This window comes from Pleurodeles waltl, chromosome 8 (genome assembly GCF_031143425.1).
Source record: "Pleurodeles waltl isolate 20211129_DDA chromosome 8, aPleWal1.hap1.20221129, whole genome shotgun sequence".
Taxonomy (NCBI): Eukaryota; Metazoa; Chordata; class Amphibia; order Caudata; family Salamandridae; genus Pleurodeles; species Pleurodeles waltl.
The window spans coordinates 125,072,403-125,216,581 of NC_090447.1; the positions used below are offsets into that span (position 1 = coordinate 125,072,403).

At 44.7% G+C, this 144,179-nt stretch overlaps 1 protein-coding gene across 2 annotated transcripts; it reads left to right on the plus strand.

The window, feature by feature from the left end:
* The first annotated feature begins 14,783 nt into the window (after positions 1-14,783).
* On the plus strand, positions 14,784-107,752 carry ALG8 (ALG8 alpha-1,3-glucosyltransferase). Of its 2 annotated transcripts, XM_069203927.1 has the most exons (13): positions 14,784-14,993; positions 22,064-22,142; positions 43,824-44,017; positions 60,716-60,825; positions 61,640-61,707; positions 67,494-67,620; positions 68,872-68,975; positions 72,535-72,655; positions 75,144-75,283; positions 77,382-77,521; positions 85,948-86,045; positions 88,583-88,655; positions 106,194-107,752. In XM_069203927.1, exons 1-13 carry the CDS (start codon positions 14,860-14,862, stop codon positions 106,435-106,437), a joined length of 1,632 nt encoding a protein of 543 aa, XP_069060028.1. In that variant the 5' UTR covers positions 14,784-14,859; the 3' UTR covers positions 106,438-107,752. The 2 variants fall into 2 exon arrangements, with proteins under 2 accessions (XP_069060028.1, XP_069060029.1); XM_069203928.1 differs by lacking the exons at positions 88,583-88,655; positions 106,194-107,752 and adding an exon at positions 86,582-86,743.
* Positions 107,753-144,179: the final 36,427 nt, after the last annotated feature.

Below are 144,179 nucleotides of genomic sequence, written 5' to 3' on the forward strand. Positions count from 1 at the left end.
TTGCTGTGGCAGGATGTCGGAGGCGCTGCGGCAGCGTCAGGACTGCATCATTGGTCATGGTCATTGCACTCAGTGGGGACCATGGCTCTGGTGCAGGCAGCAGCGTGAAGTTAGAGAGTGGCGCCAGTTCTGAAGTTGTTATGGAGGTCGATGCACTTGTTTCTTCCTTGGTACACCAGCACTCACTCCCAAGAGCCCAAGAACTAGATTTGGCACCACTTGGCAAGTCAGGACTCAGCAAGAGAGCCCAGGCACTGGCTGGTGAAGTCTTTGATGTCCCTGAGACTTTTTAAAATGAAACAAGCTCAGTCCAAACCCTTGGAGAACCTTTGGAAGGAGGATGTAGAAGGCCAAGTCCAGTCCTTTCACTCCTGGTACAGAAGCAGTAGGCCAGCACAGCAAAGCAACAGCCAAAGTGGCAGTCCCTCCTATAGCACCCAGCTCTTCTTCCTGACAGAATGTCCTCAGTCCAGAAGGTGTGGTGTTAGAGGTCCAGTACTTCTACCCATTTCTGTCTTTGAAGTAGGCAATCTTCAAAGAGAATTCTTTGTAGTGCACAAGACACTGCCTTTCCCTGCCCTAGCCCCAGACACACTCCAGGGAGTTGGAGACTGCTTTGTGTAAGGATAGGCACAGCCCTATTCAAGTGCAAGTGTCAGCCACTCCCACCACTCTAACTCAGGAAGACCCATCAGCCTTGTGATGGGCTTCAGGATAAGCAGGGCACACCTCAGCTCCCTTTGTGTGACTGTCTAGAGTGAATACACAAATAGCCCAACTGTTATTCTGACCCAGACGTGTATTCAGCAGACAGGCAGAAGCACAGAATGGTAGGGAAGGAAAATGCCCACTTTCCAAAAGCGTCATTTTCAAACTTACAATATAAAAACTAACATCACCAAAAGATGTATTATTAAATTGTGAGTTCGGAGACCCCAAACTCCAAATCTCTATCAGCTCCCAATGGGAAATTACACTTAAAAGATATTTCAAGGCAATTCCCATGTTACCCTGTGGGAGAGATAGGCCTTGCAATAGTGAAAAACAAATTTAGCAGTATTTAATTATCATGACACGTAAAACACACCAGTACATGTCCTACCTTTTAAATATACTTCACTCTGTCCAGGGGGCTCTCTGGGCCTACTTTAGGGGTGACTTACATGTAGTAAAAGGGAATATTTGGGCCTGGCAAAAGGGTGCACTTGCCAGGTCGACATGCCAGTGTAAAACTGCACACACATGCACTGCAATGGCAGGCCTGAGACATGTTTGCAGAGCTACTCATGTGGTTGGCACAATCTGTGTGGCAGGCCCACTAGTAGCATTTGATTTACAGGCCCTGGGCACACCTGTTGCACTATACTATGGACTTACTAGTAAATCAGATATGCCGATCATGTATAGACAGCATATAAACTTTGCAACTGGTTGGCAGTGGTAAAGTGCCCAGAGTCCTACAACCAAACAAAACAAGTTAGACAAAATAGGAGGAAGAAGGCAAAAGGTTCAAGGATAACCCTGCAGAAAGGGCCAGGTCCAACAGAAGGCCAAACGTGAGCATAAGCATGCCCAATGGAACCTTCAAAAAGTCTGAACGGAAGAAGCTAACAAATACAAAAGGCATTGCACGGGGTTCTGCTATGAGTAGCTCGGGAGCTACTAGTACCTATCAAGCTCAGGGGTGTGGAATTTATTAAAATATCTACTTGTCCACAGGACAGGTTGCTTCTCAAATCTACTTGTCCTGTAAAAAGATCTACTTGTCCCTTTGGTGCCATGTAGTGTGGCGCCAAATTATGGCAGCAATCTCATTATGTAAGAGCTCTGATAAAAGCCTCTCTGATTATGCCAGGGCTACTACCATAGTAGGGCTTGAATACTTGCAGTTTCAATCCCTACTGTAGCAATTTCCTTATTTTTCCACCTTTCTGCAGATCTGCATACTGGGGCTGGAGGAAGCAGTAAGCAATAGTTCCAGGGCTGGAATGCCTTTGAGTCTGCAACCCTACTAACCTGCATGTTTTAAAGATTTTCACCAGCTTCTCTCTAATATTTTCCCATAATAAGAAAGGTTGGACATTTACTCCTGACAATGGCAGAATTAGAACTTCTTCCAGGGCTGGGAAGAAAGTGGCTGGAGGGAAAATGAACTTGCAAATGCTCAATAGATTTTCACATGAGCAAATCTACACATGCGTATTTACCCATGCTAAAATACAGTTCACAAATATTTTATAGGGGTACGACATATACCATGGGTGCACTTTTGTGACTTTCTTTAAGAATTTGGGGCCACGTGTAGGTAGGTTCAGATTTGTGACCCGCAAATTGCGAGTCGCAAATCCGAATGTAGGATGGTGTCCCCTGACACCATCTGTGATTCGCAAGGGCTTCGCAAATGCACACCTCATGAATAATCATGAGGTGGGTCGCAATTTGCGACCCCCTTGCGAATGGTGGCCTCACAGGATGGTGGCCTGATGGAGACAGCAGACCACCATGTCTGTGACTGCTTTTCAATAAAGCAGTTTTTTGTTTTTTTTTGTAATGCAGCCCGTTTTGCTTAAAGGAAAACGAGATGCATTACAAAAATGAAAAATGAAACGTTTTTGTTTCATTTTTTCAGAGCAGGCAGTAGTCCGCAGGACCACTGCCTGCTCTGAAATTTTTTTTACAGTGACATTCACAATGGGGAAGGGGTCCCAGGGGGACCCCTTCCCTTTTGTGAAAGTGTTAGCACCCATTTGAAATGGGTGCAAACTGCGATTGGTTTTCGCCCGAGTTCGCAAAACAATCCTACATTGCACTGCGAGTCGCAATTAGGAAGGGAACACCCCTTCCTAATTGCGAGTCGCAAACCCGTTTTGCGATTCGGTAACCAGGTTACCAAATCGCAAAACTGGGGTTGTGAATCGCAATGTGCTTTTTGCACGTCGCACACAGCGAAAGTCGCTGTTTGCGACATGCAAAAAGCTACCTACATGTGGGTCTTGGTCCCTAATTAGGTCTGGTGTTAACAAAGACATTTTGTTTTTATTAAACTTCTATTTCTCTCTCTTTCGGCTGGCTTTACTGTGAGTGATCGCATTCTTCTCTTCCACAAGGAGCATATTGGCACACAAAGTAGTTTTGTTCAGTGTCAGGAACTACAGTGGCAATCAGTGACGTAACGAAACTGGAGGGTGCCCCTTTGCAAAGAACATGGAGGAGCCCCCTCTCCAGACTCACTCAGGGCAGGTGCTGTGCTGAAGGGGCCCCCTGGAGGGCGGCTGCGGGCCTTTGTTATGCCACTGGTGGCAACGTGTGCTTTTAGAGTTCAAAAACGTTTTGGGGGGTTTTTGCCAGTGTTTGTTACAATGTTGAGGGCCTGGTAGCTCCCACAACAATAAAGTGTTACAAAAGCCATGTCAAAACAAGACACGCATTGATGAAACTAAAAGACTTATAAAAATATGTCAGATCAGTTGGCTTTGTCAGTGTTTGTTTATTTTCATGCTTCCCATAATCGTGTTGAAAATGGTTTCACTGATTTTCCATTAGAAATATTTTTGGGAAATACTAGCATGCTTCAAAACATTTTACTAAATGACACTTCATTTGCATCTAATCAGAGAGCATTCTGGGAGCATTATACTTAGCCTCATAGCTTAAACTTTTCAAACATGTGTATACACATTTTTTTTTTTTGTACTGGAACCATCGTCAGTAGTGAAGTGTGACCTTAAAACATTTATTTACAGCACTCACCCTAATAATGAAGGTTTTCATATAATGAACCATAAATACAAGTTTGAACAGCATTATGTTTTGGAAACACATTACCTCAGCTGCAGAGAGTTCCACTCTCTGTAAACAGGCAGCCAAAGGGTTTGTGCTGCAGAGGGTTGGGCCTACTTGTCCCAAGGACAAAGTAAACATAAAAACTTGTTGCCCTTGACCCCAAACAAGATGTCCCGGGCGTCGGGCGATAGGAATTCCACATCCCTGCAAGCTGCATAGAAGTAGGTCTCCTGTGTGCCACTCAGTCTATTAAATTAGAAGGTTTTGTTTGGTTGACTTAATATATGTATATCAACATTGAAAAGCATGTATCTGAGATTAAAAGGTCTGTGTTTTCAGACCTCAAAAGCTGATGTTTGGAGAAAAATGGATTTCCTAAGTATATTTAAAGCTGATATTTGAGGGACAAATCTAGCAATATTAATAATATTATTGTCTTGGTGCCAGGGGTATTTCACCTATTGCTGTCATGTATTACCCATGTAGAAGCATTACAAATTGAAAAAGCCTTTTACGTTGCTGCTGGTAACACTGCTTGGCGCATTGAGGTAATCACTGCTGGTAACCTTGCATGGAGTGGCCAATGATGTAACCTTGCCTGACGTGGTCATTATTAGACCACTTGGGAGGCTTTTTATTAAACATCAGTAGTTCCTGTTGCAGAAATGGTTGGAGACACCTGGTCTAACAGTTCAACCCCACCTCCACACTTTGTAGAAACTGCCTGAGGTCAGAACTAAGTTCACCAAACTTCTCCTTACACAAGGCCACAACAGTAGCACTTATGGTGATTCAGCAATCAACATAGACACAAAGGGCACAATCCAATAAGGTGTCAGTTCGGCATACCCAAAAACCACTTCCATGCTACTCTGATGCACCAGGAATTAGTGGAAATGGAGCATAAGAATAATGCGTAAAGCAGCAGGCCATGCCAGTGGGACACTAGAGCTTTCGCCCCTCTGCCCTGGAGATTTCTTCACTGGGAAGCAGGACAGAAAGAGGGTTCATTAGTCAGAAACTTCAAATGCAAACAAGTTAACCTCAGTCCTGAAAACTTGACATATGACTGAAACACTGCCCGAGAGGGACAGAAGTCCTGAGAGGGAGGAATACTTGGTTAAACAGAGCCACTGCCGTATTGTCCATTTCACAAATGTATGCTATGGATTAGAACTGTATGTGACTGTGATCCTCGCTAATGAATTTTCCAACCTTTCCCCTCAAAACGAATATTCTCTGAAGTGTCTTAGAAGGTCCAAGTCTTCGAGCCAGAAAGGGCTCTGTTCTACTATACTTTTTGAAAAACTTTTAAAGGAAACAAAGTAGCTCTTTTTCAGACCTCTCAGGAGCGAGCAGGCCCATATATCCTCCCACTTCAGTTTAAACTTGGATGGACTGTATTGATCATGAGAGAGCGTAGTTTAAACATTACCATTTTAGATGTGAAATGCCTATATCTAACAATTCTGCATTAATAATATTATTCATTGAAACATATTTTAACGTGGAGAGTTTTTCATATGCATAAATTAATATAAGAAATAATTGCTTGTATTATGATTAATTGAATATGTTAAACACGTACGAAGATTGCATTTATTTGAATCCATAAGCCTTAAGTTAGCGTGAGTCGAAAACTAGCTATGTAGCTCTCATATTAAAGCGTATTTTTCTGTTTCTTCAGTGTGCTGACTTGCAAAAGGCCATGACCCAGCAATTGTTCTTTTCTCCGTTATATGTAACATTACTAGATTTTCTCATCCGCATACTAGCAGCTTTAGTATAACATTTGTAGGCTTTGCAACAAACATGGACACTTTCAAGGACATTAAATCGCGGAAAAGAGAACTCTTGACCCGAAGAGTGTGCCAGAAAATGAAGTAACCCCGGATGTGCCACCTACGGAAAACGTCAATTATGAAGACCAATCAAAGTGTAGAAAATTATCGAAGAATGACAAATGCATTACTTAATGTATAATTTGATAGGTTACAGATAGTGGGGTGTAGTGATTGTCCAATAGAATTTTGGGGGAATGTATTACGAAAAAGGGATAAAAACTCATGACACAGGAGACTCGGGACACTAGGTAGGGAATGATATCGATTGCATCCAGAAACTCTGTCACTCTATTTGGTGACTGGATATTTAGACAAAACCATCCTCACCCATAGACTGCCCCATTGCATTTTCCTCCTTATGAGGGAAGTGTCCCTGCCCTTAGACTAGATAGACTGACGGCGATCTAACTGATGTCCTGAAGACGAAGACTGATCCTGTATGCTGACCTATCCCGAGGAGGGTAATTATATTGTTGCCTATTGAAATTCACTTATTTGCCTTTTCTTTCTAGGTACCAACTGCTGTGTATTTTTGATTAGAGACCTTAGTTAGATGTTTTCCAAATTGATGTTCTAAATTGTTTTGCATGAAGTCCAACATGCCGATGCTAATTAGTGGGTAGATGAGGCATTCATCTTGACTGACATAATTGATGAGACTGACGTGGTGCTATGCTGAACTAAATACCTATGAGATTCTACGCGTTAGGTTTATTAATCTTCATGTTACTATCTTATGTTTGAGATCTTTGCATTATTACCGCATTGTGATTATGCCCTTTCGCTTCTTGGTTTTGAGATTAATATGTGCTATTAGATTGTAACCAATAGGGAATAAAATTCACAAAAACTTCAATAAGGTGTGGTTATTCATGACTGGAAGGTTATGGTTGCGCCGAAGGTTTAACTAATGTCTAAAGTGAAATATATTGTGGTGATATATGTTGACAATATTATTGATGTATTACTTGATGTATTGATCAGTTATCTCGTCTTACGGTGTCTCACCACTGGGTCCAAAGATTCATCGGCCTAAAACGAGTCCTAATGTGTATAAATCAACATAAAGGGACGCATTATCAATCACATTCTCTGGAGTTCTTCCTCTTCAATTTTTAGCTCAGATTCCAAGGACTCTCAGAGTAATTTGCCTTGCTAGTGTGGTTTTGCTTTCTTTGCTCTACACTGACCCCAGATTTTGCCCTAAACGCATCCTAGAGTGTACTCTGGGGGTACCCCGTCTAATTCATTCTCCTTGAAGTAGTTCACAATGGCGTCCCACAATGACAGTACATACATTCTGCCCAAAGGAGACTTCTGTGGAACCTCCAAAGTACCCCTTGCGAGCACTACAGCCCACTTACCATCTCATTCCAGCATTGCATGGTCCAATATCGTATTCGACCCATGAGACACTTCCAGAGTGCAGTCTAATGATTTGTTTGAGCCTTAGACTAGGTCAATGCACGAATATGATCTGTGTACTTGCGAGCAGTATCCTTCTTCATAGAAGGGCTCCTGTCCCTCCAGATACCTATTAGGTCTCCATCTCTTAAACTCATTGGTGCTCCTGGAGTCGTCTGCCTCACTCAGATTGCTCCAAATCGAGGCTGACCTCATTCTAATGCTTACAGCCCCGAAAAGGCCTGAAGATGATTGATGCAACTTTTGAGGCCTCTCTAGGCATCGGAGATCCGCGCTGCTTTATCCAGTGGCTTTTTTGTCAGTCTGCTCGTCTCTGCAGATGCATCACAACTTGTGCTGCCTTTTCATACACTCCAACTGGTCAGAAAGTCGTTGATCATACCTGTTGGGGCCCGACTAGAGAGACCAATGAGGAGCTCACCAAAAATATACACCTCTGCGCAAAGCCACGCCCACACATGCCTCTTAATGCTGTTTGACATTCACCCCGTGGCTGCAATGCTTTCATTTAGAGACCTGGATCTTCAAAAAGTTCCTGTGAAGCATACACATGGTATCACGCCACACTAGATTATTTTGCCACTGGTGAAGGGGAAGAGAATCAGCGGTTGCTCCCAGAATGCTCCCTCTAGTACCGCAAAGACATTTAACCACCAAAAGCCTCTTTTGGCCTGTCGTTAAGGACACTAGACAACCAAGAGGCTCTGTTTGCCTATCCCCAAAAAAGTGCACACCCAAGGACCTAGAAGAAAGAGAAGAGAATGACTTGCTTGTCCACCCTGGGAAACGTGAACATCGTTCCTGAGCTGAAGCGGTATAAACCTTCCAACCCTCTCTGATAAGGCTTGATCACACCTGAAGACCAACACTGCAACCGACTCTTACCACTGACTGTGAATACATATATCAACCTATGGCAAGTGGGCCACTGACGTATAGTGATTGCGATTTGGTGAAGGACTATGGGGAGAACCATTATTAAGAGGCACTCATGTGTAGGGAGAGTTTCTAGTTTCATCCAGACACAGTCACTGGCTGCCTAGCGAACAATAGTGTCCACTTCAAGAATTAAAGACACCTTGCACAAGCAGAAAACATTCAGTACTAGCAACTCATAGATGTAAATGGATACAAGGTCCACCCTGTTACTATCACCAAACCTCGACCTACCAAGGAAAAAGCTCTGTGAACCCCTGGGCAAATAGTGGACAATTGCATCAGCACTAGAATCTGTAGAGCATTTTACGATCTGACCGGAGTCAGATTATCATTATCACACTAAAGGCCAACAAAAACCCATGACACTCTGAAGCAGCAGCCCATCCATGACAATCTGCTCATCCCATTGCAATGCTGGTCCAGGCTTCAGCATGCCTTCATAATGACCCATCTACCCTTAAGTGTTCCACAGGCAACTAGGCAGTGGCTCAGCAGCAGTACTGCAGCAGGCCAAATGCAGTACACAAGCAGTCCCAACACAGCCCACATGCAGTTCTGTTGGCAAACCATCCACAGAGCCGACACATGAGAGAGGTGGACTCAGTGGTGCTCTACTGGAGGATACAGGAGGAAGAATACGCTCAGATAAAGACTTTAGAAGCTGATCGACAAATTTCCAAGTTCCTCCAAGATTGTGTTTGGAGAGTCAGACAACACAACCAAAGCAAGCTTTGTGAAGGACTCTACCGATTCCAGCAACACTCAAACTGCATGATTGGAATTCTGGGCACTAAAAAGAAACTGTTCCAAGCTTCAGCAAGGTGGATCAAATCTGTACTCTGAGCATGATGCCGCTGTGACCCTGACAAGAGATCCTGGATTTGTCCACACCAGGTTAAATTATGGATTTAAGTGACAAGGTCCTGCTGCAGCCGACATCATTTTTCCAGTTGTCCACTGCTGTCTGCTGATTGACTCTAAGACTAACAGACAGCAGTGGTGTCATTTTTGTTTGTTTTTGGAGGAAAGCAGTGTCCTGAAGACACATCAGTGCAACACCGTTGGCAGAGGGTTGTCCCTACACTCAAATACCCATCCCACACCCTCATCACCAGGTCAGCTAGCCAGGTTTAACAAGCACTGGCAAAGCCAATAGGTCTGGGCAATCAATAGCGATAGGCGTTGGGAATGTAAATGTACCTGTGTACGGCTCTGGGCTGTTTTTATTAATATACACAAATGCATTAACATTGTCATCGCCTATAGCTCTCAGATTGCCGAAACCAATTGGCTTCGCAATTTTTTTTTTCTTTTTCCTGATGTTTGCAATGCAAAAATGGTGGTGAGAGCTTTGCGCATTAGGAGTGAGGTGAACGTAAGGCGCGGGTGCAGAAAGAAAGCCTGGTCCCAAGTGGCAATAGAAGACATAATTCAAAGGGAATTAGCTAAACAGGGTGTGAGGAAGGCTCACAAAAGTGTGTACATTGTGGGCACCCATTTTAGAATGGGCTGTGTTGATGTAAGTTTAAAACAGAAAACAAACATCAAACAAATGAAGATGCAAATGACAATAAAGATGCAAAGAACAAAGAAAAAAACTTTGCAAAGGGACAAGAATGTAAAAAGTGTACTGGAAAATACCAGTGCATTCCTGCTGACATTCTGTGGCGGTAGTATCTATTGACTGGTCATCTGTCTTCATCTCAGATGCTTGAAGCCTGCCAGGGAGGGTCTTCCAGAGCAGCAAGGAATCAGAGGTAGGAGGCTGCTAAGCAGTTCCTATTGCATTTCCCTGCTTCATACTTCTACTCAGAGCTACTGCAGCCAGGGGAGACAGCGGTGAAGCAACATTCATAGCAGCCTGATGTCCGGGCTCATTGAATGAGACATACAGCTGCAGAGATGAGATCAGATCGAGGAAAAATAGGCCGTAGACAAGGTCAGAAAACCTCTCCCATCTTCTCAGCTTCATGACGTTGGTCGCCTGTGCAGGCATACAGTTTCACTTTGCCCAATTTGTGACTCTCGAGTACCTATGACACTTTCTGAAGAATGGTCTAATAGGGTCATCATTCAGATTAACCTTCTTAATAGGCTGTTGAAAAATAAATCACTTCCAAAGTTTTAATCAATGTAAAAAAATATTCATGTGTTGGACAAATGTGTATGCATGTGCCTCTGTGCCTCTTAACCCCGTAGATACACTCATGCCACTTGCGATGCCGGTCGTGCACCCAGTGACATCATAGTTCAGCAGAATAAAGGCCAGTACGCTATCGGAGATGAGTATAGCTTTGAATGTGTTTCCCTGCAATAAGGGAGAGGTGGCGCGAAAAAGACAAAGGTCAAAGTAGGGCGCACAGTTTCAATGCTATCCCAACTAGACAATGAACCTACCGGTCTAACCTTTACGAACACTGATGTATCAGTGGCATTATCCCAGAATGCCTTGTGAATTTGGCAATTACAGATTATAGCATCTAGGTCTACAATATCACCTTGCAAATATTCAATCTCAATTGCAGGTCTTACTATTTTTTTCCTATTTTGAATATGTATGTACAATTTTAATGAATACATCTCAACATACAGAGGATGAAATTCACACTGTATTTTTTTAAATTGCTAAACTCCGTTCGCATTCACCTGCGAGAAAAATGATAGGTCTTAGAAAAGCCATAGAAAAACTCACTACAGTCTCAGTTACATAGTTTTTGCAGGAGCTGTCAAGGGGCAGAGATGCTGGCCGCATTGCAGGAGAAAGCATTCAGGAATTATCATGCTCGGAAACAACAAACACATCTTGTGGAAGGTTACCAGCCTGGCAGGAACTGACGTTTTAGAGCTGAGACAAATGTGGCTTAGCTCTGTGGATTAGCAGCGCGTGCAAACATACAAAAACAGCGAAGGGAGCAGGAGTGAAAACATATGCGCTCGTGAAAAGCGCTGTTAAGGAAAGATAAAAGTAGTCCCCAAAACATTTCCTAAAATGTCCGCTGCCTATGAATAGAAGTACTTGGTCCCTGCTCTTGGGAAGGGCTAAAGGCGGGAATTGGCATGACGCATGCAATTCACAAATGGGGAGAAGGTATAATGGAGCGAAATGGGATCCAGCAAATGGCAAGCCGATTGGTGGGCTGAAGCCCACGAAGTGGATACAGCATGTCTTGGTTCGAGACAGTGCATGCATGCCGTCTAAAGCCAAGACCTAATAAAAAGGAGCTGACAGCAGGTGCCATCAGTCCAATTAATATCAGTACACTGTGTCTGTGTTGCTCTTCCACCAGCACACAGGATTAGGGCAGCCCTGCCAAGTGCTACACAACACAGGTTAAACTTTCACATTTTAGTTCAACTTCTTCATTAGCACACTTTAATCTTATGTCACACATTTTCAAAACTCCTCTGAGCTCACACCACGCCACTCGCAATGTGCCAGCCTATGGCTGTTTGCCATTGTGGAGTCTGCAAACTGTCTTTCTTTTGTTGATAATAGTGACTGCATTCAGCTGCTTGATCTGAAAGGGCACATGGAGAAGTGTTTTCAAAGGGTAGGAGAAGCTTGCTCTGCGTTATATTCCTGTGTCTGTCTCCTGCTTGTCTGCACTTTACTGCTGCAAGAGGGGTCTGTGTTATGATGCGACTTGACGTTATGCTGCTGGATGCACCCATGGATGGTCCTCTCATGGAGGTGGTTTCATAGGCACTGGCAAATGAACCCCATGCTGGATGGGAAAGGCAGGGCTGATGGGAACCAGCAGCACAAGACCACAGAAAATGAAATATGTCCAAGCTGCTCTACCTAGCCTGGCAGAGGGATTTGAGTGGTGGGAATGAGACAAAGGATAATCCAGTTTCTGGTGCAGACATAATCATACGCATGATAATTATATTTGTCATGAGAGGCAGACATACACTTGTGCAACAAGTCTGACAACATAATACCTACATCATTATTGTTATTATGTATTATCCCTATTAAAATGTATATTGCTTAGTGTTTTAGAGATTAATCCATACATGTCAATAGACCTGATTCAGGTGGTAGACCTCTGATTTTTAAAGCGAAAAACACATTGTTTTGACTGTCTCCCGCCTGAAATTGCCTTTGCTTCAAAATAAGTCAATGGGGGGAAACAAATCAAATCAAATCAAATCATTAGCATTTGTAAAGCGCGCTACTCACCCGTGCGGGTCTCAAGGCGCTAGGGGGGAAAGGGGGGGTTATCGCTGCTCGAACAGCCAAGTCTTTAGGAGTCTCCGGAAAGCGGAGTGGTCCTGGGTGGTCCTGAGGCTGGTGGGGAGGGAGTTCCAGGTCTTGGCCGCCAGGAAGGAGAAAGATCTCCCACCCGCCGTGGAGCGGCGGGTGCGAGGGACGGCAGCAAGTGCGAGGCCAGCGGAGCGGAGGGGGCGGGTGGGGACGTAGAAGCTGAGGCGTCTGTTGAGGTATTCCGGTCCCTTGTTGTGGAGGGCTTTGTGTGCGTGGGTGAGAAGACGGAAGGTGATCCTTTTGCTGACTGGGAGCCAATGCAGGTGTCTCAGGTGTGCGGAGATGTGGCTGTTGCGGGGTACGTCGAGGATGAGGCGGGCCGAGGCGTTTTGGATGCGTTGCAGGCGGTTTTGGAGTTTGGCGGTGGTCCCGGCGTAGAGGGTGTTGCCGTAGTCCAGGCGACTCGTGACAAGGGCGTGGGTCACGGTTTTTCTGGTGTCGGCGGGGATCCAGCGGAAGATCTTGCGGAGCATGCGGAGAGTGAGGAAGCAGGCGGAGGACACGGCGTTGACTTGCTTGGTCATGGTGAGAAGAGGGTCCAAGATGAAGCCGAGGTTGCGGGCGTGGTCTGCGGGGGTCGGTGCGGTGCCGAGGGCCGTGGGCCACCAGGAGTCGTCCCAGGCGGACGGGGTGTTGCCGAGGATGAGGACTTCCGTTTTTTCAGAGTTCAGCTTTAGGCGGCTGAGCCTCATCCAATCTGCGACGTCCTTCATACCCTCTTGTAGGTTGGTCTTGGCGCTGGCGGGGTCCTTGGTGAGGGAGAGTACAAGTTGGGTGTCGTCGGCGTAGGAGGTGATGATGATGTCGTGCTTGCGTACGATGTCGGCGAGGGGGCTCATGTAGACATTGAAGAGTGTCGGGCTGAGCGATGAGCCTTGAGGTACGCCGCAGATGATCTTGGTGGGTTCTGAGCGAAACGGAGGGAGGTAAACTCTTTGGGAGCGGTTAGCGAGGAAGGAGGCGATCCAGTCCAGGGCCTGGCCTTGGATCCCGGTGGAGCGTAGGCGGGTGATTAGGGTGCGGTGACAGACGGTGTCAAAGGCAGCCGAGAGGTCGAGGAGAATGAGGGCGACTGTTTCACCGTTGTCCATCAGGGTTCTGATGTCGTCTGTGACTGAGATGAGGGCGGTTTCCGTGCTGTGGTTGGTTCGGAATCCGGTTTGTGAAGGGTCGAGCAGGTTGTTGTCTTCCAGGAAGGTGGTCAGCTGTTTGTTGACGGTCTTTTCTATTACCTTGGCTGGGAAAGGTAGAAGAGAGATGGGGCGGAAGTTTTTCAGGTCGCTTGGGTCAGCCGTAGGTTTCTTTAGTAGGGCGTTGACTTCAGCGTGCTTCCAGCATTCGGGGAAGGTAGCAGAAGAAAAAGAAGAGTTGATGACGGTCTGGAGGTGCGGGGCGATGATGTCGTCGGCTTTGTTAAAGATGAAGTGCGGGCAGGGGTCCGAAGGGGCGCCGGAGTGGATAGAGTTCATGATGGATTTGGTTTCTTCCGTGTTGATGTGGGTCCAGTTGTTGAGGGTGATGTCCGGGGAAGCGGGTTCAGTGGTGTATGGTTGGGTCTGGTGTCCGAAGCTGTCGTGGAGGTCGCTGATCTTGCGATGGAAGAAAGTGGCGAGGGATTCGCACAAATCCTGTGAGGGCGTGACGGCGTTGGCGCTGGCGCTGGGGTTGGAGAACTCTTTGACGATGCTGAAGAGTTCTCTGCTGTTGTGGCTGTTTTTGTCTAGTCTGTCGGTGAAAAAGTTCCTTTTGGCAGTGCGGATCAGGTGGTGGTGTTCGCGTGTAGCGTTCTTGAGGGCGGTCATGTTGTCAGCGGTGTGGTCCTTGCGCCAGGCCTTCTCAAGGGCACGACAAGTTTTCTTTGATTCTTTGAGGGTGTCAGAGAACCAGAGAGGTTTTTTGGTGTTGGTCTGTCGATGCGTGCGTTTGAGGGGAGCAAGGTTGTCAGCGCAGTTGGAGATCCAGTTTGTGAGGTTGAGAGCTGCGTCGTTGGGGTCGGTGGTGAGGGTGGGTTGGTTGGCGGCGAGAGCGGAGAAGAGTTGCTCTTCAGGGATCTTGTTCCACTGTCGACGAGGGATGGGTTGAGTGCGGAGGTGGGAGGTCTCGCGTCGGAATGTGAAGTGGACGCAGCTGTGGTCGGTCCAGTGCAGGGCAATTATCCAATTATTTTATTTAAATCTCCCACTTTCCTCTTCTAAACTGTTGGCGTGTATGTAAACAGTACTTTTATACTGTTCCTAAAATCCATTGGGAATAATTTATAACGTTCTCCAAAATATTCCGTAACCTACAATACTTAGTCAATGTAACCAAAAATCCGGGACTTGAAACAAAACCCTTGCTACCTATTAGAAAAAAACATTTTGCGGAAACATTTTCCATGGAAACATATTGGCTAACTCTCCAGTTCTGTTTTTAATTAATAGAAAAATACGCAGAATTGAGTACAAGCGGGGTCACCCTGGTTCGCCGCGGTGACAGCGAATACGGGCTCACCACTCCAAGATGGCCGGCTCCCTACTCCAAGATGGCCGGCTCCCTACTCCAAGATGGCCGCCCCGTTGGCGGGAGCGGCCTCGGGCGGCGTCTGCGCTGCTGTGGATGAACGCGGACGTGTGCGTCGCTTGTTTGAAACTGGAGGCGGTGATGGCGGTGTGCTCGTCCGCCGCCGGCGGCTGGTTCCTGACGCTCGCTCTCGGGGTGTCGCTGTTGAAGTGCCTGCTCATCCCTACCTAGTAAGGTCCTGCAGAGGGGTTGATGGTCTGTCCCTGCTGTGGCGACGGTGACCGCGTGCGTCACGTGGTGTGATGTAGGTCCTCTGTGCAGGGTCTGCCCCCTGCAACGCGATCAGGAAGCGCCTTGCTTTGAGTGCAACCCTTGGAAGTCAGCTTGTGCGGTTCCTGTAACAGCCACAAGCGGTGCTTTAAGTGGGCGGGTACTGTCCGGTACTCAGTACCTACAGTGCTTGCATTTAACATAAAGAGTACATGCAGTTCTCAGCACTGCGGCAATACATTTAAAAAGAGAGTACTTGCACTTCTCAGGAGCAAACAGGAAAGTCAGTGCCTACGTTTCTGTATTTCCATTTACAGCAATGGCCACAAGAGAATGCTGCAGCAGGAGGGCATTAGCAGTAATATACATTAGGAGATGACTCCATAACCCTAGACACAGGTGTCGTCAGTCGTTACCTTTCATCTAACAACCCTTGTGGGAGCTGTAGTGCTTGTTCAATTAAATTAATTGGACAAAAAGAACTTCTGATTTATAATAAAAAAAAAAATCTACATCCTGTGATTCTGGGCAAATCAATTAATCTCCCTGTGCCAACCAAAAAAATGAATTTGTCCTTGTGTAACTTAACACTATCTCATGTACAGCGCTCCAATACCTTCGGGTTGCATTCGCACTCTATGAACCTGAAGAAAAAAAAGTGTGAGTCTTATTTTGCAGCAGTCGTGCACAACATGTTTCTGGTCTCCTTAATTCATTTTGTCATTCTCTTTACATCGTTTTCCCACCGTAATTGTGTTCCCTGATACAAATTCAATGTTAGGGTGGCTAATTTGTAGCTATTACTTCCCAGGACGCTTCGTGTGCACAAAGATGCTTTACATATGTGGATACATCAGAAAACCTTGTTGGGAGCAGTGAGACTATGAGTTACACAGACAATTGTTGGCATTTCATTCTAAATCCTCCTCTAAACCAAATCATCTTAAAAAAATATAAATCTCTCTCACACATTCTGCCCGGTAATCACCTACAGCCACAGGCCCCGGTCCAGTGGGAACGTTTTAGTCATGGAACTAGAATACTAGGGGCCACATGTGCGTATGTTAGGAATTGCGATTTCCTAATTGTGATTCAATGCGAATCTCAATTAGGAAATTACAATTCCAAATGTACGTAACTCCATTGAGTTTCTTTTGCGATTCCCAGCAGGTCGCAAATAGACCTAGCTCATTAGTATTAAAGAGGTAGGTCGCAATTTGCGACCAACTGTGAATGGAAAAAATCACAGACCACCATGTCTGTGATTGCTTTTAAATAAAACTTTTTTTTTAAAAATGCAACCTGTTTTCCATAAAGGCAAACAGGATATGTTTAAAAAAAAAATAAAAAAAAATGAAACTTTTAATTTTTTAAGAGTAGGCAGTGGCCCATGGGACCACTGCCTGCTCTTAAAAAATGTTTTCACATGCATTCACAAACTGGAAGGTGTCGCTTGGGGACCCTTTCCAGTTTGCAAATGCAATAGCACCATGTTGAAATTGGTGTTAAAAAGCAAATGTTTTGCAAATGTAAGATATTCGTACATAGGACTGCGAGTCGCTATTAGGAAGGGGCACACTTACACATCCCTTCCTAATACTGAATCGCTAAACAATTTTGCGATTGGTAATAAATTACCAAATCGCAAGATAGGGTTTTGTACATAGGAAAATGCTTTTTTTTTAGTCATAAGCGGCCTGATTCTACGAATTGGGCCATTTGCTACCAAAAAAGAGCTATGTACATGTGGCCCTTGATGTCTGATCTTTGTTTTACCACTTTAACAATGTGTACTGAAAATAAACACTTTATTCTAAAGGTGAGCATAGCCCACAACACAATGAACATTTCCCTGAGAACAGCAGTCCCTTCGCTTTGCTGTCAGTACCTTGTCAGTCCAGTTCTGGTGTATTGGGCCAGCTGGAAATGTTGAACTGGAGAAATGTTTTTTAACCCCTCCTTCCATTTGGCCAAATTTGGGTGCTCTTGGACAATCACTTTTTGAACCCATTCCACTGCTCTCTTTTTGGCAAGATTCGGAATGTTTAGAATCAGTGTAAAAGATGCAAGTAGGTGTTTGGGTAAAAAAATGGACTGGATTGTTCCTGGCAGTCGATGTGGCCAGTCATATGGTATTTTCACCATACATGCAATTTGGTGTTAAATGTATAGCCTGTGCAGCAAGTAGCAGTGTTCTGCAGTCTTGAGTCTACTACTTTGGCAAACTTTTTGATCCTGGATAAGTCATACTCGCCCTGTGCTTCTGTCCTCTGATGTGGCAGTACGTCTGCACCATTATACAAGATTAATGGGAGAAATAATCACCAAGGGCATACTTCTAAGTCAGGTCCCCAACCTGGTGTATACATTTACACATACACAGCTGTTAATCTGCAGGTGGCTAGATTTGCCTCTCAATAACTGGAGGTGGAGCTCAAGAAGCTGGACTGTGCACCACTCCGGTGGTCCTCCTTCCTCCTAACCACAAAAAGGTAGCTCTTTTACAGCTGCTTAAGGCTTAAAGAATGCAAGTTACTTGTCCTTTTGAGAGGGTTAAAGGTGGACTGGAACCACATCCTCGATGTCCTGTAATGCCTCTATGCAGGTAGCAAGGCACGAGGGATGATTGCGTGACAAATCTGCAAAACGTGAGATGACTTGTGCCATGACAAGCGTTCATAAAAACTGAAATCATGACTCTGTTATACAATTTAAAAACTCCATAGTTTGGTTAAAACTCAACAAAACAATAGGTACTGTTATTCTGGTTTTCAGTAGCTAAACCTGGATGCCTTTTTGACAGTTGATATCTTAACAACATGGTATACCCTAGGGTAGTCGCTTCAGAGTTCTAAATTACCCAAGGCCAAATGTGAGAAGTTTGAGTCCCAGTTTTCTTGTTGCATGCTGAGATTTGTAGTCTTGTTTAACCCATTATAATACCAAGATTACAAGTCCCAGAATTCACAAGAAATTTATGGAATGGCTGAGCTTCTCACGAATGGAACTGGGAAACTTGAGAGCTCTGCCATTTTGCCCCCATATCATCACCATCTCCGTGGTGGTCAATACGGAAGCTGTAGTTCTGAAGTGCTTCAATTTAATTAGAGTAACACTCTTAGTAGTAATGATTTGTAAGTGAAAACATCCATTGTTTGAGATGTAGTGTCCTTGATTACGTTGAGTGAAGTGGGCTCCTTATTTGCACACTCTGACTATAAATAAATGTTAATTCTACAACCTTTCCGCCTTTGAGTTATCAGAGCCCTGTGCTGATCACTGGGCACGGACTGCTGTAAGAGCTTTCTCGGTCGTGGAGGGGCCTTTCTGGCCTCTCGCTGCTCACATTCACCTTGGTTGTAAGAATGCCTACTTTGTTGCAGTTGAGCATTCCAGATAGCTTGCTGATCTCTTTGACCATTATGCCTCACACGGGATTTTCACCCCTTTGTGACTCCATCTTTTAGAAACAATTTCCTCTCTAATGTTGCACTCATTTCTAGTACTTGCATTTGGAAAGCCTGAATAGGTCCATGACTATATCTGCCAACTAGGCCTTTTGGGTACCTTATTCCTAAAAAATCTCTCTCCTGCCTATGACTGCCATGTGACTGGCGACCTTGCTTTCTGCTGATGTTAAACAGAATATTGCAGAAATTGCAGGCCCGGTATTAACGTTGCGGGCAACCATTTCCACGCTGCTTTAAAAGTCTTTGAAATGCTGGGGGAATAACTGTCAGTTGTTACTCATGTCATTACTAAACAAGTCCACCGAAAAGAAAAGGCTACCAAAGACATTTACAGAAATCAGTGGGATGTGTTCATTGTTACCGGAAAACACCCAATAATTTCGAAACATGTTGTAATTCTTCAGAAAGGGAGCTATTACTATAAGTCTGAACACCGATTTACACTTCCCAGAGCAAAATTGATATTTTAGTGCTAACTAGGTTAGAAAGGCCTGTCTGCACTACCATATTACCTGTGCTCTATATTGCATCACTCTGCTAGCTGATGTCTGAAACCTGCTAATGATTCCCTGATTTATTCCCATGTGAGCCTAATGCCGGAATGTTGGTAAAGAAGTCCAATTAAAAGCAAATATGCAATTATCAGGTTAGGACCCTTGTGGTTAACCAAGTGTTTTTTTGGTTTTTTTTTTATTGGCATCCCCATCCTCAAGCATTCTGTATTGATAACTTTCGCATCATATTGGAATGCCGGGTTGTTGCTTTGTTTGACATTTAACAATCTTTTCCTATATGGATCGGTACCAGTTAGCATACACTATCTATACAAGATGCTCCTCAAAGGCACCCTGTAAACCTAGCCAGTCCAGGATTTCTTCCAGCCCAAGTAGGTAGCCTCATTGTGACCATGCTCAACATTAGGGCCTTACACATTGTTAGGAGTTGATACACATGGGTTGGTCCTGTATCAGCTAATTTGTGTGTACCATTAGCGCGTTGTTGGGTGTTGAAACCCTTTTCATTGCCATACCTCAAATTCAGAGTGTAAAGCAGTTTGTCGAATGAAAGGCGCTGCAGTATTTATCATAAGCAGTGTTTTATTTGGGGTCCAAGTATTGGTCCCCTATTCCTTCTTGTAGGTAAGAAGCTAATAACACTGGGGAATAAGCTTAAAGTGTCTTTGTAAAAGACTCATCTTCAGGTTTCTAGTGAGGGCTGCTATACTTGGTTCATTCCTCAAGTCCAAACTCATGGTGTTCCACAATTCTTCCTCTGAAATGTGATGTTCCTACCTCTCTTGTGCTTTCAATCTGAATTTGGTTTGAGTGATCATGTTCACATTATCTGATCTTTATTTGCAACTGGGGATGGAGCGTGAAGTCAGTGCCCATAGACATCATAGGCCATATTCTTTGTGTGCTTTAAAAAATGAGGTAAGCATTCTTATTTCTTATCACTGCACTCTGGACCCAAGTGTAGCGCCTCTAAGATTGGAGTGTTAGAAGCTGATTTCTGTGATTCAAGTAGAGACCGGTTGCTTCAGTTTTTATTTTATTGCTTTTCTTGAATATCTTTCTTGTGTGCCCATCGCAAATTATATTTCAATAATCTACCCAGGAGAGCACAAAAGGTATAGTATGTTTAATACATTGACTTACCTGCAGAAGAGGAAGGAACTATTTCACAATCACAACTTCATGTTTAACAACTGCGGTGAATCTGTGTGCAAAAAAGAGCTCGTGATCGAACCTTTTAAAAATAATTTTAGTGATTAAACTGGGAGCAGTAACTACTATTGCCTCTAACAGTTGGATAGGCAGCCCTTCAGCTGTGCTGCAGCCATTTACCAGGATTCTGGTCTTCGCTACCATTCAGATGACTGCAATTGTCCTTCATCCACTGTGTAATGTTTGAAACAATTTCTGATGCTTTTAAAAAAAAAAAGACCTTTTGTCAGTTTACCAAGAATTGACAAGGGCTTAAAGCCCACACATCACCTACCGTTGGTTGAATTTATTGCCACTCTCATTTGCTTGCGTCTTATTCAATATTGAATAGCCTTGTCCATCAGGTGTGTTTCTCTCCACTGGAGCGTAACCTCTTTATTTGTGTTCATTCCACTGCACACATCTAGGGACCTACATTTTCATTTTTGTTTAGGCACTTCATTGGAGAGTGCATGTGTTTTCCAGTTGTCACTCTCGTCTGCTTTTCCCCTGTGCTCCAAGTTATTCTTTTGCATTCATGTGCTTCTCTAACTCATTGAACCCCACACTCCATGCCCCACATGGTGGGCAGCATGAACAAAAGCCAATGGTACAGCCAATGGACCTCAAAGGCAAGACCTATTGATTTGCCAATGCTTGTCTATTACTGTGGTCATTATTGCTACCTTGGCAGATGTGGAGTTGTATGGCATCCTCGTGCATTTTGGAATAATTATTGGTAGTAAGTAATGTGATGGTACTTTGTGGCAAATGTTGAAAACAGTGATGACGAGGTGTAAAATAAGTTTTGGTGACAAGTTAGTGAAACAAATGCCAACCTAATCAATAAGCTCAAAAAGAACACAGTCCTGCCTAGAGCCAGGAAGTAGGGGTGTTTTTGTGAAAGGTGGGTATGGAATAAAAAGTTGGCATAATAGTATACAGTCAATCTTCCACCTTTTCTCAGACTGCCTCTCCCCTAACTTAAAACAAGTATTGACAAAGCCAGTAGGCGAGCTTTGGCTGCAGCTTTTTGGTTTTGTCAGTGCTTGTTTTGTTTTGGCATGGCTTTTGTAAAACTTTTTGTGTTGGGGTAGCTGCCAGTCCCTCGCCACTATAAACCGAAAACTTTGCTATTATAAAAAATAAATTGTCTTAAGAAGCATGCATTGCCACTGTGGGTCCTTGCACGAAAGGGAACTTGTTTTGGGCCTTTTTACAAAAGTATTTTGGAGTACATGGAGAGGAAACTGCTGTAGTACTCTTACATACTATTGCATGTTTTTTAAAATTAGCCCCAAAACATCTAAAATGGAAATAAAATGGGCACATTCATCTATAGTTAATACAAATAGAACTGTGCCGTCTTCCAACTTTTACTAATAGGGAGTTGAATGCTTTGCTCCTATTCAAAAAAGCATCTAAAAGTATTAAAATAGTACCTCAGGAGTTTGTTTTATGTATTCTAAATTGCCTTTGTCAGTAGGCCCGTTTGTGTGCAGATGTGGTTCTTGTGAAAGAGCAGAATGCCATCACTTCTAGTGAAGGTAGACAATAGCTGTACTAGGCTTTCCCACAGCCCCATGCTGTTTTCTGAAGTGGTTGCAAGAAAAATGTAAACGACACAACAATGAATGAAGAGGGCTGGCTGAAAGCACTTGCACAGAAGTATATCATATATATCAATTTAGTAAAATCAAAAGAATTTGGCTAACACCAGTCTTAGAAAACACAACAACACCTGTAAATTGTGAGAACCATAAAAAGTGTCAAATGGTCCTAATTTCAGGACGTGTTTCATTCGCTAATGGATGCTACCTTCCTTGATTAGTAATAATGTTAATTCTATTACAGCCACTCTACAGATTTTGAAGTACATAGGAACTGGCTTGCCATTACACACAGCCTACCAGTATCTCAGTGGTACTACGAGGTAAGTCATTTACTGTTGATACATTCATTTGTTTGTATTGGCTTTGCAAGATCAATGTTTTTAGTTCCATGGGCTAAAGAATACAATATGCATCTCTTGCCTGTGATTTGGTCTGTTTTCAAAGGAACTGGTTCATTGGGAATTGATGTCCAGTACCAGAAATACAGTCATGTTCTTGTGGAACTCTGCCTCCTCCCTTTAGTTCTAATTGAATGTTGTAGTACTATTATGCTTACTTACATATCATAATCTGTTCTAGGGTAGGGGCACATATTATGTACATTAACTGTTGTCCCTGAGGTACAAAATAGAGTAGCTTTGTCTTGTTATAAATTCCTTGGGGGTTGCATTAAGGTACTGCTTTAATAAACACTAATTGTAGGCACAAAATAAGGTCTGCAGTTGGTGTCCAAGCTGCAGCTGTCAAATATTCCTTAGTTGCAATTTATTCATAACATAAAGGCATATCGGGATGGACTCCACTACCTCAATGCACCGCCAGGTGCCTTTTTTGATGGGCCTGCTGTATAACTTAACCTGTGCAAGGTTGAGAACACACGGTAGCTTACTGGATGGTCAGGTGTTTCCTTTCAGTATAGTGAAAAAACAATGACTGAGAAGTGAGAATACAAACAGTTTCCATAACTATCCAGTGTGACCCTGGAGTGTGAGGCAATGCTGTTGGATGGGGCACGCAAAGGAAGTCACTGAGTAAATACAGATAGTGTTTGCCACTCATCATATTGTAAATAAACTAGAATTCAATTGAAGACTCTAGTTTGTGGAGTGAATGTGGCAGGTATATTGAATGGGGAACATCTCCTAAAATGTAGGCTAGATGAAAGAACCACAGACAAGTGGACATGATCTTCTTTGAAATTGTCCTTGTGATTCAGATATTTAATTTCATATTGAAATCATTTACAAGTGAGGTTAACCGAAGCAGGTTCCTCAGTTCAGTCTCCAAAAGGCAGACAGCCACAGGTGAGTAGAGAGGTTGATGCATTATGCCATCTTGAAAGTAAAATAATTATCAAATAGTAATAGTGGGAATAAATGAGTTTAAGTAGTAGTGACAGCTCAGAAGCGATGGAAGGTTTACAACTATACCTGTATTGCACATTGATGCTATGACGTGGTATTACCAGATAAAAGTCAGAGCTGAATAGCTGACATGGTGGCAGTCTCTTGAGAAACTAATGAATTTGCAGATGCTAAAAGACATGTCACAATGAGTGACCCCTGACCTGATTTAAGGCCAGGTTTCACTGTACACATGCTGCGTAGCTCCTCCTGTCTGCCTCCGTGCCCCCGACCCCGCCCTGCTGCTGCTGTGAGTTCGAAGCCCTCCACCACCCGCAGGCACCTGCCTGCGCCTCATCCTTGGGGTCTAGTGGTTGCCGGAAGTATTGTGTGTCTGTCCTGTAATTTGTCTGTGTGTTATCTGTGCCGTTATTTGTGCCGTTTATCCTCTTTTGTGCCTTTTTCCGTTCACTGACTGTTTTTGTGCCTTTTCCTGTTCACTGACTTTGTTTTGTGACTTTCCTCATCTTTTTATATTTCTGCGTCCTTGTGCCCATTTTCGCCGAGTTTTTAGGCTCTTCCATCTCTCCCCGTTCCCGCCTCTCCGCCTCGCCCCTCTCGCGCCCCCATTTATCCACCACTCCCCGCCTCCCAGCTGCTCCTCCCTCCCACCTCCCCTTCTTAATGGCGGCCGCTGCGCTGTGCACAGAGGGACCCCTGACCTGATTTAAGGCCAGGTTTCACTCTACACATGCTGCGCAGCTCCTCCGGTCTGCCTACGTGCCCCGACCCCGCCCTCGCTGCGAGTTCAAGGTCCTCCACCACACGCAGGCACCCGCCTGCGCCTCATCCCTGGTGTCTAGTGGTTGCCGTAAGTATTGTGTGTCTGTCCTGTTTTGTCTGTGTGTTATCTGTGCCATTATTTGTGCCATTTATCCTCTTTTGTGCCTTTTCCTGTTCACTGACTTTGCTTTGTGACTTTCCTTGTCTTTTTACATTTCCGCGTCCTTGTGCCCATTTTCGCCTAGTTTTTCAGCTCTTCCAGCTCTCCTCGTTCCCGCCGCCCGCCCGCCTTCCAGCTGCTCCTCCCTCCCGCATCTCGATCTTGATGGCGGCCGCTGTGCGCCAGCGGCAAGCCCATCTGCGCCTGTCCGCGCCTGGACCGCGCCTAGTGTCAGTCCCCCTGTCCCACGTGCCCCCACGCCGCCAGATGCCACTACACCGCCAAAGAACTCCACATGCTCAACCCTGGCCGCCCCACCGCCTGCGTCCAGACCTCCCCTAGGCACACCCATGGACCCTTCTCGTGCCAGACGTGCAACTTCACCTGCGCTCAAGCCACCAAGCACCCCAACAACGCCACACATAAGAACAATCTCAGCTGCATACTCAACACCGGCTCCGTCCACTGGCACGCCGTCGAACTCTGGGACCTGCTCACATCAACCTCCCCAGACATCGCCTTCCTCACCGAAACCTGGATGAACCCCTCCTCGGAACCCGACATCGCCATAGCCATCCCGGAGGGCTACAAAATCACCCAAAGAGACCGCACAAACAAACCCGGAGCAGGAATCGCCATAGTCCACAGGAGCACCATCAGGATCTCAACCATCACCCACTACGCCCTAGATGCCGCAGAACACCTACACTTCCAGATTTACGTCAACACCAACATTACCCTTAGAGGAACCCTTGTCTACAGACCCCTGGGCTCCCGCCCACGATTCCGCGACGTCATCGCCGACACAATCAGCACCCACGTCCTCGCCTACACGGACTACATGCTCCACGGCGACCTGAATTTTCACCCGGAGCACACCGACGACAGCAACTCGTCAGCCCTGCTCGACAACCTCGGTCTCAAGCAACTCATCACAATGCCCACCCACTCAGCCGGCCACACACTTGATGCCATCTTCTCCACCAGCAGCCACGTCACCTTCACCCACACCACCAAACTCCACTGGACCGACCACCGCAGTGTCCATTTCTCCTTCCAGAAACCCACTGCTCACCACCACCAGCAACGGACCCCTCACCGCAGATGGAACAAGATCTCCAAGGACCAAGTGATCTCCGCCCACGACCCGCCACCCAACATCAGGGACCCCAACGCCGCCCCCCCAAAATCAAACAATGGCTCGACGACTGTGCCAACACCCTTGCTCCACTTAGGAAATCTACCAACACAGGCTCCAGCAAGAAAGCTCCCTGGTTCACCGCCGACCTTCAGACCTCCAAGCGGGAATGCTGGAAATCCGAGAAGATCTGGTGCCAAGAACAAACCGAGAGCAACCACGCCGCCCTCAAGACTGCCGTCCTCAAGCATCACCACCTCATCAGGACCACCAAAATATCATTCTACAAAGAACGAATTGACAACAACGCACACAACATCAAGGAACTCACCAACCCCAAGTCCTGCTCAGCCGACCCCCCCCCCTTGCTCGCAAGACCTCTGCGACTCCCTCACCACCTTTTTTCACCGCAAGATCAGACATCCATAGCAGCTTCGCACCGGCGACCCCACGACCACCAATGCCAACGCCGCCCCCTATGCACCCATCCACACCAACCTCATGTGTGCCTGGACCCACACCAACGACGAGGAAACCATCAAGACCATGAGCACCATCCACTCCGGTTCACCCGCCGACTCCTGCCCTCACCATGTCTTCAATAAAGCCAGCCAAATCATCGCTCCCCTAGCTCCGTACCATCATCAACAGCTCCTTGGAGACCGCCACCTTCCTGGAGAGCTGGAAACACGCAGAAGTCAACGCCCTGCTCAAAAAACCCAAGGCAGACCCCGGAGACCTCAAGAACTACCGACCCATCTCCCTACTCCCCTTCCCAGCAAAGGTCATCGAGAAGATAGTCAACAGCCAACTATCTTGCTTCCTTGAGGACAACAGCCTACTCGACATCTCCCAGTCCGGCTTCCACAAGAACCACAGCACCGAGACCGCTCTCATCGCTGCTACTGACGACGACATGAGCAGGCCCGACAAAGGTGAAACCGTGGCCCTCATCCTCCTTGACCTTTCTGCAGCCTTCAACACCGTCTGTCACCACACACTTCGCACACGCCTCCACAACGCTGGAATCCGCCACAAGGCCCTGGACTGGGTCACATCCTTCCTCTACTGCAGAACTCAGAGACTCCTCCTCCCTCCGTTCCTGTCAAAAGCCACCAAGACCATCTGCGGAGTTCCCCAGGGATCCTCTCTCAGCCCCACCCTTTTCAGTGTCTACATGGCGTCGCTCGCCAACATCGTCCGATCCCACGGCCTTAACACCGTCTCCTACGCGGACGACACACAACTTATCCTGTCTCTCACGAAGGACCCCGCCACCGCCAAGACCAACCTCCACACCGGACTCCACGCCATCGCCAACTGGATGGAGGCAAGCCGCCTCAAACTGAACTCGAATAAGACTGAGATCATCATCTTCGGCTCCAACAAATCAGTATGGGACGACTCCTGGTGGCCTGCTACTCTAGGAGCCGCTCCAAATCTCACCACCCACGCATGCAACCTCGGCTTCATACTGGACTCATCGCTCGATATGACCCAGCAAGTCAACGCCATCTCATCCTCATGTTTTTCACCCTCACCGTGCTTTGCAAGACCTTCAGATGGATCCCCATTGAAACCAGAAGAACGGTCACCCACACCCTTGTTAGCAGTAGACTGGACTATGGCAACGCACTCTACGCGGGAGCAACTGCCAAGCTCCAGAGAAAACTCCAGCGCATTCAGAGCGCCTCAGCACGACTTATCCTTAACCGCCCTCGCCACGTACACATCTCAGCCCACCTCAGAAACCTCCACTGGCTCCCCGTCAACAAAAGGATCATCTTCAAACTCCTGATCCACGCTCGCAAAGCTCTCCACGACGCCGGTCCTGCCTACCTAAACGAGCGTCTCAACTTCCACGTCCCGACACGCCAGCTCCGCTCACCAACCTCGCTCTCGCCACCGTCCCCCGCGTCCACCGTACCAGAGCCTGCTGCAGATCCTTCTCCCCCCTCGCCGCCAAGACCTGGAACTCCCTCCCCGTCAACCTATGTCTTACCTTCAGGAAGCGTCTCAAGACCTGGCTTTTCGAGCAGTAGCACCCCGACCCCCCCTCTCCCCTAATGCCTTAAGACACTCCTGGGTGAGTAGCACGCTTAATAAATAACTGATTGATTGATTGATTGAATGAGCAAAAATGACAAAGTTCCCCAAGGGTGTGTACAGGGGAAGTATGGATGGAGCGTTGTACTGCGATTTGACAGTGGAAAAAGTGGACGTACAAATAGTGTAAATATATGGAGGAAGTCCATCTTCTCAGTTCAAGTTATACTTAGTTGTGCAAGGTCAAAAGAATAATAAAATGTTCAAAGTGTACTGTCCTTGATTGGTCTGGCAAAAAAGAAACAATATAAAGAAAGTTAGTAATGAAGAGTAGGAGACAAAAGTAGGAACTGAAGAGTGCAAAACAGCACCACCTACAACTACTATCAGAAGCTGGAAAACAAGTGGTGGGCTTTATTATGATAACCCATCCACCCTCATGAAACCAGCACTGCCACATGGAATTTACAGAGTCTTGAATAAGTATTACAAGCCACCTTATTTAAAAATGGAATGTTGCTGCACAGAAAATGCAACAGCAGCGTAAGATGTCACACAAGGTTAAACTAATTTGGAGAGGAGTAATGAGAGTGAAATATAATGTCAAGAGATAACTTCAATAACAATGAAATTGTACTAGCTGTTGAAATGAAAGATCATTGGGCAGAATATTACCTCCTTAATAATGATTCAAAATCGAAATTGAAGGCACACATTTGTGATACCTTTTTGTGCAAGTTGACTGGCCACAATCTTTGTTGATGACAGTTGAGGGACTTTCCTTCCCCCTATGATTGTATGACTATATGTTCTAACAGTGTCCAACAGTAGATGCTATTATGTTCCCTAGAGAACCCACACCTAAGGTAATTTTTCCTCTATATTACCTAATAGTGTATTTTCACATGGTATTTAGATTATGGTAGCTTTGTTAAAATACCTTACATCAATTAGCCTGTTCTGAGGGAATTTAAATGTACGTTATGGGCCTGATTACGACCTTGATGGATGGGATACTCCATCGCAGACGTGACGGATACCCTGCCCGCCGTTTTGCAAGTTCCATAGGAGATAATGGAACTTGTAATACAGCGGAGAGGATATCAGTCACATTTGTGATGGAGTATCCCATCAGCCAAGGTTGTAATCAGGCCCTATGTCCGAGATTATTTATTGCATTTTGTAATTTTCCATCAGATGCTTGAGAGTGTGAGGTGGAAATGATAGCAGACATCTGAATAATTGAACCCTTGTTTGCACTGTTGATTCATGACCTGATGGTGAAGCCTTGGATTAAAAGATTTTTACCTTCATTTTTCGATTTTTACAATCTAAGAACAGCTGCAGCCATATACATGCTATTCCCTTTAATTTAAAAAATACCCTGTTTTTTCTCTCCCAGCATGGTATGTTCCAAATGTTCACATGCTTTTGATAGCTCTAATGAAGAGCTATCTGATTTTAAATATGAAGGGCGGAAGATACATTTTTGTATAAGTCTACCTGCAGCTATTTTGTTATCATCCATTGCTTTAGCCAAGAAAGGGTCTTGGGTGTCCAAGTAGTGAATAAGGGACAAACTTCGAAAATCTTATATTTCCTATTACCTAGCTACTACATGAACAGAATGTATGTTACATTTGTCTCTTTGGTAATTCAACAATATTTTTTCCTTTCCATTTACGTTCAAGTCTACTTCAAATGCAATAATTAAACTGCTGCAGTGCATCTAAGTTTAGAGAGTTATGTGATGGTCATTTTGAGAACTACTGGAAGGGTTTGTATTCACAGCATCTACTATTTACCAAACAGGAGCAGAGAGCAAAAGAGACTCTTAATTGCATCAAGTGGAAGCTGAAAAGACTACAATTTAGAATTGGGAATTTTGCAGGTTTTTAGCTTTATGAATATTTGGTATCAATCAACTGCTTGAGAGAGGGTCCAATAGGCTCAGAGAAAGGTTCCCATCCTCTCTCTACCTCACTCTGACACTCTTAAAAATGTACCTTGGACTGTTGTCTCTCTTTCAGTGCTCCATTACCTCCCAGCTACTTTTGTGCTATTTAAGTACCACATGCAGGGTGGTGCAGTAATGATACCCTCAAGGGCCCTGGGATGCGTAAGAGGATTGCCCAAGCTACTATAGGAAAAGAAATAGCCATCATATAAGGGGGACCTGTAGGAAGTTGGCTCTGTATGTGCTATTTCAAAGTAAGGAATAGCATGCACAGAGTCCAAGGGTTCCCCTTAGAGGTAAAATAGTGGTAAAAAGAGATAATACTAATGCTCTATTTTGTGGTAGTGTGGTCGAGCAGTAGGCTTATCCAAGGAGTAGTGTTAAGCATTTGTTGTACATACACATAGGCAATAAATGAGGTACACACACTCAGAGACAAATCCAGCCAATAGGTTTTTATATAGAAAAATATCTTTTCTTAGTTTATTTTAAGAACCACAGGTTCAAATTCTACATGTAATATCTCATTCGAAAGGTATTGCAGGTAAGTACTTTAGGAACTTCAAATCATCAAAATTGCATGTATACTTTTCAAGTTATTCACAAATAGCTGTTTTAAAAGTGGACACTTAGTGCAATTTTCACAGTTCCTAGGGGAGGTACGTATTTGTTAGGTTAACCAGGTAAGTAAGACACTTACAGGGCTTAGTTCTTGGTCCAAGGTAGCCCACCGTTGGGGGTTCAGAGTCACCCCAAAGTCACCACACCAGCAGCTCAGGGCCGGTCAGGTGCAGAGTTCAAAGTGGTGCCCAAAACACATAGGCTAGAATGGAGAGAAGGGGGTGCCCCGGTTCCGGTCTGCTTGCAGGTAAGTACCCGCGTCTTCGGAGGGCAGACCAGGGGGGTGTTGTAGGGCACCGGGGGGGACACAAGTCCACACAGAAATTTCACCCTCAGCAGCGCGGGGGCGGCCGGGTGCAGTGTAGAAACAAGCGTCGGGTTTGCAATGTTAGTCTATGAGAGATCTCGGGATCTCTTCAGCGCTGCAGGCAGGCAAGGGGTGGGTTCCTCGGGGAAACCTCCACTTGGGCAAGGGAGAGGGACTCCTGGGGGTCACTTCTCCAGTGAAAGTCCGGTCCTTCAGGTCCTGGGGGCTGCGGGTGCAGGGTCTCTCCCAGGCGTCGGGACTTTAGGTTCAAAGAGTCGCGGTCAGGGGAAGCCTCGGGATTCCCTCTGCAGGCGGCGCTGTGGGGGCTCAGGGGGGACAGGTTGTTGTACTCACAGTCTTAGAGTAGTCCTGGGGTCCCTCCTGAGGTGTTGGATCGCCACCAGCCGAGTCGGGGTCGCCGGGTGCAGTGTTGCAAGTCTCACGCTTCTTGTGGGGAGCTTGCAGGGTTCTTTAAAGCTGCTGGAAACAAAGTTGCAGCTTTTCTTGGAGCAGGTCCGCTGTCCTCGGGAGTTTCTTGTCTTTTCGAAGCAGGGGCAGTCCTCAGAGGATGTCGAGGTCGCTGGTCCCTTTGGAAGGCGTCGCTGGAGCAGGATCTTTGGAAGGCAGGAGACAGGCCGGTGAGTTTCTGGAGCCAAGGCAGTTGTCGTCTTCTGGTCTTCCTCTGCAGGGGTTTTCAGCTAGGCAGTCCTTCTTCTTGTAGTTGCAGGAATCTAATTTTCTAGGGTTCAGGGTAGCCCTTAAATACTAAATTTAAGGGCGTGTTTAGGTCTGGGGGGTTAGTAGCCAATGGCTACTAGCCCTGAGGGTGGGTACACCCTCTTTGTGCCTCCTCCCAAGGGGAGGGGGTCACAATCCTAACCCTATTGGGGGAATCCTCCATCTGCAAGATGGAGGATTTCTAAAAGTTAGAGTCACCTCAGCTCAGGACACCTTAGGGGCTGTCCTGACTGGCCAGTGACTCCTCCTTGTTGCTTTCTTTGTTCCCTCCAGCCTTGCCGCCAAAAGTGGGGGCCGTGGCCGGAGGGGGCGGGCAACTCCACTAAGCTGGAGTGCCCTGCTGGGCTGTGACAAAGGGGTGAGCCTTTGAGGCTCACCGCCAGGTGTTACAGCTCCTGCCTGGGGGAGGTGTTAGCATCTCCACCCAGTGCAGGCTTTGTTACTGGCCTCAGAGTGACAAAGGCACTCTCCCCATGGGGCCAGCAACATGTCTCTAGTGTGGCAGGCTGCTGGAACCAGTCAGCCTACACAGATAGTCGGATAGGTTTCAGGGGGCACCTCTAAGGTGCCCTCTGGGGTGTATTTTACAATAAAATGTACACTGGCATCAGTGTGCATTTATTGTGCTGAGAAGTTTGATACCAAACTTCCCAGTTTTCAGTGTAGCCATTATGGTGCTGTGGAGTTCGTGTTTGACAGACTCCCAGACCATATACTCTTATGGCTACCCTGCACTTACAATGTCTAAGGTTTTGTTTAGACACTGTAGGGGTACCATGCTCATGCACTGGTACCCTCACCTATGGTATAGTGCACCCTGCCTTAGGGCTGTAAGGCCTGCTAGAGGGGTGTCTTACCTATACTGCATAGGCAGTGAGAGGCTGGCATGGCACCCTGAGGGGAGTGCCATGTCGACTTACTCGTTTTGTCCTCACTAGCACACACAAGCTGGCAAGCAGTGTGTCTGTGCTGAGTGAGAGGTCTCCAGGGTGGCATAAGACATGCTGCAGCCCTTAGAGACCTTCCTTGGCATCAGGGCCCTTGGTACTAGAAGTACCAGTTACAAGGGACTTATCTGGATGCCAGGGTCTGCCAATTGTGGATACAAAAGTACAGGTTAGGGAAAGAACACTGGTGCTGGGGCCTGGTTAGCAGGCCTCAGCACACTTTCAATTGTAAACATAGCATCAGCAAAGGCAAAAAGTCAGGGGGCAACCATGCCAAGGAGGCATTTCCTTACACAACCCCCCCCCAAACGAAAGAGGATGAGACTAACCTTTCCCAAGAGAGTCTTCATTTTCTAAGTGGAAGAACCTGGAAAGGCCATCTGCATTGGCATGGGCAGTCCCAGGTCTGTGTTCCACTATAAAGTCCATTCCCTGTAGGGAGATGGACCACCTCAACAGTTTAGGATTTTCACCTTTCATTTGCATCAGCCATTTGAGAGGTCTGTGGTCAGTTTGAACTAGGAAGTGAGTCCCAAAGAGGTATGGTCTCAGCTTCTTCAGGGACCAAACCACAGCAAAGGCCTCCCTCTCAATGGCACTCCAACGCTGCTCCCTGGGGAGTAACCTCCTGCTAATGAAAGCAACAGGCTGGTCAAGGCCATCATCATTTGTTTGGGACAAAACTGCCCCTATCCCATGTTCAGAGGCATCTGTCTGCACAATGAACTGCTTAGAATAATCTGGAGCTTTTAGAACTGGTGCTGAGCACATTGCTTGTTTCAGGGTGTCAAAGGCCTGTTGGCATTCCACAGTCCAGTTCACTTTCTTGGGCATTTTCTTGGAGGTGAGTTCAGTGAGGGCTGTCACAATGGATCCATATCCCTTCACAAACCTCCTGTAGTACCCAGTCAAGCCAAGGAATGCCCTGACTTGAGTCTGGGTTTTTGGAGCTACCCAGTCCAGAATAGTCTGGATCTTGGGTTGGAGTGGCTGAACTTGGCCTCCACCTACAAGGTGGCCCAAGTAAACCACAGTTCCCTGCCCTATCTGGCATTTGGATGCCTTGATAGAGAGGCCTGCAGATTGCAGAGCCTTCAAAACCTTCCTCAGGTGGACCAGGTGATCCTGCCAGGTGGAGCTAAAGACAGCAATATCATCAAGATAAGCTGTGCTAAAGGACTCCAAGCCAGCAAGGACTTGATTCACCAACCTTTGGAAGGTGGCAGGGGCATTCTTTAAACCAAAGGGCATAACAGTAAACTGATAATGCCCATCAGGTGTGGAGAATGCTGTCTTTTCTTTTGCTCCAGGTGCCATTTTTATTTGCCAGTACCCTGCTGTCAAGTCAAAGGTACTTAGAAATTTGGCAGCACCTAATTTATCAATGAGCTCATCAGCTCTTGGAATTGGAAGGGCATCTGTCTTGGTGACAGAATTGAGCCCTCTGTAGTCCACACAAAACCTCATCTCTTTCTTTCCATCTTTGGTGTGAGGTTTGGGGACTAAGACCACTGGGCTAGCCCAGGGGCTGTCAGAGCGCTCAATCACTCCCAATTCCAGCATCTTGTGGACTTCCACCTTGATGCTTTCCTTAACATGGTCAGACTGTCTGAAGATTTTGTTCTTGACAGGCATGCTGTCTCCTGTGTCCACATCATGGGTACACAGGTGTGTCTGACCAGGGGTTAGGGAGAAAAGCTCAGGAAACTGTTGTAGGACTCTCCTACAATCAGCCTGCTGTTGGCCAGAGAGGGTGTCTGAGTAGATCACTCCATCTACTGTGCCATCTTTTGGGTCTGATGACAGAAGATCAGGGAGAGGTTCACTCTCTGCCTCCTGATCCTCATCTGTTACCATCAACAGATTCACATCAGCCCTGTCATGGAAGAGCTTAAGGCGGTTCACATGGATCACCCTCTTGGGGCTCCTGCTTGTGCCCAGGTCCACCAGGTAGGTGACCTGACTCTTCCTTTCTAGTACTGGGTAAGGGCCACTCCATTTGTCCTGGAGTGCCCTGGGAGCCACAGGCTCCAGAACCCAGACTTTCTGCCCTGGTTGGAACTCAACCAGTGCAGCCTTTTGGTCATACCAAAACTTCTGGAGCTGTTGGCTGGCCTCAAGGTTTTTGGTTGCCTTTTCCATGTACTCTGCCATTCTAGAGCGAAGGCCAAGTACATAGTCCACTATGTCCTGTTTAGGCTCATGGAGAGGTCTCTCCCAGCCTTCTTTAACAAGGGCAAGTGGTCCTCTTACAGGATGACCAAACAGAAGTTCAAAGGGTGAGAATCCTACTCCCTTCTGTGGCACCTCTCTGTAAGCGAAAAGCAGACATGGCAAGAGGACATCCCATCTCCTTTTGAGTTTGTCTGGGAGCCCCATGATCATGCCTTTTAATGTCTTGTTGAATCTCTCAACTAAGCCATTAGTTTGTGGATGGTATGGTGTAGTGAATTTGTAAGTCACTCCACACTCATTCCACATGTGTTTTAGGTATGCTGACATGAAGTTGGTACCTCTGTCAGACACCACCTCCTTAGGGAAACCCACTCTGGTAAAGATACCAATGAGGGCCTTGGCTACTGCAGGGGCAGTAGTCGACCTAAGGGGAATAGCTTCAGGATACCTGGTAGCATGATCCACTACTACCAGGATATACATATTTCCTGAGGCTGTGGGAGGTTCTAGTGGACCAACTATGTCCACACCCACTCTTTCAAAGGGAACCCCCACCACTGGAAGTGGAATGAGGGGGGCCTTTGGATGCCCACCTGTCTTACCACTGGCTTGACAGGTGGGGCAGGAGAGGCAAAACTCCTTAACCATGTTGGACATATTGGGCCAGTAGAAGTGGTTGACTAACCTCTCCCACGTCTTGGTTTGTCCCAAATGTCCAGCAAGGGGAATGTCATGGGCCAATGTTAGGATGAACTCTCTGAACAGCTGAGGCACTACCACTCTCCTAGTGGCACCAGGTTTGGGGTCTCTGGCCTCAGTGTACAGGAGTCCATCCTCCCAATAGACCCTATGTGTTCCATTTTTCTTGCCTTTGGACTCTTCAGCAGCTTGCTGCCTAAGGCCTTCAAGAGAGGGACAGGTTTCTTGTCCCTTACACAGCTCCTCCCTTGAGGGTCCCCCTGGGCCTAAGAGCTCAACCTGATAAGGTTCAAGCTCCAAAGGCTCAGTTCCCTCAGAGGGCAGAACTTCTTCCTGAGAAGAGAGGTTCCCTTTCTTTTGCTGTGTTGCAGTTGGTTTCCCAACTGACTTTCCTGTTCTCTTGGTAGGCTGGGCCATTTTTCCAGACTCCAGCTCTACTTTTTCACCCTGTGCCTTGCATTGTGCTCTTGTTTTCACACACACCAGTTCAGGGATACCCAGCATTGCTGCATGGGTTTTTAGTTCTACCTCAGCCCATGCTGAGGACTCCAGGTCATTTCCAAGCAGACAGTCCACTGGGATATTTGAGGAGACCACCACCTGTTTCAGGCCATTGACCCCTCCCCATTCTAAAGTAACCATTGCCATGGGATGTACTTTTCTCTGATTGTCAGCGTTGGTGACTGTGTAAGTTTTTCCAGTCAGGTATTGGCCAGGGGAAACCAGTTTCTCTGTCACCATGGTGACACTGGCACCTGTATCCCTCAGGCCCTCTATTCTAGTCCCATTAATCAAGAGTTGCTGTCTGTATTTTTGCATGTTAGGCGGCCAGACAGCTAGTGTGGCTAAATCCACCCCACCCTCAGAAACTAGAGTAGCTTCAGTGTGGACCCTGATTTGCTCTGGGCACACTGTTGATCCCACTTGGAGACTAGCCATACCAGTGTTACCTGGATGGGAGTTTGGAGTGGAACCTTTCTTGGGACAGGCCTTGTCTCCAGTTTGGTGTCCATGCTGTTTACAGCTATGACACCAGGCCTTTTTGGGATCAAAGTTTTTACCCTTGTACCCATTGTTTTGTGAAGAGGCTCTGGGCCCACCCTCCTGTGCAGGTTTTTGGGGGCCTGTAGAAGACTCTTTACTATTTTTAGTTTTGGTTGTCTCATCACCCTTCCCCTGGGGAGTCTTTGTGACCCCTTTCTTTTGGTCACCCCCTGTTGAAGTCTTGGACACCCTTGTCTTGACCCAATGGTCCGCCTTCTTTCCCAATTCTTGGGGAGAAATTGGTCCTAGGTCTACCAGATGCTGATGCAGTTTATCATTGAAACAATTACTTAACAGGTGTTCTTTCACAAATAAATTGTACAGCCCATCATAATTACTTACACCACTGCCTTGAATCCAACCATCTAGTGTTTTCACTGAGTAGTCTACAAAGTCAACCCAGGTCTGGCTCGAGGATTTTTGAGCCCCCCTGAATCTAATCCTATACTCCTCAGTGGAGAATCCAAAGCCCTCAATCAGAGTACCCTTCATGAGGTCATAAGATTCTGCATCTTGTCCAGAGAGTGTGAGGAGTCTATCCCTACACTTTCCTGTGAACATTTCCCAAAGGAGAGCACCCCAGTGAGATCTGTTCACTTTTCTGGTTACACAAGCCCTCTCAAAAGCTGTGAACCATTTGGTGATGTCATCACCATCTTCATATTTAGTTACAATCCCTTTAGGGATTTTCAACATGTCGGGAGAATCTCTGACCCTATTTATGTTGCTGCCACCATTGATGGGTCCTAGGCCCATCTCTTGTCTTTCCCTCTCTATGGCTAGGATCTGTCTTTCCAAAGCCAATCTTTTGGCCATCCTGGCTAACTGGATGTCCTCTTCACTGGGGCTATCCTCAGTGATTTCAGAGGTGTTGGTCTCTCCTGTGAGGGAACCAGCATCTCTGACTATTATTTTTGGAGTCAGGGTTTGAGGGACCCTGTTCTCCCTAGATAGGATTGGTAGGGGGGAATTTTCCTCCAAGTCACTATCCTCTTCCTCTGAGTTGCCACCCTCAGAGGGGTTGGCCTTTTCAAACTCTGCCAAAAGCTCCTGGAGCTGTATTTTGGTAGGTTTGGGGCCCATTGTTATTTTCTTTATTTTACAGAGTGACCTTAGCTCCCTCATCTTAAGATGGAGGTAAGGTGTGGTGTCGAGTTCCACCACAGTCACATCTGTGCTAGACATTTTGCTTCTAAAAGTTGGAATACTTTTTAAGAATCTACAACTAGTTCTAGGTTCTAATTCAAACTTTTACAAACTTTTAAACTCTAAAAGAAATGCTAAACAGGATCTAACACAAGGCCCTAGCAGGTCTTTTAAGAATTTAGAAAACTTTTCAAATTGCAAAAATCAATTTCTAATGACAATTTTGGAATTTGTCGTGTGATCAGGTATTGGCTGAGTAGTCCAGCAAATGCAAAGTCTTGTACCCCACCGCTGATCCACCAATGTAGGAAGTTGGCTCTGTATGTGCTATTTCAAAGTAAGGAATAGCATGCACAGAGTCCAAGGGTTCCCCTTAGAGGTAAAATAGTGGTAAAAAGAGATAATACTAATGCTCTATTTTGTGGTAGTGTGGTCGAGCAGTAGGCTTATCCAAGGAGTAGTGTTAAGCATTTGTTGTACATACACATAGGCAATAAATGAGGTACACACACTCAGAGACAAATCCAGCCAATAGGTTTTTATATAGAAAAATATCTTTTCTTAGTTTATTTTAAGAACCACAGGTTCAAATTCTACATGTAATATCTCATTCGAAAGGTATTGCAGGTAAGTACTTTAGGAACTTCAAATCATCAAAATTGCATGTATACTTTTCAAGTTATTCACAAATAGCTGTTTTAAAAGTGAACACAGTGCAATTTTCACAGTTCCTAGGGGAGGTAAGTATTTGTTAGGTTAACCAGGTAAGTAAGACACTTACAGGGCTTAGTTCTTGGTCCAAGGTAGCCCACCGTTGGGGGTTCAGAGTCACCCCAAAGTCACCACACCAGCAGCTCAGGGCCGGTCAGGTGCAGAGTTCAAAGTGGTGCCCAAAACACATAGGCTAGAATGGAGAGAAGGGGGTGCCCCGGTTCCGGTCTGCTTGCAGGTAAGTACCCGCGTCTTCGGAGGGCAGACCAGGGGGGTGTTGTAGGGCACCGGGGGGGACACAAGTCCACACAGAAATTTCACCCTCAGCAGCGCGGGGGCGGCCGGGTGCAGTGTAGAAACAAGCGTCGGGTTTGCAATGTTAGTCTATGAGAGATCTCGGGATCTCTTCAGCGCTGCAGGCAGGCAAGGGGGGGGTTCCTCGGGGAAACCTCCACTTGGGCAAGGGAGAGGGACTCCTGGGGGTCACTTCTCCAGTGAAAGTCCGGTCCTTCAGGTCCTGGGGGCTGCGGGTGCAGGGTCTCTCCCAGGCGTCGGGACTTTAGGTTCAAAGAGTCGCGGTCAGGGGAAGCCTCGGGATTCCCTCTGCAGGCGGCGCTGTGGGGGCTCAGGGGGGACAGGTTGTTGTACTCACAGTCTTAGAGTAGTCCTGGGGTCCCTCCTGAGGTGTTGGATCGCCACCAGCCGAGTCGGGGTCGCCGGGTGCAGTGTTGCAAGTCTCACGCTTCTTGCGGGGAGCTTGCAGGGTTCTTTAAAGCTGCTGGAAACAAAGTTGCAGCTTTTCTTGGAGCAGGTCCGCTGTCCTCGGGAGTTTCTTGTCTTTTCGAAGCAGGGGCAGTCCTCAGAGGATGTCGAGGTCGCTGGTCCCTTTGGAAGGCGTCGCTGGAGCAGGATCTTTGGAAGGCAGGAGACAGGCCGGTGAGTTTCTGGAGCCAAGGCAGTTGTCGTCTTCTGGTCTTCCTCTGCAGGGGTTTTCAGCTAGGCAGTCCTTCTTCTTGTAGTTGCAGGAATCTAATTTTCTAGGGTTCAGGGTAGCCCTTAAATACTAAATTTAAGGGCGTGTTTAGGTCTGGGGGGTTAGTAGCCAATGGCTACTAGCCCTGAGGGTGGGTACACCCTCTTTGTGCCTCCTCCCAAGGGGAGGGGGTCACAATCCTAACCCTATTGGGGGAATCCTCCATCTGCAAGATGGAGGATTTCTAAAAGTTAGAGTCACCTCAGCTCAGGACACCTTAGGGGCTGTCCTGACTGGCCAGTGACTCCTCCTTGTTGCTTTCTTTGTTCCCTCCAGCCTTGCCGCCAAAAGTGGGGGCCGTGGCCGGAGGGGGCGGGCAACTCCACACAGCTGGAGTGCCCTGCTGGGCTGTGACAAAGGGGTGAGCCTTTGAGGCTCACCGCCAGGTGTTACAGCTCCTGCCTGGGGGAGGTGTTAGCATCTCCACCCAGTGCAGGCTTTGTTACTGGCCTCAGAGTGACAAAGGCACTCTCCCCATGGGGCCAGCAACATGTCTCTAGTGTGGCAGGCTGCTGGAACCAGTCAGCCTACACAGATAGTCGGATAGGTTTCAGGGGGCACCTCTAAGGTGCCCTCTGGGGTGTATTTTACAATAAAATGTACACTGGCATCAGTGTGCATTTATTGTGCTGAGAAGTTTGATACCAAACTTCCCAGTTTTCAGTGTAGCCATTATGGTGCTGTGGAGTTCGTGTTTGACAGACTCCCAGACCATATACTCTTATGGCTACCCTGCACTTACAATGTCTAAGGTTTTGTTTAGACACTGTAGGGGTACCATGCTCATGCACTGGTACCCTCACCTATGGTATAGTGCACCCTGCCTTAGGGCTGTAAGGCCTGCTAGAGGGGTGTCTTACCTATACTGCATAGGCAGTGAGAGGCTGGCATGGCACCCTGAGGGGAGTGCCATGTCGACTTACTCGTTTTGTCCTCACTAGCACACACAAGCTGGCAAGCAGTGTGTCTGTGCTGAGTGAGAGGTCTCCAGGGTGGCATAAGACATGCTGCAGCCCTTAGAGACCTTCCTTGGCATCAGGGCCCTTGGTACTAGAAGTACCAGTTACAAGGGACTTATCTGGATGCCAGGGTCTGCCAATTGTGGATACAAAAGTACAGGTTAGGGAAAGAACACTGGTGCTGGGGCCTGGTTAGCAGGCCTCAGCACACTTTCAATTGTAAACATAGCATCAGCAAAGGCAAAAAGTCAGGGGGCAACCATGCCAAGGAGGCATTTCCTTACAGGACCTTGTTAAGTTTTTCCAAGACCTTTGCGATCAGAGTGATAAGGCATCTCATAATTATGCTTTAAGCGAGGTCCATAGATCTTTGCAACCAACTGGGGGTAGAACAAGTTAGGCTTCAACTTTTCAGCAACAAACTCTGCTTACAGTATGACCCATTTGGTCACACAAGGAAAACTCAAGGCAGGGAAAAGGTTAAAAGATTTATTACAAGCTAATACGGTTTAGGTTAGTTAACATTACAAGAACTAAGCTTTCAATAACAACCATACAGAATATCAACAATAAGATTTGCAGTTTACAAGACAAAGGATACATCAAGGCAATTTCAAATTCATGTAAGCTCAACAGTTAGGATAAAGGAAAGCCCTGCCAATTAGAAAAAGGGTTAATGTGCTGCTTAGAATAATAATTTGGAAAAAAGTCATCTGGGACAAAAAGCAACCTACCAAAATTGGGGAAAAAGTAAGTAAATAGGGAGAGCGTCCGCATGTCAGAAGCTTGATCAAGAGTGTTCTTCCTTGGGTCAGGGGAAAAACCCTAAACTAAAGAAAACATTTGAGAAATTCAAGCAGAGGTAGAGGCCAATACCTCTTGGAGTCCAAGGCGATTAGCTCCTCATGAGAAGAGCAAGCAGGTCTGGGAGCAAAGTCTAAGGGGGGGAGGAAGCTAGGGTGATTGCTTCAGGGGGGAAAGCCAGGATGAGAACTTCTTCAGGAGAAAGTCCAGGTGAGAAGTGCAATGATAAATGACCCAAATCCAGAAGGGGGGACAGTATATCAGAAGTCAAAGGTGCAAGATGCTTTGCCAGTCCATCACTCCACATGGATCGGAAGTTGAATTCTCCAATCAGCATTAATCATACAACCGGGAACTGAAACACAGAGATATTTTCCTAATTCCATTGTGAGAACGACACGCATCTTAGCTCATTTGCAGGGTTGAAACAATTGTATATACTTCTTTACATATTTCGTCAATATACTGGGCTCAAGGTTAGCTTCTCAGGATTGCTCATGAATAGGACAATAGCATTCTATAATCCAAGCTAATATCGCATGGGAGCGTAGAAGGAAAGGGTCACATTAGCAAGAATGACTAAACATTTTGCAACACTGTCAGGAAACGGGGCCTTGCAGGCCTTGCTTAGGCTAAGCAAAGGAAAATTTGAGGCTCAATTACAGTAATTAAGGTACATATAACCTTCAAAATTATAAATTCATCACTATTAATATTGTAAATTCATATTACTGTAAATGTTTAGGATGAAATAAACATTATTAATATATTTAATTAAATGTGGTGCAGAACTGCATTTCCAACATTTTGCATGAAACTTTTAAAACCTTTCTCTTTGGAAAACTATTATTGTTGTAATGAAAACTACTAATTTAGAGCCTAAAGAATAGGATCAAAAGAATTATTACGTTTGTGTATGGTCTGTGCCACATCATTAAAATGTGCTAACCCTCAGTGAATGTACATGGGCCTAGGCTTTCAGTGCACCACTTTGCAGATAAACTACTAGAACCTTTTAATGAAAAATGCAAACTTGGGGCCTGATTATGATCTTGGCAGATGGAATACTCCGTCGCAAATGTGACAGATATTCCATCTGCCGTATTAAGATCTCCGTAGGATATAATGGGATCGTAATACGGCAAACTGGATATCCGTCACGTTTGTGACGAAGTAACCCTGTCTGTCAAGATCGTAATCAGGACTTCAGTCTGGTTCAGGTGATTACTGTGATGTCAAATTTGCCATTGACATTTCTGCTATATAAAGAGGTTACAGAACACAATAGCTCTCATAGAAATAAAGAATGATATGTTCTCCCTAGAAGTCCTTTCTTTAGAGCAGCAAGTAGTAAAAGAGATTCCAGTGGCCTGGGAGAAACATTGTGTTTCCCAGTACATCTTTGAGAAACTTTAAAGGAAAAAACATGAGTGGGTTTGCCACCGAGGCATTGCCATGCAATTGATGGTTAAGCTGTAGGTTAAGTCCATGATCTGGCTAGTGTTCAGTGTTCTGTTTAAATTATTTGAATGTGGTATCTAAAGGGGGGTACCAGTAAGGAACTGGTTAGTGAATTTTCTCACGTTTATAGTTCAGCGTTGCCTTATGTTATGCATATCTTGAACTTTAAAACCCTCCACCTCTCCTTTTTCCTGATGAGGCTAAAAGATGCCTCAGGCAGTGACGGTGAGTAGTAAGGGAAAGGAAGAAAAATAATTGGCCAGATTCACAAACTACAATTTGTAGTACACAAAATAGTTATGTACTACAAAATGCAATTCATAAGCCTCAGGCCGTAGACCTTTTCCTCTACAGTTTTTTTTTTTTTTGGCAGAGATTTCTGCCACAGAGGTGGATATATCCGCACATGTTGGTATATGTGGACGTGACAATGGGCAGTGGATGGAAACAGGAAACAATTAACACTGAATGGTGTTTTATGATAATTTAAAGAACGGTTTGGGTGGAACATGCTAATACAAAACATATACCTACAAAGAGTGCGGCTTTTGCAATTAAAAAAATTCACTTCTAAAGTTACTACAGCCCTAAAAGTGTCAAAAGAGGAGTACATATACTCCAGCCCAGTCTTGGAGTAAATCAAGCACCACATATAGTCAATAACTAGTACTGATTCTGACGTTTGTGAGGGCAGAGACTTAAAATAACACACCAGAGGAACTAAATATAATTATTTCATATTTCATATCTATCTATCTGAAATTACAACCAAACAAAGTATAACACATAGATAAACAGAGTGCAAATTTACCTCAGTGAATCAGACCCTGGTGTCTGACCCCATTGACATTGCTTCAGCTGTGATATGTTAAACATGGACGTGTTTATAATAGTAAAACTCGCGAAGTTCAAATACATTTTCTTTTTACAAGCTCCAAAAAATCTATTTATTCTTAATAATGAAGTAGGGAAAACAAATTGAAAGTGAACGTTCACTTCCTAGCTCTACTTTTGTCAAAATAAAAAAAAAACATTTTTTAATAGTATACTAGCAGCATCATGGACTATTATTTAGTGTGAAAAAATTAGTTGTAATTTGCTCATTGATTTTTATTTTTTTTATTTTGTACTTATAGTTTGATTCACAAAATTGAGAATCCAACGGGGTCACAGAAGGACCTGCCTAATTAAAATTAATTGGTCTGGTTGTAGTTTGCAATCCCCTGCAACTGGCCTCAATCACTGGAATGGTGGCCTGCAAGGGTCAGCAGACTACCATGTCTGATAGTGATTAAGTAAAGATATTTTTTTATAATGCAGCTTTTTGTTCCTTGAAGAAATTGTGACTTTGTTTAAAACAAAAAGTTTAATTGAGAGTTGACTCTCCCTGAAACCTTTTTTCAAGATTCAGAAAGGGGGCTAGAGATTGCTAATCAGTTATCACCCCAAATTGGGAATCAGTATCTTTTCAGTATTTTGCAACTGGATTGCAGTTGCAAAACATTGACACACACGATCCAAATCGCTATTTGGTAGAGGCACCCAAAACATACCCCTTCCAAATAATGAGTCTGAAACCATTTCTAAACCAGTTTGGTGATTCTAAAAATGTTTTCCCAATCACTAAGTGAGTTTACCTGAAAAGGGATATTGGCATTTGCGAACCCTCCGTTTTACAGCTTCTGAGGGTTTTCAAATGCTAAAGCCTTTGTAATTGTGGTCCCTAGGATTTTACCTATCCTAGTAGTGAGTTTGATAGGTATTTTGTTATGTAGAAGTGAATGTCGCCTAACAGCAGTGATCTTCTAGCTCAGGTTTGATTACCAATCTTGTTTTGATTAGAGATTGCATTGTGTCTTACAGCCTTAATCTTCAAGCAGTCAAAAGATTGGAGCTCACTCACGTTTTATGTCTCTCCCTCTCTGGCAGGCAACTTCTGAGTGGACGTTGGATTATCCTCCATTCTTTGCCTGGTTTGAATATGGCCTTTCACATGTGGCAAAATACTTTGATAAGGAGATGTTAGTGGTGAAGAACCTGAACTATGCGAGTACGGAAACCATTCTTTTCCAACGGTTGTCTGTTATCATTACTGATATCCTCTTCATATATGCAGTCAGCGAGTAAGTCCCTCGGCACCCATCCAGTTATGTTTCTGCACTCTTTCAATGGTTACCAATTGCATTACAGATTGATAAACTCAAACAATGTATATGTTCATTACCATCTTCCTTTTAAATCTGAATTTATATATTTTAACTTTTCAGGGCTTCAGACACCTAGTGCTTTAAGTACAGATGCTTTTGAGCTGAAAAAAAGCTTGGTTTTCAATTTTGTTTTTAGTCCAGGAGCGATTTGAGAGTGCGACTTATGCTTCTTGCTCCCTTTTTGGCATTGGTAATTATTGTTTGTTTTTGTTTGACTTAAACAAGCAAGAAAAAAACTCCACAAATCTTGGTTACAAGCATTTATTCAGGACTGTTGCTTTGTGACTGCCAGTGAAGTACTTACACACATAAATAAGAAAGAATACCATGTTTTTTTTATTGTCCAGTTCCCTATCTTCTATATTTAGCAGATCCTGGTCAACCAATGTTCAATTTCCTGTTGTGCTGTGAATCAACTGCTGTCAAAGGGTGGAACCATCGCCCACTGTCTTTTCCCAAAAAGTAACAGATTTATTAAAATGTTATCATGCGCTGTTCCTGGCAGTATACAAAATGGTGTTGTCTCTGGGTAATGTACCTGAAAACTGAAATGGAACTTTATAAGTTCTGGAGAATGAAAAGTTAAGGCTGCTGAATATACCTTTGTCCATGTTAAGGCTACTTGGCATGATTTTTACCCGAATAGTATAGACTGCATTACAAGACTAGGCAGAAAAGAGATTCATATTCTCTATGAACTAAGTGGTTTGTAGAAGAAACAATCTTGAATTCTTTTATATTAGCAAGTGAAACATGTTTGTTTCTCAAGAACGAACCACAAATATTTTATGGGTGCATACAACCTGAATGGGTGTTCATTACTTTTATCCACCCACTCTTTTAGTACAGACTGGAAAAACTAGGCGTTCAATGGGACATTCTGAGGTGCATTCAATTGTTGTGCATAGAATGTGGACAAAAGTACCATCAAGGGAGTTGAAGAGAGATACTTCATTGCCTCAAGCTATTAACTGCTCACCTTCACACAGAGCTGCTCCAAACTAATAGATTTCCACCTAAAAAGCATTTTAAACACATCTCTGGATTATAATATGCTGATGGCATGATAACATTAAGGCATGGCTCACTGAAATTGCAGAGTTTCTGGATCTGGTAGATGATTATTATGGTCCATAATTTCACAAAGTTACCTCCTGAAGTCCATATTAATGGTATTAGGCTGGTTGTCTACAAGTACGACTTGGAGACTAAGTGGCATACAACTGGCCCCTCACCGGAGTACTGTGACCTGGTCTTATTAAAGGATGATTGGTTGTGGTGGAAACCCCAATTTCAGATGAAAACACACTGCCAAAGGAATAAAGGAAGGGCAAAATAGAATCGGTAACATTTGTGGGAATATTTCCTTACAGCTCCTGCTTATGGCATATATTATGAAAGTTACTTTTCTATATTAACTAGTGGACTTCTGTTTGGTGGAAAACTCCGTTACCATTCAGGCCATTAGACTGGAGTTGTCCATATGTTCAGCAAAAGCTGTGGCGCATTAGTGATCAATGGGAATTCTTGATTGACTGCCCCTACCCCAATACATTTGTGGGAATTTATGGAAACAATTTTGCCTTCATTAATGGGTTTATCAGCTTTCTTAATAGTGGAGATTAATTGTTTTTGCATGACTTTTTGAATGGTGCAAATTTAACTTATCCCAATTTAAATTTATTTAAAAATATTTTTATACTGGTAGTTATTTTCCCCAGGAGCCTTGCTTCTGTAGGCAAAAGTTTCTACGTTGTTGGCTTGAAGATAGTCAGTGCAATTGGTCTCCCAGTTTATTGTGCTTAGTTTGACCCAGATCTTATATAACTATTGTTAGAACTTGACTCCTCAGGACTTGCGAATGTTTCACCTCCAAGCACGACCAAGTCTGAATCCCTACACACTAAATAGTTTTTGCACAAACTACAACTATGTCCTAGGGATCTCTACACCTACCAGGAATCAATCTCTTGTTGTCTTGAGCTGACCTTTAAAGGGCACTCTGTAAAAACAGGAATCAGTTCTGATTAGGCTGATGTAGTTGTTTATAGAAAGAAGACCTATGATGTTCTCATGTTCCCTAAAGTCTTTTTGAAAAACTAAATGCGACGCCTGCCTTGCAAAATATATAGTCATTGTATATGTTACAAAGATTGAGCTTAGAAATGTAGCGTCCTTTCCTGTTGTGCGGTGCACTCTTACCCCCCACGAGATTGGATCAATCTTGTTTAATACCAGATGCTCGAGTGAGCGTTCTCAGCAAATTCTTAAGCCTCCCACTGTGTCTGGTCTGGAGAGGCCACCTCAGCGAGGGGACTGAGGCCTCCCCAAACTTGAAAGCCCTCCGAAACTGCACAAATCTCACAATGGAAGCAGGAAAAAAGGTTCGCTGAAGCGCAGTTGGAGACCAACAGAAGAATAGTGAGCACGCAGTCATTGGCAGGCCTCGTTTTATACCTGAGCCCCTCCCAAGATGGCCGCCACTTTCATACGTTTGGGAATTGTAGTTGCACGATCACTCTCCCACTAAATTTGTATCAGTGCATGTGTTTTCTAAATTCACTTTTGCCATGAGAGCGTGCCTACACTTACTTTAAGCAAAGTCAAGAGAATTACAAGAAATAAAACTAGTTTTTGGCTCATAATGTAACTATTCAATGAGATTACTAGTTTTGCCATAAATTATACAAAGGCTGGATGGGGCAATGTAACCAGTGTTTAGCCACCACGAGTCCCTGATGAACCTTGCCACATAGTTTATGAGCCCAAGATGGCAATCTTGATTTCCTAGAGCCGACAGAGCCACCAGTTGACGCAATGACAACTATTTTTACTATTCCACTTAAACCAAATCCTTGTTCAGGATTGCATTGGTTCTTGGTATAGCTTCCAGTGAAAGAGTCACCTTTTATCAATTTTGCATATCTGAATAATCAAACAGCAGAGCACTGGCTTATTAACTTTAAATTTGCGTCAGGTGAAATCAAAATGTTTAACTTTCGTATTCTGCAACATTAATAAGAATATGTTTGAAGTAATGAAAGATGCTCACTTAATGTTAGATTTATGTATGTAAATATTGAAAGGTGCCCCACTGAGCCCTGATATGTTGCCCCCACATCCCCCGCTCACAGTGTATGTCTGCTCCAGTATACAAAGCGCATAGACCTGGTAGGACATGTCTGCCTGAAAAGCAAAGGAAAAAAGATACAGCACCAGCAGTAGTCTTGGTAAGTAAATTGCAGCACCAGCACATGAAAAGCTGGAAAGGCATTTTTCAGTTCTGTAAAGTAGCTTCACTGTGTTGGATTTGGCACCCCATATCTTCCGAACTCCAGAGGGACACAGGTTCAACAATGCGTCTTATTGGTTGTGTTCTGTTGTCTGCAGCTGTCAACCTGATTCAAGAACCATCGAACTTGTTCCTTTGTCCTGTTTGGTCTGCAGTTGTTTTAAGACACAGTTTGCATCTTATTTTAAATAGCATTTCAACGTTCAAAATGTGGACCCGTTCTGTACCATCGGTGTTGTGGGTGCCACCACCAAATGGTTTGTTTTGAGAAATTGTCATCTGAAGTTTGTTTCCTCTCTGGTAGCCTCAGGAGTGTCCCCGTTGTAAAGACTGAGAGAACATATAGATCCTTAACTGGTCTCCCACCTGCCACTGTTAACAGGGCACCAGACTACAGAACTACTGGATCTCCTGGTAACCTAGTTAACCAAGCACAGAGACTAAATGTGTTGGAGACTTGGGTGGTACCCATTACAGTTTGGGTGGTGTTTGTTTGGGTTTCTATATTGTTTGGGGCTGTTTCGTGTGAAAACCTGCTACAGACTTGAATCTACCGAGTTGTATCATTTTGCGCCTCTATGCTACAGAGAAATTCAAACAGAGGGCAGGTGGGTTGTTTGTAACCTGATTTATGTATTTGTCTGGCATCTCTGCTCCATTGAATTACTCTAAAAGGGGGAAGTGGAAGAAGTTTAAAGAGGAATTAATACATTCTCTATGTTTAAAATATCAAAAAAGCATTGGCTGCACCATATTTGTGTAGGCGTACTGTGTGGTGCATGGTATGTAGTTAGCCCTGTATCGCCATGTATACTTATCAGTGGAGTACTGGCATATGCTTGTCAGCATCTATAATTATGTCCTGGCCAATGTGGCCCTAAGTATATGAACTTCACCTGAATATATCAAAATTGTGTTATATGGGTACTAGATCCTTTACTGGGACCCACTGCCACAAATCTAAAACTAGATGGGCATGTGCTACGAACACTACATGTCAGAAAGCATCAACATACTTCAACCTATACAGTAGTCTATAATGGTCACACTTATCTATCTGGATAAGACAGTCTAAGGAGCTGGTTGATGGCTGATAGCCACTTACAACTGAATACGGTGAGTAAGTCAGTTTAGTATGTTTAAAGCATAGAACATGATTCCATTTCTTGGTGCTGCATGTTGAGTGATCATTTACAGAAACCTAGTGAATCCTGTACCATGCTTCTGTAATAGATGGTGAATGTATCACTACGCCTAGCCACTCCAGAATGAGTGAGCTACCAGAAAAGGAATTCCTCCAAGCACAAGCATGACATATCCGCCTCTTACTGAGAACTCACTGCATACCAGCATAGGGACACTACACAGAATCCCCAGTGTAACCAGAGGTAAGTAGTAATTCTTTGCCACACTGACAGGCTTCCATAAAAGGGATTCCAGAGTTGTGTAATGGCAGTCAAGACGACTCACACCTTTCCCAGTAGGATAATGTTAGCCATAGAAATCCATATTATAAAAAGAAACTATTGAGCTAAATGCTATAAAAATGTTTAGGGTCATAGAGCGGGGGCTCAAATTGTTTATTTAATTTCTCTATTTTCATGTGTATTATAATTTTAACTGTCCTATTTTACTAACCTAAAAAATAAGGACCTTTTGCTTGTATAATTCTTATCACTGGAAAGTCATTTACTGTGTAAATACATTGTATGATTTTATAGTACACTGCTGTTTTCTAGAGTAAGCCTTGGCTGCTCAGCTTCTCAAAACCTGTAGAGTTCAGAGCCAAAAGAGATCAACCTGCTTAACCAGTTAGACTGAATCAGTACTGGTGATCCCTGGGCACCAGTAGTAAGAGGCAATTTGCAAACCTGTGAATACTCTGAATGTGTTTAATAATAACCTGTGCATGTAGAAGGCCAGTTAAAAAAATTATTCTCATCTGTGAGTGGTCTGCTGTGTGGGAGGTGACTGTAGACAAGCTGAAGAAAATATGTAACCTTTGTGTCTAAGGTCCTGTGGTCCTATTAAGGACCACAAACAAGTTAGAGAATACTTCAGATGATGGGATTAGCAATTGCATAGGCCCCTTAGCTGAAGGGACAAGTGACAGTCCAGTCTTTCAGAACCTGTATCCTAAATCTGTACCCCCTGCTTCTGGTATACCCCTTCAGAATCCCTACCTTCCCTAGAGTCACAGTTCTTATATCTGGGGATTGCCCTCCATGAGTAAAGGCTGCGAAGGAAGACAGAGCCAGGGCTGTTAAATAGAAAGGTTAAGAGTGCACCAGATTAAAAAGAGAGGGAGACCATAGGTTGAGAAAGTGAGCTGAACAGGGCTGTAGTGGAGTAGCATGGTAGTGCCATGAAATTAGAACTGCCGACTGTTAGGGTAATTTGCAGAATGCTACCCAACCGTAGCTCACCCATTTATGGGGAATTGAGCCATAGGTGCCGATGCGCTGAGCTAGAAGTCTAGTTTGGAGTTGGCTTTTTCCATAAAGAAGCTGAATGGCGAGAAGAGAACATTAATACTGAATCCTCTTTATCGCTATGGAAATTAATGAAGGCATTCTCAAGTTGAATGAAATAGACCCCTTTCACCAGTTCAGTACAGCAGAAACTATAACATATGAGGAGGAACATCAGAGTATCATGGGAGACTTGGATGCAACATGTGAAGCAAGTTACAATGGCTGATTGAACGAGAAGAAACCAATGAATTACAACTCTTCATGCAGCCTATTTTTTTAGTGAATGTTACTTGGCTTGTTTTTCATTGCTGTTTTTGTACTTGCATTGCTGACCCAAAGCAGCTGTTCATGGTTGTAGACAAGTAAGAAGCAAATGGAATAGTCTAGAAGGGGCATGGTCAGCAGCTGGCTAGACCAGTCAAAGAAAACAGCCCCAAGCAGCATAGCCAGACGCACAAGAGCTCCCAGCCAGGACAGAAGCTCAAGTGTAATGGGTCCTGTAACCAGGGGCAGAAATCCAACTGGGGTAAGGATACTCAATGCAGAACGCATGATTGCTGTTTAAACTACGTTCTGCTTAGTCACAGTAAGAGAGCACCATGTGCTCAGTTACAAACAGGCTAGATAGACAGTTTTCTATCACATGTGGAAGAGTGTCCCACCTGGTTACCTAGAACAGTGGGACTGATGAACTGATCCTAACCGTGTTTGTAGATGGTGTTGTAAATGGCCCTTTCTGCAGGGTCACCCCCAAACATTTTGCCTTTTTCCCTCCACTTTTTGCTGATCTGTTTTTGTTGGCCTTAGAACTCTGGGCACTTTACCACTGCTAACCAGTGCTAAAGTGCATGTGCTCACTCCCCTAAACATGGTAACATTGGTGTATCCCCAATTGGCATATTTAATTTACTTATAGGTGCCTGGTAAAGTGCACTATATGTGCCCAGGGCCTGTACATTAAATTCTACTAGTGGGCCTGCAACACTGATTATGCCATCCTCTTAAGTAGCCCTTTAAACATGCCTCCGGCCTACCACTGCAGAGCCTGAATGTTCAGCTTTACTGCCCTGTCGACTTGGCATTTAAAACCTCTTGCCAAACCTTAAACTTCCCTTTTTTTTTTTTTTTTTTTTTTTTTACACATAAGACACCTTTAAGATAGGCCCTAGGTAGCCCATAGGGCAAGGTGTGGTGTAGTAAAAGGCATGATATATGCTTCTTAGTTTTAAATGTCTTGGTAGTGAAAAACTCCCAAAAGTAATATTTCACTACTGTGAGGCCTACCTCTCTCATAGAGCATTGTGGATTCCTTAATCCCTTAATCAAGTGTAAATCCGTATTGAAATGGAGTCGGACTGACGTGTTTGGTACGTACGGACTTGTATTAATAAATCCTCTTTAATGGTAAAGTTGGATTTATGATTACAACTTTAAAAAAGTCACATTCACAAAGTTGCCATTTTTGTGCTCCTAAGCCCTGTGTGCCTGCCTCCAATACGTGTCTGAGTTTGGTGAATGCTGGCGTTTGTGCATTCCCTCTAGACAGTGACACACAAGGGAGCTGATGTGTGCCATACACATCCTGATGGCCCATCACCAGGCAGATGGGCCTTCTTGAGCTAGATGGGATGGAAGAGCTGGAGCTTGCACAGGAATTTGGATGTGTCCTCCTGCAAACAGCTGCCTATCCCACTGTGGTGTGTCTGGCGCCAGGGCAGAAAAGGGAGAACCTATGTGCACTTCAGAGTCCCTCTTTGAAGTCACACCCAATTCAAAGGCACCACTGGGAATAAGAATTGGACTTCTGATCCTACCACTTCTGGACCTGCCAGGAAAAAGGACTGCTCTGGTGCTGAAAGGACTGTCACTCTGCTGGACTATGCTGGTCTCCTGCTTTCCTGTGCCTGCCCTGCTGCCCTCCTTTCCTGGGAGTGAGAAGAACTGAACCTGCATCTCTTCATCTCCAGAACTGAGTGACTCCACGGACATGCTGGCATGCCTCCTATTCTGAAGTTTCAGGGACATCAAAGACTTCACTCCAACTCTGCTGCAGCTCCTGAACTCTGCCAACTGTGAGTCCTACCCTGCCAAGTGATGCCCAACCAGTCCTGCGCCCTTGGAAGTGAGTTCTTTAGCGCTTTCTGCTAAAATCTATGCTGTTGCGCAGAGTGGAACTGCCACATCCTCCTTCAGTGCCAACACATTGGTGCTGCTGCTGAGGTCGAGGACTTTGCATCTCTGACTGCTCAGCTCAGGATTGACGTGTCACCACCAGCCCCAGCGCATTGCTTCCTCATTACTGGCTATGCAACTCAACAACTCATGGCCTTCATCGCAAAGGGTTTGACGTCGCATCCCTGCTCGGAGATCGTCCACTGCGTGGCTCAACAACAACGCATCCCCGAACTGTGCAGATTGGAACCGACACATTACCTTTGCATCGCCTCTTCTGCTCCTTGCATAGGATTTTCAGCCTCAACGCAGCCCTCCAGCCAAGGTACTGTTTTAGTTGGACAAAGTTGGTCAGCCTGAACTTTGGGTTTACCCCAGTCTAGAGTGACCAGATAGCCCTGGTTGGCTCTTTAAGTTTATAAGCACTACAATTGCAGATAATATTTAAAAATTCATATCCCGACTTTTATATTTTGGTCCTGTTTTGTTCTTTAAATTAAGATCTATTTTTCTAACTTGGTGTGGATTAATTTTGTGTGATGTTTTCACTGTTGTCCTGTTTTAAGTGTTGCACAAATACTTTACACAGTGCCTCTTAAGTTAAGTCTGAGAGCTCTGTCTCAGGCTACCAGAGGGTGAGCACATATTAATTTAGGGAGTGTAACTGACCTACCCTGACTAGGATTGTGGTCTCTATTTGGACAGGGTGAATACCTCTGCCAGCTAGAGATGCAGTTTCTAACAGATGGGCACAAACTAACTAAAGATTATGGTACACCAGCAAGTCATGTCCCTGGAGAAGAGTCCTGAGTCTTAGAAGAATACCAGTGTTAAAAACCTTTAGGCAGACCCTGGTTTGGAGATCAAAAAGAAGTTTGTGGGGATCATGGTGAAAGTCAGTGTTGTCTTCCTGCACATTATCTTCTAGCATATGTGCTCCTCAGACTTTGCATTGTGAATGCTGACCTAGCTTTGGCACCCGGTGCCCCAGCAGGACCATTGGGTGGGAGAATCCTTTGGACTGAGGCTGTAAATGAGTATTAATGCAAAATGCAGGTCTGACAAGGGGAATTGAATCCCTTGCCAAAGAGGAACTTGTGTCACACTTCAAGGTCTACGCTAATGGGTCAGCCAAAAGTATGCAGGGGCCAGTTAGTCATTCTAGATGGGCATTCTCCAGGATCTGTTGGGAAGATTTAGAAGAATCGGACTCTCTGGTGGTACAGTTGAGGATGGTCCAGCACTGATTGAGCTGTGGTTGGAAGAACTACCTCTTGACTTTGTAGAGGGCCGTAAGTGGTGGATAAAGACTGGGTAATCCCAAGGAACTCCGAGTCTGTGGATTAACCTTCCAGCCCAGGTTGCAAACAGCCAACTTATAAACCAGGTGGCTTATTGCAACTCTTTCATAGATGTGGTTACACTGGAGGCTGTTCCCCCTGCAATGACTTCAAGTGCATTTCTCACACCTCCTTTCATTCACTTCCCAATTTGTTTTGGTTACTAGTGGTACCTTTTTGGCGATGAGGAATCATTCAAAGTTGTTGGAACACTTGCTTTCAAGAGACTGCTGAACACCAATAGATTCTGCAATAGGCTTTCTCTTAAAAAGCAGGCGGTGTGAAAACTATGGCATATGCTGCTGATGAGGGTGAATATTTTGAGAGGCCTGGGGAACCCTATGAACATGGATCAAAGAGTATGTCTGAAGTTTGGGAGGATTGTGAAGGGCCTCTGGTCAGGTTAGTTTTGCTCACATTTTCACCCCACTTGTTTTTGCTTCACTTGCTGATAATCTGGAGATACAGGCTATTCTGTTTCACATATTAATGCAATAGAATCCAGTCAAGACATACTTTTGTTTTGATACTTTAGAGGAAACTTTTATTTCCACAGTGATTATGTTAATACATTGCATCTTTTTACTCTGGTAGTAGAGGTCTTATAAGGCCAGTAGTGCTTATTAGACCATGCTACTTGGAAACAAAACACAGCAAATACCCTACTTTTGGACATTTACTGTTCATTACCAGTAGCAATTGTGGCTTCTCACTTTGCAGGGTAAGAAATGTGTGGCCTCTTTGATGTGTAAGAATATGTGTGCAATGGCTCTCTTCCATATTCTCATACAAATGTGTCTCAGGCTCTTTTTTTGTTTCACAGTAGCAATGGCTGGGCATTTTGCATACTTCTAACCACACCAGAGTGGAACTCTGCAGAAAATTACTTCTCTACACGCTGTTATTCATGTGCCACCATATGTGAGCTGGGCTGGTTAACAGAGTTTTTTTAACATATATTTTAATGGCGAGGCAGTGAAAATGAGGGCATCTTGCCTGTACTGGCCTTCACCACTGCATGTCTGGTAGAGGCTTATCACTTAATTAAGAAAATAGGTAGAGGAAACTATTGGACCAGAGGTCCATTCTGACAATTACTTGCCTTAACATAGGGGTGTCCGATGTACTTACATGAGTGTCTAATCCACGTTGAATTTTCTGGATTTCCATGTAAAATAAATGTACGTATAGTGGATTTCAATTAAACATATTTACCTAGTTCATGGCTTTCCTGGCCATCTGGCATATTTCCATCCTTTCTGGATCTGCATTGGACTTCTCCTCCCAAGCAATGCATTTGTATTCAAAAGGCAAATGTTGCCCTCAGCCGACCCCAGCAACATCAAGAACTACCGACCAATCTCCCTGCTCGCATACCCAGCCAAAGTTCTCAAGAAGGCCATCAACCAACAACTCGCTGACTACCTAGAATGGAACCACCTACTCTATGCATCACAATCAGGTTTCAGGGCCACCCGTAGCACTGAGACTGTGCTCATCGCAGCAACAGATGACATAAGAACCCTCCTGAATCAAGGAGAAACAGTGGCTCTAATTCTCCTCGACCTGTCTGCAGCATTCATCACCGTTGCCGACCGCATCCTCATCGACAGACCCCACTACATCGGCGTTCAGCAACATGCCCTCAAATGGCTCACCTCATTCCTCTCAGGTCGTACCCACAGCATCCACCTACCTCCCTTCACCTCCGCTCCCAAGAACATCATTTGCGGCGTGCCCAAAGGATCATCACTCAGCCGCACATTGATCAACATCTACATGAACCCCCCCGCCCTCGCCATCATCTGATCCCATGAATTTAACATCGTCCCCTATGCCGGCGACACTCTCGCTCACCAAAGACCTAACACCAAAACCCACTCCCGCAACGCCATGACCGATGTAGCCAGCTGTATGAGAGACAGCTGTCTCAAATAAAACTCCGACAAAACAGAGGTACTGATCTTTGGAAAGAACACCTCTGTCTGGGACCACAGCTGGTGGACAGAAGAACCCGGACCCACTCCCTCACTGACTGACCATGCTTGCGACCTCGGCATAATCCTGGACAGCCAACTGACCATGAACCAACAAGTCAAAGCAGGTGCCTCCTCCTGTTTCCATGCCCCCTGCAAGATCTTCAGATGGATCCCAATAAACACCATAAAGAACGTCGCACAAGCCCTTGTCACCAGCCCCCTCGACTACAGAAACGCACTCTACACTAGTAACTCTTCCCAGCTCCTCAGAAGACTCTGAATAATACAGAATGCGGCAGCCAGACTCATCTTGGAAGTCCCCAAGCGGATCCACATCACTGTCCACCTCAGGAAACACCACTGACTACCTGTCCGAAAAAGATGGCAGTTCAGGACGCGCTCACACGCCTACAGAGCCCTCCACAAACTCAGACCATTCTACATCAACCACCGGCTGATCTTCCATTGATACCCGTGCGCTCCATTTCAGTCGCCCTTGCACATGTGCCACTTCCCCCCCATCCATCGCACCCGCAGAGGTGGCTGCACATTCTCCTCCTTCGCCGGCAAAGCCTGGAATGACCTCCTCTTCCACCTCCGAACGGCACCCTCCCTGGCAGACGAGAAAGCAACTCAAGACCTGGCTGTTCGACTCAGGATCAGCAACCTCAGTATCCAGATGCCCCTTTGGGGTGATAGTGTTGCGCATCACAAAAAGATTGATTGAGTGCTAACATTCAGAAATTCGAAGTGCTTTGCTAGTGGAGACCAAGGCCTATATATATTCTGAGAGAAAAATAGAATACATTGCATGGCACATTCTTTATGTGTCATTCTGTTATGTTGGGGGTATTTGTGTGGTTCCCCCCCCATTCCTGCCAGGCTTTGTCTGAAAAGGTTGTTGATTTCTCAATAAGACCCTTAGGTTGTGCACTTAGGAAAAATGGGTGAGAGGTCTTGCAATATTGAATTTTGTCTTGGGTTTACAGCTGTAAATTCAAACAATGTGTTCAATGATTGGACAAGGATGTATACTCTTGACTGATTGGCTGTAAGTGGTAAGCTTATCAAAGACTTATATTGTATTTCTGTTTTATCCTGTTTTACGTTCATTTAGAAGTATAATATGTACTTAAAAAAACATAAGGTCACTGTGTTGTATCGCTAAAGCCAGGCCTATTGTTTCCAGAAAATATAATTTATTTAGAGTGGGCTTCGGGTCTGGCCATTGCTCATGATTGATTGGCTTTGTTGTCTGCTCTTCGCTTGCTTTCACAGCATTCTGAATGGGCAAGTTGTATCTTTCCTTTTACAACTCTCCTGCTTTCCTGCACCCCCTGTCCAGCTTTATTTTTTTAATACAAATGCCCATCAGTTCCTTTTTTATACTTTGCGCAGGTTGGTGTTTTTTTTAAGTTGAGCATAGCAGCGCACAAGCGCTGATTTTCCGACGTGTTGGTATGTATCTGGGCTTTTAACCACACCCACCGCACGCCCGTCACCATCACTCGTTCATGGGCTTGCCTTTCAAAAAACCCTTGTCATCATTGGTAAATGCTTTACGTTTTCCCTTCCTTGGGGCGGTTTTGTTACCTTCTCGGCCATCGACCCTGTTATATGGATAATTGCACTTTTGTCGATACCTTTGACCGCGAGTAAACTTCTTTTTCCTTTTGTGTCTCTCCTTCGCACTCACACTCATGACAGCTGTGGCGCTTTGAATCGGCTCATTTATGTCAACTGTTTTGCATAGCTCTAACTCGAGCAAATGCAGGACCCATTGCATTGCAAATGCTTGTTTTAAATTTACTGTTCTAGCTTGACCATCCACAATGCTAGAATGGTAAATAAAAAATGACTGCTTTGCGTCATTGTACTACAGATTTATTTTTTTTCATTTATCATGTCATGTTGATTTCATTCTCTATGCCCCCCGCCCCCCCAAAAAAAACAAAAAACACTAGAGACCTGTTTGTTTGTCCTTTTGCTGTTTCCCTCTATGTACACAGTTGGGACCTGACCTAGCTCCCCTGTCACAAGGCATCTGCACCTCCAGCTTTCTGGTGAGCTCTAGCTCCCTAAAGAGTGTTCCCATGCATTCATTGTGCACCACCTGACTTGCTGGTGTGCACAATACTTCTGTCCCCTATCTCCTTAGTGCGTATGTCTGAAACCACATGCAATGGCTAATTTCTTTCACATTGAATCGTGGATTCAGGTTTTGTCATAGGGACAGCATAAGCAGAAACGGACTGCTCCCGTCCCATGCCTTCCATATCTGTCCTGGCCATCTAAATAATTTAATCACACCCACCGGAGATCTGACATCCACTTTCAAGGAACATGTATTTAATAAGAAGACTGCTGCATTCTAATTCTTATCATTCCAAGCATGTGGTTTAACCTTGGGTTTGCAAGCTGATAAGTTTAGTTTTTTTGCAGAATATATCAGGAGTATGCAGTTGAATTCTCAGAGTCCATTCTTGGAGCTTTGTAAGTTGGAGCTCACAGCCACTTTGTAGAAAGCCCAGTCCTTGTGAAAATCCCTTATCACAGCTTTCTAATCGAGCATCTCCTTTGCAACATTTTAAGTTTCGCCTGAGACATTGCATGTCTCTTTGCTTGTGGAATATTTTGTTTGCTTAGGGGGGCTTAGTGCCCACCCATTACTTACCATTGGTTGGCTTCAGTGTTACTCTCATTTGCTTGCTTGTGTTTGGTCAGGATGTGCTGTCTTCACTTCCTCTTCGTCTCTGACATTTCCCTGGAGCTTGGCCCAAGTACTTGTATCCTTCCACTGCACGCACTTTCAGAGCTACTTTTTCTTTGACTTGAAGCACCCTATAAGGGTGCATGTGTTTGCAGGCTGCCTCACTCATGTGCTTCTACCCCTACCTTTGTGTTGCTCTTTCTCTTACCCATGTGTTTTTGTCCTCCTCCATGTGGTTGTTTGCCTATACCTGCTGTCTCTGTTGTTGCTTGCCTCATCTATGACATTAGTTGCCCTGCCACACACCCTCCCTCTCCATGATGTTTGCTGCTCCCTTTCCGCCCTCCCTTTCTGTGATGTTGCTTGCCCCCCCACCCTTTCTATCAATGGTTTGGTTGTCGTCCCACCCTTCTGTCCCTCCCTGTGATGTTGCTTGCCCCCTCCCATCCTTCTCTGTGAAATCGCTTTTCCCCTTCTGTACCTCTCTGTGATGTTGTTTGCCTCTTCCCACACTGCTCTGTGATTTTGCTTGTCTTTTCTCACCCCTCTCTGTGATGTTGCTTGCCTCTTCCCATCCCACTCTGCAATGTTGTTTTTCCCCTACCACCCTCCCATGTGTACCATGTGTTGTTGCTTGCCCCTTTCCACCCTCCCATCTCTCTCTTTGATGTTGCTTGCTCCCTCCCACCACATTGCTCGCTCCCTTCTGTGTTGCTTGTCCCCTCCCGCCCTCTCTTCCCGCTAGAAACTAAAGCGCTATGACACTGCCATTGTTGGCTGCGTGGTAGTGTTTTATTTCACTTTCCGCTCGTCCCCTCCCTCGCCTGCCCCTTTCCATGATCTTGCTTGTTCTCCCCCAACCTCCCGTCCCTCTCCCCAGTGTTGTTTGCCCCATGCCAGTGCCTTCACATTCCCATTGTCCTCCATTGCTGCTTGCTTCCTACCACCCGCATTGTTGCTTGAGCACTCTCATTTCCCACAGAAAAAATAAAAGGAATGGCGTGGCCAGCGCCATTGCACTTACTGTTTTTCTAAAGTTCAGCCATACTGCACAGCAGCTTTGCTACTGTGCATCATATCTAAAAGACGTTGACAAAACCAAATTTTCATAAGCGAGATCTACTGACTTTGCCAATGTTTTATTAACATATTCCCTACTCCAGAAGCCTTCTGCCTTTTAATTCTCACACCAAGTTTTTTTTGCTCATTTCATATCGTATCATGGTCCCTGTTCTATTTTGTTTACTCTACAGAGTTGCTCACCTCCCCCTCCGCACATTGTTGTAGCATCCGTCGTGATGAGGACTCTGAAAAGTAACACTGAGAAATATCAAGATATTGCTGTTTACTGTTGCTTTCCTGTGGAAACAGGACTCTACCTGTTACCTTCTGCAAATCCTGAAGCATCCATTCCTTTATAGATCTTTTTAATATGCCAGTTACCAGTCACACTTCGGAGCACCAAGCTATCGCTTCTGAATGTTCCTAAATGATAGACCAAGGCATTATTTGGCTTTCATGATTTGTAATATTACATGCAGTTCTATAGGACTATCCTTTGTTTCTAATTCATTGACCTGTTTCCTTTTTGTCTTCTTAATATGTATATTTTTACCTTATGAGTTAATCATAAACCGTTGGTGATTGAAAGCTGAGTGAAGAAATGACCCATATCTTGCTATCCCAATATACTCACCCACCCAAGTTAATCACTGTTGTATCTACTCCCCATGTGTCATCAGTCCTACTGCATATATGTTTGCACGTCCTGACACACACTTGTGCATTTCTAATGCCTTGTGCATATTTGCAGCCAAAGAAAACCCATTCCAAGATTGCTGTCCATGCATCCGTATGCGTCTTGCTGCATGCATTCACCTGCCGGTGCTAACACGCATTGACAAACTTGGACTTTTAAAGCAGACACCTATTGGCTGTACCAGTGCATGCCTATAAAAAGTCTCCCTTTCTAACTTTAAATCAATCTTAAAACAGGGTTTAAACAAGCAATGTTTTGCCAAGGTCTTTTAAGAGCTGTTGAATTGGTTGTTTCCTTTTTAGGTGTAGTGTTAGACAAGCACTTTTGACTTTACTAAAATTATATATATAACTTACTTATAGGGGCCTTCTGCTACCCTTCTGCATCCAGAGGTTTGTTGTTGTTATTCATGTTTTTCTTCCACTCACCACAGCTTAAAGCATAGGGCAATGGTCAGCCCACTTCAGCCATTGACAAGCTCACAATGAGTGATGGCATTTTGCCCTCTCCCATGGAGCTCATCCGCATACAGAGTAGATTCCTTCAGCTCCAGGGACTGCTACAGGAATATGTGTTTTTTTGAGATCAAGAAAATATTTATGCTTTTTCAAATACTTTTTATATTGTTGAGTGCCCAACAGCTCCTCCAAAAACAGAGCTTCGCAAAAACCATGACAAAACCAAACAACCCTTGACAAAGCATAAATGCTGGTAGCCCAGCCAGACCTATTGTCTTTGTCAATGCTTATTTCTAATGAGAATTCTGAATGGCCAGTGCCTGAAAGTCAGTGGTGTGTGAGTAAGTGGCAGGTAAACTCAACATAGTTTCTTGTCCTGAAGTTGTGGAGGCTTGTTCACCTTTCTAACTTCCTTTTTGTTTTGATGCAGGTGTTGCAAGTGTGTTGGCAGCAAGAAAGAGAGGAGAGAGATTCTGGAGAGACCCACCTTTGTCCTCGCTGCCCTGCTGCTGTGGAACTTTGGCTTATTGATAGTGGATCGTATCCTTTCATTTGACAAGGGATATTTATATTAAAACACGGTTAGCTTCACACTGATGATAAAAATCTCATACAGTGAATTCAGTCCTTGTGCACGGATCAGTGATGTTCCATTGGTGTCTGAATTTCACAGTTCCCAATCTGGCTGTTACTCTGGGTTAGTTTGGTCCTTGGGAACTTGGGGCCAGGTGTATTGAAACCTTTTTGCATTTGCAAACGGCCCAGTTTGCAGAATCTGGTCACTTGAAACCACAAAAAGGCTTTATACTGTGTAGGAATTCCAAATTGCAATTCATTCACACATTAGACAATTTGGGTTTGCAACCAAATACCGATTCGTATTTGGAAGGCCTGTATTTAGTGCGCCCTTTCAAATACCAAATCGGATTGCTTTCTAATAACACAGATGGCACAGTAGGAAACCAGTTCTGATGAAAGCCCAGGACCTATGGAGGCCATTGGAAGTGCCTTTCCCCTTTGCAACCAGGATCTGGAATACTTTCCCAACCCAGAACCGGAAGACGTTCCCCGTATCATCCATTTGGATGGAGAAATGAAGACCTGTCCCTTCAAGCACCAACTTGTCCTTGCACAGACTCCAACATAACCACCTTTTTCCAAAATATTACATCCTTCGCCCTCAAGTTTTCTCGCCCTACCAGTCTAAAACGTTCCCTCCTCTCTTCTGCTTATGTGTCGGTTTCTCAGTACTTTAACCCATATGTAATTTGTAGTCTGTGTTTTGTCTGTGTGTGCCTTGAGTACCAATTACTAAAACGTTTTTTTCATGGAGATTTCCTTATCCGAATCAAAGATATTCACTTTCAGTACAATGGATTTTTATTTGGCTTGATGCTTCTTTCAATTGCAAGAATGTTTCAGGTATACATTAAGTGTATTTGGTACATATTACTATATTTCCTTTACTTTTAAAGTACTTGACTGTTGTGACGAAATGTCCATCACTATCAAATTAGCTAGATTAACAAAAGACAGCAGGAGGTATTGGGTATTAGCACTCTTTCACATTCATTTAATCAAATGGGTTCTGTAATGTGCTCTAATAAATAAAAGCTTTTACCATTTGGTGACCTGTCGTAGGTCACCTGTGGTGCATGACTTGGAGATCTAGAGTGTAGACTTCTATTTGCTTAAAACAAATGAATAAGAATGCCTTTTCTTTTCACTTGTGTGGCACTCGAGAAATATCCACAAATATCAGTTTCATCGTACAAAGCCATATTAAATCTTAATATGAATTCAGTGCATTCGAACAAAATATGTACTGTATGTAGAGGTAATTTCAACCTCTTGGTGTTAAAGTATACAAACACAAAAGAACAAACATGCCCTTGTAACGCAAGCCCTAATTATTGGTTAAGCCACTATGCCGTATGAGAGATTCCTGTAATACGGGTGGACCATATATCCTGGCACACCACCGTTGGGACACAATGGGCATTTGCTAAAAAAGAATAGGTTGGCCTCTACGTGCCATGCTTCATCATCGGCCATCCCGCGCACATCAAAGCATATTCTAATGGCGGGCGGGCCCCTCGTCAACAGACTGAGAGAAGGTTCTAGGGAGAGTCAGGGAAAGGGGGAGGTATCCTAGAATAAAATCCCTACCACCTACCAAAACAGCAAACTAATTTTATTGAGAGGCGGGGGATGGAAGATTATAATTTATAATGATGCAGATTAGGTTCAATTGTGATACTCCTGTGCAACTCAGGTCAACATGTGTCAGCCCTTACTTGGCCCACAAGGAGGTCCGCGGTATTTTTCAGGACCAAATAGACCCAAAGTCACCCTATCTGTTTCCCTAATCACTGTACATGTGCACACTTCCTGTGCACACGCATACACTACCAGATCTCAAATTTGTGGTTGCTTCAATCAGTAAATTGTTCCTTCTTAGAAGGAGGTCCCCAACTATGGGATGCCTGTACTTCATGGAGGAGGGGAGAGAGGAGGAGCCTTGTAGTCACACATTCGTCAAAGGTCACCCCCATCAATAAGTCTACTTAGTGTTCAATTCTCCTCCCGACCTCCTCCTAAGAAGGAACAATGTTGCAGTAACTGAGTGGAGAGAAGGTTATGCAACATATTCTTTTAGCATGCGGAATTATAAAAAAAAATACCTTATTGGTAGTTTGCTTTGTAAGTTAAAAAAATAAAAAAATAATGATCTCATTATAGCTCTATGGCATACGAGCCCTTGTAGGGCGGTCAGTGCTGCTAACATTTATTGACCATCTCTGCAAGTTTGATTGGATAATGGCTGTTCCATTCTGTACTTTAGTAACGTTTTCATGCAAAAATTGAAACATGTTTAGACAAGCTGTGAGGCTACTGCAGCAATAAGTAGGGGGCACCTTTGCGAAAAACACAAATACTCCTCTTAACACCTCCACGTAACTTTGTGATATATTAATGGGTATGTGAATAGGAATAGGAACTACTGGTCAGCTCACTTAATAAAGCATTCATGGGTAAAGATAATTGTGCACTCACATACATTTTCAGTTGCTCTGCCTACTGAGCAAAATAAGCATCATAGTCTTTAAGTATTACTTGTGTGACTGTAGAAAGCTGGCTGTCTATGTAGTGAACCAAATGTAAGGGGACACTATGCAGGCAGTCCAGGCGACCTTTATTGGTTTACTGGGCTTAAAATAATAATCCCAAAAGTCTCTTTTGTGGTAGTGTGGGTGAGCAGTTTAGGCTTATTAGAGGATAGTGCTAAGCATTTGTTGAACGTAGAGTGTCAATAAATGTGACACACACTCAAGAAGAAACTCGAGACCAGTACTTAGAAAAATACACATACTTTTATAGAATGTTTCAATACCAAATAAAACGTCAAAAGAAGGTAAGTCCTGTTGCAACATATCAATTTTTGCAGGTAGGTAACAGTGTCACTCAAATATTTCTGTGATAAAGACTTTCTTCAGGTGAAATATGTTTACTACAACAGGGTCTTGGCAGTCAGATTGCTGGGGTCCCCTTTAGGTTGTAGAGTGTTAGGGTGGCAAGGACATCAGAAACACCAGCAGTTCAGTTTTAACTGCCCTGGGGAATCTGGGTGCAGAGGTGCTGGATAGTTCGGATGCCTTGCATAATGCACGGTTGGTGAAGGGGGAGGCGCCTAGAAACAGGCTGCAGAGGGGGACTTGGGGACAAGTATGGGAGCTACCAACAGGGGGCTCAGTCAGTGGGGGTCCTGGGAGCAGGGCAGCACTGTTGGCTATCGTGGGCTTGATAGTGCTCCCCTGCTCCGGGCAGCTCAGGTGCAGTGGGTTTTGGTTGTCGGGTGCTCTCGGTACTCTTTTTGGACCTGCCAGAAGGTGACAAACCAAGACAGCTGGGCCACTCTCGGTGCTGGCCTTGACGATGCTCACGCCTGTCAACGGCTGGTCATCGGTTGAGGAGCCGGAATCTGGATTGGACCCAAACATGTTTTGGCTGCTGCAAGGGGTCTGATACCCCTGGTATCGGTGCAGGACGGCTCTGGTGGGCCCTGACGTCTTCTCACTTGGTGGGGAAACGGATCTGACCTCCATGAGCACTGCAGCCTCCTCCTCGGTGACTGCTGCATCGGCAGAGCGGGTGGTCAGCCGAACGGTGAGCCAGACGTTGCGGTTGGTGCCTGAAGACATGTGGCTCCTCCACTTTAAGGGTGAAGGTGACGGCTTGGCAAAGTGCTGGAAGCTCTCGGCTTTTCGATGATGCACAGCTTCAGGAAGGGTTGGGTTGTTGCGATTATTAGCACAAGAGCAGGTAGGCAGGCAGATTTTGTGCCAAAGTCCACCAGCAGTCACAGTTCTCGCTTCTTTGACTCTTCTTTGTCCTCTTCTTTCTTCAGTCACTTGAATCTGGATGAATATTCTGATGTTGAGGGGCCACCTAAATACTCAATTGGGGGCGTTTAGATGAGTATAGAGTAGTAGCCAATGGGCTGCTTATTCTTGGGGTGACTACTCCCCCTATATGATCACTTCTTGTGGGGAGTGGGTGTACCCTACCCCAGAATTCCTAGTTTCACCAAAAATAAGATGATGGAACTCTCCTTTTGTGGAGCACATCAGGCTATCCCCGCACCCTTTAGGGGTATGATTAGCCTGATATTGCAACATGCCTACTTGCATAGCTAATTTCCCACTTGTCCTGGTGCCAAACGGGCCTTGTAAGAAGCTGGCTCTTTATATAATTTACCAAAATTAGGAATACTGTGCAAAGCTTCCAGGGTTTCCCATACTAGTGGACAGGGGCTTGCTCTACTAATGCCAAGGTGCTCTCTTAGAGGGTAGTGCAGTCAAGGAGCCTTAGGCTTAGCAGAGAGGCGGGTTAGACATTTACCATTGGCACAGAGTCTGTAAATAGACACAAGACTCGAAAAGGAGATCCACACCAGTTTATAAAATAACAGGTATCTTTATATTTGTTTAGGCACCAGAATTAATACGATCAGGTAAGTACGTTTTGCAGGAGAAATCTTTACAGTTCTGAAAAGTTGACAGTGCAGTTTTCTGAAGCTGCAATGTTACCCTATGGGAAAGAAAACATATATGGCAAACAGGTACTCCACAGCAACTTACAGAACCAATCTTCCAGAATTAAGGTGAGTATAGGGCAGGGTCCTAGGCCACACCCACAGGACACATCGGGCGGCACTGGGGCGGCTGAGTGCAGTGGTGCAGTTCAGAGCCGGGTTCCCTGTTGAAGTCAATGGGGACCGGTCTGGGCAGAAAGATGTTGCAGGTAGGGGCTGGTGAACGAACAAGGGGGTTCAGTTATTGCGATGCGAAGGGTCACCTGTGGTCCTTTTTCTTCTCAGTCTGGGGTTGTCTGGTGCAGAGGTGTCTGAGACCGGTGGTGGTCGCTGTAGAAGGGCCCTGCAGAAAGAGGCTGCAGGCGTGGATTGGGGGGGGGGGGGTTCAGTCTGACTGAACCAACAAGTGGACTTAAGTCTCATGAGGCTTGGGGGACATAGAGACACCTTGGGTACCATTTACTAGGGACATACAGGGGTGCCAACGGTATTGCCAATCAGGGAACAATTTTACAGTTTTTAGAGAGAGAGATATCTGGCACTGGGGACCTGGATAGCTGGAACCCAGTGCACTTTCAGTCAAAATTGCATCACATACCAGGCAAAAAGTGGTGATAACCATGGTAAAAAGGGGCACTTTCCTACAGGCCTCCGGTGGCAACTCCCAGGTCTGTGGGGAGCCAGAGCTGCATATTAAAGGCAGCAGGGACTTTGAAGTCCCTGGCCTTGGTACAGATATGGAGATTCACTAGCCATCCTGCTGGAAGAGGTGATAACACCTTCCTCTGGAGCAGGAGTCAGTGTCTCTGCCCTCTGAGAGCATGGGCTCTCACCATCAGGGGATCAAAACCATATCTGTGGTGGCAGTCTGGTTGATACCAGTCAGTCAGCACTCTAAGGGTCTGGTAGGTTTCAGGGTGCACTTCCAATGTGCCCTCTGGGTGCATGTCATAATAAATCCAAGACTGGCATCGGTCTGAATTCATAAAGTTGAGGCATTTGATACCAAACACTATAGGTTTCAGTGAAGCCATGATGTAGCTGGGTAGCTGGTACTGACGAGTGTCAAGTACATACCTTAAGATGGCTTCCCCGTTCACTTGCAACTTCCAGTATTCAAACTAGACATCACATGGGGCACATTTTCTCATGAAGATATGTCCTTACATCAAATATAATGCACCCTGCCTTGGGGCTCTAAAGCCTGTTTTAGAGGTATCTTACATATACTTGGATGCAGTGATTTGGGGGCATGGCACACAATCAGTGTGCCATGTTGTGTTTTCACTCATGGTTTGCACCATGACACAGTCTACAATGGCAGGCTGTGTGCAATTTTTAGGGGGGTCCCTTAAGGTAGCACAATACATGCTGCAGCCCTTACGGACCCTCTTTAGTACTCATGCCCTAGTACTGGGGGTGCCATTTATTAGAGACTTACAGAGGCACTAGAGAGTGTGCCCATTGTTCACCTTTTATCTCGGTCTAGGGAAAGAGCACTGGCACTGTGGACTTGTTTAACAGAAGCCCTCTGCACCTCAGTCAAAAAACCTCAGGACCAGTTGCAAAACGTGGGGGTGACCATGTCCTAAAGGGGCACTTTCCCACAGTGACATCTATGGCTTGTGTCTACAAAGGCTATGAAAATCATGTGTCACTGAATATTAGTCCATAAGCAAGAGAACGTGGCTTCAATTGTTCCTGAACTCTAACTAGGACGTTTTAAAAACAATTATTCATTGTAAACTAGAAGCCCCAAAACTGCTACTGCTCTATAAACATCATTGTAGTCAACAAACAACTCTATCCCCAGAGTGCTGCAATGGGGAATTGAAGGGTGGACAAAGGCTGGTTTCAGAACTGAAACCAACGTTTGTTTACTTCTTTGCCTGGCACTATTTTTTTTTTTTTACTATATGCTGTTCCTTAGTGAATACTCAAATATGCTCGTCCATGCTGGTTGAGGTTGTAGTAGGTCATTGCTTTGGCCCCTGTCCCAGTCTTCCCTCTTCTCATGATTTTCTCTATTTCATATAGCTGCACCATCTGCTTTTTCACAGTTTTCATTGTTAGTTTTCAAGAATAACACATTTTTGTCTTTGATCTGTGGCAGAAGAGACATTTGGAAGGGGCCTTACTTTTTGCTGTACTTCTAAACTTCAAGCATATTTACCTCTATGTTGCCCCAGCATATGGAATTTATCTGCTGAGATACTTCTGCTTCACTGCAAATAATTCAGGCAAGTAGTATGATTGTACTTTAACATGTATTTAACAACATATACTGATCCTTCCTCCTAGCAATGCAAAACAGCGCAACTAAAAAATTCAGTTTAAGTAGCTTGAGCTAGGGGGCTGCCAAGAAATATACACCTTTTTACCCTTCGTTCCCTTTACGTCTTCCTGCCTTCATTTCTCTCCCTTTAGTTCATTTTACCTTCATTTTGTTATCCATCCTATACTTTATGGTAATTATGACAGTTTCTTTCATTTTATTTTTATTTCATTTTATTAGATTACATTTTATAATACTATCACCCTAAACTTACATTAAACTAAAAATTTAATATGTTGGCGTACACTAACCACATAAATTAAATGACTTATTATTTGTATTTATTATTATAAATGGACTACCAACCCTAAACCTGTTATGTTTAATCTGTTTACAATATTAAATATGGGTAGCATTATTGAAATCCTAAAGCTAACCATCATCCTACAATTAATTCTGTTTAAGTAATTGAAATTAATTTATATTATGTCAAAATTAGTATGCTGCCTATAAAATAAATTATAAATGATACACTTTTTAACCGTAAAGGTAAGTATAACCTAATAATTTCTTAAATACATTTTTGTAATTTAATTCTAGTCCGTTATTTAGAACTATTTTTCTAACTTTAAGTATAATTTTAAATCAAATATGATTAATCTAATAATGGTTTTCTAATAGTATCTCTAGCACATAATTAATTGTAATTCAGTAATCTTTCAATTATTCTTAAGTATCATCATGGCCTCTTATTTGTTGATGTAATGCTAAATCAAACCCTGTATTAATAAAAGGGATAAACATACAAATTCTTTACAAATAATGCTTTATTTTAAACCCTAATGCTAAATTATACACACCTAAAATGCTTTCCTGAAACTTTGGTGAACTGATGGTATAACTTTGTAATTGAATACAAGTGAAGGTGCGAAATCAGATAAGAAATAGGGAAGAAGTACTGGTAAAGGTCAGTACTGACAGTCAAATGGAATTTATTTGTCGTATGATGATGAAATGAGCATGTTGGTAAGGAATTAGCAAAGGGCTTCTGGGTAATTGCTGGTCAGGATGTTGATCCTACAGTCAAATGATATGCCTGACAGGGAAGGAAAATCTGTTCTAGGAGATGGTGAAATATGTTGTGAAAACCCAACAGTCTGCCTTCTCCATGCTTGACTCTCCTACTAATGCTAATAAGCACACGCTTTTTCTGTAGATGGATCCATCAAGTGGAGCAGTTTCAGCTTGCTACGATTGATTTCTCTTGGGATGATTGTCTGTGGTGTATTTGCTGTTTCATTGGGACCCTTCATAGCCATGGTAAGTAAATACCTGCTCTCACTTTGTTCAATACTGGGAACCTGACTGCTTATTTTATCAAGGTTCAGAATAGTGTAAGTAAAATTACTGGTTGTAATCTATTTTTACAGAGACCAAGGCCCTGATTATGACCCTGGCGGACTTGATACCACCAGGGTTGCGGTGGTGGTTGGACTGTTGCCAATGTGGTGGTTCGACCTCCACATTACGACCGTGACAAACGCACTACGGTCGGACTGCCGGCAACGCCACGTTTCTGCTGGTCGATGGCCTGGATTTGCCAGCGGTCTCAATCCACCAGGGCAGTGCTGCAAGCAGCGCTGCCCTGGGGATTACAACCCCTCTCTCTCCCACCGCTTACATGGCGGTTGCACCCCCATGTAAATGCTGGCGGAGACTGGGTATAGGAGGCCCCATGGGGGCCCTTGCATTGACCATGCACTTGGCATGGGCAGTGCAGGGGCTTCCATGGCCAGTCCTGTTGCGCAAGCAGACAGTGAAAAGCGCGATGGGTGCTGCTGCACCCACGCACCGCAACATTGCTGCCTGCGTCAATGTTATTGTATGTTTCCTGCTGGCCCAGCGGGCGGAAACTGTGTTTCCGCCCGCTGGCCCAGCGAGAAACTCTTAATAGGGACTGTGAGAGGGCTGCTGCATAGGCGGTAACCCGACTGCAGGAGTTTGGTGGGCGGACAAACTCATAATTAGGGCCCAAGAGTGCATTTTCAGAAATACAGAACATTTAGGAAAGATCCGAGTAGAAAGGACTATTTCCAGTCTTTTGTGTTTTTTGAGTATTTTTGTATAAAGAGTCATATAACTTTTATTTGCATGGTGCATAACAAAACATGTATGTGCAAAGTGCACATTGACCTCGTGAGGCAACTGATCACTGAATAACGTGTGTTACCATTTTCAATAAGTGGTTAGCATGTTCTGGGGAACTGGATTTTAGATCTCTAACATGGGGCTTGGATTTTCAATTGCTTTCAGGAGAAAGGTCCCTGAATAATTTCTTAGACATTTTTTGTCCTTTTGCTTCAATCAAGCAGCTAAATTCTGCACTGCTTCTCCCTGCTGCTCTGCATAGCTGGCGTGTGGACCTTTGTCTAAATCTGGGTGGAATTTTAATTATACCAGTATAATTGGTGTAATTTTGCATAGCAAAATTTACGCAAAATGACCAAGATATGGCCACATTATGTAATTTCAGGGAGACGTTTTAACACAAGATGTACCATTTAGGTCATTTTTTAACACAAGTGCTATTTCAGGTAGATTGTTTTACTTGTGTGGACCATTTGGGTAATTTTTGAGTGCAAAACTACAAATCTGAAGGGGAATCGAAGTGTTTTGTATGGGAGCAGTAGTTCCTTTGAAATGTGCTTGCAACAAACATTTCAGGTAGAAGTGGACTGTTCGAGTAATTTTGGAGCACCAAACTACAAGTATGAACATGAGCGCCAGTGTTTTGATTGCGAGCAATCAGAAATCAACTCAAAATAAAATTTTCATGTTGAGTTTTTACCCAAGTGTGAGATGCATTTTGGTAATTACTCTACAGCAAATTACTTACGTTTTGGACATCTTTAACTTTGTTCTGTGACATCTCAATCTTGGTTTTACATATCACTGTGCATTGTGAGACATAGTTTGTAGTTAGTGTGTTTAGAAAAGCGCATGCATGCCAGTAGCAGTTGTTAAAAAGTAGGACTTTAGGTTAAGTTTAAATATAACATTGAGTCACTTGACAGTTGTGTTTTATTCATTGTAATTTGTACTTTGCCACTATCAGGAGGGGTAATCGAATAACTGGCCTTTACTGTTCTGTAGTACCTCTTTCATATGTAAATTATAATTACATAAATGACCTAAGCTCTAAACTGTTATCTCATAATGTCCCATTAATTCTCCTTACTTTCACTACTTTTTTCTTTCACTGAGCTTTGCTTTGCATCAAACTTTTGTAACTTTTTTTACTGCACCACTTTTTTTTTTTCCAATGAGTTTGGTTTTTGTAATAGAGATAGAGGAATGCCGATGCGGCCTTGATTTTTTCCATGCAGTCTGTGTCCCTTTCTTCATATGTTTGGTTTACTCATTTTCAGTCTACTCTTGGATTTGTTTATCTTAATTAAGTTGTAATTCATGCAAGCCATCAGGATTGCTAATGAAAAAGAGTGGTTTAGGAACTCTTTATGGAGAAATTGGATCCCACAGAGAAGACAGGAAAGGCACCTGTAGATAGCTAGCATTTAACTAATTACTTCCAGCTCTAACCTTTTCACTAGGAGTGCATTATATAATGTTATGTACAGCCTGCTAGACATCATCTAAAGCTGGGAACTGATTATCCTGAACATACAGTTTTTGAAGCTAATTTGAAATAATCCAACTTTTTCCTACCGGAGTAAGTGCACCTCTTCCTTTCAAAGCAAGAACCCATTAAACTCATCTTGCATTTTTCCACAAGTGTGTCACTGGCTGCAGGCATAGTCAAGACACTCTGGAATAAATAGTGTACTTTCGAAAAATCTGTAAAGAGTAAAGAACAAACATATCATCAGTGGGGATGGAGTAAAACAGTATTGCTATGCGGGCAATTTGGCTCTAGCTACGTCCTTTCTACTCAAGGTCCCTCAAGCAGGTGTTCTAGGGGCTTAAGAATATCAGTCCTTTATTGCTGTGTTGAGACACAGTTATAGGACATCTTTAAAGTGTCCTATTAAAAACTTCCTGCACCCCTTTCTGTTTTCAGTCTATCAGTAAAAGCCAATCTCTGTAGGGGGATGGGATACCTTGTTGACAGTATATTGATTCATGTCATTAAGGCCGATGGTCACTACACATTTCCCACTAGAATCCCTTTGGTTTGAAAGTCAGCTTGACAATCAAGTAGATGCATACTTTCTGTTGAAGGATGCCACCTCCCTTGGTTAATTGTACCAATTCCCTAGAGAGACGAACCTCATCAACTGATTCTCCCACAGCCAATGAAAAGTGTTTTTGTTCTTGCACTTCTTAATGTGCACAATCACAGAGTCAGAGCAATCATGATTTCCTTCTTAGCTTACTTAATAACGACTAAGATTGACCAATCATAAACTCGAAACCAGGTACTTGTAGGTGGGGTTGTTCTTGACAGTTCTTCAAACTATTTCTGCTTTCCTCATTTCATATGTTTGTATTTAATTGTGCCATGTTTTACTTAAATTATACAAATGTTACAAAATTAACACCACTTAAATATTTTTAATCTCCAGTTAGGATGAAACCAATTATCGTTATTGATATAATTCATTGTCCTGCGGTTATTCAGGGAATGTTGATTTTAAAACTCGTCTATACTGTTTAAAAACAGTTTTATTTTATGAAAAGTGGAACACTGCACTTTTTCCCACACCTGCTTTTAGATATAATTTACAGAGTTGGTGAAAATCTGGAGAAAAAAGTATTAAGTGCATTGTACTTAGTCAATGCAAAATCTCTTATCAGTGTACTGTGAAGTCACTTGTTTCTTAAATAGAAAGAATTCAATGTATTTGTTTTTCTTCTTCAGGGCCAGCTACCTCAAGTGCTTTCTCGGTTATTTCCTTTCAAAAGAGGCCTTTGCCATGCTTACTGGGCTCCTAATTTCTGGGCTTTGTACAATGCTCTGGACAAGACATTGTCAGTTATTGGTATGGTTCTTTTTAATATATCTTTAAAATTGTTTGCATTGTTTCCACCTTAGAGTAGTATACCACATTGTGCATTTTCTCGGACGTTTTTGAATATCTGTGCATGTTTTCTATGACAATATTAAGGTTCCTATATGCCATGAAAAAGCACATTGGCCTTGCTGTGATGTCAAAGAGAGTTAACAGGAAACAGTTGTAGGTGTATACTCAATTAAGTAATGTCATTTAAAATTTTTGGGACTTTGCTTTTCACCTGGTGTTGGTCCAGTAGATCTCAAACAACACTGCCTGGCACTCAAGGAACAATAATAGAGAGAAATCAACAGCATGCGGCAATAAAAGAAACAGGATTTAGCTTTGAATGCACGCATCAACCAAAATGTTAAAACAGACCCAACAAAATACTGAATTAGACTGCACACAGGGTGCATTGCATAATTTCTTAAATATACTCCTCATCTAAAAACGATCCCCTACAACCAGATGTTTATCAAGCCTGAGAAGAAATTTCACTCATAAAACAGAGCTGGTTGTAGAATATTAGTTTAAGCAATAATTTATTGTTGTCTACTTGTAACATTTCTATTGCAAATCATTGGTGCCCCACAGCTTGTCTGCAGGCATTTCAGGGTGTGGTTGCTAGCCTAACAGAATGGAGTACAAAAAACAAAATATTGGCCTTTCCGGTCTAGCATTCTGAGGCATTTTTTGTTAAAAAAATGTATCTTGTTTTCATAATTTGAAGTTGCAATGAAAAGTGTTTTCTCTTACTATTATTTAATATTACCAATATTATTTAGCCTATCATGACCTTCAGATCACCATGGTATTGAGTGGGGTTAAGCTCAGCCACAGACCGAGTTGACTGATTATAGTGCTCTCTGAATGTCTGTTATAGATACGTTAAAGAAAGTGATGCCTTTCTAAATAGTCAAGGATTGCAAGCCTCTGCCAACAGTTTATGATTTTATTCAACTGAGGAGAGCAGATGAGCATTAAGTTCACTCCATTGTTATCGAACGTCCTGCTTTCTCATTGGAATTTTGGGTCTTATCAACCTTATGTTCTACATAACGATGCACTGGTAATGTTCAAAGAATGTTTTATAATTAATTTCTTTATGGTTCCCATTTGTCTAAGACAGGATTCATGCTATACATTTATTCTTGGGCATCACTCTTATACGAGGGATAATGTACCCCCAACTGTATTTATTCAGGATATTGCAAGTCTTCCACTTGAATATATAGGGACGTGGTCTCTGGCTAAGTGCCTTCCTAAGGTTCTGAAACTCTAAGATGACTTTAGTATGTGCATATCTCATTCCTTATAATTCCCAATGTCGTAAATACATACACATAGGTATATAGGAGACATTGACTATACAACTGCATATAGAAATCAACTCTTACGTTTGTTCAGAGGTTGCAGACAACATCACATATAGCGACTGATAAGAGGAAAGCATTGGTTGAGTAAAAAAATATACTTTTGGAAAATAATGTTTTTGGGATATTTACCTGACCTCTTTTGTATTAATTTAGTTCAATCTAGAAAAGCATTCCTTAGGAAAAGTACCAAAAATGAAATGCACAAATCTGGATATCAAAACGGCTGCTCACTTGTCAGTGACCTGAATAAACGTGACAGTGTTTTCTAAAGCGTAGACATTCTTTTTCTGTAAATACTTTATGCTATGTTTTTACAGCTTTGGAAAGAGACAAACCATTTATTTGTCTTTGCTTCCACTGGAACCTCTGCTGTTTAATATCTTGAGGTTCTGGGGGATTATCCAGAGTAGCAGTAAATACAGCTAAATTACTTAAGGAAATATGGAAGGTAGACTTGGAAGCTTGGCTCAGTTTATTGGGTTGTCCAAGGAAACTCCGGTGATACTCCGTTAAGTTAGGGTTGTGTTTCAGTTTTTGCAGCACATCCCTCTTGTTTCCTTTAAACATTTGTTTTCCGTTGCATTTGTCAGTACATTGGAAATGAAAGAAAACCAAGCACTCACCTGTTGGCTACAGTCTGCCTATCATCTCACCAACAGTTAGAGAAGGCAGGGAAGACCTGTGTGCCAAACTGCGCTTGTGGCCATAGTACCAAAGAGATATGGTTTCTCATATGGTAAATATCATATATTTTTAAACACACAAGTGGTACAACACCCACTATATTGCTGCAGCATTAATATGTCACCTGTTATTGAATGACAAATGACTCCATTGTGGCATCAAGCAGCGTTAACGAAAATCAGACTAGGATGGACAGATACCGCTTTCTCTTGAGCCGTCTTGGTAATGGTTTCAGGAAGTATTCTATTTCTGTGTTAATGGGTGTATGAAGTAAATCACAATGTCTTTCATGTCTCAGGGGGTGGGTAATGCAATTTTTGAGTTGTGATTTCATCCACTGAATACCATTGTAATTCTACTACTGGTCTGCAAGTATTTTAATTTGAACTTTTAGTGTAATATTTCATTTATAGGTTTGAAATTAACGTGGCTTCATCCTGGAAAGATTCCAAAGGCATCCATGACTGGAGGCTTAGTCCAGGAATTTCAGCACACTGTTCTTCCATCTGTGACTCCATTCGCAACACTTCTCTGTACTCTCATCTCTATAGTGGTAACTTTTGTCGGATTTCTCTTTGATCTGTTGTAAATCATTTTAGCAGATACTGTTTTGCCAGTACGTTCGAAGAGGAAAGGAAAAATTCCACTGCGTAACTAGTTCTACTGGTAAATGCCAATTAGGATTATCTTTAAGTCAGAAAACAGTAATGACTTAAGTTCCTTCCTAGAAAGGAGTGCTCTTCTAGGTTTCACCAATTTAAATTATTAGTTCCACAAGTCTGTACTGCCAAAGTTGTAACTACTTAGATCAGGTTAGTAGGCTCCAAAGAAGTACTGTAAAGAAGATTTCTCAATGGGAGAAATCTCCGTATCCAAGATAAGGCCACCTCTCAACACCAAACTCTACCATTATAAAACATCTCACACCTATCCTGAAGAACGAGGAGCAACCTGCATTTTGAATTAATTTCAGGAAGCAAATGACCTCTTTGATTACCCAGCAACAAAGTCATAGGAATTACCTGTTTACAAATTTCTACACACACATGCACAGTGTTTGGTAGTTACATGAGCTTATGTTCTGCTATTATATTATGAAGAAAGATTTCTGTCACAGTTCATCTAAGACATCAGGAACATGGCTTTGAAGAACTATTCCAGGCATAAATGACTTGTGTGATAAGTCTTATTGCACTCACACATTATTTGTAACTCGTAAAAGTAAATGGCATGTTAGCGTATATGAGTAAAAGATAATGGTGTGAGCAGTGTTCATGAGGAAGATACACATTTTAATTAAGAGTGGAAAAATTGCCATTTTCAGGGGAGTATCAGCAGTGCTACAGTGTGTCAGCATTTCGCTGCACTACCTGTGCCTACTTTGTTTGGGTCTAATGTATATGGTCAATAAAGTGTTGTAAGAGATTCCAGGGCTAATAATGGGCAGAGATCCTCAAACAGTTGCCATCTACTTTGATCAGGTGTGTAATGTCTGTAGAATGTGCATGCTTACTTGCCAAAAGATCTCTAAACGCATAATGTAGTTTTGAAAATTACATGTTTGTTAGGCATGCATACTTTTTTGTGTGTATATGGGCTTAAACATAGTAAATGCTTAGTAAATGAAACACTTGATATTTCCCATGTCTACAGCTTTATCCACAATGCTAAAAAGGTGGGTTAACAGTACTAACAAAGTACAATCAAGTTATGGATTCCAAATAAAAGAAAGCATAACTCATTTTTTTTTAGTATACTGCTCATAAGATGTGTACATTATGATAAACTTTAAACAAATTGCCTTTAGGGATTATGTATGGGTTATGGTTAACTATCAGTTCCTGTTTACTTCTTAGTACTCTCTAAAAGCTAAGAAAGGCTTAAAATGTAAGTAAGGGAATTGTGTACATTTCATTTGTATTCTTATCATTCACCATCACTTGTGTTTCATGATACCACATATAGCAGTTTAAAAAAAAGCATTTACCCACTAGTTTGCATTTGTTTCTCAATTAAAAATACTCCTGTTGCTTATTAATGCTCATTGGATGCAGAATGGACATGCCTGATTACCCTGCTATTTATCTTTAGTGCGTTTTCTATTCATAACACATTTGTAGCTTCAGCCTTCAACTTAACAAGATAAATATGGAAAGTAATGAGCTAAAATGCAACGTTAATGATTATTATGGACAGTACAATTACAGGATTATGAAAAGTCTTGAAAATAAAAATGAATGCTTTACAAAATAATAAATTATATTTTACCAGTTAGTCAATGGATCTAAAAGGAATGTAAGCTTGAATAGAGCAGTTAAGTGGTGCTAGTCACTCAAATAACATGAGATTAAAATGCTTCTCACTTCAATACCGTTTGATACTATAAGCCCATCTGTCTTGTCTTCATGAACCCACATTTGGTCAAGAAAAGAAGGTCCATTCAAGGAGAAGAAAGAAAAAAAAACAAAAGGAAAGAAAATTAAGAATGAAAATAAAATAAAGACTGGGAGACAATGTCTAATCTTAGCTAAGCTGTCTATGTCTGAATAATGTTTTAACACATATACTTATTTATGATGCAATGCTTTTAAAAAAAACATTTTTTGCATTTTTCTCAATTATTACTTCTTTATTTTAATCCTGTTTTACAGCCTTCTCTCTGGTGCCTTTGGTTCAGACCCCAAGGACCACGCAGGTTCCTGCAGTGTCTTACTTTGTGTGCACTGAGCTCCTTCATGTTTGGGTGGCATGTGCATGAAAAAGCCATTCTCCTTGCCATTCTTCCACTAAGGTAAGCTACCCGGTACCACTAGCTTTTTCCTCACACGTGGGCTTTGTACATGTTTAACATCAACACATGTCTGTGAGACAGTCTAACATTTCTAAGTGCCAACTAACAAAATGGTCATGCAGCACTAACGTCAGCTGCTAATGTGCAGGACTGGTCTGGTAACCAGCTCCACTAGTTTCAGATGTCTGCATTAGGACTTAGATATCTGAAATGTATACTTGTAGCTTGGCTCTCTCTTTTTCTGTGTAATTAATTCCTTAATCTATATGTACTGTTATTTTTTTTTAGATTATATTTTTCAAAGTTTTCTTTTACTTTTCCTGCTTTGCCTTGTAATTGATGGATTCGTTTTCCTCCTTTCTCTGGCAACATGATCGTCAGACATGCTATCTTGTCTCCCTCTGGTGACACTGGCTGAAGCCTACTGCTCTGAAACAAGTGGAAAGTATATATTACTAAATATTTTAAACTTCATCAGCTGCCACAGCAGCACATGAAAATGAGGGTAGTGAAATTTTAAGAAATGTCAGTTCACACTTACAAGAGAATAAAGGCATGTTATAATATAGTCAAGCCTGTTTTATTGAGCCTTCAAGTTTTTCAGCTCTTCGTAAGGGGTGCTGGCATTGTTATAAGGATAAATGATTTAACTTCAGTTCATCAGTTATCTATAGTCTCATGTCTGTTTATTTTTTTTCAAACATCATTGGGGTCACTGTGATTGTGTTTCTACATTTGAAGTGTATTTACAATGTAGTTCCATTGCACCTCAGTCCACCACAGTCTTGACCAGTGCTTACCTCCAGTAGCATCTATTTTTCAAGTGCTGTCTTCCCTGTAGAAAGAGATCATAGTTGTTTTAGGACCTCTTTTTATTCCTTTTCATTTGCTGTTGTGCTTCTGTTTTGCAGCTCTTTTATTGCTCTTGGGGTGTATTCACTGAGATTTATCTGCATTTCGATTTTTTTCTTTTTTTTTCACATTCTGTTCTTGAATTGGTATTCATGTACAGGGGATTGGTGGAACTGGACCTTAAAAATACTAAGGAGGAGAACTATCCTGTGAGCTATCCATCTCAAAGTCAAAGGTCGATTTGCTTAAACAGATTTGTAGGATGCTAACATCCCATCCATTGTTTGACCCAGATTTGGATTGGTCCTGGTGCAATCAGCAAGAGATCTAGTTTATGTATCGATCTTTCATTCAAGAATTAGTTGTCTATCAAAATTTGACTTGATGAGTGAAGCTGCATCATCGACCTTATCTTCTCAACATCACCATTACACTGGATTGGACTGATCACTTTGCCATCCCTAATTCCATGTCTAGCATCCTACCAACAAACCAACGTCAATGCAAAAGGAAAGACCAAACTTTCAATTCCTTCAAAGATTTCTCCAAAGACAGCCTAAAGCTTTAACGTCTCTCTGACCCTATCAACTCTGTGGCCAGAGTCAACACCCCTCAACAATATATTGGAGAGCTACGTGAACATATTCAATCCATTTACAAGACACAAGTGCAAGCCAAGACCTTCAGCTCCCTGGTAATCTAAAGATTTCGCTGGAAATAAACAATCCGCAGACAGGAAAGAAAATGGAAGAAAAACAGATCTCCAGAGGATGTCTTGAAACTGAAGTCCCTCTGCTTAACACACAGGTAGCCTAGCACATTTGCCAAATCAAAGTACTATACTAGTACCAACAGTGAAGCCACCAGCGGAAGCAGAAGACCGTTCAATACAATCAAGCACTGCATCAACCCTCTCCCTCTCTCTATTCTTCACTCCACAGAAAAAGAGCAATGCCATCAACCTTTTCTTCTGTGAAAAAAAAACCCAGAAGATTCAACACCACATCTGTGACACCAAGCTTGCTTCAGTTCTTACATCCACCGCTTCTTGCAATGGGCAGCCTTCAAATCCCTATCCCTCCCAGGTCTTGCCGACATATTCCACTCCCTAAAAAGCCGTTTCCCATGAAAATAATGTCCTGCGAACTCCCTTCATCAAATCTCTCTCTGGGGATGCTCTCTTGCCCCTACTTGCTAGTTTCAATTCCTCCATCACTCAAGAATTCTTCCCAGAAGCTCTAAAGAGAGATCAGATCCCCCCACTCCTAAATAGACCTACAATAGATCCTAATGACCTCGTCAATTACCGGCCATCACTCAACTGCCATTCGTCAACCAGATCATTGAAAAAGCGGTCGATGTTCAAGACCACATCAAGTGCTAACCATCTCCTACACAACTACCAGTCTGGCTTCAGGTCACATTGCGGCACAGGTACCTTACACATCATTGACAATACCCTTTTGACCACATATGAAGATGACACATGCTTTTTAATATTGCTGGACCTCACAGCTGACTACCACATGGTTGACCATCCAACCCTTTAAGAATCATTCATAGCCTGCTATTTCAAATAAGATTCACCAACAATTTCCTTTATTTGTTCTCCTGCCTTTCCAACCAACACCAGTTTGTTCACTTGGGCACATCCAGGTCGCAAAAGATCCCTATCTCCATACTGTCTCCTGTCACCATCCACATACACATATAGTAGATTGTTGCTCTACTCACAGATAATAGAATCAAGGATCACTGATATGCAGATGGCACACCACTGTACTTGAAAGTCTCCTCTTATTCAGGCATCCAACACCTCAGAAACAGTTTTTTGCCAAGAACAATAACCAAGATAAAGTACAAACCTGGCTCAAAGACAGGAACCTTGATGAATTCTGTAGGAAGTTGGCTCTGTATGCACTATTTCAAAGTAAGGAATAGAATGCACAAGAGTCCAAGGGTTCCCCTTAGAGGTAAGATAGTGGCAAAAAGAGATAATACTAATGCTCTATTTTGTGGTAGTGTGATCGAGCAGTAGGCTTATCAAAGGAGTAGTGTTAAGCATTTGTTGTACATACACACAGGCAATAAATGAGGAACACACACTCCGAGACAAATCCAGGCCAATAGGTTTTGTTATAGAAAAATAGATTTTCTTATTTTATTTTAAGAACCACAGGTTCAAATTCTACATGTAATATCTCATTTGAAAGGTATTGCAGGTAAGTACTCTAGGAACTTTGAATAATTACAATAGCATATATACTTTTTACATAAAACACAATAAGCTGTTTTAAAAGTGGACACAGTGCAATTTTCACAGTTCCTGGGGGAGGTAAAGTAATGTTAGTTCTTGCAGGTAAGTAAACCACCTATGAGGTTAAGATTGGGGTCCAAGGTAGCCCACCGTTGGGGGTTCAGAGCAACCCCAAAGTCACCACACCAGCAGCTCAGGGCCGGTCAGGTGCAGAGTTCAAAGTGGTGCCCAAAACGCATAGGCTTCAATGGAGAGAAGGGGGTGCCCCGGTTCCGGTCTGCCAGCAGGTAAGTACCCGCGTCTTCGGAGGGCAGACCAGGGGGGTTTTGTAGGGCACCGGGGGCGACACAAGTCCACACAAAGTACACCCTCAGCAGCGCGGGGGCGGCCGGGTGCAGTGTGCAAACAAGCGTCGGGTTCGCAATGTAAATCAATGGGAGACCAAGGGGTCTCTTCAGCGGTGCAGGCAGGCAAGGGGGGGCTCCTCGGGGTAGCCACCACCTGGGCAAGGGAGAGGGCCTCCTGGGGGTCACTCCTGCACTGAAGTTCCGATCCTTCAGGTGCTGGGGGCTGCGGGTGCAGGGTCTTTTCCAGCTGTCGGGATGTTAGAGTCAGGCAGTCGCGGTCAGGGGGAGCCTCGGGATTCCCTCTGCAGGCGTCGCTGTGGGGGCTCAGGGGGGACAACTTTGGTTACTCACAGTCTTGGAGTCGCCGGAGGGTCCTCCCTGTAGCGTTGTTTCTCCACCAGTCGAGTCGGGGTCGCTGGGTGCAGTGTTGCAAGTCTCACGCTTCTTGCGGGGATTGCAGGGGTCTTTAAATCTGCTCCTCTGAAACAAAGTTGCAGTCTTTTTGGAGCAGGGCCGCTGTCCTCGGGAGTTTCTTGTTCCTCTTGAAGCAAGGCAGTCCTCTGAGGATTCAGAGGTCCCTGGTCCTGGAGAAAGCGTCGCTGGAGCAGGTTTCTTTAGAAGGCAGGAGACAGGCCGGTAGGACTGGGGCCAAAGCAGTTGGTGTCTTCTTTCTTCTTCTGCAGGGGTTTTCAGCTCAGCAGTCTTCTTCTTCGGTAAGTTGCAGGAATCTAAATTCTTAGGTTCAGGGGAGCCCTTAAATACTAAATTTAAGGGCGTGTTTAGGTCTGGGGGGTTAGTAGCCAATGGCTTCTAGCCCTGAGGGTGGGTACACCCTCTTTGTGCCTCCTCCCAAGGGGAGGGGGTCACATTCCTATCCCTATTGGGGGAATCCTCCATCTGCAAGATGGAGGATTTCTAAAAGTCAGAGTCACTTCAGCTCAGGTTGCCTTAGGGGCTGTCCTGACTGGCCAGTGACTCCTCCTTGTTTTTCTCATTATCTCTCCTGGACTTGCCGTCAAAAGTGGGGGCTGTGTCCAGGGGGCGGGCATCTCCACTAGCTGGAGTGCCCTGGGGCATTGTAACACGAAGCTTGAGCCTTTGAGGCTCAATGCTAGGTGTTACAGTTCCTGCAGGGGGGAGGTGTTAAGCACCTCCACCTAGAGCAGGCTTTTGTTTCTGTCCCCAGAGAGCACAAAGGCTCTCACCACATGGGGTCAGAAACTCGTCTCTCAGCAGCAGGCTGGCACAGACCAGTCAGTCCTGCACTGAACAATTGGGTAAAATACAGGGGGTATCTCTAAGATGCCCTCTGTGTGCATTTTTTTATAAATCCAACACTGGCATCAGTGTGGGTTTATTATTCTGAGAAGTTTGATACTAAACTTCCCAGTATTCAGTGTAGCCATTATGGAGCTGTGGAGTTCGTTTTTGACAGACTCCCAGCCCATATACTCTTATGGCTACCCTGCACTTACAATGTCTAAGGTTTTGCTTAGACACTGTAGGGGCATAGTGCTCATGCACCTATGCCCTCACCTGTGGTATAGTGCACCCTGCCTTAGGGCTTTAAGGCCTGCTAGAGGGGTGACTTACCTATGCCATAGGCAGTGTGAGGTTGGCATGGCACCCTGAGGGGAGTGCCATGTCGACTTAGTCTTTTTCTCCCCACCAGCACACACAAGCTGGCAAGCACTGTGTCTGTGCTGGGTGAGGGGTCCCTAGGGTGGCATAAGACATGCTGCAGCCCTTAGAGACCTTCCCTGGCATCAGGGCCCTTGGTACCAGGGGTACCACTTACAAGGGACTTACCTGGGTGTCAGGGTTGTGCCAATTGTGGAGACAATGGTACATTTTAGGTGAAAGAACACTGGTGCTGGGGCCTGGTTAGCAGGGTCCCAGCACACTTCTCAGTCAAGTCAGCATCAGTATCAGGCAAAAAGTGGGGGGTAACTGCAACAGGGAGCCATTTCTTTACAGATTCCAGTCCCAACTTTCACTGAATGCCAATTCAAGAACAACAACCTCACCCTCAAGGAACACATTGCCAAAGAAAAAAACATGGCTTGGTACTAGCTCTCTCTCCTAAAGAAAGTCAAACCATTTGTTCCAGAAAGCAACTTCAGAGCTGCTGTTCAAGCCTTTGTATTCTTGCATCTTGATGGTGGTAATGACCCACTCCATATCCTCCCAAACTCCACACTGGCACACCTTAGGGGCACACTACATGGTGCAGCACATCTCATGGATGACTGAACTCCAGTGGTTCCCCTTGTCAGTCCACACCATCTTCAAAACTAGCTGTATCATTTTCAAAGCTATCACGACCAGAACCCCCACTTATCTTGCAGACATGCTCACCATCTCTGGTGGATCTCTGCAAACCCGAAGCCACGGCACCATGAGACTGCTAACTATGACTAAAAAAGAAAGAAAACAAGACAGCAGGCCTTTTCTATCTATCCATGCGTCCAGGATCTGGAACAGCAGCCCCATATCCATCAGGACCACCCGAACACTGCATCAGTTTAGAAAAGAGTTGAACACTCATCTCTTAAGTGAACAGTACATCTCAATGTATCCATTGTATCATCCCACAACTCACCTTATTGATTGACTTTTGACTTAATGCTTGTCCTAGACCATGTACAGGGCTCCCCTACATTTCGGCTCGATTTGCACTATACAAATACCATATACATACATAGATATTACATTCAGGATCACGCATAGAAGTGTAACTTGTTTTTAATGCAAAAATAGCCAGCAAGTATTCATAATTAAGCATGGCAATTGCCTTTTCAGCACACAAGAGCTCTTTTCTTAACCAGTTGGGAAACGGAGTGCTAAAGTTAATTCCTTGAGTGTCAGATGCACACTTTTTCTCAATGCAAGTGAATGGAAGCAAGAAAATATGATAGAAAATAAACCTATTGATAAACACTAACGAGCAAGTGCTAGGATCTACTCATGAGAGGAATGTGAGAGGACCTTTGTGATCTGATACAACTAACACTGACAAGTTGATTCTGCTTTTCCCTAAAATCATCACTTCGTTATACCAACTTCAGACCAAGGCTAAGCTTTGCTAGAATGATACAGTAGAAATGTCACTGTATAACATGGAATAACAAAACGAGAATTTGTTTAAATGCATGTAAGTGTGCAATGATAATATGGCTTTAGTGGTCTTCAAGCAGGTATAAGGGCACAATCTTAATCGATTACTAAAGTGTAACAGCTCACGTTGTATAGTAAACATGCAAGCATGATGGCACATGTGGGTGAGTTTCCTTTCTTACCTTCTAACCATTCCAATCTCCGTTCATTCCGTTCACCTCCAGAATTTAATAGGGACTTTTTTGTTTTTTTTGTTTTTTAATGTCAGTTTTACATTATGCTTGTGATGGGTATGCACCTTACATTTCCCATTAACTCGCACCCTCTTCCCTTCTGCCTATATTGCACATGTGAATATGTAACCTGTATTATGGAAATCTATACTTTGCTAAGTATTTTGTCTTGTTGTTTTGCATTCCAACCATTATCTCTCACACGTATATGAATATGTAACAACCCAAGCTATATCCTTTGCTGAGTTGTGCATGATACTTTCTATATTGTAAAGGCTACTCATTCCATTAGAAGTAAACTTTAAAAAAAGTGTGGCCACTGATTAGAATGCATGGGTTCAGTTTTTATACCTATGCTGACACTTTAACGTTGAGGTTTGTAAAATCAGTGGCAGCTCTGCTCATTCCCAATATCACAAACAGTACAATGTGGCTGACATTGGGGTTCTATATAGTGGCCTGATTAATTGGGCATCTTTCTTTTTCCTCCCATGAAACACCAATGCCCCCCCCCCCCCCCCCCCTGCCCCCCCCCCCCCATCCTGCAATTTGTCTGACCTCCATGCACAGACCACAAGAGACACAGAGGCCAGTCTCTCTTGTGGCTGTTTAGACACATCTTCCCTTACATTGGGCCATCCTTAGTTCCTGTGTCCAGCTACAAAGTTGTGAATCTTTCTTTTCCTCATCTTCAAGCCTTTCCCGATTTGGCCTGCTTCTTTCAAACTTAATGTCTCTAAATTCTTTCTCCTACTTATCTAATTGGGCTTTGCTGCTTGATTCACACTAAAAGCTGCCTTGGTGATAATTCCACAATTTCTAGCACCAAATAAGAATGTGCTTTGTTGTGTGCTCTCACTGCTGTCAAGCTGCTTTTTTCATTTTGCTGTAGCTTCTGCAATATTTAGGTTGTCTTCGTGTAAGCTTTACTGTTGAAATAAATGTTTCCTACCGTAACTGCTCTGGCTTTATGCACTAACAGAGCAAAAATATGATTGTTGGGAAAGACAAATAATCTCTCCTCCCTCCATTGGCCGATGAAGAACAGCCGCTGCAGATCCTCTCGGTCCATGCTTCCAGCGGTCACAGCAATAAATAGGGGGCTGTCCTTCATACCTCATTGGGGTGAGGGGGAGTCACTCAGGTTCCCTGTGCCAGTGCTGCCAGGGAGAACTCTTTAGTGTGTCATTGAGATGAGGATCATTCACTGCAGTACTCCGGGCCCATGCTGCCAGGGCCTATAACCAGTGGCCTTATGGATGGTCTGTCTTTCATAACTCATTGAGGTGCAGAACTGCAGATTTTAAGCGCCAGCACAAGTCGATGCTTCCTCTTTCTAGCTTATCTCTGTCTCTAAACATGGAGCTGTTGGGGACTTCTGTGCCCCCACCTCTAGGTTGTCAATGGATCAAAAGCTAGTCCTAATGCATCCTTCTGACATTACCTTCACATCTGGTTTTCAGTGTGGATTAATGCTTTATATAAAACACAGGGAATTATGAATGTTATCATTTGCTTTTCTTACGTAATAGGGCTTCTGTACTCATCCTTTGTTGTCCATTATGATTCATTTCTTGAGTGTTTGGCTGTAGAACCATTCACATTGCATTTTTATTTTAGTGTACTTGGTGTAACGAGTGCCAAAGATGCTGGAAACTATCTCATTTTGACAACTACTGGCCACTTGTCCATCTTCCCTCTGCTGTTCACTGCTCCAGGTAAAATTATTCTTAGGTATATTTTATCTTAGTTCCATAAGTTGTTGCATGAGTGCCCATCTACTTTCAGTGCTGACCGAAAGCAGTGGCTGTCGTGGTGCTTGACGGGTGAAAAAATTGGCACTTAGCACCTAAATCATTTCAAGACATCCTTCAACTAATGCAGTGCGCCTTTTTCTGTGATTTGATTTGCCAGTATTTCTGCATTCATTTTTGTGTTTACATGTAATTCATACAGAAATTCCACACAGGATGCATGTCCAATTAGCACACAGTGATTTTGTGACCATCATATACGCATGAGAAAACGGTAAATACATGTTGCATGAATAAAGTTGATCTTGACATCCCAGGAAGAGAATGCAGGTTCATGAGAGAACACTCCATTTGGGATAAAGGAAAAGTAAAAAATATTACTTAGCCATATTATCAGTGAAACATGGAGTACTATTGGAGTCAGTCTTTCAAATTCAAAACATATTAACCAATTCCTTCCATATCGCTAGTGGTTCACTGATGGTTTTGTTGCTTTCCAGTAATCTCATTATCCAGTCCTTCGTGGTTCCATATCCTACAGCACCCTAGAATATAGCAACATGACCCCACCTGCAATTTGAAGGACAAATTCGGACAGCACTGCCGGGAGACTTTCCTAGGGCTCTCTCCGAGGAAGCAGCCGTATTTTGGCAAACCATACTTGAACCAAGTCCTGATGATTACAAGTCGATGAACCACCCTGGACACAAAGATTTCCATTCGCATCCCTTAGTTTAAAGAGGAACTACCAAGCTGATTAGATAAGTTTGTATTTACACTCCTGTACTCCGGTTTTGATTTAATGCATTGAGATGTGTATGGACCCCCAACAACCAACATAGGTGGTGATGTTAAAGTGTACTGAATTGGAGGGTGTCTTAGTGCTAACCTCTCTGTGTGCAACTGAAAATAGCCTGGAGAAGGGTGGAGGTACCGTGTTGGACTATTTAGATGCCCTTGTTTGTTAAAATAGGGCACTGCATTAATAGTATAGTCAGAGTGCTCTATTATGGTTTACTATGCATTGGCCCGCTAACTTAGGCTCAACAGTGCTTATTTAGGGGATGTCTGTACAATCTTGACAACAGTGATGGGGGCACACCCATCAACTATTGGCTAGTAATGCTAGCACTGGCAGTCCCAAGCAAGGTACACATTGCATTGTTTATCTGAGTAGTTTGGACATTTACAGTACCTGTTTATTGTCCTTCTTTAGGACTTACTTTTCTGTTGCGAGGTCGAGTACACTCGCTAAACGTTGGGTGATGCATGAAACACTTCAAGGACTGTGGATGTGTGTGGGATTTAAGTCGATTTCAGATGAGATGATTGGACTGAAAACCACCACTGTGCACTGGTGATGGACATAGTGTACCTTGACTTGGATGATTTCCTGGAATATCAGAGGTTTAAACAACCAGAGGAAGTCCAGCTGTGTGTTGGCATATTTGAATGGGCAAGTGATAGGTATAGCTTTCCTGCAGGAGACCTACACGACATCACCTACTGAGTGAAAATTTGCCAGAGGCTGGCAAGAACATTACTTCTCTTCATACATTATTGCCCACTCTTTCCAGCCAGACCGAGCTTCATGAACAGGGTAATATAGGTGAAGAGATGCCACCTTGGACAGGTGCATCATAATTTCTCTAGCCAATGGGCCGATGTGACATAAAATCGTAGACAACATGTTCTTTAACAAAGCCTTCTACAGGGGCTTAAGAGTCCTGCAAGGCAAACAAGCTAAAAGCGCATAACCGGTTTCACTACAAACCAAAACAGCAGCAAAAGTCTAAGGGCCTGATTTAGAGTTTGTCAGACAGATTACTCTGTCGTAAATGTGATGGATATCCCATCCACTGTATTGAATTCCCATAGGATATAATGGGAATGTAATACAACAAACAGGACATCCTTCACGTTTGTGGCGGAGTAACCCATCCGCCAAACTCTTGATCAGACCCTAAGCGCTTATTAGCAGACTGCTGAAAGCTCTGGTTAGAAGCAGAGGGACCCATTTCATGCCCCTCCCCTAAGAACTGCAGAACCTGTGCCAGTGTGCGGCCCCAGGGACACGGCTTGCAGGAATTGCTGAATGCCTCAAAGAGCGGTTAGTGGCGATTGTAGCCCTTTATACTGTTTCCAGGAATCATTCACTGCTGAAGGTTATCGGTACAAATCCCCACTTGCCAGTTGGTGTATGGAGGGCTGTGAGGTGAACAGGACCAGGGACAGAAGGTTACAAACAGAGCAACTATTTGGTGACCACTTGAGCCAGTGAAGGAGGGAACCATAACATGATCCCCAAAAGGCAACCGCCAAAACCACATGAATCCATTTGTTCTATATGTAGGCCACTAATCCCATATTGAGGTGAAAAACTGAAACACGATTAAAACAGGCACCTCACACTCGTGTGCACTAATTTCAGGCAGGGCTGCTGAATGCTGTTACATCAGAATGAAACACCTCCTTACTTAACAATTTGCTTTTGTTTTCAGAGCTCCCCATCAAAATCCTGCTCATGCTGCTTTTCACTGTTTTCAGTTTCTCTTCACTCAAGACCTTATTCAGGTAAGGAAAGAAAGGTCTTTAACAATGTGGGATGTAATTATAGTTACCCCTTATTGCATTTCCTGCAGCTGTAGTCCTCCTTTAACATCTGCAAAAGTGAAGTACAGTTATTGTGTCAGTTCAAAAACAATTGTGATGAAAGCATTCCTTTTGATACATGGCTGTCCAGCCTAAGCATTATAGTATTGAAAGTTCCCTTGGAGTGAATCTTGGACCAGTCAGCACGTTATGGCTCAGAGATGCCAAAAGATTGGGATTAAAATGTGACTTAAAGTGTGTGTTTAAGTACAAGATTTTAATTTTGTACTACCGACATCTGTTCCAAAAATGGATGGGTTTCGTATTTTAGTCTCTCATCCGCACACAGCGTAATTTAGCACCTAAGTATTCTCACACAATCCACTTAGCTTGCATGGGGAGCTGCATTAGGTGTAATAAATTGGTAAGGCATAGCGTTTCCGTGGAAATGCCCATAACGTTGTAAGATTCGTAAATGCTATGCTATTAAAAATGCAAATAGTACATCATAGACACATGATGTAGAACTTAACATATTTAAACACGCTCACAATTGAAAAAACATTCATTCTTCTACCTCTTACAAAATCTGTTGTGTAGTAAATGATCTGCAAACATTGCAGGGCTTGCTTTTCCCCCATTTTAGCCAGCTATTTTTCAGTGTTTCTACTTCTTTATTTTCTCCACTGACTTTCTCCTAAAAGGAGCACAGCATTCGTGCTGGTACCTTTGCTCTCAGCATGTTTACTAATTTCTGTTTCTCTCAGCTGCTCTCTAATCCTTTGCCGTAGCCACCTCTTTGCGAGAAAATATATTTCCCTACCTCCTGCTTTTATGAATTCGTCATCCTACCCTGTTGACCAGCTATGATTTATGTGCCAGTGCCTTTCTTCGTCACTCTTCCAGATGGTTTCCCTTATGGGATGGTTTCTGGCTACACTTTGATTGAAGGTAGCTAGTCATATAATTGACATAGGTTTCTTATCTGTTAACTAATTTGTCTCTTGTCTGTACAAGGTTTCAAAGTTTCTGTTGTTGACTATTTCAGACCTGGGTTTCTACCACTTTTCTGTCACTTTTTATAACTTATGGCAGCAGCCTAGATAAAGATGTTTATTTCTGAAGAATACTTTCCAGGAGTCAGACAGGATCCAGCAGTAGTGCTGCCATGCTGGCTCTATACTGTCCCTGAAGTGATGGAATGGGTGTACAAATTCTATCAGTTCCTTTTTTTCTGCTCATTCCAGTGTAGATCTGGAGTTCCCCTCCCAGTTGTATCAGCCTTTCAACAACTTCTGAAAAATAATCTAGTGTGCTAGGCAGCAAAGTCCCCTCCTAACGTAAGAGGCTTTAAATCATTCAGTATCTGTTGAAAACATGTCAGTCACAAATCCCTACAAGGTGCATCTGTGGTGTCTAGGCTTGGGTCAGGACTAAAAGTTGTACAATAAATGTGCCCATATGCACACAAAGGCTGATTGGGATTGAGAAGCTCCCACTTCAATTTGCGGGCAGGGAGTTTGTAGGAAGTTGGCTCTGTATGCACTATTTCAAAGTAAGGAATAGTATGCACAGAGTCCAAAGGTTCCCCTTAGAGGTAAGATAGTGGCAAAAAGAGATAATACTAATGCTCTATTTTGTGGTAGTGTGGTCGAGCAGTAGGCTTATCCAAGGAATAGTGTTAAGCATTTGTTGTACACACACAGGCAATAAATGAGGAACACACACTCAGAGACAATTCCAGGCCAATAGGTTTTTGTATAGAAAAATATATTTTCTTAGTTTATTTTAAGAACCACAGGTTCAAATTTTACATGTAATACTTCAAATGAAAAGTATTGCAGGTAGGTACTTTAGGAACTTTGAATTAGAAAAATAGCATATACAGTTTTCACATAAATCACATATTGCTATTTTAAAACTAGACAGTGCAATTTTCAACAGTTCCTGGGGGAGGTAAGTTTTAGTTAGTTTTTGCAGGTAAGTAAACCACCTACGGGGTTCAAGTTTGGGTCCAAGGTAGCCCACCGTTGGGGGTTCAGAGCAACCTCAAAGTTACCACACCAGCAGCTCAGGGCCGGTCAGGTGCAGAGTTCGAAGTGGTGCCCAAAACGCATAGGCTTCAATGGAGAAGGGGGTGCCCCGGTTCCAGTCTGCCAGCAGGTAAGTACCCACGTCTTCGGAAGGGCAGACCAGGGGGGTTTTGTAGGGCACCGGGGGGACACAAGTTAGCACAGGAAGTACACCCTCAGCAGCACGGGGCGGCCGGGTGCAGTGTGCAAACACACGTCGGGTTTCCAATGTAAATCAATGGGAGACCAAGGGGTCTCTTCAGCGATGCAGGCAGGCAAGGGGGGGGCTCCTCGGGGTAGCCACCACCTGGGCAAGGGTGAGGGCGTCCTGGGGGTCACTCCTGCACTGGAGTTCCGATCTTTCAGGTCCTGGGGGCTGCGGGTGCAGAGTCTTTACCAGGCGTCGGGATCTGGGAGTCAGGCAGTCGCGGTCAGGGGGAGCCTCGGGATTCCCTCTGCAGGCGTCGCTGTGAGGGCTCAGGGGGGGGCCACTCTGGCTACTCACGGTCTCGCAGTCGCCGGGGATTCCTCCCTGAAGTGTTGTTTCTCCACAAGTCGAGCCAGGGGCGTTGGGTGCAGTGTAGCAAGTCTCACGCTTCCGGCGGGAGATGTAGTTGTTTTAAAGTTGCTCCTTTGGAAACAAAGTTGCAGTCTTGGGTGAACAGGGCCGCTGTCCTCAGGAGTTTCTTGGTCCTTCTAGAGCAGGGCAGTCCTCTGAGGATTCAGAGGTCGCTGGTCCTGGGGAAAGCGTCGCTGGAGCAGTGTCTTTAGAAGGGGGGGGAGACAGGCCGGTAGAGCTGGGGCCAAAGCAGTTGGTGTTTCCGTCTTCTTCTGCAGGGTTTTTCAGCTTAGCAGTCCTCTTCTTCTTAGGTCGCAGGAATCTGAGTTCCTAGGTTCTGGGGAGCCCTTAAATACTAAATTTAAGGGCGTGTTTAGGTCTGGGGGGTTAGTAGCCAATGGCTACTAGCCCTGAGGGTGGGTACATCCTCTTTGTGCCTCCTCCCAAGGGGAGGGGGTCACATTCCTATCCCTATTGGGGGAATCCTCCATCTGCAAGATGGAGGATTTCTAAAAGTTAGTCACCTCAGCTCAGGACACCTTAGGGGCTGTCCTGACTGGCCAGTGACTCCTCCTTGTTATTCTCATTATCTCCTCCGGCCTTGCCGCCAAAAGTGGGGCCGTGGCCGGAGGGGGCGGGCAACTCCACCTGCTGGAGTGCCCTGTGGTGCTGTAACAAAGGGGGTGAGCCTTTGAGGCTCACCGCCAGGTGTTACAGTTCCTGCAGGGGGAGGTGTGAAGCACCTCCACCCAGTACAGGCTTTGTTACTAGCCACAGAGTGTCAAAGGCACTCTCCCCATGTGGCCAGCAACATGTCTCGAGTGTGGCAGGCTGCTAGAACCAGTCAGCCTACACGGGTAGTTGGTTAAGGTTTCAGGGGGCACCTCTAAGGTGCCCTCTGGGGTGTATGTTACAATAAAATGTACACTGGAATCAGTGTGCATTTATTGTGCTGAGAAGTTTGATACCAAACTTCCCAGTTTTCAGTGTAGCCATTATGGTGCTGTGGAGTTTGTGTTTGACAGACTCCCAGACCATATACTCTTATGGCTACCCTTCACTTACAATGTCTAAGGTTTTGCTTAGACACTGTAGGGGCACAGTGCTCATGCACTGATGCCCTCACCTATGGTATAGTGCACCCTGCCTTAGGGCTGTAAGGCCTGCTAGAGGGGTGACTTATCTATACTGCATAGGCAGTGTGAGGTTGGCATGGCACCCTGAGGGGAGTGCCATGTCGACTTACTCGTTTTGTCCTCACCAGCACACACAAGCTGGCAAGCAGTGTGTCTGTGCTGAGTGAGGGGTCCCCAGGGTGGCATAAGACATGCTGCATCCCTTAGAGACCTTCCCTGGCATCAGGGCCCTTGGTACCAGGGGTACCAGTTACAAGGGACTTACCTGGATGCCAGGGTGTGCCAATTGTGTAAACAAAAGTACAGGTTAGGGAAAGAACACTGGTGCTGGGGCCTGGTTAGCAGGCCTCCGCACACTTTCAAATCAAAACTTAGCATCAGCAAAGGCAAAAAGTCAGGGGGTAACCATGCCAAGGAGGCATTTCCTTACAGAGTTGGTCCTGCTTTCAGGTCCATTCCTATGAGGAGTCAACTTTGCAGTTGAAATCCTCTGGCAAGTCCAAACTGAAGTCCAAAGAATGAACATAAAAAAGCCCTACTCCTGCTACTTGATATAAGAGAAGAGCATGATTATGTGAGAAGTTCTCCCTCTATTGTCGTGGAGCCAATTCCTCCGTTGATCCTGGTGCGCCCAAGTACCTTAAAGTATTGCCGATAGTGCAGCAGACTGAAGGCTTCAAGAAGTCTATGCTCCAGATTTTTACCGCTCTTACGGCTTCCTGTGGCATGATGTGGGGCCAGCACATCCATCCTTGGTGCTGTCTGACCGTGTGGGACCTGCTTCTAACTCTGCTACAGGCTTCTATTTTGGTCCAAGACCTGCAGCAGGCCATTCCACATCGATGCCACTACTGATACCTCAGGAACCAGAAGAAAATCCAATGCTGATTCTGATGCCAGACACCAAACCGACTTTGGCTCAATCTTGACCGGCTCGTGTTATGAGATTACAAAAGCGCAATGGTTCGCCACATTGCCTTACTCTGACCCACTGCCTCTACCAGGGCGTCCGCTTTGTCCAACCACGTGGCAGCAGCTCCATTATCTTTTTCTCTCTGATTGTGAGCAAGGATGGGCCAATGGCGGTGGAGACGAGGATGGTTTTCCCCACCCTCACTACCCAGTTGATGACTTTTAAATGGATTTACATGATGCCAGTGGGCTTGATACCTCCCCTGAAGCAGGCTTTGACATGCCACTTGGGCCACCAACAGAAGAGAGTGCATCATTTGCAATAGTGGTCTGGCAAGTAGCTGAGGTCCTATATTTACAACTACATTCATTTGAGACCAATACAGTCGTCCTTACAGAAATTCTGCAGCCTTATCAATCCATGTCTGAGCCCTTGCTCCACTTTAATGAGGTCCTTACCAATACCTTGATGGTCAATGCCCTGTTCCTGCCCGCCGGTCATTAGGCAGGTAGATGGGCATCACAGACCCTCTCCTCATGGCCCTCATTTTCTAACTGAACATCCTACTCCGGAGAGCCTGGTGGTTCAGGCTTCAACCTGTAAGGTGAATCCCAGTCCGTTCCCCACAAACATTCCGGATAGGAAGTTCAAGAAGATTGGGGTATTAGGCAAACCTATGCCAGGCTTGCATTGGGATCTGTATATGGTGTATGTTTATTGGGTTGCTGCACACATGCCTTCTTGGAACTTAGGGCTTCTGTGGTTTAGGCAATCCGTGATGGACAAGATGGAACCAAATATATAATCCATGCTGGTTTTGATACTTCTGATTACCTGGGGCCAGTGGTATGCTCAGCTGACATGTTGTGATGCTTTCCACAGGCTCTCTAAAGATGTACAAGCCTCTCTCAAGGATATGCTTTTCGTTGGCTTACATCTTTTCAGAGAAAAAGCTCTTAAAGAGATTAGAGCCGTGGTTCACATCCTGGATCTGGTGATCCCTGCCAAACAGTTCCTGTAGCGGTTCAAAATGCTCAGAGGCTACTGCAGGACGCTGGTGTATAGGCAGAGACAGTCACTTCAGCCACTACAGCAGTCTCCCCAGTCCTTTTGAGGCTGGGAATCTGGGTCTGGCATTCAGCATGCTGGTCAGTCAATCCAATAACCACTAAACTACTTTAGTTTGCCCCTATGGTGCATACCCCTCCTGTGGGGGACAGGAGACAGCACTTCCTTCCAAGATGGCAATATATCCAGTCTGACAGATGCAGATAGGTCCTACAAATCATTTAGTGTGGCTATGCCCTACCATTTGTTTTGCCGCTCCAAATCTTCTCCCCACACATCAGAGTGAATTTGAGAGGAGCACCTATACATTCTGTTACGAGAGGTGAAAGTGTTACTTTCCAAAGGTGCTATCAAGAGGGTTACAGACTCAAAAAGAGGACAGGGTTGTTACTCTAGGTATTTTCTAGTGCCAAAAAAGGATGGTGTGTCCGGCTAATTTTGTACCTTTGTTCTATTAATGCCTTCCTGAAGAAGTACATATTCAGCCTCACCAGTGCCCTTTAAGCATTCACGGAAGGGATGGTCTCTGCTCAACTTCAGAGGTCGGCGTAACCAAGCAACCCTTATCTCAACAACTGGCAGTCGAAAGGTGGCGCACCACAGTCAATCATAGACTACCTCCAGATGTTGGCAAACCTCCTAACATCATTGGGATTTACTATCAGTGATCCAGAGTCACACCTAACTTCTTTGCACAGGCTCCCTTTCATTCTGAGCTGCCCTAGACACAGTGCAGTTCAGGGGCTTCCCTCCAACACAACCAGTCCAAGACATTCGGGCTGTGATCTCAGAGTTTCAGTGTTGGTCCTGGATCCAGGTGGGAGCCGCTCTGAGACTTTTTGTCCTCGTAGCCTCCTGCATCCTTCTTGTCAGCTACTCCAGGTGGCATTTAGGGCTCTGCAATGGAATCTGAAATTCCAGTGGGCTCAGTATCAAGGACATCTATAGTATATAATCCATATTTCCAAGAAGACAGCTCACGATCTGCAGTGGTGGCTGCTCAAATGAAATTGGTCAAGCTGCAGGCCGCTTTCACTTACACACACAAAGCTGACAATGGTGACAGGCCCATCACTGCAGGGATGGGAAGATTATCTGGGGGATGTGGAGATCAAGGGACTCTGGTCTTTGACAGAAGTCACGCTCCAGATCAGTCTGTATGAGTTATAGGCCATTCATTTAGCTCTGAAGGCCTTCATGCCGTCCATCAAGTGCATGGTGCACTTTCTCACGCAGAACCTGATTGCCATGTGGTTTTGCAACAAGCAGGGTGAAGTGGGGTCCTGAGTCCTGTGCCAAGAGGCTCCACCTATGGCTCTGGAGTTGGTTGGAGCATTCAGGCATTTCCCTGATCGCAAACCATCTGGCAGATTCATTGAATGCCAGAGTGGACAAACTAAGCAAGTGACATCCAGCAGATCACAAGTGACAAATACATCCCAGGTGACAAAGAGTATCTTCTGCCAGTGTGGTGATCTCTGGTTAGGTCTTTTCATCACTGCCAAGAATGTGCAGTGTTGAGTGTTTTGGCCATTAGAATTTCAGTGGGAACTCTTGCTTGGAGATGTATTCCAGATGGAATATAACACAGGACTCCTGTATGCCTTCCTGCCCTGCCTCAAGTTCTGAAATAGAAAAGGAAAACCTGGGCCCAGTTCATCATAATGGCTTTGGATTGGGCCAGGAAAGTGTGGTACACGGAACGTCTGAGCGTGAGCATCAGCCCTCTGAGCAGGCTTCCACCTCAGGAGTATCTTTTGTCTCAGCAGCAGGGTAGATTCCCCTACCCAAATCTGCACAATCTACACCTCCATGTGTAGAGATTTGAGCAGCAGTAGTTGAATGCTTTTTATCTGCCGCCTGAAGTGGTGGGTGTAGGTGTTGTGGCCAGGTGCCTTCCAATAAGTTTGTTTATGCCAGGACTGGGACAGATTTGTGGCCTGGTGTGGCATCACCAAGACTGATCTTTTAGAAGTAAATCTGTCAGGTGTTCTTTTGAACGTTTTATCTTTGGTCCACAAAGGCCTTGCAGTGGGCACTATTAAAGGCTATATGTCGGCCCTTATGGCTTTTCTGCATTTTGCAGGACCAACCGTCCTTGTTCAAATCATCTCTTGTGATGAGATTACTTGAAGGTTTTAGCTGCACGTTTCTTCCCAAACCATTGTTATGCCACAATGGGACCTTAACTTGGTCTTGACATTTCTCGTGTGTACGCCCTTCAAGCTGATACATAGCTTCTTGTTGCATTTCATTACTTTGAAGACCACCTTCCTCATTTTGATTGTCAGCTCTTTGCTTGAGTGGACTTCAGGCACTGTCAGTGCAACTGCCCTACACCACCTTTTTCCCCAGACAGATTGGTGCTGAGGACTCGGATGACCTTCTTGCTTAAAGTTGTGATTATCTCTCACAAGGAAGAGAGGCTCCATCGGCTAGACCCCAAAAGGTCTTTAGGTTTTTACATTGACCCTACCAAGGAACACCGTGAGGAATATCAGCTTTTTTGGGGTTCTCCTACAGAAAGAAAGTAATGGCTGAGCAGAAGAGACCCTCTAGAGGTGCCCTGCCATTTGCATTAAGTTCTTCTGCATATTGGCCAAGAATCAGCCTCTAGAAGGTCAGAGAACCAGTTCCAACAGAGATAAAACTCTTACTCCTGTGTTGGCATGCATAGTGCCTTCACATCTGCTAGGGTGCAAAATGTGAACCAGTGCTCACATTCTCAAAGCACTGCTGCCTTGACAGCCAGTCCAGGAAGAAAGGCATTTTGCCCACTTGGTCCTGCAAGACATTTTGGTCTGAATATACTCCACAGACCCTCCACTTAGGTAGGGACTCCTTTGGTATCTATTCCAAGATGAGCAATCTGCGCTTAAAAGCATCCTTCAGAAAAATAAGGTTCGATGGCATCTGTCGCTGTAGATACGCATGTTCTGCAATAGCTCGCCATCTGGTGTTGGGCCGGAGTGTTACAAGTTGTTTTTCTTCGAAGAAGTCTTTCGAGTCACGGGACCGAGTGACTCCTCCTTTTGTCTCCATTGCGCATGGGCGTCGACTCCATCCTCGATTGTTTTTTTTCCGCCATCGGGTTCGGACGTGTTCCTGTCGCTCCGAGTTTCGGAACGGAAAATTAGCTAATTTCGGAAGATTTTCGTCGGTATTGTTGCGTTCGGGATCGGCGTACTTAGGTTCAACACCGCATCGAAGATCGAAGAGCTCCGGTGCCCTTCGGGGTAGTTTTTCGATCCTCCGTCGGGGCCTGGTCGGCCCGACCGCGTGCTGAAGAACGCCGATGGAACGGACCCCGTTCCGTTTCTGCCCCAAATGCCACAATAAATACCCCTACACAGACCAACACTTGGTCTGCAACCTGTGCCTGTCACCTGAGCACAGCGAAGACACCTGCGAGGCCTGTCGTGCGTTCCGGTCCCGAAAAACACTCCGAGACCGTCGAGCCAGAAGACTTCAGATGGCGTCCGCACCGACAGCCCAACGGGAGTTCGAGGAACAGGAAGAGGAAGGTACCTTCTCGATCCAAGACTCAGACTCCGAAGGATTCGACGATTCACAAACCGTGAGTAACACGTCAAAATCCACTCAGAGGAACATTTACAAGGCCCAGGGGACGCCACTGCCACCAGGCCATGGCTCGACCCATAAATTCGGTGACCGACCGTCGGCACCGAAAAAGGCCCAAACAGTGCCGAGATCGTCCGACTCCGGTCGAGACACCGGCACGCAGCCTTCTCGGGACCGAGAAAGTGCTGGAGACAAGCCTCGACACCGAGATGCCGGTGTGGACACGGCTCGACGCCGAGACAGCGGCACCGAAACAGATCGACGCCGAGAGGTTTCGGCCCCGAAAAGGAAAAAAGTCACCTCGGAGCCGAAAAAACACGCAGACAAAGTTTCGATGCCGAAACAAACTGCAAGCGACCCAGCTTCAGGCTCTTATACAGAAGAGCACTCGCTAACCTCCCAAATGCAGAAGCATAGGTTTGAGGAAGAGCTACAAGCAACTGATGTGGACCATACGCAAAAGCGTATCTTCATTCAGCAGGGGACAGGAAAAATAAGCACCCTTCCCCCCATTAGGAGAAAGAGAAGGTTGGAGTTCCAGACGGAACAAACACCACAACCAAAAGTGGTGAAAAGAGTTACACCACCACCCTCTCCTCCGCCCGTGATTAACGTTTCACCAGCACAAACTCCATCACACTCCCCAGCTCACACCACCATGAGCCAGGGTGACCAAGATCAGGACGCATGGGACCTATACGACGCCCCAGTGTCAGATAACAGTCCGGAGACATACCCTACAAAGCCATCTCCACCAGAAGACAGCACCGCGTACTCTCAAGTGGTGGCTAGAGCAGCACAATTTCACCACGTAAGCCTCCACTCAGAACAGGTCGAGGATGATTTCTTATTCAACACACTCTCCTCCACCCACAGCTCATACCAAAGCCTGCCTATGCTCCCTGGTATGCTCCGGCACGCAAAAGACATCTTTAAGGAGCCGGTCAAAAGTAGGGCAATCACACCAAGGGTGGAAAAAAAGTATAAGCCGCCTCCTACGGACCCGGTTTTCATCACTACACAGCTGCCACCAGACTCTGTCGTTGTAGGAGCAGCTAGGAAAAGGGCCAACTCTCACACATCTGGAGATGCACCACCCCCAGATAAACAAAGCCGCAAGTTCGATGCAGCTGGTAAAAGAGTCGCAGCACAAGCTGCAAACCAGTGGCGCATCGCGAACTCCCAGGCACTACTTGCGCGCTATGACAGAGCCCACTGGGACCAGATGCAACATCTCATTGAACATCTGCCCAAGGACTTACAAAATAGGGCAAAACAAGTGGTTGAGGAGGGACAGGCCATCTCCAACAACCAGATACGCTCCTCCATGGACGCTGCAGATACAGCTGCACGGACAATTAATACATCTGTAACTATCAGAAGGCATGCATGGCTCCGAACGTCTGGATTTAAACCAGAGATTCAACAAGCAGTTCTCAATATGCCTTTTAATGAAAAAGAACTGTTCGGTCCAGAAGTGGACACAGCGATTGAGAAACTCAAAAAAGATACGGACACTGCCAAAGCCATGGGCGCACTCTACTCCCCGCAGAGCAGAGGGAATTACAGCACATTCCGTAAAACGCCCTTTCGAGGGGGGTTTCGGGGTCAAAGCACACAAGCCAGCACCTCACAAGCCACACCGTCCAGTTACCAGGGACAGTATAGAGGAGGTTTTCGGGGACAATATAGAGGAGGGCAATTCCCTAGAAATAGAGGAAGATTTCAAAGCCCCAAAACCCCTACTACTAAACAGTGACTCACATGTCACTCACCCTCTCCACACAACACCATTCCAATCTCCTGGAGATAGAAGTGCAGGCACTATTGCAAAAGAATGCAATCGAATTAGTGCCAAACACACAAATAAACACAGGAGTTTACTCACTGTACTTTCTGATACCAAAGAAGGACAAAACGCTGAGACCAATCCTAGACCTCAGAGTAGTGAACACTTTCATCAAATCAGACCACTTCCACATGGTCACACTACAAGAAGTATTGCCATTGCTAAAACTACACGACTACATGGCAACTTTAGACCTCAAGGATGCTTATTTCCATATACCAATACACCCATCGCACAGGAAATACCTAAGGTTTGTATTCAAAGGAATACATTACCAATTCAAGGTACTGCCTTTCGGATTAACAACCGCACCAAGAGTCTTTACCAAATGTCTAGCGGTAGTCGCTGCACACATAAGAAGGCAGCAAATACATGTGTTCCCATATTTGGACGACTGGCTAATCAAGGCCCATTCGTTCATACAGTGCTCAAATCACACAAATCAGATCATACAAACCCTCTTCAAACTCGGGTTCACCGTCAACTTTACAAAATCCAACATTCTGCCGCGCAAGGTACAACAATACCTAGGAGCCATAATAGACACATCGAAGGGAGTAGCCACTCCAAGTCCACAAAGAATTCTAAATTTCAACACCATCATACAACGCATGTATCCAACACAAAAGATACAGGCAAAGATGGTATTACAACTCCTAGGCATGATGTCTTCATGCATAGCCATTGTCCCAAACGCAAGACTGCACATGAGGCCCTTACAACAATGCCTAGCATCACAGTGGTCTCAAGCACAGGGTCACCTTCTAGATCTGGTGTTAATAGACCGCCAAACTTACCTCTCGCTTCTGTGGTGGAACAACATAAATTTAAACAAAGGGCGGCCTTTCCAAGACCCAGTGCCACAATACGTAATAACAACAGATGCTTCCATGACAGGGTGGGGAGCACACCTCGATCAACACAGCATACAAGGACAATGGAACGTACATCAAACAAAACTGCATATCAGTCACCTAGAACTTCTAGCAGTTTTTCAAGCACTAAAAGCCTTCCAACCAATAATAGTTCACAAATACATTCTCGTCAAAACAGACAACATGACGACAATGTATTATCTAAACAAGCAGGGGGGGACGCACTCCACGCAGTTAAGCCTGCTAGCACAAAAAATTTGGCATTGGGTAATTCACAACAAAATTCGCCTAATAGCACAGTTTATACCAGGGATCCAAAATCAACTCGCAGACAATCTCTCTCGAGATCATCAACAGGTCCACGAATGGGAAATTCACCCCCAAATTCTGAACACTTATTTCAAACTCTGGGGAACACCTCAGATAGACTTGTTTGCGACAAGGGAGAACGCAAAATGCCAAAACTTCGCATCCAGATACCCACACAAACAATCCCAAGGCAATGCCCTATGGATGAACTGGTCAGGGATATTTGCTTACGCTTTTCCTCCTCTCCCTCTCCTTCCTTACCTGGTAAACAAACTCAGTCAAAGCAAACTCAAACTCATATTGATAGCACCAACTTGGGCAAGGCAACCCTGGTACACAACGCTGCTAGACCTATCAGTGGTACCCTGCATCAAATTGCCCAACAGGCCAGATCTGTTGACACAGCACAACCAAAAGATCAGACACCCAGATCCAGCATCGCTGAATCTAGCAATCTGGCTCCTGAAATCCTAGAATTCGGGCACTTACAACTTACCCAAGAATGTATGGAAGTCATAAAACAAGCCAGAAGGCCATCCACCAGGCACTGTTATGCAAGTAAATGGAAGAGGTTTGTTTGCTACTGCCATATTAATCAAATACAACCATTACACACAACTCCAGAACATGTAGTGGGTTACTTGCTTCACTTACAAAAATCTAACCTAGCTTTCTCTTCCATTAAAATACACCTTGCAGCAATATCTGCATACCTGCAGACTACCTATTCAACTTCCCTATATAAGATACCAGTCATTAAAGCATTCATGGAGGGCCTTAGGAGAATTATACCACCAAGAACACTACCTGTTCCTTCATGGAACCTAAATGTTGTCCTAACTAGACTTATGGGTCCACCTTTTGAACCCATGCACTCCTGCGAAATACAATTCCTAACCTGGAAGGTGGCATTTCTCATCGCCATTACTTCCCTAAGAAGAGTAAGCGAGATTCAGGCGTTTACAATACAGGAACCTTTTATACAACTACACAAAAATAAAGTCGTCCTAAGGACCAATCCTAAATTTTTGCCAAAGGTTATTTCACCGTTCCATCTAAATCAAACAGTGGAACTTCCAGTGTTCTTTCCACAGCCAGATACCGTAGCTGAAAGGGCACTACATACATTAGATGTCAAAAGAGCATTGATGTATTACATTGACAGAACAAAAAACATCAGAAAGACTAAACAACTCTTTATTGCATTTCAAAAACCTCATGCAGGAAACCCAATTTCAAAACAAGGTATAGCCAGATGGATAGTTAAATGCATCCAAATCTGCTACCTTAAAGCTAAACGACAGCTGCCCATTACACCAAGGGCACACTCAACCAGAAAGAAAGGTGCTACCATGGCCTTTCTAGGAAACATCCCAATGCATGAAATATGTAAGGCAGCCACATGGTCTACGCCTCACACATTCACCAAGCACTACTGTGTAGACGTGTTATCCGCACAACAAGCCACAGTAGGTCAAGCTGTATTAAGAACATTATTTCAGACTACTTCCACTCCTACAGGCTGATCCACCGCTTTTGGGGAAATAACTGCTTACTAGTCTATGCAGAACATGCGTATCTACAGCGACAGATGCCATCGAACTGAAAATGTCACTTACCCAGTGTACATCTGTTCGTGGCATCAGTCGCAGTAGATTCGCATGTGCCCACCCGCCTCCCCGGGAGCCTGTAGCAGTTTGGAAGTTACCTTCAATTAATTATATATGTATCATCTCAACCTTAAATAGGTGCATACTTAGTCACTCCATTGCATGGGCACTATTACTACAATTCAACTCCTACCTCACCCTCTGCGGGGAAAAACAATCGAGGATGGAGTCGACGCCCATGCGCAATGGAGACAAAAGGAGGAGTCACTCGGTCCCGTGACTCGAAAGACTTCTTCGAAGAAAAACAACTTGTAACACTCCGGCCCAACACCAGATGGCGAGCTATTGCAGAACATGCAAATCTACTGCGACTGATGCCACGAACAGATGTACACTGGGTAAGTGACATTTTCATTACCTGCCGTCTGTAACTCTCTTTCTTCTGGATGCACTATTTAACTGCAGATTAATCACCCCTCTTGGTTCTGTGGAGGGACCTGTTATTAACATCTAAAGAGGTCCCAAGTTAGGACTTAGCACACTGATATCAACATTTACTCATGTTCTGCGCTGAGGGCACAGAAAGGAGAAAGACAAGAAACTGATGTCAGCACACAAGGCTGGTGCTTAAAGGCACCTCTGCTCAGTCACTTCCATGGTGGTACAAAGCCGGTGCAGAGCCGCACTGCACCATCTAGCAGTGCACAGGAGCATTGCTGGAGAAACGTTTCTGGATCCAGTTGTGCTCCTGGGGAGTATTCAAAGGTGAGGAATCTGTGTTTAGAGTTTTCACTAGAAAGAGTGTTACTGAAGGTAATCATCTTTTTCTTTGCCATAGTGGTACGTTTTGTGCTAGTAGATTGCTCTGATGCTACACAGAGAGTGTAGCCTAAGCAGGATAGACAGGAAATAGCCTCGCAAAATAGGTTCTAAGCATCATACCCACATGTACAGTGGTACGTATGGCACATTGAGCCCGATTTATGTAAATGAGTGCCTTAACAAAACATGGGAACTTTGCAGTGGCATTACTGTAACATAAATAGCATTTAGGAGAAGGATGCACAGCATATGTTGAGCATTCTCTTAAATATACAAAAGGGTGGAATAGCAGAAAACATAATGAAAAGGTGGGGAGCTAACTAAAGTTTGTTTGTGAACCCTATAAGGTCGAAGAAGCTGCAGAAAGCTTGAGACAAAGGGAACTTGCTATTGCCAGTGTCCAAAGCTAAAACTATAAAAACAAAACTAACATTGGATTCCTCCAAAAATAATGCCAGTGTAGACATGGCTCTTGCTTTCTATATCATATTTAGAGCATGTAGTTGTGATTTCACAAGGAGAGGAATGTATTGGATTACGAGTATCTAATTCATGCTCGTTGAGCTCTCCCTGTCTTTTTACACATTGGCTGTAAATTTAATACTTGTGAAAAGTACCTTATTGAGACTACCTAGTCGGGAAGTTCTTTGTACAAGTGCAACCAGTGCTAGCTTTCTCACACTGCATCCCAGTGACAGCTTTTTTCCATTCTCTTTTCCTTGAAATATTTTTTAATCCAAACAGTCCAGTTTATATTGCTAAACATTCCAGTTCCACTGGCTACAACCTATAAATTCCATCATTGTTTTTTTTATTTTAGCAACTCCTACAGCAAAGCAGAAGAAACAGGTTCCTTTGAGACCCGAACACAGAACACAAACTGGGCGGGGGTGGTGGATTTGGGGCAGGATGCAAAGAGTATTCATGAACCAGAGAATATTTTTGCATGCCTTGTAAAATTCCTGATTGGTTTGTCTCCTAATCATGCCAAATGGGTCTGTCAAACTAACTCCTGAAAAATTAATGACCAGACGTCAGTGCTTTTGACTCGGCTGACTATGATGCATGTAATCATAGCTAGATAAGATCTCCATGCCATTAAAAAAAAAAGCAGGCTTCCACCTTTTTTTTTTTTAAAGTAAGCCCCCAGTCCCTCCGCCCCCCTTCCAGGGTGGGCAATTTCCTGAGGGTAGGCGCTATATTTTTTGGGTGGGAGGAGAGCGTGTTGACCCCCCCCCACTCCCCAAATGTAAGCCCCCCAGTCTCTCTGCCCCACTTCCTGGGTGGGCCATGTCCTATGGTTAAGCGCTATATTTTTTGGGTGGGAGGAGAGCGTGTGCCTCTTCCCGCCCTGCCCCCCCCAGCCATTTTTAGGCCCCAGGGACCCCATCCCCACACTCAAGTCTTCAGAAGGCCCAGGAGGCCCCAGGCCTGCGGTCGATATTATTATAAAAGGGGAAGAGGTGTGCAGTTCCCTACCATGAGCCTGTAAAAGGCCCCAGGTACCCCATCCCCCAAGGCTGAATATATTTTTGGAAGCAGCCATGTAGCACCCCTGCCCGAGTCATAGGAGAGCCTTAGGGACCAGAGTGTTTTTTCTGGAAGGTGGTGCCCTCCCTGCCCAAGCTGTATATCTGCCCCAGGGACTCCATCCTCTGGCTCGATCAAGCAGTGTCCTGTGGACCGCATCACCTAGAATGGTGCTGTGCCTGCTTCCTGGGAGAGTGGGCAGGGAATGTTAACTTTATTCCCTGCCTGAACTCTCCTGGGCAGGGAACACAACTTTATTACCAGCCGGTAGACACAGAGAAAATGTTTGCTCCTGCCTAGCAGGAGCAAAGTAACAGCTGGCTCCCCCCAGCACCCTGGATGAGTGCTGGCTGGGGAGCCGGCTGGTTCCGATGTGGACTTGGCGGCCCCCCCGTTCCCACCCCCAGCCCATAAACATTTGGGCTGTTGTGGGTGCCCCGGGTGAATATTTGAGCTGCGACTTTGATATAATGGCTGGGGAGCCTGCAGGGGTCCATGGGCCTCGAAACTCCCCCATATGGTCACCAGGGCACCCACAGTTTAAAAGAAAATTGCCCAGCTCCTGCCAGAGTGCTGGCTGGTGAGCCAACAGGGACTGCAGGGGCTTTGGGTCTCGTTGCGGCCTCCAGAAAAGATGTGGGTGCCCTGAGTGGGCACCCGGGCAGATTCCACATCAAGTTCACATCACAGTAGATACGCATAAAGGTTCCCTCTTTTATCTATGTGTTATTTTAGATATTTCAAACTGTATATTACAATGCAGTCTTCTCCTCTTGTTTATTATCTTGTTGATATTTTAATAAACACAAAAGACTTAGCTGAACGTTGTTGAGGATGGAGGTGGCATTTCGGTCACACAGTTCATTCAGGCTGTCAGATGTATTGTCATAGAAGGCAGTCCTCATGTAAACTGCTAAGAAACCCTAGTGAAGCCATGTCTGTCATCTCCAGGGTGCAGTGTATGTGTGACTAAGTAATCTTGGCATAAACTCTGAAAGTAACATGTGGAATATGTAATGTGACGAAATGTACACACTGCGGGAATTTCTTTGAGCTCTCTTATGAAGTGTTTTGGGAAGCTCCTTTGACAAGGAAGTCACTACTAAAGGAAGAAATCTTCTTGCTATTTATTAAAGTGCTTTATTTCGTATACAGTATTTTAAACTCCTTCTTGCGTTATGAATCTTTATTACAGATCAGGTGGCCCTTTGCTGAATCACCTGGAAACACTCTACCTCTTGGGGTTGGTGCCTCTGGAGATCTTCTGTGAAATTGTCTACCCATTGACGCCTTGGAAGCAAACCCTGCCATTCATCCCGCTGCTGCTCACCTCTGTGTATTGTGCACTTGGTGTCACGTATGCCTGGCTCCGATTGTACATCTCTGTGCTGACTGAATCCGGGGCTGTCAAACAGAAAAAAGAGAAGCAAAAGGAGTAAGCGGAACAGTAGCGAGAATTGGATTATCATGGATAATGTGAACATTGAAAGACTACTTCAGGCACTTGCTGGACCACTGGGTGGTTTTCAGTCATTCTGAAGACCCTTTGCGTGTGCCTATCTAATTTTCCACAGTTATGATGAGGATCACTAGGAGATATTTACTTCAAGATTGGCTGTGAATCCCGGCTCAAGAAGCAGTGCCACTTTCTTCAGCTTGCTACCGGGTTTAGTAGCTAGAGGCAACCACAGACCGTCTGCCTGCAGCCCCTTAGTCTTACGCTGATGAAAAGTGTGCTGCGTTCTCAAGAATTACATATATTTCCAGTTGCAGACGCCACATGAAGGTAATGGATTAGGAAATACTTAATCTACTGTAATCATGCACATTACCAGATTCCTTTTGGTTAAGGTTATTTAGCATAAATTTGGAACATACTGAAAAAGCTTGAAATACTCAGGAAATTGATTTTGTACTCATTACACATGTAAGGAAATGTAAACACTATTGCTGACTTTAAAAAAACAACTGTTTGCAAGAACGTGCCAGTCTGAACTTCAGAATTTTATCTCAAAATCAGGTACACATAATTTAAACCAAAGAGGAGTGTATTCATTTTTTTTTTTAGCTTATTTCCTTTTAAAAGACAATGTTGTAATTCTGTGTATGAAATTTGTGGAAAATGTAAAACAATGTGGGCTGCTATTTGGACACTAACCTGAAAAATCGACAAATGGAGTTTAATACACTTACAAGAAATGGATGACAAATTTAAGAAAGGTCGAGGGAAGCAACAAAAAGAGATCATGGTCATTTTTATTAATCATTTGTCATATTTCATTTTTAAAATAGTTCTGAAGCCTATGAATTTAGTTCTGAAGCCTATGAAATAATTTGGATATGTCTGCTATCAGAACCAATTGTATAACTATTTCTCTTTTGTGCACCTAATGTTATATATTAGTCTGTGGGCCTCATTACGGAATGGCGAATGGGATACTCCATCACAACCATGACGGATATCCCGTCCGCTGTTTTACAAGTTCCATACGCCAAGGTTGTAATCAAGCGCTTATTCTTTTATAAGAACAACAAGAGCATATGCAAAAAAAAGAATGCAGTTGTCGGCCATTATCTGGTAAATCTCCAAAGTACTTGCTAAAATAGTAAGGTTGTTTTCAAGTATGCTTTTCTCCTAGAAGAATATGAAAATTCAGAAATTGTAGTCAGATGTATACAAAGGATTGATTGACTATTATGATAAAATATTTATTTTAGTAATTAATTAAAATCATTACAAATGCAAAAAACAAACAGCGGGACTACAGACTGCTCCCTGCAGTGGGTTACATTTTGTCAATCAAAACTACATATTACATCTGTTAAAAGGAGCAGTGTGTGATTTTAAAAAACCTTATTGACTACAAAACAGGTTAAAGTGCTGCTTTTTCTGCATTTAAAAAGTGCAAATACATGCAAGTAGGATACAATTTCCGATGCCTTGGAGTGTTAAACAAATGCTTAGGCACATTGAAGAACAATTTGTAGAGTATAGCCTAAATCAAGTTCAGTCACTTAAACCCAGCAACGCAATACAAATCTTCAAAGTATGTCAACATGCCATAATATGTAGTCCATAAATATCTCAGTGAATTGTATAATGCTTCATAATGGCAGTTTTCTGCCGGCGGAGGGTCATGGCCTTGGGGTTTAAGTTGAAGAGGGATAATATTATTACAGCAAATATTAACATAGCAACGCCTATGCAGTTACAGTAATCCAGAGCATGGGGAGGCTGGCTGAAAGATTTTCAGTGCTAGTTACAGCTGGACCACAAAGTTGGTTGTTGCGATCATACAGTGTAGCCAAACAACAAAGCCAGGCCAAGGCTTAAGTTGCCCTTCTCAGTTGTTAGTGATGATCTGCTTTTATTTTTCAAATGAACAATGATAGTTAGCTCTATAGTACCCCTGAACACCAAGAAAGCACTGTCTACTTTCCTCATTTTGTGGAACAGTTTGTACTAACCCACAGCGATTGGGTAAAGTCTGCTTGTGTTACCAACTGTAACAGACTGAATGGGAAAGGTCAGTTAGTACAAATATTCTGCAATATAAAAAGTTTTTTTAAAGTATTTTGTGTAGCACACCAATATGATTTGCTCTGTCAGCATCCCAAAGGTCTAACCAACAAAGAAAAAAGCCACTATTAATCACTACTGAAGGAATAATCAAGTTTGCATTTGCTTAATGACATGTCTGGGGGTTCTCAGAATATTGACTTTCGCAAGTAAGGCTCCCAAGACATAATACAACTTTCCATAAAGTGCTTATTTGTAAGACTAATGATTGCTTTTAACAAAGGAGTTCCTAATTTCTGTCAATACTTTCAGCTTCTTTCCACCAAAGATCTGACATTTTATTCAGATGCTTACCAGAATGAAGTTTATTAATGAATGGTAATATGTGGGTGCCTCCCAGTTCTGTTCATTAAATATGACTTAGGGCCCGCCCGCCGTATTTATATGTATTGCGCCTGAGGTGATGACCGACACGACGGAGTGCTGTTCCCAGCCACCAAGCTGGCAAGTTCCCCTCTCCCGTATTTAGATGTTACAGTCTTGCAGGTGTTATACTGCCAGCGGATTGCTGATGGAGGGCAGCACTGTACCAAGTGTACATTGGGCAATGGCAGTAGCTGTGGAATAGAGGTAAGTCACATACACCTCGTACCTTTGCCATATGTGTCCCCCCGCATCACCTACGATACATCACACCACATACGCACCAATATCCATTGCCATTCCACCATGTACATGCCGCAAACACACACTGATGTACATGCGTGACACAACATACACACACTATTGACGCTGCACCCACACACCCCACAACCAACACAACTACAAGGTCATCTACACAAACATACACACACAAGCCCAACTATTAATATCACAACAATGACCATCACACAACAACATGCATCTTTGTTTCATGCAGCAACACAACATACACAACAACAGCCACGCCCTCTGCAAGCGGCACAATCACATCACGCACTACACCTCCCTCCACCTCACTCAGCCAATGGCATCGCGCACACACATACTTGTACTGACTCCAACACAACTCAATGCACAACATGACAGGTACACAGGTACAGGTCCCCTTGCAGTGTGCACACAGACACAGTTGACAGGAGTGATTGTATCATCATTATGGTGTCTGCATTAATTTGGCAATGAATACTGGCAACATAATGACAGTTGTGTATGTTTGCAATATGTGTTGTATACCAGTGTGTCCCCATCTGTGTCTGACCCACTTGTGTCCCCGACATATGTATGTCACAGTAATTTAAAATAATTTCTTTGACATGTATATATCTGCACTGGTTCTGTGCTCATGTGCAGTGACCCCCACTCCAGCCAGCCAATGCGGGTTCCCTACCTTCGTGTCAAGGGTCATGTTTTATCTGGATTCCCATGGCAGCATTGATGGAGCGTCCTGTCCAGTTGTGGCCTGCCACAAACGGAAGTTGAATCAGGAAAAAAGGTGAGTTTTTACCCCTCCCCCCCAATCTGCCAAGTCAGAAGTGGAGGCCGAACAATCACTTTTTGCTTGGCAGAAAGGCACATCAAAATCTGCACAGTGGGAAGTGTGGCTGGAGTCCCTTTGTCAGCCATTATTTTCTATGGCGCCGTTATATGGGACCACTAACATCCAAATATGGCGGGTGGACCACCAAGGAAGCTGGCGGGTTTTCCATCAGAAGACCGTCAGCGGAACAGTTACTGCCAACATCTAAATCAGGCCGTTAATTTGCAGTGGATAGCTTGTATGATTGATCTTTTACGATAATCTAAGATTTGTTTGTAACATAAATCCTCTACGTAGCCATGTATCACTTGATTCAAGATAAAATACTTCCAAACCGTATAGTGCCATGGGTGATATTTTCATATTAAAGTCGTTTAGTATAAGGGTTAAGAAGACACTAACAGTGCTCTGTTCTTAAAGATTTTAGATGGTCACTCCAATTTAAGGTCCTAAGAAGTAACAAACCTAAATAGTTTTAGGAGTCTACTTACTCCACTCTGTTTTTATCGAAGAACCAAGTAATACTAGTTTTTCTATTAAAGACAATTATTTAGTTTTTTCTATATTTTCATTCAGAGAATGTACCTTTGGTATTCTGAGAGGTCACCCAGCTTTATTTTGAGACATGCGTCTGTATAATCCAGCAAGATCAAAATGTCTGCATAAAGCAGACAGGTGATGTGCACACCTTCCATTTTTGGAGAAAATTTTTGTTTTCTTCAAAACAGAAGGTATATCCACCAAATATAATACAAAAAGAGGGAGCAAGAAGATATGCTTGGCGAAAGCCATTTTTTAATTTTGATTCTTTTTAATAGATGACATTAAAAAAATCCAGTTCTTATTTATCCCAATTCACTCTAAAAAGACCTTTATTGATTGGCAATAGGTCTTTTGAGATCCCCCAGGATTCTGGCTTACTCAAAAGGCAACTTCTGTCCACAGAATCAAACTCTGTTTGAAAATCAAAAAGATAACAGCATAATGTTTGATTTAGCGCCATTGATTGTTGAGCAAGGGCCTGTAGTGGAATGCAGTGATCAATTGTGGAATGGCCTTGGCAGAAGCATCCCTGTTCCAGTGGGAGTAGGTTCTTTTCAGTACTCCACTCCTGTGTGAGAGGATTACAATACCTTAGAAATGGCACCTGTTAGTTGTATTAATCTGTTGTTGCTTGATACCTTTCCATCCCTCTTATACGTTGTCTTAGTCACAGCTTCACGTCATGTCTTGGGGAGTTTTCCATTCTGACCTATATACATTGGAATAAGGCAGCTAATGTTTCCACCCACAAGCCAATATTTGTTTTGAGAGTCACAGTAGGGGTGTCGTCACAGCCAGCTGTTGTACTAAGGGCCTGATTTAGATCTTGGAGGAGTAAATACTCCATCACAAATGTGACAGATATCCTGTCCGCCATATTACTATCTCCATAGGATATAATGGGATCGTAATACAGCAGACAGGATATCTGTAACATTTGAAACCTAGTGTTCGATGGCATATGTTGCTGCAGATACACATGTTTGGCACAGTCCGCTGCCTGGTGTTGGGCTCGGAGTATTACAAGTTGTTTTTCTTCGAAGAAGTCTTTTTGGTCACGGGACCGAAGGACTCCTCCCTCTTTGGCTCCATTGCGCATGGGCGTCGACTCCATCTTAGATTGTTTTTTTCCGCTGTCGGGTTCGGACGTATTACTTTTCGCTCCGTGTTTCGGTTCGGAAAGTTAGTCAGAATCTCGGAAGAAAGCGTCAATATTGTTCCGTTCGGTATCGGGATAGTTAGGTACATCGACACCGATCATCGGAAGACTTTGGGGCAGTTTCGATCCCCCATCGGGGCCTGGTCGGCCCGACCGCGTGCGACATCGAAGCCGATGGAACGGACCCCGTTTCGTTTCTGCCCAAAATGTCACAGTAAGTATCCTTATACAGATCAGCACTTGGTCTGTAACTTGTGCTTGTCCCCCGAGCACAAGGAGGATACCTGTGAAGCCTGTCGAGCCTTCAGGTCCAGAAAAACACTCCGGGACCGAAGAGCCAGGCGTCACCAAATGGCGTCCACGTCGACAAAACAACGTTTCGACGACGAAGAGGAAACATTCTCGGTTCCGGAATCAGAATCCGGAGACTCCGACGTCGAACAACAGCAACAAACTGTGAGTAAGACGTCGAAAAGTAAATCCATCGACAAACCGAAAGCCCAGGGGACGCCACTGCCAACAGGCCATGGCTCGACCCATAAATCAGGCGACCCGTCGAAGGGGCCGAAAAAGGGCACGCCCATAGCGAAGACACCCGACTCCGGTCGAGGGACCGCCATGGAGCAACCTCGGAGCCGAGAAAGCGGCTCCGAGAGACAAAAACAAGATACCGGCACCGAAAAACATCGGCACCGAGAATCCATGCCGAAAGGAACAAAAATTCTGTCGGTGCCGAAACCGAAAAAAGATTCTCTCTCGGCGCCGAAAAATACCACACCTTCATCCTACTCAGAGGAACAAGGACTAAGTGGCCAAATGCACAAATTTGGACAAGAGCTCCAAAGTGTAGAATCGGACTACACACAAAAGAGACTGTGCATCCAGCAAGATACAGGGAAGATATCAACCCTTCCCCCAATCATGAGGAAAAGAAGGATCGGACTTCCAAAGGATGACACACAACCACAAGCCAAAGTGGTTAAAAAAGTCACGCCTCCGCCCTCTCCTCCACAGGCATCGCCGGCACAAACACCGCCACAAATGCACTCACCAGCGCAAACTACCATAAGTCATGACGATCAGGATCAAGACGCTTGGGACCTGTATGACACCCCAGTGCCGGACAATGATCCCGAGTCATACCCCACAAAGCCGTCACCGCCAGAGGACAGTACCTCATACTCGCAACTGGTGGCTAGGGCTGCAGACTTCCACAATGTCCAACTGCATTCCGATCCTATAGAGGATGATTTCTTATTTAACACCCTCTCGGCTACACATAGCCAATATCAATGTCTCCCAATGCTACCAGGGATGTTACGGCACGCAAAACAAATTTTTGAGGAGCCCGTAAAATCAAGAGCCATCACCCCAAGGGTGGATAAGAAATACAAACCACCACCCACAGACCCAGTGTTTATTACTTCGCAGTTACCACCCGACTCTGTGGTAGTAGGGGCAGCTCGCAAAAGAGCAAATTCACATACATCTGGCGACGCCCCACCTCCGGACAAAGAAAGCCGAAAATTTGACGCGGCAGGGAAAAGAGTGGCATCACAGGCAGCCAACCAGTGGCGCATCGCAAATTCACAAGCGCTGCTGGCCAGATATGACCGCGCACACTGGGACGAGATGCAACTTCTCGTAGACCATCTTCCCCAGGAATACCAAAAAAGGGCGCAGCAAATAGTGGAAGAGGGACAAACGATCTCAAACAATCAAATCCGCTCTTCACTAGACGCAGCCGATACTGCAGCAAGAACAATCAACACTGCTGTCACCATAAGGAGACACGCTTGGCTACGCACTTCAGGCTTCAAACCTGAAATCCAGCAGGCTGTCCTTAATATGCCCTTCAACGAGAAACAACTGTTTGGCTCGGAAGTGGATACAGCCATTGAAAAACTTAAAAAGGACACAGACACGGCCAAGGCCATGGGCGCACTCTACTCCCCGCAGAGCAGAGGCTCTTTCAGAAAAACTCCATTTAGAGGGGGGTTTCGTGGCCAACCCACAGACACCACCAGCCAACAATCAAGAACCACACTATATCAGGGTTCCTTCCAAAGGGGAGGTTTCAGGGGATATCGGGGGGGTCAATTCCCAAGGAGTAGGGGAAGATTCCAGACTCCAAAAACACCTCCACCTAAACAGTGACTTTCAAGTCACGCAACCCCTTCACTCAACACCAGTGGGGGGAAGACTAAGCCAATTCTACCAATCTTGGCAACAGATTACAACAGACAATTGGGTATTAGCAATAATCCAACATGGCTATTGCATAGAATTCCACAACTTCCCACCAAACATCCCCCCCAAAACACGCAAAATGTCACAACAACATTTAGAACTTTTAGGACTAGAAGTTCAAGCACTACTGCAAAAGGATGCAATAGAATTAGTACCAGTACAACAAAAAAACACAGGAGTTTACTCCCTGTACTTTCTAATTCCAAAAAGAGACGAAACATTGAGACCAATATTAGATCTCAGGACACTAAATACCTACATCATATCGGACCATTTTCACATGGTCACACTACAAGACATCATTCCACTGCTCAAACAGCAAGATTACATGACCACATTAGACCTAAAGGATGCGTACTTTCATATACCAATACACCCTTCTCACAGAAAGTACCTACGGTTCGTATTCAAAGGAATACATTACCAATTCAAAGTGTTGCCATTCGGAATAACAACTGCACCAAGAGTGTTCACAAAATGTCTAGCAGTAGTAGCAGCACACATCAGGAGACAACAGATACATGTGTTCCCTTACCTAGACGACTGGCTAATCAAAACCAACACAGTAAAAAAATGCGCAAACAACACCACTTTTGTCATACAAACCCTTCACAAACTGGGGTTTTCCATCAACTACACAACATCACACCTAGAACCGTGTCAAACACAACAATATCTAGGAGCAACCATCAACACATCAAAAGGAATTGCCACTCCAAGTCCACAAAGAGTGCAGGCATTCCACAAGCTAATAAGTGCTATGTTTCCAAACCAAAAGATACAAGCAAAATTTGCGCTAAAACTTCTAGGCATGATGTCATCATGCATAGCCATTGTCCCAAACGCAAGACTACACATGCGACCCTTACAACAGTGTCTAGCATCACAATGGTCACAGGCACAGGGTCAACTTCAAAATCTGGTGTTGGTAGACCGCCAAACATACCTCTCGCTTCTATGGTGGAACAGCAAAAATGTAAACAAAGGGCGGACATTTCAGGACCCAGTGCCTCAATACGTTATAACAACAGATGCTTCCATGACAGGGTGGGGAGCACACCTCAATCACCACAGCATTCAAGGACAATGGGATATACACGAAACAAAATTTCATATCAATTACCTAGAACTGTTAGCAGTATTTCTAGCGTTAAAAGCCTTCCAACCCATAATAACACACAAATACATTCTTGTCAAAACAGACAACATGACAACAATGTATTATCTAAACAAACAAGGAGGAACACACTCAACACAATTGTGCCTCCTAACACAAAAAATTTGGCAGTGGGCGATTCGCAACAACATTCGCCTAATAGCACAATTTATTCCAGGAATACAAAACCAACTAGCAGACAACCTTTCGCGAGACCACCAACAAGTCCACGAATGGGAAATTCACCCCCAAGTTCTGAACAAGTACTTTCAAATTTGGGGAACACCCCAGATAGATTTGTTCGCAACAAGAGAAAACTCAAAATGCCAAAACTTCGCATCCAGGTACCCACACCGCGAATCACAAGGCAATGCTCTATGGATGAATTGGTCAGGGATATTTGCGTACGCTTTTCCCCCTCTCCCTCTCCTTCCATATCTAGTAAACAAGTTAAGTCAAAACCAACTCAAACTCATACTGATAGCACCCACATGGGCAAGACAACCTTGGTATACAACTCTACTAGACCTTTCACTAGTACCGCATGTCAAACTACCCAACAGGCCAGATCTGTTAACACAACACAAACAACAGATCAGACATCCAAACCCAGCATCATTGAATCTGGCAATTTGGCTCCTGAAATCCTAGAATTCGGACACTTGGACCTCACACAAGAATGCATGGAGGTCATAAAACAAGCTAGAAAACCTTCCACTAGACACTGCTATGCATCTAAGTGGAAAAGATTTGTTTACTACTGCCATGCCAATCAAATACAACCAGTACATGCCTCTACTAAAGACATAGTAGGATACTTACTACATTTGCAAAAAGCAAATCTCGCTTTTTCATCTATAAAAATACACCTCGCAGCTATATCTGCTTACCTACAAACTACTCATTCATCGTCTCTATTTAGAATACCAGTTATTAAAGCATTCATGGAAGGGCTAAAAAGAATTATACCACCAAGAACGCCACCAGTTCCTTCATGGAATCTTAACATCGTCTTAACAAGACTCATGGGTCCCCCTTTCGAACCCATGCATTCCTGTGAAATGCAATATCTAACCTGGAAGGTCGCATTTCTCATTGCAATCACATCCCTCAGAAGAGTAAGTGAAATACAGGCATTTACCATACAAGAACCATTTATTCAAATACACAACAATAAAATAGTTCTAAGAACAAATCCAAAATTTCTGCCAAAAGTAATCTCACCATTCCATTTAAATCAAACAGTAGAATTGCCAGTGTTCTTCCCACAACCAAATTCTGTGGCTGAAAGGGCACTACATACATTAGACATCAAAAGAGCACTAATGTATTACATTGACAGAACAAAGCTAATCAGGAAAACAAAACAACTGTTCATAGCTTTTCAAAAACCACACATAGGAAATCCAATCTCTAAACAAGGCATTGCTAGATGGATAGTCAGATGCATTCAAACATGCTATCTTAAAGCCAAAAGAGAATTGCCTATTACACCAAAGGCACACTCAACCAGAAAGAAAGGTGCTACAATGGCCTTTCTAGGAAACATTCCTATGAGCGAAATATGTAAGGCTGCAACCTGGTCTACGCCTCATACGTTTACTAAACACTACTGTGTAGGCGTACTAAATGCACAACAAGCTACAGTGGGCCAAGCTGTACTAAGAACATTATTCCAAACTACTTCAACTCCTACAGGCTAAACCACCGCTTTTAGGGGAGGTAACTGCTTTATAGTCTATGCCAAACATGTGTATCTGCAGCAACATATGCCATCGAACTGAAAATGTCACTTACCCAGTGTACATCTGTTCGTGGCATTAGTCGCTGCAGATTCACATGTACCCTCCCACCTCCCCGGGAAGCCTGTAGCCGTTTAGAAGTAGATCATAAACCTTAAACATCTGAACATTTGTAAATAATTATTAGAAACTCTTATCATACATACATATTCACTCCATTGCATGGGCACTATTTATACCAAACAACTCCATCCTCACCCTCTGCGGGGAAAACAATCTAAGATGGAGTCGACGCCCATGCGCAATGGAGCCAAAGAGGGAGGAGTCCTTCGGTCCCGTGACCAAAAAGACTTCTTCGAAGAAAAACAACTTGTAATACTCCGAGCCCAACACCAGGCAGCGGACTGTGCCAAACATGTGAATCTGCAGCGACTAATGCCACGAACAGATGTACACTGGGTAAGTGACATTTTCAATTCCCATCTGCGATATCTAAATCAGGCCCAAAGTTTTAATGATCGTATCCTTCATTTTTCCTTTTGATAAAGAGCTTACCAATTCACAATTTAAAAAATGGGGAAATGTTATTTTTTCTTAGGAAGCCTGTATACATTATTTATGTGTGTAACTCAAATGTCCTCTGAAATCATGCATACCAGTGAGGTAACATTTGATGTGTGAATATTATTGCCTAGTTGCCAAAATATTCTTTGATCCCTTTGTTGAGATGGTAAGAAGCTTTTCAGAAGCCTTTATAAAGACTGTTGATGACCTATGGAAGAAGCATGCTTAGACGCCTGTGATTTCCACAACAGCTTTGAGAGGAAGTACACCGGTGGTAGATCATTCGTTTAATTACCATATTTACTCTGTACTGTATTATGTAGGGTTTCATGTTGCTGATGTGACCAGCTAGCCTAATGCTTTTCCACATTTGCCTTTTGATAGAAAGTCCAATAGAATACATTTAGTGGTGAAGACAGTCCCTCACACTTTGACCACTGAATGCCACCAGTGGTGTCAAAGGTTATTGAACATTTGTCTGTGAAAGAGGCAGATGTTTTGACATAGGTTCTAGGTGATGCCACAGATTAATCCAAGAATATAACATAGTCTTATCATGATTCATTTAGCTTGATTACAAGTGAGATGGCTTTGCCGTCTGCCATGAGGCAACATTGTTATATAAGGATATCTGGATTTTTGCTACATGTTGTAGGAAGCTGCCTCTTTCTATGGTGTACCAAAATGAGGTATACCAATCAGATAGTCCAGGGGCTCCCTTACCAGTGGACAGAGGCTTGCTCTAGCAATCTGAAGGTGCTCTTTTAGGGAGTAGTGTGGTTGAGCAGCCTTATGCTTAGCATAGAGGAGTGACATTTACCCTAGACACACGGTCAATAAGTGAGATACACGGCTGAATAAGGAGACCCACATCAGTTTACAAAAATAACATGTAGCTTTAAATATATTTAGGCACCAGAATCAACATGATCAGGTAAGTAAGTTTTGCAAGAGAAATACTTTCAGGTTTCCAAAAGTCAACACTTTTTGCATTTTTCAGAAGCGGCAATGTTATCCTATGGAGGTAAAACAATTACTGCATACAAGTATAGTACAGCGACGCACTGCTAATTTTCCCGCCTGCACAGGTGCCAAATAGGCCCTGGGGCAAGTGGGTTGACATCCTCTCCTTTCAGAGAAGCCAGAGCTACATACCAAGGGTGGTGGGCTTCTTTGGAGCCTTGGAATGCAGATTTGCAGGTCATCCTGTTGGGAGGGTATGCTAACACCCCTGCCAGGGCAAGCTTTGTTCCTGTCCACCCGAGAGCAAAAGCTCTCACATTTGGAGGTCAGAAGCCTTTCTGGTGGTGGCAGGCTAGTTAGAACTAATCAGCAAGCACATGGGTAAATGTTAGGTTTTTCAGGGGGCACCGGTAAGGTGCCCTCTGGGTGTATGTATAAATAAATCCATCACTGGCATCAGATACCAAACATCCCTATTTTCAGTGAAGACATGTAGCTGAGGAACTCGTAGTGTCCAGCACATGTACTTAATATGGCTTTCCATTTCACTCACTATGTCTAAGAATTGACAAAGACATAGCGGGGGCATATCTGCTCTTGCAGATATGTCCTCACATGCAATATATTGCACCCTGCTTTTGGGCTGTAAGGCCTGTTGTAGGGGTGACGTACGTATATTGCATGCTGTGTTAGGGGACATGGCACACAGGGTGTGTGCCATGTTGTGTTTTCACTTTTAGCTGCACCAAGACACACAGACAGCAATGGCAGTATGCATGTGCCAGGTGAGGGGTCCCAGAGCACTTGAGGGCCCCTCTTTGATACCCATGCCCTAGGTACCACTGGTACCATTTACTAGGGACTTACAGGTGTGCCAAAGGTATTGCCAATTGGGTAACAATTGCACAGTGTAAGGAAATGCCTCCTTGGCATGGTTGCCCCCTGACTTTTTGCCTTTGCTGATGCTATGTTTACAATTGAAAGTGTGCTGAGGCCTGCTAACCAGGCCCCAGCACCAGTGTTCTTTCCCTAACCTGTACTTTTGTATCCACAATTGGCAGACCCTGGCATCCAGATAAGTCCCTTGTAACTGGTACTTCTAGTACCAAGGGCCCTGATGCCAAGGAAGGTCTCTAAGGGATGCAGCATGTCTTATGCCACCCTAGAGACCTCTCACTCAGCACAGACACACTGCTTGCCAGCTTGTGTGTGCTAGTGAGGACAAAACGAGTAAGTCGACATGGCCCTCCCCTCAGGGTGCCATGCCAGCCTCTCACTGCCTATGCAGTATAGGTAAGACACCCCTCTAGCAGGCCTTACAGCCCTAAGGCAGGGTGCACTATACCATAGGTGAGGGTACCAGTGCATGAGCATGGTACCCCTACAGTGTCTAAACAAAACCTTAGACATTGTAAGTGCAGGGTAGCCATAAGAGTATATGGTCTGGGAGTCTGTCAAACACGAACTCCACAGCACCATAATGGCTACACTGAAAACTGGGAAGTTTGGTATCAAACTTCTCAGCACAATAAATGCACACTGATGCCAGTGTACATTTTATTGTAAAATACACCACAGAGGGCACCTTAGAGGTGCCCCCTGAAACTTAACCGACTATCTGTGTAGGCTGACTAGTTTTAGCAGCCTGCCACAAACCGAGACATGTTGCTGGCCCCATGGGGAGAGTGCCTTTGTCACTCTGAGGCCAGTAACAAAGCCTGCACTGGGTGGAGATGCTAACACCTCTCCCAGGCAGGAATTGTCACACCTGGCGGTGAGCCTCAAAGGCTCACCTCCTTTGTGCCAACCCAGCAGGACACTCCAGCTAGTGGAGTTGCCCGCCCCCTCCGGCCAGGCCCCACTTTTGGCGGCAAGGCCGGAGAAAATAATGAGAAAAACAAGGAGGAGTCACTGGCCAGTCAGGACAGCCCCTAAGGTGTCCTGAGCTGAGGTGACTCTAACTTTTAGAAATCCTCCATCTTGCAGATGGAGGATTCCCCCAATAGGGTTAGGATTGTGACCCCCTCCCCTTGGGAGGAGGCACAAAGAGGGTGTACCCACCCTCAGGGCTAGTAGCCATTGGCTACTAACCCCCCAGACCTAAACACGCCCTTAAATTTAGTATTTAAGGGCTACCCTGAACCCTAGAAAATTAGATTCCTGCAACTACAAGAAGAAGGACTGCCCAGCTGAAAACCCCTGCAGCGGAAGACCAGAAGACGACAACTGCCTTGGCTCCAGAAACTCACCGGCCTGTCTCCTGCCTTCCAAAGATCCTGCTCCAGCGACGCCTTCCGAAGGGACCAGCGACCTCGACATCCTCTGAGGACTGCCCCTGCTTCGAAAAGACAAGAAACTCCCGAGGACAGCGGACCTGCTCCAAGAAAAGCTGCAACTTTGTTTCCAGCAGCTTTAAAGAACCCTGCAAGCTCCCCGCAAGAAGCGTGAGACTTGCAACACTGCACCCGGCGACCCCGACTCGGCTGGTGGAGATCCGACACCTCAGGAGGAACCCCAGGACTACTCTGATACTGTGAGTACCAAAACCTGTCCCCCCTGAGCCCCCACAGCGCCGCCTGCAGAGGGAATCCCGAGGCTTCCCCTGACCGCGACTCTCTGAAACCTAAGTCCCGACACCTGGGAGAGACCCTGCACCCGCAGCCCCCAGGACCTGAAGGACCGGACTTTCACTGGAGGAGTGACCCCCAGGAGTCCCTCTCCCTTGCCCAAGTGGAGGTTTCCCCGAGGAACCCCCCCCTTGCCTGCCTGCAGCGCTGAAGAGATCCCGAGATCTCTCCTAGACTAACATTGCGAACCCGACGCTTGTTTCTACACTGCACCCGGCCGCCCCCGCGCCGCTGAGGGTGAAATTTCTGTGTGGACTTGTGTCCCCCCCGGTGCCCTACAAAACCCCCCGGGTCTGCCCTCCGAAGACGCGGGTACTTACCTGCAAGCAGACCGGAACCGGGGCACCCCCTTCTCTCCATTCTAGCCTATGTGTTTTGGGCACCACTTTGAACTCTGCACCTGACCGGCCCTGAGCTGCTGGTGTGGTGACTTTGGGGTTGCTCTGAACCCCCAACGGTGGGCTACCTTGGACCAAGAACTGAACCCTGTAAGTGTCTTACTTACCTGGTAAAACTAACAAATACTTACCTCCCCTAGGAACTGTGAAAATTGCACTGTGTCCACTTTTAAAACAGCTATTTGTGAATAACTTGAAAAGTATACATGCAATTTTGATGATTTGAAGTTCCTAAAGTACTTACCTGCAATACCTTTCGAATGAGCTATTACATGTAGAATTTGAACCTGTGGTTCTTAAAATAAACTAAGAAAAGATATTTTTCTATATAAAAACCTATTGGCTGGATTTGTCTCTGAGTGTGTGTACCTCATTTATTGTCTATGTGTATGTACAACAAATGCTTAACACTACTCCTTGGATAAGCCTACTGCTCGACCACACTACCACAAAATAGAGCATTAGTATTATCTCTTTTTACCACTATTTTACCTCTAAGGGGAACCCTTGGACTCTGTGCATGCTATTCCTTACTTTGAAATAGCACATACAGAGCCAACTTCCTACATTGGTGGATCAGCGGTGGGGTACAAGACTTTGCATTTGCTGGACTACTCAGCCAATACCTGATCACACGACAAATTCCAAAATTGTCATTAGAAATTGATTTTTGCAATTTGAAAAGTTTTCTAAATTCTTAAAAGACCTGCTAGGGCCTTGTGTTAGATCCTGTTTAGCATTTCTTTTAGAGTTTAAAAGTTTGTAAAAGTTTGAATTAGATTCTAGAACCAGTTGTAGATTCTTAAAAAGTATTCCAACTTTTAGAAGCAAAATGTCTAGCACAGATGTGAATGTGGTGGAACTCGACACCACACCTTACCTCCATCTACAGATGAGAGAGCTAAGGTCACTCTGTAAACTAAAGAAAATAGCAATGGGCCCCAAACCTACCAAAGTACAGCTCCAGGAGCTTTTGGCAGAGTTTGAAAAGGCCAACCCCTCTGAGGATGGCAACTCAGAGGATGAAGATAGTGACTTGGAGGGAAATTCCCCCCCTCCAGTCCTACTTAGGGAGAGCAGGGCTTCTCAAGCCCTGACTCCACAAATAATAGTCAGAGATGCTGGTTCCCTCACAGGAGGGACCAACAACTCTGAAATCACTGAGGATAACTCCAGTGAAGAGGACATCCAGTTAGCCAGGATGGCCAAAAGATTGGCTTTGGAAAGACAGATCCTAGCCATAGAGAGGGAAAGACAAGAGATGGGCCTAGGACCCATCAATGGTGGCAGCAACATAAATAGGGTCAGAGATTCTCCTGACATGTTGAAAATCCCCAAAGGGATTGTAACTAAATATGAAGATGGTGATGACATCACCAAATGGTTCACAGCTTTTGAGAGGGCTTGTGTAACCAGAAAAGTGAACAGATCTCACTGGGGTGCTCTCCTTTGGGAAATGTTCACAGGAAAGTGTAGGGATAGACTCCTCACACTCTCTGGACAAGATGCAGAATCTTATGACCTCATGAAGGGTACCCTGATTGAGGGCTTTGGATTCTCCACTGAGGAGTACAGGATTAGGTTCAGGGGGGCTCAAAAATCCTCGAGCCAGACCTGGGTTGACTTTGTTGACTACTCAGTGAAAACACTAGATGGTTGGATTCAAGGCAGTGGTGTAAGTAATTATGATGGGCTGTACAATTTATTTGTGAAAGAACACCTGTTAAGTAATTGTTTCAATGATAAACTGCATCAGCATCTGGTAGACCTAGGACCACTTTCTCCCCAAGAATTGGGAAAGAAGGCGGACCATTGGGTCAAGACAAGGGTGTCCAAGACTTCAACAGGGGGTGACCAAAAGAAAGGGGTCACAAAGACTCCCCAGCAGAAGGGTGATGAGACAACCAAAACTAAAAATAGTAAAGAGTTTTCTACAGGCCCCCAAAAACCTGCACAGGAGGGTGGGCCCAGAGCCTCTTCACAAAACAATGGGTACAAGGGTAAAAACTTTGATCCCAAAAAGGCCTGGTGTCATAGCTGTAAACAGCATGGACACCAAACTGGAGACAAGGCCTGTCCCAAGAAAGGTTCCACTCCAAACTCCCATCCAGGTAACACTGGTATGGCTAGTCTCCAAGTGGGATCAACAGTGTGCCCAGAGCAAATCAGGGTCCACACTGAAGCTACTCTAGTTTCTGAGGGTGGGGTGGATTTAGCCACACTAGCTGTCTGGCCGCCTAACATGCAAAAATACAGACAGCAACTCTTAATTAATGGGACTAGAATAGAGGGCCTGAGGGATACAGGTGCCAGTGTCACCATGGTGACAGAGAAACTGGTTTCCCCTGGCCAATACCTGACTGGAAAAACTTACACAGTCACCAACGCTGACAATCAGAGAAAAGTACATCCCATGGCAATGGTTACTTTAGAATGGGGAGGGGTCAATGGCCTGAAACAGGTGGTGGTCTCATCAAATATCCCAGTGGACTGTCTGCTTGGAAATGACCTGGAGTCCTCAGCATGGGCTGAGGTAGAGCTAAAAACCCATGCAGCAATGCTGGGTATCCCTGAACTGGTGTGTGTGAAAACAAGAGCACAATGCAAGGCACAGGGTGAAAAAGTAGAGCTGGAGTCTGGAAAAATGGCCCAGCCTACCAAGAGAACAGGAAAGTCAGTTGGGAAACCAACTGCAACACAGCAAAAGAAAGGGAACCTCTCTTCTCAGGAAGAAGTTCTGCCCTCTGAGGGAACTGAGCCTTTGGAGCTTGAACCTTATCAGGTTGAGCTCTTAGGCCCAGGGGGACCCTCAAGGGAAGAGCTGTGTAAGGGACAAGAAACCTGTCCCTCTCTTGAAGGCCTTAGGCAGCAAGCTGCTGAAGAGTCCAAAGGCAAGAAAAATGGAACACATAGGGTCTATTGGGAAGATGGGCTCCTGTACACTGAGGCCAGAGACCCCAAACCTGGTGCCACTAGGAGAGTGGTAGTGCCTCAGCTGTTCAGAGAGTTCATCCTAACATTGGCCCATGACATTCCCCTTGCTGGACATTTGGGACAAACCAAGACGTGGGAGAGGTTAGTCAACCACTTCTACTGGCCCAATATGTCCAACATGGTTAAGGAGTTTTGCCTCTCCTGCCCCACCTGTCAAGCCAGTGGTAAGACAGGTGGGCATCCAAAGGCCCCCCTCATTCCACTTCCAGTGGTGGGGGTGCCCTTTGAAAGAGTGGGTGTGGACATAGTTGGTCCACTGGAACCTCCCACAGCCTCAGGAAATATGTATATCCTGGTAGTAGTGGATCATGCTACCAGGTATCCTGAAGCTATTCCCCTTAGGTCGACTACTGCCCCTGCAGTAGCCAAGGCCCTCATTGGTATCTTTACCAGAGTGGGTTTCCCTAAGGAGGTGGTGTCTGACAGAGGTACCAACTTCATGTCAGCATACCTAAAGCACATGTGGAATGAGTGTGGAGTGACTTATAAATTCACTACACCTTACCATCCACAAACTAATGGCTTAGTTGAGAGATTCAACAAGACATTAAAGGGCATGATCATGGGGCTCCCAGAAAAACTCAAAAGGAGATGGGATGTCCTCCTGCCATGTCTGCTTTTCGCTTACAGGGAAGTGCCACAGAAGGGAGTAGGATTCTCACCCTTTGAACTTCTGTTTGGTCATCCTGTAAGGGGACCACTTGCCCTTGTTAAAGAAGGCTGGGAGAGACCTCTCCATGAGCCTAAACAGGACATAGTGGACTATGTACTTGGCCTTCGCTCTAGAATGGCAGAGTACATGGAAAAGGCAACCAAAAACCTTGAGGCCAGCCAACAACTCCAGAAGTTTTGGTATGACCAAAAGGCTGCACTGGTTGAGTTCCAACCAGGGCAGAAAGTCTGGGTTCTGGAGCCTGTGGCTCCCAGGGCACTCCAGGACAAATGGAGTGGCCCTTACCCAGTGCTAGAAAGGAAGAGTCAGGTCACCTACCTGGTGGACCTGGGCACAAGCAGGAGCCCCAAGAGGGTAATCCATGTGAACCGCCTTAAGCTCTTCCATGACAGGGCTGATGTGAATCTGTTGATGGTAACAGATGAGGATCAGGAGGCAGAGAGTGAACCTCTCCCTGATCTTCTGTCATCAGACCCAAGAGATGGCACAGTAGATGGAGTGATCTACTCAGACACCCTCTCTGGCCAACAGCAGGCTGATTGTAGGAGAGTCCTACAACAGTTCCCTGAGCTTTTCTCCTTAACCCCTGGTCAGACACACCTGTGTACCCATGATGTGGACACAGGAGACAGCATGCCTGTCAAGAACAAAATCTTTAGACAATCTGACCATGTTAAAGAAAGCATCAAGGTGGAAGTCCACAAGATGCTGGAATTGGGAGTCATTGAGCGCTCTGACAGCCCCTGGGCTAGCCCAGTGGTCTTAGTCCCCAAACCTCACACCACAGATGGAAAGAAAGAGATGAGGTTTTGTGTGGACTACAGAGGGCTCAATTCTGTCACCAAGACAGATGCTCATCCAATTCCAAGAGCTGATGAGCTCATTGATAAATTAGGTGCTGCCAAATTTCTAAGTACCTTTGACTTGACAGCAGGGTACTGGCAAATAAAAATGGCACCTGGAGCAAAAGAAAAGACAGCATTCTCCACACCTGATGGGCATTATCAGTTTACTGTTATGCCCTTTGGTTTAAAGAATGCCCCTGCCACCTTCCAAAGGTTGGTGAATCAAGTCCTTGCTGGCTTGGAGTCCTTTAGCACAGCTTATCTTGATGATATTGCTGTCTTTAGCTCCACCTGGCAGGATCACCTGGTCCACCTGAGGAAGGTTTTGAAGGCTCTGCAATCTGCAGGCCTCTCTATCAAGGCATCCAAATGCCAGATAGGGCAGGGAACTGTGGTTTACTTGGGACACCTTGTAGGTGGAGGCCAAGTTCAGCCACTCCAACCCAAGATCCAGACTATTCTGGACTGGGTAGCTCCAAAAACCCAGACTCAAGTCAGGGCATTCCTTGGCTTGACTGGGTATTACAGGAGGTTTGTGAAGGGATATGGATCCATTGTGACAGCCCTCACTGAACTCACCTCCAAGAAAATGCCCAAGAAAGTAAACTGGACTGTGGACTGCCAACAGGCCTTTGACACCCTGAAACAAGCCATGTGCTCAGCACCAGTTCTCAAAGCTCCAGATTATTCTAAGCAGTTCATTGTGCAGACTGATGCCTCTGAACATGGGATAGGGGCAGTTCTGTCCCAAACAAATGATGATGGCCTTGACCAGCCTGTTGCTTTCATTAGCAGGAGGTTACTCCCCAGGGAGCAGCGTTGGAGTGCCATTGAGAGGGAGGCCTTTGCTGTGGTTTGGTCCCTGAAGAAGCTGAGACCATACCTCTTTGGGACTCACTTCCTAGTTCAAACTGACCACAGACCTCTCAAATGGCTGATGCAAATGAAAGGTGAAAATCCTAAACTGTTGAGGTGGTCCATCTCCCTACAGGGAATGGACTTTATAGTGGAACACAGACCTGGGACTGCCCATGCCAATGCAGATGGCCTTTCCAGGTTCTTCCACTTAGAAAATGAAGACTCTCTTGGGAAAGGTTAGTCTCATCCTCTTTCGTTTGGGGGGGGGTTGTGTAAGGAAATGCCTCCTTGGCATGGTTGCCCCCTGACTTTTTGCCTTTGCTGATGCTATGTTTACAATTGAAAGTGTGCTGAGGCCTGCTAACCAGGCCCCAGCACCAGTGTTCTTTCCCTAACCTGTACTTTTGTATCCACAATTGGCAGACCCTGGCATCCAGATAAGTCCCTTGTAACTGGTACTTCTAGTACCAAGGGCCCTGATGCCAAGGAAGGTCTCTAAGGGATGCAGCATGTCTTATGCCACCCTAGAGACCTCTCACTCAGCACAGACACACTGCTTGCCAGCTTGTGTGTGCTAGTGAGGACAAAACGAGTAAGTCGACATGGCCCTCCCCTCAGGGTGCCATGCCAGCCTCTCACTGCCTATGCAGTATAGGTAAGACACCCCTCTAGCAGGCCTTACAGCCCTAAGGCAGGGTGCACTATACCATAGGTGAGGGTACCAGTGCATGAGCATGGTACCCCTACAGTGTCTAAACAAAACCTTAGACATTGTAAGTGCAGGGTAGCCATAAGAGTATATGGTCTGGGAGTCTGTCAAACACGAACTCCACAGCACCATAATGGCTACACTGAAAACTGGGAAGTTTGGTATCAAACTTCTCAGCACAATAAATGCACACTGATGCCAGTGTACATTTTATTGTAAAATACACCACAGAGGGCACCTTAGAGGTGCCCCCTGAAACTTAACCGACTATCTGTGTAGGCTGACTAGTTTTAGCAGCCTGCCACAAACCGAGACATGTTGCTGGCCCCATGGGGAGAGTGCCTTTGTCACTCTGAGGCCAGTAACAAAGCCTGCACTGGGTGGAGATGCTAACACCTCTCCCAGGCAGGAATTGTCACACCTGGCGGTGAGCCTCAAAGGCTCACCTCCTTTGTGCCAACCCAGCAGGACACTCCAGCTAGTGGAGTTGCCCGCCCCCTCCGGCCAGGCCCCACTTTTGGCGGCAAGGCCGGAGAAAATAATGAGAAAAACAATGAGGAGTCACTGGCCAGTCAGGACAGCCCCTAAGGTGTCCTGAGCTGAGGTGACTCTAACTTTTAGAAATCCTCCATCTTGCAGATGGAGGATTCCCCCAATAGGGTTAGGATTGTGACCCCCTCCCCTTGGGAGGAGGCACAAAGAGGGTGTACCCACCCTCAGGGCTAGTAGCCATTGGCTACTAACCCCCCAGACCTAAACACGCCCTTAAATTTAGTATTTAAGGGCTACCCTGAACCCTAGAAAATTAGATTCCTGCAACTACAAGAAGAAGGACTGCCCAGCTGAAAACCCCTGCAGCGGAAGACCAGAAGACGACAACTGCCTTGGCTCCAGAAACTCACCGGCCTGTCTCCTGCCTTCCAAAGATCCTGCTCCAGCGACGCCTTCCGAAGGGACCAGCGACCTCGACATCCTCTGAGGACTGCCCCTGCTTCGAAAAGACAAGAAACTCCCGAGGACAGCGGACCTGCTCCAAGAAAAGCTGCAACTTTGTTTCCAGCAGCTTTAAAGAACCCTGCAAGCTCCCCGCAAGAAGCGTGAGACTTGCAACACTGCACCCGGCGACCCCGACTCGGCTGGTGGAGATCCGACACCTCAGGAGGGACCCCAGGACTACTCTGATACTGTGAGTACCAAAACCTGTCCCCCCTGAGCCCCCACAGCGCCGCCTGCAGAGGGAATCCCGAGGCTTCCCCTGACCGCGACTCTCTGAAACCTAAGTCCCGACACCTGGGAGAGACCCTGCACCCGCAGCCCCCAGGACCTGAAGGACCGGACTTTCACTGGAGGAGTGACCCCCAGGAGTCCCTCTCCCTTGCCCAAGTGGAGGTTTCCCCGAGGAACCCCCCCCTTGCCTGCCTGCAGCGCTGAAGAGATCCCGAGATCTCTCCTAGACTAACATTGCGAACCCGACGCTTGTTTCTACACTGCACCCGGCCGCCCCCGCGCCGCTGAGGGTGAAATTTCTGTGTGGACTTGTGTCCCCCCCGGTGCCCTACAAAACCCCCCGGGTCTGCCCTCCGAAGACGCGGGTACTTACCTGCAAGCAGACCGGAACCGGGGCACCCCCTTCTCTCCATTCTAGCCTATGTGTTTTGGGCACCACTTTGAACTCTGCACCTGACCGGCCCTGAGCTGCTGGTGTGGTGACTTTGGGGTTGCTCTGAACCCCCAACGGTGGGCTACCTTGGACCAAGAACTGAACCCTGTAAGTGTCTTACTTACCTGGTAAAACTAACAAATACTTACCTCCCCTAGGAACTGTGAAAATTGCACTGTGTCCACTTTTAAAACAGCTATTTGTGAATAACTTGAAAAGTATACATGCAATTTTGATGATTTGAAGTTCCTAAAGTACTTACCTGCAATACCTTTCGAATGAGCTATTACATGTAGAATTTGAACCTGTGGTTCTTAAAATAAACTAAGAAAAGATATTTTTCTATATAAAAACCTATTGGCTGGATTTGTCTCTGAGTGTGTGTACCTCATTTATTGTCTATGTGTATGTACAACAAATGCTTAACACTACTCCTTGGATAAGCCTACTGCTCGACCACACTACCACAAAATAGAGCATTAGTATTATCTCTTTTTACCACTATTTTACCTCTAAGGGGAACCCTTGGACTCTGTGCATGCTATTCCTTACTTTGAAATAGCACATACAGAGCCAACTTCCTACACACAGTTTTAGGGAAAGCGATCTGGCACTGGGGGAATGGATAGCCGCAACCCATTTCATTTTCAGTCAGAATTGCATTAATTACCAGGCAAAAAGTGGAGGTGACTATGTCAAAAATAGACACTTATCTATATGTCAGGTATAACATCTTGGCGTACGTCTAGCTGGATATGGACCTGCAATACCTTACTTGCGAGGTGAGAGAAAGTTCAACAAACAAGCACTTTGAAGCAGGTAAAGTTATGATCTGAAACTAAAGGAGGGACAGCAATCCCATCCCTAAACCAAGAAAAGAAAGAATAATAGAGGTAGCACACAAGTGCAGCACCCAATGTGAACACTCAACACCGAGCTGAATTATTGTCAAGTTGTATCATATACAAAAGCATGGTTCGTGGTCCAGCGGTCATAAAAGAGAACTTCGGCCACACTGCAGAGTCTTATAGCTGCTTATGGACTTGCCACGGTGTGGACATATAAACCAAGATGGTGTTGGTAAACATCTGGATCATGCATGCTAGAAGGGGACCTCCACTTCCAGGTTGCAGTCAGCAGCGCTGTTCAGTAAGATGAGACAGAAAGCAACAACATGTCTGCATCACAGTGTTGGCAATTTTCTTTGGCTGTGTAGTCAAGTACGCATGTTTCCCTTTAACAGTTGCATGCGTTTTTCCCCTCACACTGTTTGGGTTTCCTTTCCTAGGAAGCGCCAAGGTAATTGCTAAAAGTCTGATTAAAAGTCAGGCCTAGTCAGACTAGAAACTGGATATTTTGGGACTCCTAGACTTCAATACTCACTCATTTTGAATAGCTCATTCACCAACTCCATTATGAACATGCTACCCTTTGAATGGGAGTGTGCAAGTGCCCAAATGTCATCTTCTATATATATATATTATGTGAAATTAAAACACTATTGTTGAATTCATTATATGATTATGCATCACATTTCCATGCCTCCAGCATGATTACAGAGTAAAGTGTTCAGGGGTACTAGTTTTCCGTTCTCACAAATATTCACCCCTAATTCCTAGATTGTGTATATTATTTTGCAAGCCTAAGGTTTCAGGTTCTTGGATGCTGTGGGATTTCTGGTATAGTCATCGGCTGTATTTATTGAGCCTGATAGTTATCACCCAAGAGCGTCCATGAAACTTAACATCTTGTTATCACCAAGAAGAACGGTACATATACAAATGCTAAGTAGGGGTAATTGGGAAATCTCCGCACTGAAATTGATCACAGGTCAAGGTTACCACGTCACTGTCACTAGAAAGGATTGTGAAAGCAGGAGAAATATTGGGCTAGTCTAGAAGCTCCTGCCAACATCAAAGGAGAAGTTGAATACACAAAGCAGGAACCACACCTCCAACAAGTAAGGGCCTATAAATACAAGTTGGTGAAAATGGACTGGGACACTTCATAAAGCAATGATTCCAAAATTACAGCTTGGGTTATTCATTGATTTAGATGCCTGCGTAACCAACATTGCTACAAACCAGTTTATCATATGACTTGGGTCGAAGGGCATTGTGGTGGTTTTGCAATCATTATGCAGGGTCTAGACAGCCCAAAATAACGTAATTTGAATTGGATGGAGGCAGCTCTGACAGCCTAGTAGTAAAGATCTGTGCTTCCAGTGTGTCAGAGGACTAAATTGGTAGATGTTGCTCGTTTGTGAGAAACCCAGGGTACTGGAAGCCTTGAAGTGGCGTGCGACAGATCAAACCAAAGACAGCAGCTCAGACTTCAGCTACATTTGTGTCAGCCACCCAAAAGAGGCGTTTATGATAAATCTCCTGTAGCCTTTTATACTAATAATGGCAGTCTGATGGCCTTTTTCTTGGAACTAGAAAAGCTGATCTTTAACTTTGTTTTGTAGATTTATATCAAGGGTTTACTCTCATCGACTGAAACAATTCTATCACACTGGCCTTTAATGCAAAGCACAGGGACAGAAGTACGCAGACCAAAATTGGTACTTCTCAGTTCACAAATGTGTCTGTGGGAGAGGTGCTCTTGCAGAATTAATTCTAGTTTTAACCCTGCTCCTTCCTTACCCAATCATTTAGCTCTTCTCAGGTGGCCTTCCTTCCTGCCAGATCGGCAGAGGTCCTTGCCTCTGCAACCCACTCCTATGGTGGAGAACCACCTGCCTGATTGACAGATTTCCTGGTGATGATCTCTTTGACGAAAAGTGCATCCACAGATGCAGTAGATGCATTTGTGTCACAGCTGAGTGCTGACCAGGCTGCCCTATTAATCGAAATTCTTGTTTGCTTTTTCGAAAAAACACCCAAAGTAGGGGGTTATTTTTGAAACGCAAACAAAAATGTCCCTGATGCCCAGTACGTTTTCTCTCTGTGTGGCAAGGCATTTCTTTCTTTTACTTTCTTGCCTGGGTTTGTTATTCCTCACCAGGCAGTTTCAGGCAAAAAAAACAAACAATAGCTGTGTGAATCTGCAGCACTACAATGGCCTGGCCATTGGGTCAAAGGTTTCGGGAGTTGACAAACTGAGGCTGTGCTGGCGGAAGCCCTGTGATTTCATCCAAACCTAAATGGGGTGGAGGAACACTGATTTTGGCCGAGTAGGAGCTGTACAAATTACTGACAGAACTCCCACTACACCAAACTCTAAATGACCTCCTTAGCTCTTTGTCTTTGGATCTTTCATAGATGCACATGCTTGAATATTCCCCATTGTCAGGACTGGAACCTTAAATAACCAATGTTCAATAGCAGTGTAATTGTACAAAAAACAACACTGGAAAAGGCATAGCCAAAATACAGCCTCGAATTCTAACCTGAAATCTGGCCAATTAGTGGCATAGAAACCCATCTCAGAAGGGCTTCAACTGCCAGATTTTTCACCACACATCAGTATGAGGAGCTATCTCAGGAGGTCTGCTCCAGCAGTTTCTTTAAGAATCTTAATACTTTTGAAGGAATTTCTTACAGACCATAATTTGTTTCTTCATTCTTCGATTGAAGCGTTATCTTCCAACTATGGCTGACAAATCGTCAGGGGATTTTCTCTTCAAGAGATGCAAATATTGTGGAGAGAGGAAGATATACAGGGATAACCTGCATGTCCTCTGTCCTGCTTGCCTACAACTGTACCATGACTCACGGCATTATGAAATATGCTTTAACCATCAAAGAAAGACACTAAGGGACTGATGTTTCCACTTGGCTCTGCTAGCAGAAGACAGATCTGTCAGTCAGTCCTACACAGTCAAAGAAGAAGAGACTTCTGTTATTCCAGCATCTTTCAGGAAAGTCTTTAGTGAAGACTGCTGCTGCAGAGCTTACACCCTCTGATCCTGCTCTGAAAGTTCAGGCTAATTGCCCTGAAGGTCCAGGCTAACACTGCTAGGAAAAAGGGACTAAAGGCAATAGAAAAGAGACAGGAAAGTGGAGTCTTATAACTAACATAAGGTTCATCAAAAATCTTCCAGTCCTCAAAAAAATGGCAAAAGGACTAAGTATTCCACTTCTGAATTGGAAGGTCAGTTGAAAAAGCTAAGATTTGACTGTTTACAGAAGAAATGAATAACTCCATCTGTGGTGAGCACATTGAAATGTACATGCAATGGCCTTATTGAAAAATGTCTGCCTGTTGACAAAGCTAGCTGTACACAAGACATCCTCCTTGTTCACATCAAGTACAGAGGGTAGAAGTGTAAGGTCAGTTTATGTACCATAGTCTAAAACAAAATGAGCAAAATAAAGTTGGCTTTTATTTATGTAAGTATTTTTTCAGATCCCAGCCATGCCACTGACTTCATCCATGATCATTCCAGGCTTGACAACATCTGTCTTCTATGTTATTAGTTGCTTCAATCATGACCTCAATTGAGCCAACACCGTTGTCTTTCTACTTGTTTTATCACCGTGTCCTCAGCCTTTGTCACATCTTTGTTTTTGTCTGCTGTCCCACTACGGTCATTGCTGATATTTCCAGTATCCTTCTTCTTCAAGGATATAAAGTGAGAGCCCAAAGAGCTTCTAGGAAGTATGGCCTTGTTCTGACATGGAAGTGTTGTTCTCTGCTAAGGATTCTGATCAAGAGCTGTTCAAAGAATCTACAACTGCAACATCCCCAAGAAACCTGAATATTATGTATGTCACCATGATTTCAAATGTTCAGGAAGCTGATGGCAGGTGCAGGTGTTGTAGACGGAAGGACAAGCCTACTTGTTGCCATATAAGAGGGATTATAGCCACATCGATGTACCACCCATGGTAAAATTGTCTGTAGAAATGCTTCCATCACTGCAAAACACAACATGACATTTGCAGCAGACTGTAAAATCCTAGTCTTGTTGCTCTGCCTCCTCCTCCTCCTTACCGTCAGGACCAAGATTGAACTCAATGGCAGCGCCTCATCAATTGTTTTTAACATGTTAACATGCCACTTTCTAAGACTTTTGCTTATGCCTTCTGTGGTGCCCACTTCACCACCTCCTACCCCACCACCAACAGAATCTCCTCTATACCTTAGGCATCTGAGGGATTAGTGTGCCATCAAAATACAAACAATGGCTGCGAAGATGACAGCAACTCAGTTGGCATGCCATGTTGTGTTGACATGCAGACACGGAAAATCCGTACTCTTAAGATGACAAAGATAGTGATCGTCCAGGATACTCCAAGACCCTGAAAGGGATGATTATATTGTTCCTGATGTTTTAAGTCCTTTACAGAAGACTAAAGACTTGCTACGCAATAGTGTTGGAAGGTTCCACTTAAGGTCCCTTATGAAGAAGCGTCAGGCAAGATTAGTCTTTCAGTATCTGCCTCCGAAATGTCTTGTTTCTTATTCCACTTTGTTTAAAGTACGAAGATATGTAAGGGGCAATACTGACACCTGCCCACATTTGGGAGGAATATCTTCTGACAATGAGACCCCCAGCAACAGTTTCTAGAAGTTGTTCCAATATTCAGTAAAAATATAGGGTGCCTGATAACTTGCCAGCATGCTTCATAAATCAGATGACTTGATAATTTCCACTGCTGTGCAAAGGTGTTCCAGGGATCCACTACTCCATGCACAGCTCCTTGTGACAGAGAAGGTAGAAAATGAGAGTCCAAGGGCAGAAGAGTCAATGTGATGAATGCCAGATCTATTAAGATTGCAAATGCATCAACTTTATTAAGACATGAACACTAACTATGGCATGAAATCACAACCTTAATCAGAAGAAAGCAAGAGCCAAGCCAAGGCTATACTGAAAGAGGTGGCATTGTTGGCCCTCATAGATGCAGCAGGGAACTCTTCCGTAGTCAGTTTCAAACAAATGGGCGGTGCTACTGTCCTTGGGTGCTACAGTTGGTTGAAGAGCACTTTATTCAGGTCTGAAGTTCGGACACATCATAGACACGCCATTTGATGGTGACTAAAAAAGTGAAGTTATCAAGACGGATACAGACACAACTTGATCATTAGAGGTACTATAGAAAAGACAATATTCAGGATACAAGAGAAATTACCACAAGCGTTATCAATATGAAACGTTTTGTGACTCTCAGCAATATGATTCCTCACAACAATATACACAATGAACTTGAAAGTAAAGAGTACAATCCAATAGATCAAAGGTAAGAGGAGGCCAGTCTTCCTGCCAACACCTCAACAAAAGAACCTGACTTTAGCAGCGTTTCTCTTGCCCTGGCGATCGTGGCGGTGAGGGAGACAGTGGTTTACATTTTTCAAACAAGCATGGACAACAAAACACTGGACAAATGGGTGTTAGATGTTGTAAAAAGGGCACACTAGAATTCATCCCAATTCCCCGGATCAGCCCTCAAAAAGGAGATACAGACGCACCTCCAGAATTAAAGAGTAAGGGGCATATTTATACTACGTCTGGGCCGATTGTGCGTCAAAAGTTTTGACGCACAATCAGCGCAAACGTTGCCCTGTATTTAAACTTTGATGCCCGAGCCCGCGGATGACAAAATTCCACCGTGTGCGTAATTTTTGGGATGCGGCAACCCGCCTTGCGTTAATTATATGCAAGGTAGGCGTTCCCGGCCAAAAAATGGCTTAAAGGGCCGTGCGTCGTATTTATGCTTTCGGGCAAAAATGACGCACGGCCGGGAGGCGGAGCCAGAAAATGACGCACAGCCCGATTTGCGTAAAAAATTAACGCCTGGGTCAGGGCAGGCGTTAAAATTGGGCAAACACACCTGTATTTAATCAGAACACACAGAACAAACAGCAGAGCAGCAGAGCAGCAACAGGGAGCCATGGAGGTGATTCTAATCCAGCATGCACGCAGACGCAGAGCCCAGCAGCAACAACAGCAGCTACAACAACATCAGCAGGGACCCCAAAGGCAGCGCAGAAGGCAGGAGAGGATATTCCGCCCAAGAACAACCCTTCAGGGCCTCAGGGAACACAACATCATCCAGAGGTACCGGTTGAACTGGCAGGCCATTCAGCAGCTGCTGCGAAACATTGAACAGCAGTTGGCCCCCACTTTGGTGACACCCCGCACCATCCCAACAGAAACAAAGATGCTTGCTGTACTTCACATGCTGGCAAGTGGCTCTTTTCAAACAACTGGTTCCCTGGTTGGCGGAATATCACAACCTTCATTCTCCGCCTTTTTGCCCAAAGTACTGGACGCCATTATTCGACTGACACCCCGCCACATTTGCTTCCCTAACACACTGCAGAAGCAGCAGGAAACTAAACAGGGTTTCTACGCAATCAGTGGCTTCCCACACGTCCTTGGTGCAATCGACTGCACACATGTACGCCTTGTGCCACCTGCTGCAACTGAACACCTCTACCGCAACAGGAAGCACACACATTCCATCAACGTGCAGGCCATAGTCGATCACCAAGGATTGATCACCAACATCGTGGCTAAATATCCTGGGAGTGTACATGACTCATACATCTTCTGTCACTGCACCATCAATGAACACTTCCAGGATGGACGGTATGGCAATGGACTACTTGTTGGTAATTACAAAAACCTACTTATATACACACTGCACAGCAACCCTCTAGGACACACAACACATACACCACAACAGCAACATGTCGACAGGAACACACTGAGGTCGTGACATCTCTAGCCATGTTTCTTAAGTCACCATTGAACCTGTCACACATCGGAAATTACTGTACAGCCTAATGTTAAGAAGTCAAAGATCACAACATGTGGAGTGGGTTGCCCAAATGTCACCTTGCAAAATGTAAGTGTCGCAATGACCTTTACATTAATCCATTGCATAAGTCTAAAGGTATGGGATGTCCAGGGTACTTTGATATGAACGTGTTAACAACACTTTCAATTTTAACTGTGCATGGAACTATCATCTCACCCCCAGTGAAGACACACGGACACCTGTATCACAAGTCACAATGCTAGGGAGGGCACACTGTACTGAAAATCCCAAAACATACTGCTGACAAACGGTTAGCAGACAAACACTTGTTCAGCCAAGGAAACAACACAATGCAGATGGTATAGCCTACAAGCATAGGATGTCACATTAGTACACAAAAGAGTCACAGACAACACAAGACAACTACTGCCATTAAAGGTCTTTTCAATAGTGCCATCTACATCAACATGATCCCATTCATTTTCTCTTGCAGCTGATCAGGGGTATGGCATCCAGCCATGGATTATGACACCATTTGGCAACCCAAGTACAGCTGCAGAGCGTGCATTCAACGAGGCCCATAGGAGGACACGCAGCATTGTCGAGCGGACCTTCGGCATCCTCAAGTCAAGGTTCCGCTGCCTCGACATCACTGGTGGTAGCCTCCTATATTCCCCCGAGATGGTCTGTAGGATCATCCTCACATGTGCAATATTGTACAACATTTGTATCAGAAGAAACATTCCCCTCCTGGAACCAGAGCCACACATGCCTGAGGAGGAGGAAGAGGAGGATGCTGGCCTGCAACAGGAGGGGGAACTACAGAACACAGCTGCCGGTATACGCAGGCGGCAACAGATTGTTAATAATTTCTTCTGAATATGATCACCTTCACCACTTTAGTTAACTAATGTAAATACACACCTATTATAATCACCATATCATGGTCTGGCTATTCCTCTTTACACACCTTCATCTCTACTTATCAGAATAAGATTGTTGCCTCATGGAGCATTGCTGAGATACTGAGTAGGACACGGAACATCCCAGAGCTTATGTGATGCCTAACATACAATGGTCACATACACACACACTCTTAATGACATATATCATGTACATATCTCCTTTGAAGGCCTATAGCAGAGGACCACAACTATTTCACACATACACGTTGAAAGCAAGGTCCAACGCAGCATATGGCACACAACTATGACACCATCACTCAATAAGGGGAAAACAAGCCTCATACATGAGGCAGTCAATGTGCTTTGGCATCACTAACAGGAATGTCTGACAAGACCCTTGACAGCAGTTAGTCCAACTGCATCCAATATTTGCAAGGAATATCTGTGACTAGAGTTCCCTAGAAGCAGAACATAGACAGCACAAGTGCCACACATATGACATGCATTGCGCACATGACATTCCATGTACATGTCAGCCCATTTCCTAACTCCTGACACACCCATGCACCTGGTCACAACCCACCTGTCGGAAGAGGTCCCTGGAATACTAAGATGTGTACCCTGATAATACCTCCTCTACAAACACAGACCAACATTAGCAAACCAGTGTGCTACACCCTTTCCTAAGGTATGCCATTGTCAAAGAACATCTGACTGCATGGACGTCAGTTCAATTTATACACTGTCTTCTAGTTTCAAAGCCCTGTTAGCACATGTAGATTGCTTCCCCTTGTGAAAATGTCTGTTGGCCCTTAGAATGCAAGTCTCACCTACAGGACTGGTGAGAAACAGATGCAGCCCACACCTGTGATCACCTCCACGCACACCACCCATTACAAAAAGCACTGCCCCTGATGATGCCTGGAACAGCATAGGAGTTGCCATTATGTCAAATACATCGTCAACTATTGATAGTAATTAAGCCGTGTAACACAGCCCTTGGGTTCATTTGTCACCTTCAAAAACACATTACATACACAGATTGACATGTCAACTGTCTAGTTTGTCCTCCAAACAGTCTCAGTCAGACCACTGATTATGTAACTTGTCTAGTAGCTGGCTCCTGAATCCTCTTGCATTCTGTGAGCCTGACTGGCAACTGTCTGTGCGTCACACTAAAGTATCCCTGTGTCTACATATGTACCACACTTGCGTTAGCAAACCTGCCATTCATCAGGGGGCATTGGGCATGGGCTTCTACCATGCATACACAATTACATTGTATAGCATCATCTGCCTTTTAACTGTACCATTTGAGTTAAATCCTCTTGGAAATGCAAAATTCATGGCCCATCCCTTTTCTGGGTTGCATTTATGCATGAATGACAAAGTGTGACAGTGTCCCAGGGATATAGGCAGGGCTTGGGTACGGGGCTTTCAGCACAACCAGCAATCTCTGATAATGTACATGACTAATACACAAATGTCAGAACCATGACAGTTCACACACAGCATCACAGTGCGCACAACATAGTGATGGGCCGTGTGTGGTGAATAGCTGCGAGAATAAACAGGACAGAGGCTATGATGTTCCCAGATGCAGTGGGAAGTGCAGAGGCCAACCTGTGTACAAATGTTGTAATGACACCTGCCGGAACATGACAATTTAGACATTATCTCACTCAGCACACCAAGGTTGCCCTGTTGACTGTCTCATTACACGTCTTTAGTGACAGGGTGGGACCATCACATGTCCACATCTACTTTACTCACATTGATCAACAAAGGATACTCAGTAGTTACAGGAATAGCTGCCACTGACTCATGATGAGTCCTGGTCCGAACTGTGACAAATTGCATCCCAAACAATCTACAGGATCATCATTGGACCACACACATGAACAAGACACCTATGTGCAATTGATCACTGGAAATATGTGGACATGTGCTGTCTTGTATGCTGGTCCACCACAGCCACTTGATAGTTGGGGCTTACTTCTATGGCCTCAACTGTGGTGTCATCATACATATGAGATTGACCCTTGTCTTTCTGTGCAAACAACATGGTACCCACTTCCTCAATGCATGTGTATGACTCACTGTGGGATTCATCAACTAGTGCCTAGGAAGCTCTTACCAATACTCTAGGACATAGGATGTAGAAATTGTGGACTTTTGACATGAACATGTGTCTGCCATCCATCTGGTGCATGCTATGTCACATGTGGTGTCTACGTGACCCTAAAACTTGGAAGTATACTTTGCGGGTGTTGTTACATGTATGACTAACACATGCCCTTGCTCATTCCAATTTTTACTTGCATCTTAGGGTTGGACACATGGACGTCACATTCATACAACCAGATGTACAATAATGCTTCATGTGATGTACACACACACCTGGTCAACCAACAAATTAGTTGTCAAAGCACACACTTTGAGCCAAAGGCAATTAGGTATTGTACATATGTGCGTCACATTGCTATCCTCTCCTTATGGCAAACATGCACAATTTGTGCCACACATATATGTAGGCCACACTTATGACCATCTATGACGTCAGCCAACTGTAAACATACTGTGAAGGGTGTAGTGGATGATGTTCCGCTGCAGTATGATGTCACACATGTGAACATACACCATCAACACCATACTGTCTTCAATTAGCCAATCTCCGATGTGTTCCAAATGTAAAATAACCCAAAAACAAGTGAAAATGCCCCAAACCAGTTATGCACTGTAATTTTGACGTCCCTCGCGGTGTGCGTCATTTTTTGTTTACCAAAACTGTATTTGTGCCATTTTTTTTTGACGCACAGGAGTGAAATATAGTCCGCATCCAGATATTTGTACAGTCCATGTATCATTATGTGGATGCGGGTTAATATTCACGTCTGTGCGTCCAAAAAAATTACACAAATACAGTTTTGTGCAACAAAAAATGACGCATAACGCGAAAAAGGCGGGACTTTTCATTCAGGAAGTGATGTAATAGGATATCCTGTTTACAGATCATGTACAGTGGGTGTACTTTCACTTTCACTTTGCAGTCTATGATCCTTCTAGACTGTGTGGCTGTGTAGAGAGTGTTGTCCAGAGATTTTGTGCTGTATTTGTCCTGTGTGCTATCTGTAAAGTCCTTTTGTGAAATAAATTTTGTTTGTGTATACTGTAGTACTGTGTTTTGTCTACATTTGTCCATTTATCTTGTGTATTTCTTGTTTGTGGGAGTCTGTTGTGGGTAGTGTTAATTTGGGGATAGTTGGGCTCTTTTAGTGTTTAGGTTTACTTTTTTTCTGTCTTTTTACCCCTACTTTCATCCATTTCCCCTTTCTATTTCTTTTACCCCTATTCCTTCTCTTCAATTATAAGTATGTCTGGTAGGCCACGTCTTGGCAGGATGGGGGAAGAGGAGTTGTGGGGCTTCATCTGGCTGGTGACACATTTCTTGCCGCTCATGATCCAGGCAGGACGCAGGGTCATACAGGGGTACCCGACAGAGGCACGCAGAATCCAGTGGGGAAAGGTGCTGCATCACCTGCAGCGTGTGTATGCCAGCCAGAGGAGTGACCACCAGCTGAAGAACCGGTGGGCTGACCTCATCACCAGGGAGCAGGATCTCTTGGACCACCTGGGAATCATGATTGGTGGCACTGTTGGTGAGTACGACTATTGTTATTGTGCACAATTAAATGCTCTGTAGGGACATCAGTGGATTAGTGCAATGTCTGCCAGTTAACTTGATGACTGTGTGTAATTTTGGGGACATATAAGGGGATCATTGATGCACTATGGCAAGGATCACAATTGCTAGCTGTCAGGTAGCACATGCTCAGCAAACGTACAGGTAACTTTACCATGAAGGAAATTGGTGCGGCCTTTCTGTCAGCACAGCTAACAAAATAGGAGCCAATCATGTCTATATAGGGTATTATTGACAGAGAAGTACAGATGTACCAACATTTAGGCCAACTATGTTGACGCAATTGCTAGACTGACTTTAGAATCACTACATGATGCTGAAAATGAGTGCTGCCTTCACAACAATTTATAATAGCAAAGTGGCTCAAACATTGGTCTCATGTGAGTCTGGTGAGTGTGGAAGGAAAGCGTTCACAGAAGTACTATGAATGTGTGGGATTATTGTGTTTCTTAATCTTTTTGGATAAATGTCAGTTCATGATTTGAATACATCGTGTAAAGTGCCCTCAGCTAACATCGTAAGATGTTTGTTGGAATCGGTTGAGCCACAATCCAAATATGGATGGCAGTCCAAGTGTATGCACATGGCTTTACATCTCCATGGTTGGTGCAAATCACCATAGCTGGGCCACATCAATTGACTATACTGTAACAACAGGGTGGCTTACAGGAGTCCCTGCCCCTCCCTCTGTACATTGGGCTTATGTGCACTAAATGTGTCATGGCCACAAGGCATGTTTGACTGGTAATGCAGTCCTCAAGTAACCAGGCGTTGGGTGTTTCTCTTGGATGCACATGATGAGACGATTACACTCCATATTTTTTAGTGCTCACCAATTATGGGGCAAGTTTGCAACCACATGATAGTTAGGGCCAATGTATGTGTGCAGATATGTGTGTAACTGTCACAGGAGACCCATGCTATGTACAAGTTGGCCGTGAAATATCAGATGCAGTACCATCATGTCTGAATGGCTGCCATTTCCTTATTCAGCCTACACATTGTAAATGATACTGAAAATGTTGCACTGTGCACAGATTTTGAGCACATTTCTTCCTTCCATACCTTACAGGTGGACCGGCGCCCTACACTGTGGGAGAGGTGGTGACATTTGAGGACCCCGACCACTGCAGTAAGTGTTGATATGTCTGTTATGTGTTGTGTTTGCTGGTTATGGACCCATGTGAGTTGGACGCATAGCAAGTTGTGATGCTGTGGGCAAGTTTTTCACTTGTTCCATGAGTGGGAATGCAGTTTTCACATGTTTTGAGTTAGCCAATGCGTATCCAATGGTATCATGTAGGGATTGTAGGACATCCCTGTAGGCTCAACTGTGAGTACAGGGGATAGTCATGTCTCTGACACTTGTATCACCAAGAGTCGCAATGGAAGTCAGCCCCTATTTAGTCAGCCTGTCAGAACCACATTCTCTAAGATTGGTGGAGCTAATAGCTTCCCAATAGACATCTGCTTCACTATTTACCTACGTAAATTTTGAAAGATTAGGTAGAACCTCCTAGCATCATGTACTTCCACAAGTAGTGCATCAAGTCTGTGGAACCTGAGTGTAATGGCCTAGGTGTGCATGCAATTCATGATCATGGGTGTTCTAGCAACTCTGTGTCTGATGTTAGTCAGGCCTCACTGGAAGTATATGTTGTGTGCTAAGTTCTGATTTTCCTGACATGTCTGACCCTATGAGTGCTCTAGGGTTTGCTGACTCCAAAATGTAGATAGACCTTACCTGTGGTGTGTCTGTACAGACAAACATGCGTGGATTATCCTATACACTCCTCGGTGTACATGTTGTTGGCAAATTATAGTTGTGTATCCACCGCCCCCCCTCAAACACGGCCATGAGTTTGTGAATGGGGTACCTAGTATTGATGCTACCAGTATGTTACACATACCTGTGAAGAAGTGACGGTTTGGTTGCATACTAGTATACACACTCAGGTTTGGCACTTGGTACCATACTGGAAAGTCCAGTTACAACTTGCAGACCATGTGGCTTTAGTTTTGCTTTCCGTACACTGACATTTGTAGCCCAGCTCTTGGTGGAGGATATGCAGCATGATTCTTAGATGTTAACTGTCAGAACTCAGATTGCAAGTCAAGGCCAGTTGTTACCCATCTTGTGGGTTATGAATGTGCTTTGTGTGATGTGACCTTTGTTGTCTGGCCTGCCATGTACTTCCTCAGGGACATTCGATGCTCTGTATTGTGATATGAGCTGTTAGAAGTACAGTAGATGTAATGTCTGATTAACTCGCTGTGCTGTTTCACACAATGCAGTTACTAATGTGGCATATCTGCATTTGTCTTCACAGCAGCTCACATGACTCCAGACCAGGTCCGTGAATTTCAGCGTCAGGCCATGCGATACCAGCACATCCTGCTGGTGGAGTCGGGGTTCCGGAGGATGGCCCGGCAATATCACCATGAACGTGCCTCCGGGGCATGGCGAGCCTTCCCACAGGGTGGGCCTACTGTGCCCACCACAGCCACCACAGAAACAACCACCAATCTGAGCCAGGTTGCCCCACCCACAGCTGCCTCTGTTGAATCTACATCTGCTGGACTTCCTGGACCCAGCATTGCCACCGGTGCAGGACAGCCCACACAGACCTCCTCCACTGGTACCCAGACTGCCACTGCTCCAGCTGTTGACCCTGCAGCCT

Excerpts from the sequence above, each read along its gene's own strand:
- ALG8 (XM_069203927.1), top strand. The coding sequence starts at position 14,860 with ATGAACGCGGACGTGTGCGTCGCTTGTTTGAAACTGGAGGCGGTGATG. Across the intron at positions 22,143-43,823 it reads TATCTCAGTGGTACTACGAG|GCAACTTCTGAGTGGACGTT; the intron begins GTAAGTCATTTA and ends CCTCTCTGGCAG. Across the intron at positions 77,522-85,947 it reads CTTGCCATTCTTCCACTAAG|TGTACTTGGTGTAACGAGTG; the intron begins GTAAGCTACCCG and ends TTTTTATTTTAG.